A 103,784-nucleotide genomic window follows, 5' to 3' on the forward strand; every position below is an offset into this window, starting at 1 on the left:
TACATCTCAAACACCGCCAAGCTACCTACCGAGGCTACATACACAACCCGAACATTATGTGGGGTTGGGGGGAGGGGGGAAGGAGGGAGGACGGGACATCGATCCACCCGACCATTTTGTCCGTGCCCCACGGGCTGGCGCGCCAATAGGCGTCCGTTACGCGCAATCGCGCAGGGCGGAGCATTCGGTGTGATCGGCAGTAGGGGGCACGACCCGCCCCGAACTAGTGACGATGCTGCCCGACCGGTCCGGCGGCATTAAACGGGCAACATCGTAACGTCAGTTCGTGTGGACGTTTCTTGAGTGACGGTCGGATCGGTGTTTCATACACCCCACTATTATAGGTATATTTTTGTAACACTACTTAACTAAAAAAAAATTTGTTTTTTCGGTGGAGTGTGCAGGACCAACAGTTGATAACACTTTTGATTGTTGGAATTCGGAACCTTTTGAGGGAGAGTGTGTATTACATGTGCCTTTCCAAGTGGATGTTGTTTGGGGGGTGGTGACTGTGGTGACTCGGTCGGGGGCTCGATGGTGATGTCAGAGCAGGCAGGCGTTATCGCCATGCATCACCAGCTGCCGATGCACCACCAAAGGGGGCTGGTGCAGCCCAGTTTGGTGATGAACCCCATCGGGGGCGGAGATGTCTGTTCCGTGGATGGGAGCGGCACAAACAGTGAGTACTAGTGGTCAAAATTCAAATCCGCAACTAAATAATACAAACTTGATAAGTATCCGACGGATAGACGCCTTAACCGATTTGTCAAAACCAATAAAACGTACCACCCATAATGGGTACCCACTTCAGCACTTGTATAGTCAATACCTCCTACAATTTTCTTCAAGTTAAAGCTAAGAACCAGCCAACAAACCAAATAAAGTAAAAAATTATTTAGGAAATCGATGGAGCATAAAATGCTTGTTGAGTGCTGTAGAAGATCTTTACAACGGCCATATTCAGCGAAGCTCAGCAATTTCACTTAAACCAGAAATTGCGCTACTGTTGATTGTACCGAAGCTGTTAAATATGAAAGTTTTGCATTTTCATGTATATTAAAAAAAAAGTAGAGCAAGGCCTGGCCGCATTTTAAAGTCAAGAAAGTGGATAATTGCTGGAGCTTAAAATGCTTCCTGAATGCTGTAGAAGATCAGTACTGACCTGTACTGGATGGCCATATTCAGCAGGAGTCAAAGAACTAACTTCAGCTAGCAGTTGCACAACTGTCGACTCCGCTGAACTTGACAAATCTGAAAGTTTTCCATTTTTATGTATAGTCAAAAAAGTACATCATGAACGTGCTGGCCGCATTTTAAAGTCAAAAACCCGAAAATAGGCAATTTCTAAATGAAAAATTTTCCCAAGAAAAATCTCACATTATTAAACGATAAAATGATTTAAAAAACTATTAAACAAATGAAAAATGAAGTGAATAAAAACAGGTACGTCCAGGGGATAAGTTTGAAGTAGAAACTAACAACAACAAAAAAGTCAGGATTGTTCCAAAAAGGGTTAAAGAAGTTAAGTGATTAACCATAAAATCGTTACTTATCACTCAAAGTTATAAAGTTCATAGAGGCTCAGAGAAACAAAATACGGCACTGATATTCATTAATGTTGAAACCTCATAACTATTAATTAAATACAAGAACCAATCAAGTTCCAAACAAAAGGAGTTAAAAAGGTGAAAAGACAAGAAAACTGTCCTGGTTTACCTCTTAAAATTCGTATAAGCTATGAAAAACACAATATGTCACTGATTTTCATGGATCAGCTTACAGATTAAAATTTGACTGCTTTAGTATAGAAAAATCATGGTCGTGACGAGAAACCTTTAACAAATCAATAAAATTGAAGTTTTTTTCATATAGCTAAAACTTGATTGTTTGTTTATTTTATTGCATTTGAAAAATTTGTTCATACCGATCCAACAACACTAATGCTTTTCAAAAATATTTAAAAATCACACTTTCAAGCTTTGTAAATCTACTGGATAGGCGCGAGGGGCGCACCTACATGTTCAAGTTATCAGTTTAAAATTTAAAAGAAAAAGTTGTCTTTGTTGTCGTTTATTGCTCTAATACATTTCGAAAATTTATTTTTTTTGTTTCATTTTGAAAATTGTTTAAATTAAAAATAAGAACGTTAATGACATATTATTGTTTATTAAGCGTTTAACGATTCTCTGCAATTAAAAAAAAAGCATTTAAAGCTAGTAAAGACAGGCACGCATAAAGCACTTTTTTCAAGTAACAGCGACAAAAAAATCATATGAAGGAAATAAAATTTGGAAAATTGCGAGAGTTTAAAACGCTGTGATACGCCAATGATTTAAGCCGTGTAAACCGTTTGATGCAAGGGTTCTCTATAATTTGAAAAGTTACCTTATAGGTTTAGTGCAACAAAGCCGTACTAAGGACAATTTTTAATTGAGAGAGGGGGCGGAAAAAGTAGTCGGGACTGTGTACTAAGCACCGAAAGAGTATTCCGCGATTGAAAAAACATGTATTTTAATTCAGTAAAGACAGGAGCCTACAAAACATAATTTTGAATTATTGAGTTTTGATATTGAAAAATCTTAAAATAATAGAAAAAAATCATATATATGTACATATACATCGCATTGTGAAGTACTCATGACTCTCACGTCTTAGACTCTTCAGCGCTGCGCGGGTGCTTTATGATTAAAACTTGACGTTCAGTACTTCACAACCTTGGTGTATAATATACTATTTTCTACTACTACCTTTAAAAGACACCATTATTAAATCTCTCCAACGCCGGTAAAGTGCATTTTCCTACCCTATTTTTCGAAATACTTGAACAAGGCGGTGGTAATGACGGATATTTAGCTCATTATTTACCTAGTGTGCTAATGAGGAAATCGTCCACAATATCGATTCTCGCATCTTATACCTTTAAGCGATGTGTGCGAATTTCAAGATTTAAACTTGACGTTCGTTGATAATAGCCTATTTTACAACTTTAGAATACAGGGTTCATCTTTGGAAGCTGACACAATCCGTATTGAAAAATTACAAGTTTAATATATTTTTGAAGTGTGTGTTAGGTGGTTTTATCGAAAAAACATGACACTGTACAAATATTTTCGACCTGATATGATTTCCGGTTAAACCGGAAACTGAAGCTTACTTCATGTTTTTAAATGAAACATGGCAGTTTTTTTGAATGAAAATGGTTTTTTTGCCGAAAATAAACATACATTTTATAATACAACATAGTACCGATTCTTAACAGTTTTTGACATATTTTAATTTTTACAACTTTTTCGACACTTGTACAGTTTTACTAGAACTCAATTACCTATAAAACTAATTAACATAAATTGATGAGGTAAATTTTAAACTTCTAGATAATTAACTAATTTTCATAAACAATTAAAGAATTAAGAAAAATAGTTGAAAACGTTTTTGAAACAAATTTTTGAAATTTAGAGTTTTTCAATTAAAAAAAAACTTTTTTTCTAATAGCACTCTACAATTATTTTTTCGCCATTAAATTGATAGAAAAAAAAATGAACAAAAACAATATACATTATAAGTATTAAAAACTAAAACTTTTTGAGTAAATCGAAAAAGACTATAAAGCACTTTATACTGCGTAGGTAATAGATACATCAGCACACCTTTACACGACCAAGTTGCCCAATGTTTATTTTGATTATTTGTTTTATTTTTTTACAATGTCAGATTTTTTTTGCAAAACAAAAATGCGAACTTTCGAAACACATTAAGCTTGTAATTTTCCATATACGGATTGTGTCTGTTTCCAAAGATGTATGATGTATAATGTACGATTTTACGGTATTTTACTCATATTAATCAGACTTAAAAAACCACATAACGATTTAGTAATTGATTTCACCAAGAAGACTTATCGTATTTTTATTATGAAATGCATGATGTGTCTTCTATTGCGTCCAATCTTGAATCGATTGAATGTTTGAGGAAGATTGAAAATATACAGGTATTAATAACTACATTTAATGCATGATCATTAACAGCCTAATTAGTAAGAAATAAAAAAATGACACAAAAACACTTATATGGTATGAAAATGTGAAGAAATGTATGGATTACCAATTACCGCCCTGTTAATGTTATGTATTACCTATATTTGGACCTATCAATAATTTTGTTATCATGAAATGGGTTTTTTAACGTCCGGAATTCATTAATGAAGAGCAAGGTATTTTTTGGTATTGCGGACAGTAATTAAAGACTTTTTAGCGTAGTTCGTAAAGCCATGGCACAGAACGGTTGTGGTTGCTGGTTGAAACCCAGTCGAAGGTGCTGGACTTTTTCTTTAATCTTAATTACCGTCCACATTGCCAAAAAGTGCCTTGCTCTGCATTAATAATTTTGTTATATGAAAGGATAAAATAGTTACACGAGCATATAATAAAGGACATCATCCCCGATGGAGAAGTTTACGTTACGAGCAAAGCGGGTGGCGTAACATTTGTGAAAGTATAATGATCATTATATGTGAGTACAATATACTTTGTCTGCAGGTAAACATCATACTTTTCGCAAATTAAGCACCTAAAAAGACCTTTAAATAATTCCGTTATATAAAACCATTCTTGTTAAGGCTAAATCGCAGTATTTAAACAGGTCACAGTAAAATAAACCTTTTCATTTTTCATTTTCCAACAGCCATAGACAAAGGCTTTTTACTTCGGCGAAATATCAACAAGTTCTTTTAATGCATACAAAATCATTTATTAATGTTCCACACCAAAGTATATTTCTTTATTAATGCACGATTTTATGGGCGTTGTAATTGTTTTGATGTGGCTAACTGCGCCCAAGACTATCGTTGACTAATCACAACATCTACGCATGACTCGTGATAGGCATCTGTCACTTATCAATTTTTGACATAGGGGTTTTCAAATAAGAAAATATAGGAAGGAAAGTGGGAGAGTATATGTCCAATCCGGGACCTAATCACCAAGTACGAGCCTGAAACTAGGGTGTACAATTAAGACCTAGGGCATCACGGCGATTTTCAAAAAAATTGTAGAATAATATACCGTTTCTGTGCAACAAGTGCAAAAATAATATATTACTGTTTACTTAATGCCCATAAAATAGTGTGACAACACACTACTTTGCAACTAAATTTGCAAGTAGAAAAACGATATTAAGAACCCAATGGACTTAGTTCAATTTGGTTCAAACGTTGGATTTAAATTTAAGTTTAATATTTTTTTAAAAGCAGTTTTCCCATGATTTTTTCAAATCACCTTAATTTAATAAAAAGCGTCAATAAAATTTAGACTGGTTTGTATCGCTAAAGTTTAAACCCGACCTGAAATTTAAGCTCTAGATTTGTCGTATATCCGGTTGATTATCTATTACAATTTTCATTTAAACTTCACGTGAAGTTTAGACTGAGGGTATTCAACCGAGCCTTAAAAAAAAACCCCAGGGAAATTCACACTATTAAGAAAATGAAAATTTCCTCACTTTTCAACACTTTTTTCATAATTTGATCGTATGATAGACTCAACGTTTATCGTATATTAATATGTTGTATGTACCTACTGATAAATACAAGTGGAATATATTAAGATATTGTATTATCGCACTTTTTGTAGTGTTGCAAATTATTTATCCTTGAGGATATTTTTTTTGATAAAATAGGTTTTTAGTCTCAGAATCAGACAAATTCAACGAGAATTACTTTCACAGCAAAGAAGTAAAACAAAATTAAGAGATATAGTAGAATCTAGGTACACGATGTTCATTAGTAGCTGGTGTTTGGACTTATACCGAATAGGACGTATGCCAAAGCCACCTGTCCCATAAGAAGTAATGTAAAAATGGTTAATTCGTTCTAATGTAAAAAAAAACTCCTCTTAATATGGTATATTTATGGGATTGTAAAATAATTTAAAAACTGAGTCACTGATAAAAAAATAAATTTTATTACAGATTTTTAAAGTTTTTATATTATATAAATCTTTAAATCAAAATCAAATCAACCTCTCCTTAATACTAAAATAAATAAAAAAAACAAAAATGTTCTATTCTGTGAAGAGTCCCATTCTGTTTGTTTTATTTTTCCACTTTTGGTTGTTTTTCAAAAATAACAAAATGTTACTACGAAATTAAAATCGAAATAAATTTAACAAAGTTATAGACCGTGGCACCGCGAAGGTCATTCTGGTCTAGTAGACTGAAAGAACAGTATATGCACTAATTAACGACTCTCCCCACCAGGAATTACATAGTTTCAAACCAAATGAAGTCAATATTAATTCATGAATAGCGTAGATATTATAATTCTACTTGTTATAAGATGGTGCGTATAATTGAGTTAAGTCGTGTACCGAACAAAGTCGCATGCTGAGCAAAATTTGTTTCGTCCAAACAGGACATGTTCCAAATTGGACATATTCTAAAGCAAGTACTACTGTATAATAAAGACCAAAGATAGCATAAGCAGAGACGATGCAGGGTGTGATATCCGAGTAATTCAAAATGTAACGAAAACGACAAAAGCGATCATGAACGACGTGGAAAATCAAAAAGGACATACGTCAAGTCACGTCACATATTAATCATATGCCAACTACGTCAAAAAACTAACCTAGAAGAACGAGGTAAAATCGTGCGTTGCGGTAATTATTAAGAGGTGTGTCATGTAGAATGTAGTCATCTAGAACAATTTTTTGGGAAACCTTCGGGAAAATTGAATTGCTACAAAATTAAAATTGATGCCCTAAATATTCTCCCCTCTATTATTCATTAAATTAAAATTTGAGGTGTAGAATCGTTTTACAGCTCTGCTCGCCTACTCAACAAAGCAAAAGGGGAGTCAAAGTAAATCAATCTGTGAAACACTCAACTTACTCGCCCAGTTACGACCGCGAATGAACTCCAGAATGTGTGAAGTAAAAAAAACATGCCTTGTGTCAAACGTCAAATGTTACGATGTCTAGCCCTCTTGAACGAGGTTGAGGTTATAATTTAAATTAATGTACTTTTGCATTGAAAAAATCACAGGAATAATTGTTAAAAACATTAAAATTAGGTTTTGTCTTGAATATTGCCCTTTGAGCCTTTCCTAAACTGAAACCCTATGTTTAAAATAGTTTAAAGGGATCAATTTTCCAAGAAGGCGAAATCTGCTTAGCACACATCAAGCAAATGTAAAATATGTTAATAAATTAATGTAAAGGCACGTGGTAAAAACAAAAAAAAATAGATGCTGTATATAAAGTGTCAAATTATACCGCGCGAAGCCATTTCGAACAATATTTTATGGTTGTGATTAAAATGGAAGTTTCATTATTAAAAAGCGTAAAAAAACTAAAATCGAGTATTTTTAAGTTCTGAATATTTTCTGTTAGTTTTTTTCCTAAATTGAAGTACTGCGTGTAAACTTGTTTAACGGAATTAATTTTCCAAGATTTAGAGGGATATTGTACCGACCGTTATCAAATAAATATCAAATACTTCAATAAATTAATCTAGATCAGTTGCTAAAAACAAAAAACATGCTGTTTGTCGAGCGTCAAATTATGCGCCTCGTGACCATATTGAGGTTATGATCAAAATAAATCTATTTTTCTCAATGCAAAATCATAGAAAAATACAGTATCGGACAAAATTAGAGCAACTTTTAAAATTCTAATCTATTTTTAGATTATTTTCGCCAAAATAAATTCTTTTATTATTATTGTTAAATCTAAAGTGGTTTACCCTTTTTTACATGGAATACAAATGTTTAAATGAATTTTTAATACAAAAAAATAACAATAAATGGAATGCACTAAATTTGTTTGCGACAAAATAAGAGCAACTCGTTTTAGATTTTGTTCATTTTTCATTATTGTTCGATTTATCTTCGGAGTAATAGTTGCAAATATGCCTCGAGGTGTTCATTATTCCGTTGACCTTAAACAAAAAATTATTACAGCCTATCAAAGTGGTAAATCACAAAAAGTAATATCTGAAGTGTTTGGCATCAGAAAAGATGTGGTTTCAAAAACCATCAAACAATATAACCAGCGAGGAACGATAACAAACTTGAAACGTGGTGGTCGGAAAAGAAAAATTTCAAAAAAATTAGATCGCCGCCTTATAAGACTAAGTAAAAATAATCCTAAAATGTCCCCTCGCCAGCTAATATCAGAAGTAGGGGAGGAAAACCTGTCATTTCGGAAAGTACAACGTCGGTTAGTGGAAGGGGGTTTAAAAGGAAGAAGACCAGCCAAAAAACCCAAACTTTCAAAAAAAAATAGAGATGATAGGATGTTATTTGCAACATATCATAAAGATTGGACACCGCAACAATGGAAAAGAGTTCTGTTTTCAGATGAATCGAAGTTTTGCTTATATGGAAGTGATGGAGCTCAATGGGTACGTCGTCCAGATGGACAGAGGCTCAACCCAAAATACGTAAACACTACAATTAAACATGGAGGGGGGAACGTTATGGTTTGGGGTTGCTTCTCCGCTATTGGGACTGGTCCAATTTATAAAATTACGGGCAAAATGGATAGATTCGTCTACCAAAACATTTTGAAAAATATTATGTTGCCTTATGCCGAATGGGAACTACCATTAAAATTTATTTTCCAACACGACAGCGATCCGAAACACACGGCTAAAATCATTAAGGCTTGGTTTGCGCAAAATAAAATAGAAACAATGAAGTGGCCAGCCCAGTCACCAGACCTTAATCCTATTGAGAACCTGTGGGAGATTGTAGACAACAAAATTCGAGAAAAAAATATATCGAATTAAGATTTATTATTTCAAGAAATTGAAAAAGCTTGGAAGTCTATTGATCCACATATAATAACCAATCTTATTTCTTCTATGCCCAGAAGATGTGAAGAAGTCATTCAGAATAAAGGGTACTGGACTAAATATTAATTTAAAGCCGTTTTGTGATAATTTAAAAGCGTATTATTGTAAATAATTATTCAGTTGCTTTAATTTTGTCGTGGTTTAATTTAAAGAATGTATGTTTATTTTGATTTTTTCCTTAAGGATTGTTATTAACTTTTGATTTATATGTATCAGTTCTAAAATACCTTTCATATTACATTTATAATTAAAAATCTGATTTTCAGAAAACATATTTTTAATTAAGACCAATTTTACAGAGTTGCTCTAATTTTGTCCGATACTGTATATTAAAAGTTTAAAATAGATATTTTTTAATTCCTGAATTACTTCTTTAAATTAAAGTACGGTATGTAAGCTGATTTAGTCGAATCAAATTTCCGAGATGACTACATCTGTTTGTAATATGTTAATCAAATGTCAAACATGGAACGACGATTTAACCTAACAATACAATTAAAAAAACGTGTCTTGTGTCAAGTCAAACGTCAAAAAGTACGACATACAGTCATCTTACAGGTATTGAGATTAACCTGGCTGCACGTTAGCAACGAGAAGCCTTCATATCTTGCGAAGAAGAAAGGAAAGAGAAGAAGTCAATCAAAGGCGGAATCAAAATTGACCTCTTTTAAAGGGATAATTCGATTGAAATCGAAAATTGAATGTGTGTATGAACCATGACCTTCAGAAATTTTTAATGGGCCATCGCGGGGTATCTAGAAGCCGATCGATCACAGATTTTTGGACAGCAAACTACATCTAAAATTTAAGAAATTCTAAGCATTTTTAGATTGCCCTAAATAACTACCTTGGTTACGAACCAAAAAAACTGCTCCTTACACCGTGTGATCTCTAATTACCGCCATCCGCGCACAAAAGACCAATTTATTGTTAATTAAACGCAGAAAAAAAAAAGAACACAAAGCAACTTAAGCGTGTTAAATTGAATTAACAACAACAACGGACGTGGATGAGCGGTACCATCGGGAGCTGGGCAATTTCACAGGATGACCTGCAGAACGAAAATAATAATAACCCATCCCAAGGTATATAGATAGGCATCTTTCTCTCTCTCTCTGTGGTATTTTTAATTCAATCGCGGTGCCCTGCCAAGTGGATCGCTGCTATTTTTGCTCAGATAGAGATGGATGGAGATGATAAGGATGATCATCGTCACGGATATGCGATCTGTGTTGGGAACTTGACCTACGCGTATTACAAAGCGAGGCTTCCGCCAAGGAATTATTGCGTAATAATCCGTTTTATATGGGGATACAGTTCGTTATTGTGTGCGATAAATGCTGCCGGCGGAATCTGTTATAATCCAAATAAGGCACGAATGTCGGAAACGTAAGAAATCTTCGAAATTCACGTAACACCGGGTTTCGTCCTATTAAGAGACGTAGGAACGCATCTCCCGCGCCTCCCTCAGAACGGAGATAATAACACCCAACAAAGACCCATTAAAAACCAAAATAGGTGGGCAGTGAGGGTAAACAACGGACCGTCAGGTACGAGAAGCGGCCACGGCGGCATCCTGTACCCTCACAATGAACCCGAGACTCGGTAGCGACGGCCCTCGTTAGCACCGGGGTGCTAAATGCCCCCCTGGCGGCCCTTTGTTGGGCCTCGCCACTGCGTCGATTGAGTGAATGCCCCCGCGTTTATGGGCCCGCGGGTGCTAATTTTTTTATGGGCGTGGGGGTCACATCAGCGGCGGCAGGAATCCAACGACAAAATTTTCCACGGATCTTCCGTGAAATAACATCGAAATTTCGATTCGATGGGGACATTTCTGTAAATAATAGACAGTTTCTGGATTTGGCAAATGAGTCGGGTTTGGAAGTCCAGCAAATGTCGCATTCTATTAGGCGTGTTCTAAATTTTTAACCTCACTTAGTGAGAAACACATTTGCTGGATTATAATTAAAGCAGACGTAACGTGACAGTTGACAATAGTCAACTGTCACGTTACATATGCTCATGTCAGGCCGTCTCAATAATGTACGGTTAAGATTAACTATGTGCGTAAGATCCTTAAGGGGGTCTCTTTACTTCTCAAAATATGTCAGCTTTTTTCTTTCTCATTTGTACCAAATTTCTGAGTCTCTAGCATACGTCACAAAAATCGGCCACCGTGATAATCTTGAAACACCGCGAAATTGTCAGTGACCATTGTGAAAGGAAGACATTTATAAAAATATGTATTCCGCATGCAACTGTGAAAACTTCCGAAACTTTTAGACACCCCTGAAGATTCGGCAACAGGGGTCACTTTGACAACTGATTGACATCTAAGTCAAATTAATGAATAGCGAATTTGAAGTACAATTAATCAAGCCAATTGGCTGCCATTTTGGAGGTTATAGTACCGAGTGAAGTAGAACCAAATCTTGTCTTATAATATAGGCAAAAAAATATCGAATTCTTCAAGTGTTTTCCAGAACTACATTCCCCTTCATACAAATACCAAACTGGAACAAAAAGAATAAATTTGGACTAGTATCAATTAATTGTTATTGTGAAGGTCAAATCGCCCTTGCTGGGGATTACCCGGCAGAATGTTGGCAAAACGGAGAGGCCATTGTGATTTTAAGAAGAAAAACTTCAGCGACCACTAGTGGGCAGAATGCGAAGCGATTAATTCTGACATTGAATTTGATACATATGATTTGTTGGACTTGCACAGCGCTCTTCTCGATAGTTTTACCCTGCAGTGTGTAAACTAAGCTAAAGTAGAATTTCAAACGCACATTACGTCGCTAATTAAAGTATCAAGTGCAGCGAAGAAAACGCAATTTTTTAATCTAAACGTCACGACTATAATTAACCTTCCCTCGTAAAAAAATTAATAATTACCATAGATAACCAACGTCCCTGTGGAAGCGCGTTTTTCGCCGAACTATTTCATACAAACTGTAATGCCTTAATTAGCTAAACAGGTGATAATTAGAGGCAAGCATTCCAACAAACAAGCTTAGGCGATTAGCAATTGTTGCAGAAAAATTGTTGGTACATATACGGGCCAGACTTAGTGCCTATTGATATTAAACTAAAAACTGGATTATACCTACATATCAGTTGTTTTAAAACTTATCATATATAATTTATGGGAGACCTACTAATGACCCGTTTGGCTTATTAAGAACAACACAATATTTCACGGAAAAACATATTCTTTATCGGGGCAATTACAAACTTCAATAATTACACGCCTCATTAATAAGTAAGTAAATGATTATTAGCATGACACCGATACTGTTGGAAACAGCACGCATACAAACAGTTTTTGTGCTTCTAAAAATCACCTACAAAAACTAAGCTTTTTATAATTGGAAAATTATAATTGATTTTTGTTAATTTAACTTTTAATTTTAATTTATTATTTAGTATGGCATTAAATTATACGTATATTTAATTAATTTTCATTTTAATTCAATCGTTAATTAAAAAAATTATTCAACCTAAGCTGGATTAAAGCAAACTAGATATATTACTGATATTAGGCTAGTGTAGAGGACATTTTGCTTACATCCTTTCCCCTTCTACAGTTTGTTCCTTAAATTATAACTGAGAGTGTCGAAAAACATACTTATAAATCGTAACCTCAAATGACATTATTTGTCAAATTTAACGTCTATGTATCGCTTTAAATTCTGTCGACTAGACGTCACATGAGGGTAATTATTGAGATACCATGTCGAGCATTGTGCCACTGTTTTTGCCGCCGCAGTCATTAATGAACTTTAGGCAGATAACAAATCATAACCTCAAATGACTTTATATGTCAAATTTAACGTCACATGCGAGTAGTTATTGACATGCCATACCTAACATTGTGCCACTGTTCTTGCTGCAGCACTCATAAACCAACTTTAGGTCGATAGGGTCAAGGTCCGGCCGTCAAGCCGGCCGCTCCGCTTCGCCATAAGGCCTATTGAGATTTTATATCTGGTTTTAATTGAAAATTACGTTCCCGGTGTATCTGGCATTCGCGGAAAATATAATTGTAATTACCTTCAACGTTCGTTAGATTATACCTATATTCGCGTCCGAGTTAACCGGTAAAACTTAACTGCTTCCCCCTCTTAGACTCTGAGGGCGCTTAATTAATCTAACATAGATAAGGGCCTAAGGCGAACACAGGAAACGTTTAAATAAGTGTAACTGGAGACGGCTTAATCAGAAAGGGGACGCAATGTACGTTTCTATTCGCGAGTTTGTGTTGACAAATGGGCGCACACTATCGAACGCCTCGGTGCGATCAACATAAATCACTTCGGTCGGTGGTCACAGGGCGATTCCGCAATTATTTGCGATGGTCGGCTTAATAACTCGCAATTGGGCATGCAAATTCCGCCGATAAGAGCAAACGACGATCGGCTCGACCATACTCGAGATGGACACGAAGATAGCGAGGCTTGTCGGTGCGATCGAGCGGGCTTCGCTTGTCTTATGTCTGTCACTTGGTGCGCCATTGGACTGTTTTGTTGCTACCTTCCCTGAGACTAGAATAAATCCCGGAATTGTTCCTCCAAAAATACATTAGATAGAGGCTAAAACTGAATTGAGTGCTCCATCAAAATGGCCACAATTTTACTGTGCTTAACGTGACGTTTAAATCGACATATGACAAAACAATTTTTACTTGATGAAACACTCTCAAGTGGTCTATTATTACATGCATTTTTATTGCCCTTATTCATAGTAATTCCTTGAAGGAGTGCTTGAAGCTTCCTAATTCGAAGAAGCCCTGGGCCCTTAGTTTCATAGACGCACCTTCCGCAGCCCTTGTGGGAGGCTTGGCATCTTACGAATGAGACAACATTGTATTTACTATTGAAAATAAAAAATCTGACGGATCCAATGCCTTGAAAATACCAAAATAATAAACAACTAAATAAATAAAGTTTGCCATAAATACTAATCTAATGGGGAAAAATCTGGTGAACGTGCCGGCCAATGCATATCTTCATGTTTGGTATCTTTTATAGTTGGCGAAATTCTCATGATTAGGCTCCAGAAACGGACACCTTGCGTAACCTATATTTTCTATTTCAAGGAGTCGTCAAGGTACCTTTCTCTTTACCTCAAAATTTTTCCTTCTCAATGAAGGTGCGGCCGCTTTAATAGGGTAGACCACAAGACGGAAGAGGTCGCAAGGCCGAAGCATATGTTACATTTCCTTATCAGGCATCGCATTCGTTTTTCTGTAGTTCTTACCAGACTCACAAGTCGACGCTGGCGCCACATTACAATCAAACCTTACTACACGAAATATCCGAAAGGAATTTTAGACAAATTCGGGCCTATTTCGATACGGTTTTATTGCCGGCTTTATTACCGAATAAGTTTCGGAATGCGGCTACACGGATACGATGGCGACCGTAAATTTTCGGACGGAAACAGGAAAGTTGTTGCACGGCGAGAATGTGGACTTGCTTTAGCCCTAAAATTTCAACTTAACTTGAGGGGGGATAGGGGTAAAATATTCCCCGATATTCGAGATTTGAGTCAACTCACTATCGATACCCATCGATCACGATCACCTTACTGGCGTCCACGCTGTCACACCGAACCTGAAGTTCTAATCGATCGCAGATCGTATTCGAAACGTCAATATTTCATTGACGTTAAAGAGGCCGCCGCGAATGATGGGTCGATTTACCCAAGGAAACGGGCATCGCTTCATCAAATCACCAGTGGCGCCCTTTCGCACTTAGATTCTTTTGATTCCCAAATTCAAATAAGTGATCCTCTAATTTGAATTAATCAGAATTTTTTTTCTTATATTTGACAATCAGAGTTGCTTATTTTGATAACTGAATGAGACAAGCCTAACTACCATGTCACATGTCTAATTGAACTTTAGTGGGTGACCGCCGGTCCCTAGGCACAAAAGCCGTCCTGGCACCTGTCAACATGAACTGTCATCTGTAATCAAATGCAACGTCGCAACTGCTACAGATTTTTATTTATTCCTAGAAGTGAAGCTGATGAAAATTGCAATGGAAATTTTCACGGTTTTCAAGATTTTATTAGAGAAGTTCCTCGATATTATTGTTCGAATGTTGCATAGAAATTTTCACGATTTTGGGATAGTTTTCGAAAGATAATTGAGCCAAGTTTTCATTTAAATGGCAACAGAGCTGTTGATTTGTTGAAAACTACCTTAGTGAATGTGGGAAGATGGCAAATTGTCAATTGTCAAAGTACTTTGAAAAAGCTTTTGTGTTTCAATCTAACTGGCAACAGAGCGTTGTTGTTTTGTTACTTAAAGTGACTTGATGTTTTGCTGGTTGCTGAAGTTTCTGTTAAAATTATAGAAATTGTTGGAGAACTAGATTAAGCCTAACGCACTCACATACTTGACAACTCGTTGGAGAAATCCTCAGGTTTGTTATCCTCATTGCTCTGGCATAAGTGCCGGCACGGAAGCTTGCAATTGTCATAATACATTACGTACCTTTACCGATGGGTTCGGCCTCACCCATCGACACTTTATCTACGTCTATGAGAAATCTCGACAAACCGCGAACGGCTTATTTAGTTCTTCGGCCCCTCTCCCTTCGTTGGTCGACACATTTTTCAAAAAAACCGGAATTAATCCGCCGACAAAGGGGTATGCAAATGGCCCCAATAAATTACAAAATTTAACCCGATAAGATTTTTTTATAGTCGGCGCGCATGGTAATTGCCGCCGTTTATCAAATATGGCATCTTTTTGCCGCATATTTGAATTGTTTGATTTATGCGAGACATTGGAAAGCAACATTGAACGCCGGGGATTCCTCATTGTTCGCACGTTTCCAACGTCGAATTTCAGCTATTTCAAGATGCGGATTGCTCTATAAACATTTTCGAAATTCCACCTATACCTGCCTAATAAAGCCAGCAGCCGGGCGAATTTAGCGATTCCCGGTGAATTATCGGCCATCTGAGCAAACAACAGACCAATAAACCGGTGGTAATCGCGGTCCTTATCTGGGGCTCGATCTCTGCGGGGCCCCATTAACAGACGGACTCATTAGCGGCGACGGCCTAAAATATATGCGGCCGTTGCTAATTTGCATCGACCCCCGTGACGTTGCCACCTCCTCGGTCGCGGTCCGGACCCAAACACCCCGCGATTTCGGTAAATTGGCAACGTCCGTCGCGCCGGCCCGATCTGTGTCCGCGTGACGAGCCGCGACTACCTGCGCGTCGACGGCGTAAATAACTCCCAACACGTCGCTAATTGTTCGAGCTTATCTTAACGCTCATCTCGAATTGCGCGGCATCGGAAGATTATATCCCTGAGGCAGTGGCGCTACAACTGAAAGGTAAAGGGATATAATTCCTTAAATACTAACAAGTGTCTGAGCAGGGGCAAAATTACAATTTATCACTCGATAACATCCCATGAGATCAGGGAATTGAAATATATTTACCGTCTATTTGTAAAGATGGTCAATTAATCTTCCAATGACCAATCAAATTTTCCTCAAAGTAATTGAAGAACTCCTTACAAAAATCCTAAAATTTGTGTTTTAGAAGTTTCACTTCTGAGCATAATGTCAGTGGTCACGTCGAATTTGATGACAGTTGACATTCATGTCATACTCCGTCATCTGCCATTAAGGGCCTTGAGGTAAAAGAATATTCTGTTGGTATTAATACTCGAAACTATGAAACTAACAGCTTCTTTAAAAATCTCACGATAATCGCGTTAAAATGGTCAAAAAATCGTGAAATTTCCTATAAAATAGTCATAAAAATGTACAAAAATCATAAAAATTACATCGAAATTTTCAAAGGTCTCACTGCTAGAGAAAAAAATCTACAGCTATGACAATGTTGTACTTGATGACAGGTGAATATTAACGTCATTTTATGATATCCATCATGATAGATTTTGGACTAAGTGTACGCCGATCTGGTGCTTTAATTTTTTATCCAAAGTAAAAGAAACTAATAGGCACCTTCAAAATCGCTTTAAAAATCTTCGAAAAACTCCTTTAAAGATCCCAACAAACCCTAAAATTTACTTTGAACCTTCTAAGAACTGCAGTTATGAGAATAAAACTGGTAATAGTGGCAATGTCGCATTTAATGACGGATACCAGTTGACGTACGTGTCATCTTTTGACATCGTCGCTACGATGGATTTTTTTCAACTGGCTCCACACAGCCCTTTGAGGAAAAACATTTATTTTAACCCGACAGAATCGATTATCACCAACTGCAATTTCCACTCAATCTTCTCCGCACAAATCAATCGTCGACAACTAAATGGAACCCTGACAAGTACATAAAACAAACTATAAACTCGACTAGAAATTTGTCCGAAAATAATCGGGCAAAATCTGGGGCCGGAGGCCCAAATGGAAAAAAGACCGTAAATATTGATTCAGAAATGAAAATAAAAAACCGCCGACACATGTTCTAGAATAATATTTATGTTCCTATCAGTCAGCGGACGCAACGAATTAACCTAAAAGCCGGTAATGGAACGAGAAATAAACGCATCCACTGTGTGTTTATGTAGCGCCCATTTCTTGTTTCCCCCTTTTCGTCGAGTAGAAATATGTGGTGAAAAGTGAGTAGCTATTGGTATTATAACAATCAATGATAGATATAGGCAACCATCAATACAAATTGCATGACATTGGTCCAAATTTGTCACGCGATTGAACAAAATGTCAATCTGTCAAAAGGAGCAATATGAGAAAAGTCAGTTAATCAGACATTTTTAGTTGTATAATCATTAAAAACTCAACCATCAATATAAACTGAGTCATGGTGGACCAAATATGTCACGTGGACCATACAGAATGATATACGATACCTGTCAAGTAATTTGTAAATACTGTCCAGACGTGGTAGGGTCAGGTAACAACCGGAGGCGTATATAACAAGGCAGCAATGACTTCATTTTTCGGTATTTATGACCTTCTGACAGTGAATAGGACCACAAGACCCCCGCTGTGTGCCCATTGAGCCGGAATTTGCCATTCAACGTTCAAGTGGTTCCGTTAATGGTGCGTCTACGCCGGACAAAGTTCTCGGTTTACTCACAAAAAAAGTTGACTCTATAAGGTTCGAGGTGTTTTGATTGTTTTATATGTTCCGTAGAGAGTTGGAAAAGCTTTTTGACCACAGGGCGTCGTTCTAGCGTTATAGAGTTTATCACGGCGTATGTCAAACCTGTCGCAGAATGGCAAAACCATTAAATGTCATCTATAATCAAATGCGGCATTACTACTGTCACAGCTCAAAGATTGAAGGCAAATTTTGTTATTTTTGTTACGGATTTTGTAGCAATGGTTATACTAATAACGCAGTTTTAGAAAGGTTTGTAAGATCATTTTTATGTTCTCACGAACACTTGGTTTAGTCCAACGCTGCCCCTGCTACAGGTTTTACCTGCAGTAATCTTAGAACCCGAAGATACCGCTCTAACAGAACAATTCATATTAAGAAGAGAAATGCGACAGTGGCAACGCAGCATTTGATGACAGATGACAAATAACATTTCATGCTTTAATTCTGACATTCGCCATGATTAATGTGACAAAAGAACGGCGCCCTGTTGCCACACAAAATAATTTTATATATCAAATAAATTCTTCGATATTCAGATGTCTCACTATATTTCTCTCGTTATGTCCATTATGACCAAAATTAATATCACTGATATTCTGAAAAAATCGCGATAGAATAGTCCCTCTCTAGAGGTACTAACTTTTGAAAATGTTTTATTCTTAGCCAGAATCACACAGCCCATGTCACTTTGTTGACTGAGCAAAAGTGGTGTTTTTCAATCGGAATGGTACACGTTCAAAGCACAGAGAGCAATATTACTATACTCTATTCCCACGGCATAAAAACAAAATAGGAATATTGTGTATTCCCTTGAGGTAGTGTTAGTTTTGCTCTTTCCAAGCTTCCTTTTTCAGGATTAAAGCACTTTTAAATTATTTTAGAATAGATGCAGAAAATTGCGCCATTTCAACATTGTTAGACTACAGCATACAGGGTCTCAATTTTTCCTTGCATACGCGGCATTTCACTTTTTTTACGTTTGTTTTATCATACTGAGTGCGCACCGACAAGAGTGCCCGAATTCACCACTAACACGCGAAAAATGGTCGCTGTACTGTCCTCTCTGCGCAAGTTCCTCCAATCAGCGCATGTCAATTTGCATTTTTGGCCGGTGACAGGACCGTCAAGTGGCGTTTCGAAACGTCAACGGGCAGAAATCGCGTCTATTTTGTTTACAAATTCACTTCACTGACGTTCCTGTAATCCGGCGATCATTACCTGCCAATTTCCTAGTTGCCTCGACTTCAAACCAACAAACGTCTACCATTTAAGCCCTTAATCCCCGAGAGCTATTAAAGAATTTAGTAAACATACAACGACCGAAATCCTCTTAGAAAAATCCCAGGAGAGATACAGAGTGAAAGGCGGAGGATGCGCTCAGGGGTCGACGTCTGTACGAGGCCGGCAGCCGATAAGAGCGGCGCCACGGCCCGAAGAATGCACCAACTCGAACGGGGATTATACAACAACCCGATATTCAAGGGGGTATTATCACAAATAAAAGTCGTGTTTACCTCGTTAAGGTCCGGCATAATGCGACTTAGCCCGTCTGGGGGCCCCCGTACAAGGCGAGAACCACCAGCTACCAATCGACAGCTTTAGTTATTTATTTATGTCATTTCTCCCCTAAATATATTCGTAGGCAAGAATCGAATCGACATGGGCATTTAAAACTGTTAGGCCATCCTTCGAAAAAGTCGTAATTCGGGCCATTTAATGATGAGCCCCGAAACAGTAAATTTTCGAACCGGGCGACACCAGACACCGACACCTCAACGCCGGCCGGCGCCTCGGACCGTGTCGCCGACTTGACACCGCTCGATGGGTCCCATAAATCACCCTTCTTCACTTATTTTTATTCCGCATATAGGGCTGTTTCTTCGTGCAGCGGAAGAGGAACCTTTTGACCACCGGGAGGATTTATCCCGTAGAAAGTCTTTGGTACCGGGTTGGAAGAAGACTTGATATTACCGAATCCAGTGAATTTTTCTACTTTCAAACTTTCCACAGCTCTAAGCCGAAAAGTACCTGTTTCCGCTTAGATTTGTGTTATTTTCGGGGAGCGCCGGCTAATCGACTTATGACGGTGACAGTCCTATCCCACATACGGAATAGCCTTGATGAAGACTGCGAATGGCAGTCGAAACGTCGGCCTGCTCCCCCAGTCTCGAAAGATTGCGACCACCAAAGTGAATTAATCTACATCGGTGAATTTCGGACTGAACGATGCCATTATTGTGAATAAATGTTCAAATTTGTAGGTTCAAAAGCACAGAAACAGGGGCGTGGCAGAGCCCTATTTAGGGTCGCTACACTTCACGCTTGAAAAAATTTTGCAAAAGTCGGAAATTTTCAAAAATTGTAGCTACCAAAGTAGATGTATTACATCGACGAATTTTGGGCTGAATGATGCCTTGAGTATTGTGAATAAATTGTAAAATTGGCAAGTTCACAAGTAAAGAAACAGTGGCGTAGTAAAACCACATTTGAACTGCGTTTCGCAGTTGGAAAACTTGCAAAAGTCGGAAATTTTGGAAAATTATAGCTACCAAAGTAAATATTCTACGCCAGTGAATTTCGGACTGAATAATCAGAAAAGTATTGTGAATAAACAGTAAAATTCGCAGGTTCATAAGTAAAGAAACAGTGGCGTAGTAAAACCACATTTGAACTGCGTTTCGCAGTTGGAAAACTTGCAAAAGTCGGAAATTTTGGAAAATTATAGCTACCAAAGTAAATATTCTACGCCAGTGAATTTCGGACTGAATAATCAGAAAAGTATTGTGAATAAACAGTAAAATTCGCAGGTTCATAAGTAAAGAAACAGTGGCGTAGTAAAGCCACATTTGAACTGCGCTTCGCGGTTGGAAAGCTCTTAAAGAAGTCGGAAATTTTGAAAAATTGCAGCTACCAAAGTAGACATTCTACACAAATGAATTTTGGGCTGAATGATGCCAGAATTGTGAATAAACGGTAAAATTTGCAGGTTCAAAAGCGCAGAAACAGTGGCGTAGTACAGCCACATTTGAGAAAACTACAATCCAAATTTAGAAAACGTATTTAAACGGACATTTTAAAAAAATTACTGTAACTTTCCATTCGGATAACTTACTTACTCGCTCGGCAGTCTGTTAGTAACCCCACAGCTCAGCTCTAAAGATGAAGATAGCAAGTAGGTAAATTCCCGGAAAAAGCCTTTACTGAATTACCGAAGGGCTTTCGGAAGAGGCTTAAAACTTATCTCATCCCTTGAAAGTTTGAATCTCCATCGCTACCACTGTTCATAGCAGCAAACAAGCAAAATTTCATTGGAAATTACCTTCACGATGTCGTCAAATGGAAGCGCAGGAAATAAATCTAATACGAGATGCAGGACGCACAAGCTTAAATGGCGGTTTAATTTATGAAGAAAAGTAACAGTTTTCTTGCACCTAAATCCGTCTTATTAAATCGCAGTTAAAACTAACGAGGGTAATTGAAAAGTATTTACGACAAGGCGCACTGATTTAACGGAAAAACGTGTATGATGCCCGTATAGGGCTTATCATATCTGATGACGGTTAATTAGATTAAATAGCGTAATTTCACCAGACTGTTTATTAAAAATTATACTTTGGCGCGACCGCTTGCTTAATAATGGAGAAAACACTCGGATTACTTTGAGAATTTCAAAGCATTTATGGGGCCGCTGGCGACGAAAGTGCGGTCAAGAAAATCCCATGTTTTGCGGGCAGCAAAGAAGGGTTTGTGGTGTATGTTGACTTGATATAAAGCTTTTTGGTCCCTCATTTTGGGTGTGTAATGTTTCTCCATTTTCCTTTTGATTTTCATTAGTTCCAATGTCTACGTTAGTTGCTCAAACCTCGATTTTTCAAGAAAATCTGCATCATTTCGATTACATAATTAAGTTAATTCCCAAAATAACAACGTGGAAACCTCGCCTGAATTTAATTCGCTCTTCGTCGATTCAGTTTTCAGGCCCTAATTGAGCGCATTTCAATATTGAATGTCCCCCGCCACCTAGTTTGGTCATTTATCCCAAGATGGCAGCACTGCATAATTAAAACATGCTGCATGGTAATCATTGCGCAAAGTAAAACGTGTCATTAATAAGTCACAATTGCGTCATCCAGATGCCAATTTAGAATCTGAATCACAATGAAATCAATGAACAAAAGAAGAAATTTGGAAAAATAAGCGTGGCGTAATGGCGATTTTTTTAGTACGTTCGGTTTATTCCATACACTACGAAAACGGGAAATTATCCAGAAAATGTCTAGAAAATTCGAGAATTTCAAGACAGTGATTCAAATATTACTATCGTACCGAAGAGAGTCGGAAACGTGTTAAAAATATAGTGAAATGTTGATTATTCTTAATCTTAAATTTATTTCCTAATGGAACAAAGTGCGCTAATGCGTTTCATAGATTCTAAAAATTTCGTAAATTTGCTTGACTATTCAGAAATTTCATTCAGCATTTTAAAAATCAATGATGAAGTATATCTAGCATCAAAATATCCCAGTGCCTTCCACGGAATCTAAAAGCTTAAAAGAAACTTTCTAGAAAGTTCCAGAACTTCATTTGGCCGTCTTAAATCAGCGTCCTTCAACGACGGTTGAAAACGACTTTAAAAATTTAATAACCACTATCACTGTTATTTCACCGTAAATTGCTTTAAGGGATTTTCGAAGTCTGCACCGGAATAGTAAGAACTGATGAAATCAAAAGAGTGAGCGTATTTAGGAAATTTTCTGCGGTCAAATACTGCAGGCCGCAACACTTACAGCTAAAGTTTGCAGCCTGTTTTTCTCTAGCAATTTACTTCGACATGAATTGAAAATTGAAGATTTAAAATTCCAGTTCAAATTTAAAAAATCCAAGGAAACTCTACAGTGTTGCCGTTCTCTGAAAGCGCCCATAACAAATTCAACCTATTGCACCTCATAGAGAGTTTCCGATGAGTAACCTAAACTGATCTGAGCAGAGCGACTTCAGGCAGCTCTATTCCTGATCACAAACTTCGCGTTTCGATCTCACAACGGTGTTTTCCTTTTTTTTTTTAGAAAAACCCCGAAGACTGAGTCACTGCGTAGGTTGCGGGGGCCAAATCCACGACCAGTACATCCTGCGAGTGGCCCCCGATCTGGAGTGGCATGCGGCCTGCCTCAAGTGCCAGGAGTGTCACATGTTCCTGGACGAGAGCTGTACGTGTTTCGTGCGAGATGGAAAAACCTACTGCAAACGTGATTATGTTAAGTGAGTATTCGCTGTATAGTCTTCATTATAGTGTCAATCGTTGACTGTTGTTTTTTCATTCAAAAACAACATGTCATTTCGAGCTGCGAGGAAGATGCACGAATGGTGTCTGCGGGTGGCGTTCGCTCGGGAAATCCTACACCGCGTCTCGGGTTATGTTTTCTTAAGTTTTTCTGTTTGGGAAGCGGCGAAAAGATGCGGTACACCTGCATTAGACCACCCGTAATGCGTGTATTTCTATGAATCAGTCAGAACAAACCCCAAATTTTACGCTGAAAGGTCAGCGAATCCCGGCAGTTCTGGTGTAAACATATCAAAACCCAGAACTGTTCCGAATGCACCTTAGTGCAATCAGAACGTAATGCGAGTTTAGAAATTACATCCAGGGTGTGAGTGAGAGTTGTAACATGCTTTATTGGTTTTCAGATTATTCGGAACAAAGTGCGACAAATGCGGCAACTCGTTCAGTAAAAGCGACTTCGTAATGAGGGCGAAAAGCAAAATTTACCACATCGAGTGTTTCCGGTGTTGCCAGTGCGCGCGGCAACTGGTGCCCGGCGATGAGTTCGCGTTGCGCGAAGGAGGCGCCTTGTATTGCAAAGAGGATCATGATGTGATCGAGGGTCAAAAGGGGGAGTCCCGGGGCCCAGCCACCCCCCACCCGGGTTCCACCGAAAGCAACAACAACACGAGTCTGAGCAACAACAACCACAACAGCAATTCGACGGAATTGGGCTGCATGAGTGGTAAGTATTGTTTATGCGTTTTAGCGCATAAAGGACGCATAATCGGGGGTGTCTTTTGTATAATCCCGGCGGGGATTTGCGTCGTCCATTAGCGCCGGCATTAGCCTAGGATTAGCGAGGCGTGAAACGATGGCCAGTCGGGATTAGGAGCGAGACAGAAAAGCGCTTTGTGCATTTTACATCAAAAGGACACGTCCACGTTGTTTCAGGACGTTACGTGTGTGGTGTGGGTAATTCAATTTATTAATCCATTAACTCTGGGAGTAACTAGAGTAACGCACAATCTTGAACGAAAAAACACGCAACCTTTGAAGTTTAAGCCTCTGGTTCGTGTAAATATTTGATCAGGTAAAACGGCCGGCTTCGACGTAGTTTTAAACCAAATAAAGACACGGTAAACAGCGATCGCCGGCCTCTTGGCTGCTTTCTTCGACTGTTCGGCTTGGTTGAGATCAAACACTCCAACTATTTAGGTTAGACGACCCGACCGAACCATAGACGTATGCATAATTCGATAAAAGGAATTAATAAAGCAATTGTTTACATTGTCTACAGGCAGGTTTGATGGTGTTAAATCACTAATAGAGTAATTAATCGTCCACAATAGGTGAGACCATTAGTGAGAGAAAGAAATCAATGTGTATATAATATTGTTTCCATTGTCTACATCATACTTTCTCTGGTGAAAACTGTCACTAAAATCTGAGAACGAAGATTTGAACGAAATAGGCACCTGTTTATTTCTTGTCGGGTTAGTTTGTTTTTTAAACAAAGGTATATTTCTAGATGTACGCAAATGTGTCTCACAATGGAACTGAGTTTCTAGGTTTACAATTAGTGCGATTCATGGAGGGTAGGTTGTTAAGTGTGAGTGGATTTCTTAGTGTGAGTGTGTTAGTAGTGGTACTGTCTTATTTCTGAACTGAAGCTCTTGACGCAAACCAGGAATACCTGGGAATACTTTGTGTTATAGCAAATAGGTTAACTCTGAATTGGCGCTATCACGGAAAAAATTAAATCGATATATGGCAATTTTTTACTTTGTCTACGCGATTTTTATCCTTCCAAACTCAGTTCTGGGTGTAAATGTTGCTCACGGAATTATGGGCCTTGTTGCGATTGTGCCTTGGGGCCAGTGTAAGTGCGATAAGTATGTAAGTTCTTCGGTATTCGTGGACCATTGAACGAGCCTATTTTTCAATGTTACTGGTTGAGCTGGTCTTGAACGTGAAAAGGTGTGAGTAAGAAGTTATCAAAATAAATAAGTTTACATTTTGACAAGCCACCTGACATTGAGTTAATGCCACTAGGGGGAGTAGAAAATTGGTGTATTTGTTATTCTTAACATTGTCTACATAGTTTTTTTTACTGTCTGATAAAATGAACAAATTCAGTAAACTCGTGTTTTTCTTTCGCATGTAATGCTAGTGATGGCTAATACAAATTTTATAAAAACCTTAATAAAGGTTTCAAAGCAGTGATGTGTTGATGACAAGACAACAAATTCGGTTTTGAGAAACAAATCGAAATAAACGCAGTTCGAATCGGAAACCGAATATATGGTTTCGGATTCGAAATCGGTTACTTCTGTTTTCTTCTTCTTGGTCCTGGTTGGTTCAAATATTTGGTGAAATGAAAACGCTAAAGCTGCCGGGACATGTAGCGGAAAAGACCTAAAAGTGGAACAGAATGTAGCTTCCAAATCCATTTTAAACGAATTAAACGAGAGCATTACATGTTTTACATTTCCATTGTCTCGCACTTTTGGCCATATTCCGTTAGATGTGATGGCAGGTTCAATGTCCAAATACTTGAAGCCGCCGTCGACAAAGTAGAAAATGGTTATCGACCAAATTTCTTAACTAAAAAATGTTTCTTGATGTGAGCGTCTGTGTAGTTCGTAATGGGAATATCTTTCATCATGTGAATGTCTACCTCAGGGTGAGTGCATTTCAACATATAAGTAGATATTTAGGTGTTAGTGCGCCTCATGGTTTCAGTGAATTCTTGGAATGAGTGTGCTTCTCGGTGTAACATTATTCCTGAGGTTAACCGGATGACCTGGAAGTCTAAAGAATGTAGACAGCAACAACAAATTACTTCGTATCTCGGTAAATAACTGTTTATTTCCTACCATCACGAAAGGAAAATGGGATCATAAGACAAGTCGCACATCAAATAACTGTCACAATAGCTGTCGAAACTGTCATGTAAATTCATAGTTAGGCGGCCAGTTTTCAATTTGTTCGTCACATTTCACTAACGAAAGACTCAATTACAGTTGACAATTTTATCATATAAATTAAAGTCGTCTGGCCAAAGCGAGTACGTATTTTTGGGAGTAAGTGTGTCCGTCAAAGTTAGTACACAAGTGATTTTCTTGGTGTGAGTGTGTTTCACGGCAGAAGTGGATGTTTTGGTCTAAGTAGAGAATGAAGAAAATGTAAACAAAATGAATTTTACTATCAACCCCTCTTTTATGTTTTTTATTAGCATCGCAGTGCAGACGACGCGAAAGTTTGTTCACACCTCCCATTTCTTCCTCGCTCAATTTAATACTGATATAAAATAGGCTTCAAATAAGAAATCTGTACGTCCCTGTCGTTTAAAAAGGAGAAGGATTTCACAACTGAAGACCTCACAGAGAGGACCTGATTAGTCGGGCCATTAATGTAAACAAAAGAGACGGCAAAACAAATAAAGAGAAAAAGAAACTGGACATCTAGTGTTTGCTCACTGTGTTTGGATTGGTTATGGGACTTTTTTAATACGCTTATGCCGTCCGTAATGTGTGTGATGGTGGCTTTTACGTTTCTTTCTCTTCTGTGTGCTTTTTTGCAACTCCAGTAGCGGCAATAAAAGAAAATTTCATGTATGTGTGTGGTCCGGGAGCGACAAAAAAGCGCTAATTAGAATATTTGAATGTTTCTATCATTTACCGATCATATTATTGCCTGTTATGGCGGCCATAACGATACAATAACCGCCGCCCCAAAGATGATGTTTACACGGTTTTGGGGAATATAGCATAAAGAAAATGACCGCATCGCTCTAAAATATGACAAAAACTAATAATTATACGCTGTGAGAGCCGCCATTTTTCGTGTGTGGCATGCTCTCTGTTATGCGTGCGCATTGAGAGCCCCTATTGGTGCACTGAGTACACTGAGAGCCCCTATTGGTGCACCGAGTGCACAGAGAACCATATATAGTACAAATCGTGTAACTTTTCGCTCACGTCACAGGCTTCATATCAGCAGTGATGCCACATCTTTTCAAAATTAATGTCTTGCAGGAATTTTCAAGGTCTGGTGCAACGCCGTCAGTATTTAGCAGCATTTAGCAATATTATGAGATACAGATCAAATAATTATCATATCAATGAACAAAAAAGTAATAATAATAATAATTTTTATTTTATTTAATTATTTATTTATTCAATGTAGCCCCACATTGCTTTTAATTGCTGCTGACACCTCACTTACAGCAGGCAAGCTCAAGTTCAATGCATTCGCCACAGGGTAATTAAAACCAGAGTTTATAATTCTTAATTTTAAAATATTAAAATTCAATTTACCTCTCTAACTGAGTTCAATGGTAATACACGTCCGTTGTTTTCCAATTCTTTTTCAAAATAGTTGATAAGGGACGTTACAAACTCCTTACACCGACTGTTTAAGACCTTAAGTATTATACTGACAACAACGACACCGATAATGAATAACCAGGAGCACTATTTTAATTCTCAAAAGGACAGATTTTTACCGCAAAAGTTGATGAACAACGAAAACAAAAGTTTAAAATACCAAAAACAACTAAAGTTAACGAAAATTGACCCTTTCAAAACGTCATCTGTCAGGTCAACCGGGAAATGTCAAATTAAGCGGCAATCGTAATAAACAAAATATTGTCGCGTTTAGACATTCAAATATATCTTTATCCTTTTTTAGTATTTGACTTGTCATTTTATACAAGACAGCTGTCAATCGTTACATTTTATGACGTGGATAAAAAGTGACGTATTTGTTTTAGATTCGGGCTCGGAAAGCGGATCGCACAAAGGCGCAGGTCATCGGAGTAACAAGTCCGGCAGCGCAGCTGGTGGAGGCGGTGGAGGCGATGGTAAGCCCACCAGGGTAAGGACAGTTCTGAACGAAAAACAGCTGCACACCCTCCGCACTTGCTACGCCGCCAACCCGCGGCCGGACGCCCTAATGAAGGAGCAGCTGGTGGAGATGACTAGTCTCAGCCCGCGGGTGATCCGGGTATGGTTCCAGAACAAACGGTGCAAAGACAAGAAGAAGACCATCCTCATGAAACAGCAGATGCAGCAGGAAAAGGTTGGTAGTAATTTCGAGCCCTGATGCACGATGGTGCTGCCGCTCCCCATTCGTTGGCCTCCCCCTTTCATTCGTTATAATCGCGTCGCTTATCGATTGTGTGTTGTATTCCCCAATGCCGCGCGCGCCAGCCTGTGTCTCCCCCAATCCCCAACGCACTCCCGCTTTTTATTTTCGGTGCTGGGTGGCGTTTTTTTGCTCTCTCTCTCCCTCGTCCCGTCACGAGGTGATTTATTTACAGGCATTTTGAAATGGGAATTAATGCGATTTTTGAAGCCTATGCTTCAGAGGGTAAGCTAGGAAAAACTCACGTTCTTGATACTGAATTGCAGCTGTATTTTAAGGAACTTTCGAATGGTAATGGATCAATTTTGCGATGTGAGTGTATGCACTGTATATGAAAACCCCTCATTTTAGGGACTTTCAAATATGACTCGATTAATCTGCGGTGTGCTCGTGTGCGCCGCAATCGATCTTTGCTCTGGTAAATTTTATTCTATTCGATCTTCAACAACTTTTTGGACAGTTGCAGTGTCAAAACTACTTTGCTGAATCATTGGGAGTGCTCCCCTAAATTCGCCAATTTCTCACAAACTCAGGGAGATTGCAAAGGGACTTATAAATATAAATTTACTCTAGTGAATGGAAAATTTAGAAAATCACATAATATGCGGTGTGTCCCATACGAAAAAATTCAATTTTCCCGTTGGGAATATAGGAAAAATTGTTTTCAAAAAGAATCACATAACGGTCTTAAAAGGCTCAAATTACTCGAAAATCAATTATGATAACTGTAGCTCTATTATTTTCTCATGACAAATACATTAAAAACAAAACGTTCACGATAGCGAATCTAGTTGCTCTCATCTACATTGGAAAACGCCATTTTAAGGGGCCTTCGAATGACAATGCGACGATTGCGGTCTGAGCGCCTATGCACAATACATGTGAGAGAATGTTATCTGCGAAGTGCGTGTGTCCGCTGCTTTGGAATAAATTTTGTTCCGTTCAACCCTCGTTAATTTTCCACACATTGGTTACATTCCTCACGACCTTGAAGAATTTTCGAGAGTCCCAGTATTGATACTAATCTTTTTATCTATGCAACTTCTTACGCATTGATCTTGGAACGTAACATCACCATGAAAGCATTTAAGTCGCCGTCGCCTCTCGCCCATTCTCGGTGCTTCGCCCTCCTCAGTTCCCCCGCGAGCTATAAATCTCGAGGGGCGGGCTGTTGGGTCGTCGCCCCACCCTTCGGCCCATCGATCGGCCAATCAGCTGTGCCGCTGACGGCATCGATTGTCAACTGCGTTGGGCGATTGGTCCGGATCGATTCGATTGTTTGCTCGTGTAGGTAGCCGGATCCCGTACGCCGAGACGTTGTTAACAACTGTGTCTGACAAGTCTTTGTTTCGTCTCTTTTTGTGTGTTCCATGGTTTTTTGTTTCCAACATGTTTTCTGTCTCGGTTTCGGTTGGTTAGTAGTTTGGCTGGGCTCGTTATTAAAATCGATTTGAGCGATATATGCTCGTTCTCTCTTCAGCGCGGAATAATAATGGTCGTTTTTTGTCTGGGTGATGGTCGGATGACCTTGTTCAACCGATATTCTGATGTTGTTAAGTCGAAACTTGTTTCTGAAATTATACGTATATGGGTGGCTTAACCCATAAATTCTTTACTTAAATCAAGTTTTTTTTATATCACCCTCGTTGATAGCGTTCTAATAAATATATTTTGTTTATTCAGCTGAATGGTCATCTAGATTTTCGGTAATGAACGCACTCAGTCCAGCTTAGAAACAGTACACCTAAATAGTTTCCTAGCACCGAGAAACACACTCATCCAATAACTTACTCCTATGTCTCCTCACATTATGTCAGTCACTCACACTATGTCAGTCACTCACACTATGATAATCACTCACACCAAGAAATCCCCCGAGTCCGGAACTTCTAGCGTTTGCGCAGAAGCACATACCATTAATATCAAGTATTTAAAAATCCATTTACAGGGTGATACATATCCAAGAATATTCATATCATATCGGGAAATACACTAACCCTGAGATATTTGCCAATACCCTACTCGCGGCATTAACTAACCTAGCCTAGTTTTTCACACAGGACGGCAGAAAGTTGGGCTACGGTGCCATGCAAGGCATCCCCATGGTGGCTTCCTCCCCCGTTCGCCACGACTCCCCCCTGGGGGTACACCCTCTCGAAGTGCAGGCCTACCAACCTCCCTGGAAAGCTTTACACGACTTCGCTATGCACTCAGACCTGGACCAGCCACACCAGCCTGCCTTTCAACAGCTTGTAAATCAGGTAATACATCCTCTCGATGCCTCCCCAAATCAGTATCAAATATTATAATGATTAGATGCACGGGTATGATCTACCGCCTCCATCAATGGGCGGACCTCCTCCGGGCGCCCCCGGAGGGCCTGTAGGACCCCATCCGGGTTCTCTTCTAGGAGCCGGAGGCCCCCCACCTCCTCCCGACTCAATGACGCATCCCGACAGCACTGACGGTTACGTCACCTACCTGGAGAGCGACGAGAGCCTCCCCGCCAGTCCCTAACAGGGCGGTTAGCAGACGCCTTTTGATCGGCCCCTGAGTAGCGCGCTCCCCGAGGACTTATCCCTAGTTAAGAGCGAGCCGCAGCTTGATTTCGAACATCACCTCCTTCTGGCCGCTCAGGAAGGGCGGGCAAAGCCCAGGAAAGGCGGCCGAAGGGGTTTGTGGGATGGAGAAGCGCAGGCGGCCCTCATGAGAGCCTGCTGGAACAATCTGATGGGGCTGAATTTCGGCGCTAACGTGTAGGCTTATGGCCGATCGAGACAAGCGTTGCCTTGGGGAAATTTGTGATCAATCAATATTATGTGTATTTAACTTTATTTTCCGGTTTGTTGGTCTCTTTTGTGCTATCGCGGCAATAAGAGTGTAGGCGTCTCGTTAATAAAATAAGACTTTAAACAAACCTTGAGACCCCCAGAGTGTAACTAAAGCAGAATAATAGTTGGAAAAGTCATTAAGTTTCATCACTCCCTTTATTAGTGATCCTCGTAAATCACATTCAACCTTCGACTGTCCAGGGTCCCGGTTCTACGCAGTGTCCCAACTGCCATGTAGCACTATTGCTGTTTCCAGAATATTGGGTAAATTAGGCAAAAGTTAGCATTTTTAGGGCCATTCAATTCACCATATGCAACATTAACAAATAGTTCAGTTTTTGAGATATTGGCGAAAATGTAAAATTAACCGAAAATTGCATTAATATTTAAACGTAAGTAAAGAAGAAAATAGTAAAAGTAGTGAGCCTCTTTTTCCAATGGACACTTAACCGACCCGTCGTATCTAATTTTTGGCACGTTGAAAAATTTGCCGGACAGTCTTCCCCATAATATGATTGCCGATGCCGATGTGGAAGATTTCAAAATCATTTTAAGGGAAATTACTAGATAAACAACTATGGAGCCATTAACTGGCCCACTCGTTCGCCAGATCTCACTCCAATGGACTTGCCCGTATCGGGACTTCCTGTGTAAGAACAGTACCTCACAACTTGAATGATTTAATTTTAAAAAATAGGACAGGTGATTAAATTACTTCAAAAATATTCCAAGGAATTTTTTTTTTATTATAAAAATGGGACGTGTTTAGCAAATAGTAGAAACCATTTTAAGCTTTTAATTTAATTCATTAAATAATTAAAACGTTCTTCCTTAAAAAAAACTACAAAATAGTGACAATGGATTTTTCGCCTATACCGTCGTAAATCATATTCTTGTGATAAATTGTTGGATTGTGATTTAAATGAACTTCACTTTAAAGATCAAACGGAGGTGTCAAAGATAGCAGCAATGCCACATAAGATTTGGGACACTATGTATAAGAACATGTTAGAGTGAGAATAAAAATTTTGGAGACGTTGATTAGTAAAAAACTCGATTGAAAAAAAAAATTATTTTTTTCCCCGAAAATTTCATTTTTGGTTGATTTCTTTTTTTCAGTCGCCAATTTTATTACGCAACGTTTCCGCTCTCACTTTCACATCTTGTAGAATCGAGCCCCAGAGCATGGGGAGAGCACACATTCAGTAGTAGTTTCCTTATCTAGAGACCTACATTTTCGCTGCCTCTATATCAACTAATTACAGACAAAAAAGTGCAATTACTTATAACGAAATGGATGTTAATTTGTAAAAATGTTAGTTTTTACTTTATTAACTAACGAAAATGTCCTAGGTATTACTAATCCTTTTAGTTCACTTTTACTGTTGTTATAACGTTACTTTTAACGTATGAAAGACGTGAATCAAGGGACTTGAAACCTCTTGCTAAAGACCTATAGTAATTCAAAATTAAACTTGTACATATATTGTATTGTAATATAGGTTTGTAAATGACAATTTTGCAGGACCCAGTAATAATAGTTTAACACCCGGTGTATTAAAGTGTACATGTAAACTATCTGATTAATGAAATGACCGTATTCGTAGGGTTATTGTAAGAGAATTTTATCTTTACTATTTAAGGTAAATTAAATGACCCATTAAATGTAAATAATGAAATTGTTGTATATAGATATATTACATTATTATTATGACGAAAATACGCAGTTTTATTATTCGACATCATCTAACCAATTCCACCCAACACCTCGGACTGTGACAAGAAATGGTAAAAACTCTTTCACTCGCCACATTCAACCATACTTATAGTAATAATTTTTAGCGAGATGGGAGGGTCTTTCCAAGAAGACTAACAAGCGCATTATGTCAAATATCTATACAGCGTGAGTCAGGAGGAACACGCCAAACTTCAGAAGCGTGTTCTACATGAAAAATAAATGTAAAAGAACTCAAATATCCAACTTTTATTTGTTTATAAGTTATAACGTAAATGGAAAAAAATCATAAATTACATAAATTAGCATTTTGGTCATCATAGCGCTCTGTTAATAAATGTTCAAAAATATCACCATTGACTTCCATAAATTTTCTGCTTCGTTTTTAAAGAACATTCGTTGCTCTCCTGATTACCTCATGTTTTCTTTAGTATCAATCGCAGCATTAATATTTCGTAGAAGTAGAGCATTTCGAATGTCCACTTTCATTTTGTACACCTAATTTTTAAAACAACCTCATAAACAATAGTCTAATGGTGCGAGATCTGAAGACCTTGGAGGCCAACTAATAGGACCACCGCGATCAACCCAACGCCCTGGAAGCCTTTCGTCCAAAAGTTGCCTAACCTGGCAAGGGAAATATGCAGGAACTCTATGGTGCTGATGGTACATTTGGATTTGTGTATGTCTAGAGAAATATCCTCTAGACCGAGATTTCATTTTAAAGGAATTTGAAGTAGTGTTCTCCTGTAAGGCGATTGTCCAAAGTAAAAGAGTAAACGCCTGTCAATCATGGCACACTACACGTACCGGAAACTTATGTTGAAAATTACTTTCGACTCTTGCGTGGAGATGTTCCTCTAACCATACATAAGAGTTATGTGCATTATTAATGCCTTCACGGGCGAATGTTGCTTACTCATGGAGTGTTTATTACTTTTCTTGTGGAATACCTAATTGAATAGCAATTTTTCTTGAGCTGGTCGTTATATCTTCTACCAGATCGAAAATAATTATTCTTTCTAAACTTTAATTGGTTGTTCATTCAGATGTTATGTCCATACTGGGGAGCTTTCTGGTCTCGCACAGTTTATTGAAAACTCTGTTAAATATGTCTTTACAAGAACGTTTTTGATATGGGAACCATTGATGATATTCTTCAGCAGCAGCTGTAGCATTCCCATTACAAAAACAATAAACAAACACCATATTTGTATATTCTAAATTTGTATGTTTGGCATTTTATAACACTTTAATTGAACTGGAAAATAAATGTGTTATCTGTTTCACGAATAACAAAATTTAATTTTTACTGAACATAGAACGTTATTTAGAAAAAAACTATTTACGCTATAATTTGTAAGCAAATAAAAATCGAATAACATTCAAGTTTCTTTACATTTATCTTGTACAATACGCTTCTGAATTTGGCCCAATCTCACTTTCTCTAAAAACAACATATTAACAATTTTCATAATCTTATTCTTTTCCTATTTTTGCAACAAACACTTCAACGCGCTCACATGCCACTCTCAAAGGTCTTCATCCCAGCACATCAATATTTTGTTCCTTAATAGGCATCTTTGTGGCAGCCAAATAGGGATTATCGATAAAAGAGGTGTTCTGAGTGTTATCCTCATTTTTTATAGACTCATTTGGAGCGTTATCCCCCTCTTCACCCAGTTCTGCATCCTCCTCTTCATTCTTAATATTCTGTGCCTCTTTATGCTCCTGCTGCTGCTGCAAAATCTGACTTTTTGGGTCAAAATCCAGATCTTCTGCATCAAAGATTTGGTCTTGTGGCATTAGAGCACTCAGGTATGGTGGGTATGGAGGCTTTATTGCAATCACTATTCAAAAAATTCTTGTCAGAAATAATTTTAATTGCCATTAAACTACTTACAAGGAAAAATATTGCACTCCTCAGTATCAAAAAGATTATGTGTGGGACTGGTTTTTGCCAGAAACTTTGTAAGTGCTTTTTCAACATCCCGTTTTTGGATGGCAGCCTTTTCCCTCACCGATTCATAATCTAGAATTGGCTGCTTATGAGTCTAAAATGGCAATAAACTCAATACAAATTTCCTTCTATTATCATAAAACTTACAGGGGTTCGGACATAGGCATGTGGGTCAGGAAAAGAGGGAAAATGCTTAGGAATATGACTAGGCAACACCTCTTTGGTGCCTGCCGAAAGCATGTTGAGTTGCTTCTGTGCTTGCTGCAGCTGCAGAGTAGGCAGTAAAGTGTGCTTGCCTGATTTAACATAGTGCTCCAAGGAACTAAAGTCAAATCCTGTAATGAGCAAGTGAGGCTTTAAAAACTTCTATGAGTTTGCTCTGACTGACCCATTTCTGTAAATGCAAGAATCACATCTGCAATGAGGGGTTCCACTCGACCAGAAAGCTCACAGTAGTTGCGACTCATCAAACCTACTTCTGATAAAACTACAAAAAAAAATGGAGTTAAGGAACTGTTGCTGAAGCTATAAGAAAACTTACATGCTTGCATCATTTCGGTGAGGCTTCCCAGACTGTCCTTGTCAGCCGTTTCAAAACCGGACTCTTTCAGGATTCCCGAAACAGATAGAGCTATCATTTTTCTGTAGGGGTCAGTTTGTGGTTCCATTGTGGTGCTCATTAATAATGGTTTGACAAAAGTAGATATTTTAGAATAAGACGAGGGTGATGTTGAAAGTCCGAGCTATAAGTTGTCTTGGATTAAGGAGTACTCTTTACTGATATTACTCCCAGTCAATTGTGTGAGTGTATGTAATTGGTTCGTAAACTTAGTGGTTTTATGTTTTATTAATTTTTAATTGTGTATTTACGTTTTAACTGTCACACTACTTTTCTTTAAACCATTCATAAACCCCAAGGAAGCATGCGGAAAAATGGCGGCCATAGTAGGCATATCAGCGAGATCGAAATTGATATTTTTAAATTTAATGGTTGTAATTCCACGCTATATGCTTTCACTGATTACGTTTGATTAATGCAAATAGATGGAGAAGAAAATTGACCATAAATACTCACTAAATCACGTAAATAATTGAGGAAATTAAGCAAAAAATTAATTGTTTATAATTGTTTATTCTATTATTAGATGGCGACACCATATTAAATAAGAAAATGTCAAATTTGATTATCAGCGGATTAAATTGATGACAGAATTTTGTAAACAAAAAGGAAGTTCAATAATATTTTTGAATTTCTCAAAGTTTAAAAATGTTCCCGCATATTTGGAACAATCTCTACAGACTCACTAATAAATCTGACTAATTTGGGATAACATTTAACGTCTCTATTCGTCTAAATAACTGCTAATTAAGTTAATTCGTTTGTTAATTGCATCACCTTTATATTTAATACTATTCAATATTCTTGTGAGCAATTTCCTAGGCTATAAATCGCTTTCCCACAATTTAATTTTTTACATTGTGCTTAGTATTGTTGCCGCTGTAATAGTTTTATTTTTTGTGCATGTAAGTATACTACAGTATGTTCCAATAATAATTGTAATAAAAACTATACTTGTCAAGTAACCTAATTTTGAGACGTACTGCCTTGTGAAAACTAATCTTAACACATGCCCACTCAACTAAATATTCAGACAACTTGTCGTACCATTTTCTGTATATAGATGATATTAAGCTATATGGATCAACTAAGGCACATTCGCAAAATCTGTAAAATAGAATTTAGGATGAATAAATGGAACCCCATGCACATTCAAAAAGGCAGGTGGGCACAACGGAATCCCAAGAACACCCTATCAAATCAAATGCTAGACCCAATGAACATATGTGAAATATATAAACATCTAAGATTGGAGCAAAATGTAAAATTAGATCACAAAACACTCAAGCAAGACTTTACAGGGAAATGCATGAACTGAATACTTAAGACAAAATTAACTTAATCAAAATGAATTAACTTCACAAAACCTGTTGAAGGCTATCAATACATTTGCCATCTCCATCTTAAACTATCCCTTTGCAGTAGTGAAGTGATCACCACAAATTTGACAAATATTACCATACTAATGAGAAATGCATTTGTTAAGGAAAGAAAATTTGATCTCAAATCATGTACATGGTGATTGATACTCAAAAGGATGGATGGAGGGAGAATATTGACCGAGCTACATGAACTCTACTCCAAACTAATAAAGTTCATAAGAGTCTAAAATCAACCCCTTCGCAATACCATATATGCTCTTGATAACAATTGTAAACCAATATGGGATATGTAGTACTGGGAAATAAGACAAATCCAAGGAGCACGGAATGGGAAGTGAAACACCCACGTGGAAGGAGCTATGAAACTGTGAACCTAAACCAAATAGATAAATCAAGGACATACACATTTCTACAAGTTAGGTAGCTACTCTCTGAAACAGAAGGTTTTGTAGTTGCAATATAAAATCAAGTCATAGCAACTAAAACTATGCAAAATATATATATTAAAGGGTCCCAGTTTGAAGGATGTAGGAATATAGGGAATGCCATTTATTCTCAGAAACCATAGACCACATAACATCTGGTTAGGTATGTAGAACAAATTTATAGTCATTTCCCAGTAGTATTGGCTGACACCAGATTTAACATGCCGTAGAAAACCAGTTACTACTTGACAGATTTTTGCACCTTTATTCACTCTTAAAAACCTAGTCCTAATATCACCTCTCTTAATTTCTAACATACATTCCACCTCTCTGGAGGCCATCCAAAAGGTCAATAATTAATTGATCTTTATCACCTAACGCGTTTTCTTTTTTATTTTTAGATAATGGAAAACGCAGAAAAAAATACGCCGGCATCGGAAAGCCAAGAGGCGCCAGTTGTGCGGCCGACGCCTTCGAGTCGTGACTTCCAGTCGAGAGAATCGTTTTCGCACACTCCCCGATCTCGCAAAACTAAAACCTCACATAACAAATCGTCAGTTATCGATTCCTGGAATGCGAATAGGAAGCAGGAGAACATGTATGTGAAGCTGATAGTCCAGTTTACCCAAAGGGCAAGTTTAAATAATAATTCTATAATCATTTCATTTGACGTTAGTTTGTCTCATTAGGTTATATTGCTTCTATTGGGCTACCTAGCATGTTACTTTAACTTCTCCCTCACCCTCCCTATAGTGGGAATATGCTCTCTCTTATACTACCAACACTCCAGGCCCAACAAGGGAGAGCGTATCCAGAGAAAAATACTGGCTAGCTCCTTATCCAACACAGAAATTTCGGAAATCGTTAAAGATTTGCCCTCTTGGGTAAGTTTTTAATTAAAAAAAAAATTAACTCTATTTTTATGCCTTCCAGGTTCATTTCCCTGACCGAGAAAAGGCTCAATGGCTCAATGAGGTATGTCTGACGCTCTCTAGGAAAACTCAATAATAATCCTTCTTCGCAGATTATCTCGCAGTTATGGCCCAATGTAAACAATTACATAGTGAAGTACTGTCGCAGCAAGGTTCAGACCAATATTCGCAAGAAGTTTGACTCCTTTCGATTCGAAGATATTGACTTTGGAAATAGAGTTAGTACTGCATTCATTTGATAAAAATTCCACCATGTTAAGCCTCAAGGTTTTAGCCTCCTAGAATTGATGGTGTTAAGGTATACAACAAAGCTACTGCCCAAAATTCCGTTATCATCGATTTTGAAATCTTGTAAGTTAAAATATGGTTAAAATTTCAATGCACTAATACGAGTTTTAGCTATGATGGAGATTGCGATATTAACTTCTCCATGTCCGGGGCCCAGATTGGGAGGATCAAAGACTTTCAAGTAATGAGGATAAAAATAACAAAAATAGCAGGTTTAATGTCAATTTTTATTTAAGATGGGCGTGAACGTTAGAGCGGTCCTCAAGCCGTTACTTTTCAAAATGCCCATTGTAGGCGGCATCCAGCTGTTTTTCCTTAATATTCCCGACATCCAGTTCGACCTGGAAGGGATCACCGGAATTCCCGGTTTCAGGTAATAACTAGTAATCTGTTTATTTTAGTTTTAAAATTTGCTTTTTTGTAGTCATTTGGTGCGGCAAAAAGTGGAGGAAATCATCAACAAGAAGCTGGTATTTCCCAATAAATTAACCAAGCGATTTGCCAAGTCCATTGAGGCCGCCGAGTTGAGGTCCATTGAGGCTGAGGTAAGACCTTTTTTACTGATATATTTTAAAAGGAATTAAAAAAAAAATTATACACACGTTTTCAAATTATCTCTGCACTTTTGCGGCTTGAAACATAAGAGACTTTACTGCCTCGCTCTAAAAATGTGAATATAACTAAAATCTCTATTATCCTTTTTTATTAAAATTTAAACTTATTTTAACAAGGGAGTATTGCGAGTCCACGTTTTCGAAGCTCGCGACTTGGAAAAAAAGGACGTAACTGGAAAATCCGACCCCTATGTTATCCTTAAAGTGGGGGCGCAAGAATTTAAAACCCCCGTGATCAAACGCGACCTGAACCCCCAATGGGACTACTATTGCGAAGTACTAAATCCCTCTAAATGACCTATTTATAAAATCATACTTTCTAATACCATTTTAGTTCATAATTTTGGACCCCATGGCACAGCAACTGTACTTCAAACTCTTCGATCAGGACGAGTTCAATGAGGACGATTTTATGGGCAGGTACTTAAATGCTTACATGACTGCCATCAATAGTCTAACCAAAAGAATTTATGATAACATACGATTCTAGTGGAGCTGTAGATATTTTCGAGGCAATCAAACCAGGTAAAACTGATCGTTGGTTCTCTTTGGAGCATGCCAAGCATGGAAAACTGCATCTGCGCTTCAGCTGGCTGGCATTATCCTTTGATAAAGAGGCTATGAATGCTGTAATATTCAATTTATACCCAAATTTTTAAAACCTGTTTTAATCCTGGTTAATATTGCAGGCAAGTGAAGAAACCAAACTGCTGAATAACGATAATATTCACTCAGCTTTGCTCACAGTTTACATTGACTCAGCTGTGAATTTGCCTGTAAGTTCATAACACCAACAATGATGAAGTGCTTATTCAAATTCGTATTTAAGAAAGTAAAATCGTATCGGAGGCCTGATCCTTTCGTGGTGTTCACGGTGGGAAATAATCAGGTGAAAACTCGCACTAAAAAGCATACGTGCAATCCTTCATGGATGCAAGGGCTCTATTTGTTGATTGAAAACCCGGAAAATGACTCTCTAATTGCCAGTATTGTGGGTAAGATCTAAGTTATTTAATTCCAACTTGTTAACATGACAAAACATCAAACAGTGATTCTTACTACGTACTTCTTTATGATACAAAACGTTGTTTCTTTCAGATAAACACTCTAACAACACTTTAGATAAACTAGTGTACAACATCCGAGATTTGCTCAACGCACCCTCGATGCAGCTGAGCAAAAAAGAATTTCAGCTGCAGTTAACTGAGGCCACTCTGATCGTCTCGTTGCAGTTGAGGGTGCGCAGCTGATTTTTTCTCTATCGAGAATATAACACCTTTTTTTCAGATACTCCATAATGCACAGTTTGAGTTTGAGGACTCTGATTCGGACACGGATGAGGGAGATAGTTTGCAAAGTAGGAAAAGATCGTCAGTGAAGGTACCCAAGGAGGTTGCGGGGGTGGGAAGTGAAGAAGTGGTTGTGACAAGTTTGATGCCTCCGCCGCGACTGTCCAAGGTGGGAGTTGAAGGAGAGGCAGAAAGGTTTAGAAGGGCTGAAATGGAGGCTAGTGAGACATCTCCGACTCCGATTAGAAAATCAAATTTTGTGCAGTAAGTGTTTCTTCTTTGTTTTTTTTTTCAAGATGTTATTTTAAAATTTTTTCAGACGTCCCGAGCAACGCGGTCGAATTGAACTTTCTTTTGAATACAGCGAACTGAGACAGAAATTCTTGGTGATCGTTCATAGAGCCGCGTAAGCAAATTAAGCACAAAAACCGTTAACAAATTATAATCTTGCATACTTACATAATTGCAGCAATTTACCACTGAAAGTGCCAAGCGACATTCCTGATCCTTACGTTAAACTGAAACTGGAAGGCCCTGGGATCAGTCCGGTGAAATACAGAACAAAGGTAAAAAGGTGTCTTATTTATCCAGGGGTGTGTTCGGTATCCTCGAGTGTCAGGGTTTTCGAGTCTCGTCAGAGCAGAGATTGACAACTGAAACTGACAGCGAAATCTTTACTTTGAAGGTTGTAATCGACTCTTGTGACCCCGTATATGAAGAAAAGTTTGAATATCTTCTCTCGACATTGGAGTTAAGCTCTTATCGCCTGATAGTCACCGTCAAGAACAAGAAAATGTTCAATTCTAGCATAATGGGCCAGGTAAAAACCCTCTTGATTATCCCTTGATGTATCCAAAGGCAAATTTGTTTCCACAGAGAATAGTAGAATTAAGTTATCTAAAGGAGTGCGCAAATCAAACTCGTGATTGGTTTGATTTGCACGAAGAGGAGGTGTCTGACTGATGCGGGTGCTTCAAGGTAAAATTCCGAAACAAAAAGCGACAATTTTGAACTTACCGTAAGTTATATTTATTCAAATATTTAATACGATTTTAATAAATTGTTATAAAGAGTAAATGAAACACAACTTGTATTTTTTTTAAGAAAAATGGCATAGTATATTATGTACTTATGTATATTACATAGAGTTGATAATAATTTTTATTGTAGTCTAAACTGTATAATCTAAGTTGTCCTCTCATCACACAATATTTTAATCATATATACCGTCATATAATTAAAAACACATCCGCGTTAAAACGTTGGCATGGTATTATATAATATGTTTCTCCAGATCAATGACAAACGGCGACATAGAGCTAGAGAAAATCATACATCGTAGTACCTCTTGTCGACCATTTCGTTCGATAGAATCTTCCACCAACATTTTATTGTTAATCTTCACATCATTTTCAATGAATCAAAATGGCAGATACTAGTCACTTTCATTTGAACGTTACAACATACGTTATTGGGAGTGTTCTTCGGCTGCTATTTTATTGTCGCTTTCTCACCGAGTCGTTGACTGGAATATTCATTTTTCTGTCAGAAACTATAGAAGATTTTGGTGTTTTTTGCAAGAAATATCGTTTCCTGTGAAAAGTTGATATTATAAGAGTGAAGTCACTAAGAGTACTTCTAAAATTTTGTTCAAAACTTCTCCATCGCAAGTTGACCTAAAGTTCTTTGTTTAATCTATTTCGTATTTAAAACAACCCGAGCGAGTACTCATTTCCGCAGTTCTGTGGAATTTCGATCGGATTGCAGAAACTGCTGAATTGTCTATACCGCAGAACACTGTATTTTCCAATGCTCAACGTTTCAAGAACAAAGAAAAGATCTAATCGTGTGCGTGAAAATGTCAACTGCGCAATGCCTGAAAAAAAACGGGATGCTGGAGAGCAAAGAATAAATGGGGCCGCTGCAGCAATGGTCAAAGAAAAAGAGCGGTTGGAACGTGCCGCTCATAGAAGAACAATAACCCAGACCCCTTAACGGTACGGGCAAAACAGACGGACAGCACCAATCAGTTTACAAGCGGCAAAATAACCAAATTAAAATGAATGATAATAAGAAAATAAAAGCAAACGATAATTAGACACCTCCTCGATACTAACGTTTTGTCCCCCAGGGGACAATTTCCAGTCGTCAAAGGTTCAGACGGGACCCGGGGGGTTTTTCGTGGGTAGGCGCGTCTTAGGCGAATATCACACAACCCAGTCGCCGGAACATTTGACCGGATGTCTGCAGAAGATTTTCCTCGTGGAAAAGAAGTTCCGTAAACGTATATTAGTTTTTTTTAGGGTCAGTATTTATCCTTTTTAGAAGCACGCGAAACGTCTTTCTTTAACGGAAACGCGGGCGTGCGTAAATGCAGCAGAGAAATTTTCAATCGATTTGAATATTATTTTTTTGCAGGTTTTTTGAAACTAAATTTTTAAGATCGTTATTATTATTCTTAGTCGGTGAGTCGTAATTTCTTATATAGGTTTTATTTAGGTGATTTATCGTTTAGATAAAATTATAAATGTATTTGAAGAGCCAGGAAGAAAAATGATGAAAGTCAATTTTTCTGAGACAAAATGTCTCGTACTAAAACATTCGTCTTTTTCTCGGTGTAATATCTACAGCATATCTTGTGTAGGGCAGACAATGTCTACCGTCTACATTTATATGCATTCCAGAAGAGGAAGTGAAACGAAAAATCGCTGAAAGTCCGGCCGTAAGCTGAATATTCTTTTGGTTATATTTTTACACTTGTTATCATGAATGTAAATAGTCAAATCAAGGTAAAAATGCAAAGGAGAAAAGTAAAAAATCACAGAAGCATAAAAAAAATTACATTTAGAAAGTAATGTAGCTGGCTGCGGCTGCATGTGTAAAAAAGTTAACTGTTTTCTTGTTGAAAGTGAAAAACCACATTAAAATACTTTGGACGAAATATTAATCAATTGGCGACAAATTTATGGTAATTCCATTTTTTAGGACAGCCAATTTAATTATGCCCATTTAAAATTTTTTGAATTTCACTTTTTGTTCATGTATTTTAATTGATTTTGAGAATTTATAAATTTTTTTATAATAAACACAATTTTCCTCGAATTATTATTTTCAACAATTTTCAGCTTAATATACAAATATTAACATTTGTTGACAATCAATTTAATTTTGTCCAATATCGTATCTATGTATAAATCTTTCAAAAAATATACGGTAGACTCACCTATAACACGGCAGATTCGTTCAGTGTTATATTAATCCGTATTGTACGAGTCACTTAGATTATGTTAATATATGAGCCATTCACAGCCCAAAGCGATTCACTTACTTGTTATATTTAAAATATGTTTTCTTTTCTTTTCTCAAATTTAAGTTGAATAAAATGAATCAAACGATATAAAGTTTTTTTCAGACACGTTTAATGTGCATCACAACAAGAAACAAACTGAGACGATCTCCCTAAATATGGGGTTCCCCCGAAATTTGGGAATCACAACGACGTCTAATACTACCAGCCAAAAGTTATATTAATTATGGGAGTCAAAATGTAATAAAATTGCAACATCTGTCTCATTCTTTTATCGTGTTATACGAACTTGTCTTATATAAACCCTTGTTATAGGGGAGTTTGATGTATAATAAAACTAATCAATAAATGTAAGAAAAATACCTCATTTTCCTACAATATTTTTATTCGCACAATTGATTAGAATATCGCGTATTAGATATTGTAAACAATTTTTTCTTCATATTATACAGATGAGTAATATTTGTTTACGTATTGCACTGTCGATTCGCTTACTATTTCCATCAGTTTCATACAAAATGTCTAAAGGAAAGGAACTTGGTTGTGTTTTAATAAAATCTATTGTTGCTATGGCACTGGAAGGCTCTAGTTTACGAAAGCCAGATGGATTAACTAATATATTGCAAATCACATTCTACGATTCAATATATTATTCATAAATTTTAAAACGAAGGCACAATTTTCAATTTTCCAAGGAAATCGAAGAAAAAGAAGTTTAATGAACAATATAAACATGTGGTTTTGGCCCAGTGATCGAAAATGCAACAGGAAAACATACAATTTTTGCTTTATCGATATTGTAAAGATATTTTCTGCTACTTTGGAAAATTTAGACTAGTTCGATTTAAAAACGTGGCGAAAACACTAGAGATAAGTGTTGGTACAAGGATTTATGTTATTTTACGACGAAATTAGAAAAAATCTTATCGCGAAATTGCGATTCATCTCAGATTGATTTCTTTCGACTGTCAGATATGTACATCATCAAAAAGAATGAGGGCCAAGGTACAACGAAAAACAAGATTCGAAAAGGACGTCCAGATAAACCCAATTCAAGAATGTTATGAACAATTAAAATATTCTTAAAGATTTTACAATAAGCGCATAAGCCCTAGCTAATATGGTCCGATCTAGTTCTGGAATTCGAGTTAGTGAAAAAACAGTAAGAAATTCTTTAAATTAGGAAGATTTTCATGGTAGAACTCTTGGGAAGGTGCCATACATCAAGGAATTAACCGTAAGAAACGCCTGGTCTTTGCAAGGAATATACAGGGTATTTCATAATACTATGTCAAAAATTCATAATGTGAATTTGGGGATGATTTTAAGAAAAATAAGTCATATCGACTTGGGTCCGTTTTCGCTTCATGTCTGAAATACAGGGTGATAAAAATAATTTTTTTAGTTTTTTCTTGATAAGTTCGTGTCGGTACTAAATGTTTTTCTGAAAACAATTCTGAAAATTGGAGATGGGTAAACGTAAAATGGGTGTAAAGACGTATCTTTTAGGGGAAAACGATGCTTTTAATTTCACCAGTGATGTGACTTTGAACGTTTTAAGCAAAACATATGATACGCCACTGTTTTTTTTTAACAAAAATATTTTCCTGAATGCTCTATATTTCTATAGAAGAAAGGTCTCTTGAACACTTTTTATAACGTTAACCGTTTTCATGAAAACATAAAATAAAACGCAATTATCTGTATTTTTCTAAATTCAAAGTGACTTCAAAATGACATTCTCTTGTTTTTACTTATTTTGACAATTCCGTCATTAAAGTGCACTTAAATTTTATTAGCAAAATATCTGTTTCACGATCTTATCCTGAAAACTAAATGGTTAGCTTTACCGATGTTACATGTAATTATAGAAGCAAACGAACTTTTTTACTAAACAGTAAAGATTGTAAACCTTCATATTTCAACTAAGTTAAAATATGTAAATACTTTTTGCCACCACTGTATGTCTGACCAAACAATCTATCATTTATGGTGGAAACATGGTTGCCGTGGTAGAATTCTACGAAAGAAGCCGTATTTTAGCAAAGAAAGTCCGTGTAAAAGACTTTTATTTGTGAATGAACTTATAAATAAAGACCAAGAGTTTTGGTAGACCATAATTTGATCGGATAAAACCAAAATTCATCTATTTCAGTCAGATGACATCCATAGGATGTGGAAAAAGTTAATGAAAATAGCAATCCTCATAATATACTTCTGACTGTAAAACGTGGGGGTGGATTTATAATGATTTGGGATCGCATGTCCTGAAATGGAATTGGAAATATCCATTTTACAGATGGTATTACGGACAAATATAGTTATAAGAAAACGTAAAAAGAAGTAAAATAGAGTACACAAAAATTAGGTCTGCCACAAATTTAAAGATTTCAACAGGGCAATAACCTAAAACACACGGTTCTAATCAATCAGCAAACTTAAATCCAATTGATCATTTGTGGGCAATCTTAAAAAGAAACATAAAAAAATATTAATTTTCATCAAAAACACTGTAACACAAAAATGGAAAAAAATCGGCACGTAAATATGCAAAAAGTTCATTTATTCTATGAATAGAAGATATCAAGCAGTCATCACAGCAAAGGGCTACTCGACAGAGTATTGATCAATTATTGTGTAAGCAAAAATCAGATTTAGTTTTGTTATATATTCTTTGAGAAAGTTGTATATAAATAAAGTTAAAAATAAAAAAAAACCAGTAACAGAAATTATCTTTAACGGCGAAAATCGAATATTTTCTTTAACACATCCGTATGTACGAATGAGATTAACAGACACTATACTTTTGGCAGCGACGAAAAGTTTCTTATGGCAGCACTGTGTAATGTCACATACTCCCGAGCGGCATTTGTTTCTTTGGAATAATCAATTAGGCGAGTCTTGTGTGAAGTCTGCGCCCGCAGTCGTTTGTTTCGAACAAGTGCCGCATAATGACCAAAAAACAAATTTGAACAGAAAACAAAAAAGCGTCCATAGAGGGCGCTTGTTAAGGCAAATTTGTAATTCATGAATTTATATTAGGGTTAGTTGTTTGGCAAATTGAATCAACGTAAAACGCAGGATGACGTAAATCTTAAGACGTAAGTTGATTAACCAACTGTCTTACAGAGACGTTAATGAATAGACCAATAGTAATGTTATATATCAGCTTATGATTTTAAACTATAATTATATGAGATAAAAATAAGTATTCAGGTCGCCAACTCAGCGATAGAGCCACAATAAAATAATCGCCGAAAAAATTGTGTAGGAACGTTCAAATAAAAATGACGACTATCGGCCATTTTGATGCATTAGAAATGACATAACATTTACAACAAAACATCAGTGGAGGATTCTATCAAACAAAATGGCCGACAAGAAATATTGCGATGCGAGTTTTTTTTTAATTGTAGATCGCTACGTTTGTCTCTAACCTGAAAAAACATACCGCAAGACAATTAAAAATGTCATGCGTATTGCGAACTGTTTTGGGGCTTATTTACAAATGTTGTAAACACTCCATTCCAAAATATGATGGGGGAAAAATGAAAAAATACTGGCGCTCGATTCGACCTATATGTGGTTCGAGATTACTACGTACGTCTTCGACTGAAATATACATAGATAATAATACTCAAAAGCGTCTGTCATGCATCTCTTCGAAATCCTCTTTTCCATTTACAGTAACACCGTTTCTGCACTTTGATAAAAAAAAAGAGATGCGTGACACGGCTTGTTATGGCCACATGACCGTTCCTTCAGTACAATCAATGTGATTGCTGGATTTGGACGATAATGCGGTCACGCAATTATTACTGTGTCGAAACAATTTCCCTGCGGGATGAATGGAAATTTAAAAAATGGCACTCGCAAATTTCCGCTCTACTCCACGTAACCTTAAAGCTAAAACTTGTCTCCCACGAAAATTGTCTACACAAACAAAAAAAATGGCAAAACGAAGGAGATCAAATCATTAAGTAAGTAGCTGTCTATGACGTATACACATACACTAAATTAATCGTAAATACTAATAGAGAGTATTTTAGACGGTTTGGCACTTTCCCTTATTAACGTCTCGAACCAAATATAGTGTACAAAACAATTGGGGGGGGGGAAACCTCTGCTTAAGTCAAGCAGGGGTTCCCCCGGACAAAACCAACAAAAAAAGGGGAACACATACAATAAAGCTGTCTCAAATATAAAAAGCTAAACGAGATAAAAATTAAGTAGCTCAATAAGGGGGGGGATCCCGGGACGCTGGGGCGTCACTTACTTAACATCGTTAAAAAAATATAATTTCCGCAGGGGGGCGGGGTGCCCGGCACGGGGGCCGCCCATCCAACCCACCGGCATCGTTTTACATTACGCTAATGTATAACCATGACAATGCTTTTGTACGAAAGTATTTATGTACAGGTAGCAAAAGGGGGACCGCGGCGCGAGAAGGCGCTACTGGCAATGCTATTGCGGCTGTCCGGGTCCGTTGTGTGGCAAGTTGCTGGGAACACCCTGTACAAATCCGATCAGCAAACCGACCAAACCTACTGCGATTAGAGACCACTTACCGGCAGGGGGTAGTGAGGGGTAGAGAGCATGTGGTGGGGGGGGCCGGGGCCCAATTTAGGACCGTCCTCCGCCTTCTCTTCTTCTCGCCGTTTTAAGCACGCTGCCTTCGGATTTAGGTTACGTTCTGCAACATTTACAATTGTCAATATTGGACATTTTCAATTGGAAACGAAAAATTTATTTAAACCAAAAGATTGGTTCAATCACAGAGACGATTTTAACGTCACATGATTTAATTTCGATCACTGCTATTTCCTAGTGTTACATGTACAATATCAATGTTATTTGTTCTTTCAAGTTAAACATAATCTCACATTTTTGACTCTACAATTTGGATTTACACTCGAATGGTAGATGGAGTCCATATGGTGACAAATAACCAAAACATTTTCACATAATTTTTGGTCAAGCATTTTTCCTCTGTTTAAAACCAACAAAACTTACCGCGAACTTGTTGCTCTAGCGTCATAATAACCTCGACGGCCATATTAAGAATGCCGAGTTTGGTTTGTGGTTTGTCGGTTTTCAGGTGCGCCATGCACATCCGGCCCAGCTCTTTCAGGGCTTCGTTGATGTCCCGGATGCGTATTCTAGAGAATAGAAGGGTAGGAGGTTAGTAAAACTTGATAGTCACGTATATAGATAGGAAAGAGAGAAAAATTGTGGAGAAACAGTACGGTAGGGATAGGACCATTTTGAGTTAATTTCAGCAAATTAGGAAATGATGAAATAAGATAGCTGCCGAAAGTTCAGTGCGTTAGTTTAACATATTATAAAACGTTAGAACGAAACCAAGACAACACAAGTCGACCATTTCGTCGTACCTTGTGCAAGCCTGCGGAATGTTCAAATTCGTTATTAGATTTTTCGTATGAAAACATTCTGAAAAGTAAAAAATTCAAGATGGATGTCACTCAGCTAAAACTTTACTCCAACATAGCAGTATACGTAGAAGGCTAACAAAAACATATTCCTTTCAGTTATCTAAAACATCAAGAACTAAATCTCCAAGACGGAGGCCTAGATGGTTACTTCACATTATTAGAATGTTACATTATTAGTTTCTAGATGATGACAATAGATGTCTCTCCCGTTGTCAGTTGAAATTTTACATAAAATTTTCAAAATAGAAATTTCAAGATGGCGTCTCAGAATGCTGTTAAGTCAGATTGGCGCCAAAAGTTTAACTGGACGGGTATATTTGTCATAAAAATTGTAAAATACAAACTTCAAGACGACTCCTAAGAAAGTTATTCCTTCTCCAAGAAATTGACATAAAGGTTGCAAATTAAGATTCTATTCTAATAAATCAGGATATTATCTTGTAGATTGTTTGAATCACGCTACGATGACATTCCGCTTCCAAAATATTTATAGATTGGATTAATTATTTTCGAAATAAAACGAAATATCGGACATTGAACTGCCAAGATAACAGATGAGTGATGTTAATCCAAGATGGCGCTCATCATTAAATTTTAATTTAAACCAACCAGTTTCCAGCTGTCCTGGAACACTTGACACTAGACAACGATTAGAGACGGAGACATTAATTATAGATAGCAGTTGACGTGTTAGCACACTATCCCAATGACAATGAAGTAGAATGTAACAATATCGAAACACATGCAAGAATATAGGCCACTAAACGAATAGGGTAAGTGAAAAAAACATGTATCAAAATCCCACCTTTCCCTGGCGTTGTTCGCCTGCCGTCTCTCTTTTTCCCGCTGTGCTTTAACGTCGGGGTCTAAATCTCCGTCCTCAGTCTCATCGGCACTGGAACAACTAACCGCACTTTACCACATTGCGCAGTAATAAGAAAAACAGACAAACGGGTTCTTAAGAGTTTGCTCCAATTATAAAAACCGACCTTACAAACGAGGACCGACCCTTTTTCACACTGTTCGGGGCAGGCCCATATTCAAAAATGCGTTCCATATTGTTACAGAGTGAGGAGTACTATCAAATTCTACAACATGCACTGGCCAAATTCGTAAAACGAATGTTACGCTCTGAGGGGGTTTAAAACGTAACATTTGTAATGTGAATATGGGCCTGGAATTGATTTGGGGGGGCTTGAAGGAAGACGGAGAATATTGAGGAGGTTAAAAATAAGGTTGAAGTGAACAAAAACAGGTAAAGGGGATTTTATTGCATTTGTTTGAATTCTGGAAATATAAATAATGTCTTTGGCTACTTATCAAGGTGAGCGGTGTAGGAAGGGAGAGTTCTTGAAGGTGGAAAAGGGTTAAATTACTCTTTGGATTTACATACCGTTCACGAACGTTATTGGCCTGTCTGCGCTCTTTCTCGCGCACGGCCTTGTTGGTCGTGTCCTCGCCGTCTTCCTCGTCGGTGTTACTAATTATAGAAATTGGAGAAAACACTTAAAATTTATAATTTGGGTCTCAACTCAACAAAGCCGTAAATACACATGTAATACAAAAACATAGGAAATCTTCGCAATTTTCAGGAGCATTTTGGAAAGTCACAAAAAAATTTAAACAATGTGGCAATACTGGCGAGTTGAAAGTAATGTCGCTCATGGCGATCAATCGGGTTTTAAAAAAATGAGCAGTCAAATGACGTCAAGTCATTTTACTGCTCAAAAAATCCCCTCAAAAGACAGGTTTTTTTTACTATCAGTAGAACCAGCAACACTACTCAAAACAAACGACCCTCACCATCGTCTGGACCGCTTCGATGACTTGCCCAGCCCGCTTGTCGAATTCGGCGCTATGCTACTCTCCACTGAGCTCGACGGCTTCGTATCGCTGTCTGGAGGCTCTTTGCGCTTTTCTATTGGTCAGAAAAAACATTAAATCAAATTATTCTTATTTTGATGACAAAGTGTACTCACTGGTATTATATGTGGGCCGTTCCACCTTGACCGGATTCTCGAGGTGGGCATCAACGGAGGGCGGGGCCGAGTATCCGAGCTGCGTCAGCTGATGAGGCGCCAAACTGTTCGGCAATTGTCCCAACCCGATTTGCGATTCTGCGTGGTTGCGCAGTACGTTTATGGCATCGTCCAGTCTTTCTTCCATTCGCGCACCCTAAAAAGACATGGATGTTGGCAATGAAAACAACCCTAAATAACGCAACCTAGTGCCAATACAAATAAAAACAAAACTTTAAAAAAACCAAAACGAAATGCCATTACCTGCGTAGCTTCCACGTGATCTCTGAGGAAGCCAATAGCGTCGTCTAACCGCTGCGCTTCAGGGGCAGTAGGCTTAACGAGAAAAATAAAAAGAAAACACATGCAAAAAACAAAACAAGGAAAAATCGCTTATCGAAAAGACAGATTTTAAAAAAAGTGCAAAACATGGAAAGCACAAAGAGGTAGTTGGTGGCTAAAAGGGGCGTACCATGTGTAGATTCTGGGGCGCGTTCGTGGTCACGGTTTGCGTGTAGTGGGGCGAGTGCGGTGTGCCGTGATTGGTCAGCCAGCCTGTGGGCGCAAGTGGCGGTGGGGAGCTGACCGGCGTGGAGGGAGCCGAGCTGTAACTACTTGCGCTGGCTTGCTCAGCGGCGGGATATATCTGCAGGAAATTTTTTTAAACAAATTATGCAAACAATTTTAATGATTTTAACACTCAAAAGTGGCTATTAAAAGGTGTATACAACTTTGCTTCCGCCATTTTTTTTACGAAATTCAAGGTTTTATTTTAAAAAACGGATTATACATTTATGATTCAAAGTGTTGTCCATCGCTGGTCACTACCTTCTTCCATCTTTCAAGCAACATGGAGTCAGCTCAACCTCAAACTTTCAATGATCATGTCAATTCTTCGTGACTTTGCAACGAGTCTTCATTAATAATGTTTTACAATTAATTATTAATAATGTAATTAATAAAAGTAATGCCTCCAATTCACTATCTTCGAAAACCGTCTCTGTTTCGCTGCTAGGCCGGTTTTCGACGTGAAAATCACAGTTTTTAAAGTGTTGAAACCACTCACGACAGATTTTTTCACTAATAGCGGCATCAGTATAAATATTTCAGAGTATTCAACGAGCATCAGCCGCAAATTTTTTCATACTAAAACAGAAAATTAAAACCTCCTGTAAATGACAAGAATATGGCTCATAAACTGACATTTTCAATCGAAAATAACTTTATAATGCAGACAAAAATTGATTAGTGTTTCTACGGAGTTATATTAACAGGTGCCCAAGATTATTGTACGATATCTATGATCTATTTTCTATCTATATTTATATTTATATCTATATCTATATTTCGACCATTACTTCCACTAAAGCCTTCTATAGGTAAATGGCGGAAGCAAAGTTGTATACCTTTTAATTGGATCACGTCCAGCACTGACAATTGTTTTTTGGATTGAAAAAATTGGAAAACAAATCAGAAAAATATTGGCTCTTCAAATTTCTCGCTTTCAAAAATATGTAGATAGTCCAGGTACGTTATTATTTTTATAGGGGATGGAAGTGTACAGAAAAAAATTCTTTAAAATTTATCGTTTTTAAAGCAATTTATACATGTCAGGGTCGTATCGACGAGGGTGTGAAATTGAAATAAAAAACTTAAAAAATGTTAACTATTTGTCCCTTGCATTTTAACAAATTCTCTAATAACTTAATTACACGAGGATAGTTCTTTCCTCATTTGTTTGAAATTTTTCGGCATTGAAATTCGTGTTATTCTAGTCTATGAACGAATCATTCGATACATATCTGAGGTATGTACATATGGAGCGTATTAATTATACCTAGATTAATTACGCGATCCACTCTGACCAATACTCTTGTTTACTTCAACGTTTCCATAGATATTACCCTCCTTGTAAAAGTGAGGAATTTGATCTATTGATCCATAACGTCGTAAGGACTGGTTCTTCAAACTCCTGATAAGTTGACCAGCAAGATGGTTTCCATCGAAGTGCAACAGGAGAGTTGGTGTTTAGCCGTTATGTTTTTGATTTTTAAGTTGTATGAGAGTACGTATCTTAACAAATAAACATAACCCAATTCCGCAAAAACTGGTCGAAGCTGTAAGTTATTTACAATCGATAATGGCAATGTCACCTGTTGCGACTAAGAGAAGCGTGGGTTAACGGTGTAGCACCTATTATACGTCACCATTGCGTAGGCAAAAGTTAAACCTAAGTCAATATTGAACGTTTAAGTAAAGAATCGATTGATATTGGTTGCCTCAATACAAAGTGCCAGCTCATGAAACTACAAAACAAATATTTATGACCTAAGGAAATATTAGAATACTAGAATTCGGTCGATCTTGTATCTTTCCATGATAGAATTTGGAACACTCTGTACACTTTTACACCAGAACTCAATGAAAAATATGTTGACAAAGCATGTAAATCCTCAAGTATATCCCTATCTCTCAAGTATCTCACAATTTGACTAAAACTCCAGTGTTATGGATAAAATAAAATTTCGAATATTTTCAATAAGCGGGTTATCAATAAGCGATGTTGCCATTTCTAAGAAATCAGCCTAAAACTTTCCCATTTTCTTCATATCACTACAACATTTGCTAAGACAATAACTGAGGATTGCCACTCTTTTCCGGACACATTGCAGGTAATTATGTCCTTCACTCACCGATCCCAATCCTTTTCCCACAACGCCGTCCGCATGCCCATTGGGGCTGGCAAAGGCGTTTCCCGGGCCTGCGATGGTGGTGGCAGGGGCCCCGTTTGGCCTCAAAGAGGACATGGGTGGCAGACCCTGCTGTGCTCCCGTGTCCGCCTCTGGAATGAGGCCATACGCCTCGTAGGCCTGGTAAGCGGTCGTGTAAGTGGGTGGCCAGTCCCCGCTGCCCACTGTATTGGACGCCCCATCGCCCAGGTAGTATCCCGAAGTGGCACCGGGGGAGGTGTAACGGGGCGATTCGTTGAATTCGTCCGATCCATACTGGAGAAAAAGAAGTTGGTTAAAGTATATAAAAAAGGTTGTCAAATGAAGATAAAAATGGACGTATGACGTGCGTCTGTCGATAATTCGATGAATGGACCGCGTTGATTGAATCAGTTTGACGTCACTTTCTCTCTATTCTCCGGTGCCCTCGTTCTATAGCAACATGTGAGAGTGAGTTCAAATGACATGTGTAATAACAAGTGAAGTGAGATAACAAATTTAATTGGCGAACGTTGATTGGTCAAACACATTCATTGTCACCATCACATGTTCCAATAGGACACAGGTTGAAGAAATTAAAGAGGGATACTTTTTACGCAATTTATGGGGAAAAAACTTAACATTTCTTCTCAAAAGTTGTTGCAGTATACACTAAAAAAAAAAAGTTGTTCATGGCCGCGGTAGGAGTAAATTATGTACGCTCCCGTTCGCTTCAGGCACACCTAATACTTCGACGAATTTATGGCCGATACGTGATGCCTATTTGTTTTTCTCGAATTACGAAGAAAAGGGCTATTTGTGCCTCCCAACTCGCACCCGAGCCCGTTTCATATGCACGGATTTGCCAACACAATACGTGGGCTTTAAAGACTCACCTAAGCACGAGAAAATTTGAATTTTAGACTCAACCATACGCCGTGTCATTTCATCTAAAAAAAAATACGCATGCAAGTAACCAAAAGCGTCGAATTTACCAAAAAAACTATTTGAAATTAAAGAAATCGTTATTTCTCTCGACTAACTATTAACACATTTGTTTAATATATGAAAGGTCCATCATTAATGGTCCATTTGAACGCTCAATTTTTAAATTGTTTTACTTTAACACACAGTTTTATTATAGGCATCCAAGTATATACAAAATCAACAAACGTGGTATTACCGGTTGTATATAAAACATTCAATTTATGTGCCTTCCTGCTTCATGTCACGGTTCTGTGACTGCCATCGGGTTTTAATTTTTGAAATAAGCAACTCGCACACGTCCAGCAATGTTCCTATGAATAGCGGGCTGCGTTCACCGTCACTGTCAAACTTTTCCTGCGCATTGAGATTGTGACATATGCGGTATTTTATTTATGTTAAGTCAACGATTTAAGCGGACTGGATGGATCGCACAATTGCCGGCAATTCACAAAAACTGGCCTAACTCTTTTAACGAAAGAACGCCAAGTACTGGTATCCTTATTACGTCATTTTTGACGCCAGAGGTGCGTCATGGGCGGGCGCAACCGGAGCACACAGAAGACGTAAGATGTTCCAGCGAGTTCCTCCGATTTGGCAGTCACGGGTTAGTGCATCAATGTATCAAGTCGTTGCGTCAAATCAAAAATTGGATTTTCTTTCAAAACCAAGACGAATACCTGTAGTCGGCGGGAAAATATTGTATCTTCTTCGTGTATTAATGGGCGATTAGTAATCTCAACTCAATTAACGTGTGAGCGAAGAGCGAAACTGTGTGAATGATTAAGTACCTTCGTTAATGCGCTGATCGATTAAATTATTAAATGGCCGCCATTAAAAACTTGAAACGTCAAAGAAAAGGGAAATGCCGAAAGCTGAACTAAGGAAACTAAGTTTCGTTCAACTTTTTTATCTTTTCTCAGTTACGATGCTTTCGGGAGGAATATGAGAATTAGGTAAATTTGTTGCCATTTAAAAAAGTCGAAGACGAGATACTCGATGACGTCACAATGGCTTACCATTAGAACGCAAACGTCAAACGGAATTGCCGACAGTCGATCCTCACTTTTTTCACTGATCCTTTGATTTTTGCCGCACTCACTGCGTCACTGCTCATGGCCGATACGCATTTAAAGCCCTTTTTCCAATTCTCCCAAGCAGATCTAATTAGTGCTCCAGCCACACCTTTTAGCCCCAATTAAACTAATCTTATTGGTAAATCACTGAAGAAATCCACAATAATATTCTGTGATCGATATAATTTTTTTTTAGGCACGCAAGTCTGTTGCGCAATCGTTTCGTTGACCGGACAGTTTAGTTGTGCAAAGGGAGTTGTGCCGCAATAATGACTTACATCTCGTCGGTCTGAAGCGTTTACATTTCAAATATTACTAACAAATGCGTATGTGTGTGCCTGCGTGTGTGTGTGTCTGTGTGCAGAAGTTGATTGGGCTGTCAGAAGCGTTTATTTGAATATCAGACATCACTCGCTTAAATTTCATTTCCTTTTTTGGCCTTAACACCTAACGGTTTCGGCCGCAAACACGGCGATTTGCATCACAACAATAAATCATTTTTGAGGCAGCTTTCTTTCGTTGTAATTCGATTTTAAATATTTACGATGAAAGTCCCAAGCTGCTGCTGCGTTCGCGTATCAGTTTCATCTCGGATACAAATTGGGTTAATACACATTTTTAATGTCAGTAACGGTTAGTAAACGCACAGGTAGTAATTGCGATTAATTTGTCTTTGTTCCGATTTTGATTAATCGAGCCATAGCGCCTAACAGCAGGTAATAATCGTAGTTGTTTGGAAATTGCTACTTTTTCCTAGAAATAATTATTGTCTTGTTGGCCTAATGAAAATTTAGCGCCTTTGAAGGAGTTTGTCGAGAGTTTGACAATATATGTTATAAAGTTCTGGGAAGGCTCTCCTGCTGAGCGCACACATCACTGCGGCTGTTCCTCGAATGCCGAGAGAGCTAAATTTAGAACATCCCATTTTGATGCGTTCGCGTTAATCATCTTCATTTCTTGGCAGCATTTTTTCCTAACACTAATTTAAATTAATAAATAATAATGATCTTGGCGGTGTCCTAAACACAATAAAAATCACATGTCAAACTTAAATTAATGACAAGTGACATTGACCCTTAAAAAAACTGCCTTAACCTCAACATTTTTTTATGAAATAATAATGCACACAAACATGAACTTGCTTGACGCTAGCAGAATAAAAGCGATTCGTAATTAAACCAGAAATAAAAGCGTTTTTACGAGCGTTTACGTCTGTAAGTTGCTCAGGGAGTCGCTCGAGATAATCTAAGTTTAAGGTTTATTACCCTTTGTTAGGGATTTTATCGCCCTCTTGGAACGGGAGTTTCTGTATCCGTCCCTTTCTAAGCTGAAAAACTGCATCTTTACTCAGTTTTTTTCCAGAGTTTTCTCATGACACAGCTTGCAAGTTATGTTCTGAGAAAACACTCAAAACAAGGTTTCGTTAGAAGTGCGAAACGAATCAGTGTTATCAAAACCCCTTTGCGTGACCGAAATCCACGACAATAACTCAAAATCACAAGATAATTACGATTAAAACCCGCTTTTCAAGTGGTTCATACTCATCGCTGTTTATTCAAATTTTCACTTAACAGATTCCAATCAATTTGTCACAATTCTGACGTCAGAGTCTCAAGTATCCCCTGATAAGCCCACAAATCACAATTCAATGAACCCTATGAGTACATATATTGCAAATAATCTTAATCCCGCAATGGTTGCGGATTTATCCAAGGGTGCGAGTCAGCACTTTCCCGACCGCAATTCTCCTCCTTTATGCCTCAATTCCTCCAAGATCGACATATTATATTTTTATATTTGCCCCCCTCCCCCCATAAATCTCAAAGCGCCTTTTCCAAGGGGCCCCTGGTACAACGCCATTTGATCGCGGCAACATTCTCGTTCTGAATATTTCATAAATTGACTTCGTAATAATTGGAGGAAGCAGGTTTTATTCGATATTTATAGAATTTATATCGATACATTAACGAATCGTTTTATTAGGAATATGGCAATAAAGATGCCATTTTGTTCATGGACGGACGCGGCGTGATTCGGCCGTACATACATACGGACGAGAGCAGTTAATTACTTTTTTCATCTTAACTCTTAATTACTACATTTGCTAATAAACTCTCACTCACCCCAATCAATTGCTCGATCTTGAACCACAACTGATCGTCCAATAAAGTATTGTCATCAAAAGAATTCATTCTGAACAATTTTCGTGGGAACAGCTGAAGACGTGTGACATTTACCTCATAAAACTGTCAACTGTTTTATCACTAAGGATTTAAGCAAACACAATTGCGAGTCACACATGCAAAGCTGTCAAAGCGACGCTCTTTTGTCGCTGAGGTACTTGCAAAAACAACTGAGAACCGCGCTGCGCGACAATCACCATTACTGTAGTCAGACGTAGATGACAAAGTGACGCGTCAAAAATGACGTCGGTTATAGTCAAGTGCGTAATGGCGGCATGATAGCAACAATTGCATCTTTAAGATCGAATCAGGGAATTTTTGTATTTCAAGATTTTCAATGGTGATTAACTAGTAGAATCTCTAGATGAGAGTTGCATAAGTACTCCATGCTTGCTTCACATGGAGTTCATCCACGTTCGTGTGTCTTTAAAAATTATGAGGGAAACTTCGCATGGTGGTGGTTTAATGGAAAATCCCACTTCATTTACATCGAAAGAGTGTACATGTGGACTCAATTATGAACTGACATTTAAAGTAGCACGAACGCTTCATCGCTTATTATTCTTATTTTTAAGTGTTCCGAGTACTTTGGCGGCCTTTTGTTGACAACCTTGAACAAAACTATCTCATGGAGGCACCACCATTGTTATGTTTAGAGCGACATTTCCTCTTTTCTAAACCTATTCTTCAGACAAGAAGTACCATATTCGGGAAAATTCTCTTTTCTTGAAATGCGATTAGAAAACCTTCTAACCAAGAAACCTCCCAACTCTTTACTTACTTTACTTAGTATACCTTTTAGTTTGTGTGTGTGTGAAAAGAATATTAAGCAGTAAAAATTTAATTTATAGTCCCACCAGTGGCGTACCTATACCGCACGCTACTGGGCGAATATTAATAAGAGAATGATAACTACGCCACTCTTTTTTAGAGGACTCAGAAAATTAAAAAAAAAATAGTTTGAACACAGTGATAACTGTTCAATACAATTTTAAAATAATTTGAAACGTTGCTTGAGTGGAGCGACGTGAGGCTCGCTATATTACGAAACGGCCGTAAGATTTCGCCTGACTTTTGCACCCTAGAGTACATCAAGAAGTCTATCTAAAGGCTACCTATCCCAAAACTAACTCACCCCACTGTCCGCGTTCAAATAATGATTGAACTTCCAAGACAACTGTCCGTTAACAAAGGCCTGGCTTTGAAAGTCCATTATGCACAAAAATCCGAGCACCAGTCACATTCTCATCCCCGACACCAACCACCGAAATTCAATTGGTACTAGACAAGACAGTGGGTACTGAGCGACCTTGATCAGCCCCCTAAATAGTACGGTTCCACTTCCTGATCGACCGATGGCACCCCACGTAAAACTGCTTCTAGTCGGGGCTCCCGACACACAGCAACACTTGCACTGTACGACTGAATGCTGAATTAGAAGTACTCGGCACGGTGACGTGTGACGTTATGCTCTATGAATATGTAATAATAACACGGCTCTATGGCTATGGATGGATGTGTTTCCCCCCCCGGTCTCCCCGCCCGACCCGGTGCCTTGGGATGGGCCTACGTGAATGGGAACTGGCCGGAATTGCAATGCCTATTAGTATTGTATTCGAAAGCTCTGCTAGGTAGTTTCTGCACACTTGGGAGAGATACTGTATATCCGAGATGAGGATGTCAGGCATGGGGATTTCGTAAACCGCAATAGACAGAGACTTGGCTAAACGGGACATATGTTGCGCGTCTGAGGGAGTAATTTCACCGCGATAAAAACAGATCTATAAAATTATGTTTGATTTTTCAGTTATTACCAAAAAACAAACGAAAAAAAAATGAGGATGATCATTCAACATTTCTCTGCAGCTACGGTCCTGGTAAGTTTTTTGTCGATTTTAAGACGACGTTGTATATGTGACTCAACGACGTACGACACACGTGACACTCATAAAACTCTCTTAAATCTTGAGAGATTGTTTAGTTGTCAATGAGCCACTCAACATCTTCTGACAATTCGAAAAATGTCTAGCGATGGCTTCTAGCTCTTTGGAGAGGCATAGTAGGCCGGTCAGTGCCGTTGGCCGGCCAGCGAGACTGCTTGGCAGCGGCACTGGCGACCGAGCTAACATTGTTCTCGAACAACGACAATAATTATTATACAACTTAGCCTTATCAGTTTGCCCAAAGAATTTATCAGCTATTTTCGTTTGCGCTGAATCACAAACAACAGATTCTTGACGCAAATCGCTATTGCAGAATCGGATTCCTGTTGCTTGAGACACACCACTTCCTTCGTTGGGGAACAATTATATGACTACCCTGGCGGCAAAAGAGGTAACAAAACGGCCACCAAGATAGTCCCCGATTGACTTCTAGTCTAGAAAGGAGAAATAGAAGTAGAACTACCAGTAGATCTGATCTACCAAACCAGCTATAATTTCCTGCTATTCTAAGACGAAATAATAGCTAATGGTACAGTTAATACGGGTGCAATTTAAATATCTGTGCTGAGATCTGATTGCGCACTGGAATCCACAAGAACTTCCTTGGAAGATTAGATGCCCGTTCGATCAGGATTTAATTATTATTGAACCGTATTGATCAAACCAATCTTAGTCGTTCGATAAACCGCTTCATGTAAATTTATCACCAACCCCCCTTACGTTCCGTACTTTGTGAAACGTAGGCTAATAACTCACGTTCGCAGTGATATACTGTAACGTGGTGTGAACAGGTGTTTTTCTTCTGGGCATTTCAATGGGATTTAACCAAACGGTTTGTTAATGCGCCGACTTGTCATAATTGTGATATGAATATTGAACAGCCGCCGGTAATCGGATTACTAACTCCTTTCAATTAATGGTATTTATGGGTGCCCGCGCTTCGAGTCTTAAATTACAGCTTTTCAGAATTTCTTCCTGGGAAACTGGGAATAGTACTACTGTGACCGCCATTTTTGCTAAAGACGAACTGCAAAATGGCTGCGAAGTTAGTCCATGTTGGTTTATATATCTACTGTTTACATTAGTTGCAGCATGAAATGGGCATTAAAAGTGCGTTTAAGACGGCCCCTATGGCAGCACCCAACGGAAACGAAAATACGTTATGGCACGATTTTGCATTTATTTACATGGGGGCTTTAAGTTCAACAGTCTTCTACCTCATACGTAAAACGGAAATACCCTAGAAAACAAGCAGCTTCGTCTTGGAACTTCACCCAATGGGTTTTTTCGCTTTAGCTTTGTTGCATTTAATAAGTGAATAAGCCCTAGAGAATGTGTGGCATGTGAATCCAGCTTTGTCTAGAATTGCTGATTTATCGGCTAAATCGGCCAGAGTTGATGTTTTCGCTAAAAATGCCCCCATATGGGGCTTAATCGACGAGGCAACTAATAAGGCATTTCGCCTTGGCCAGTCCATTTATAGGGCATTTTTCCGCTTTCTTCTTATTGTGCCGTGTCGAAACTGTCGTCCGGCTTAAGCTTTTTGATTAATCTAATTTATGCGTAAAAATTAGTCGTTGTTTATTCAAAGCGCTAAACGCGGCTAATAAATTTATTTATCCGATATATTTTTTCAGACAATGGCCGGGGGCGCCGCCAAAGCGCGGCATTTTTGCCGGCGCAAGTGAGCGGCTGCACCTTTGTTATTAGCATTATTATTAAATTATTTGCCTTTTATATTGAAATGCTCTCAGATGCAAGCGGGGAGAACGTTTGAAAATTTCCACGAACGACATTCGAGACGTCACCGAGAACGTGCAATTTTCTTGCAAAAACGCCCCGATCTTTCATAGAATCGAGAATGGCACTTTTGTCTCTCTACACGCAGTGCAATAATCTAAATTACTAATCAAGGAAAACACTGTCGAAAAGACAAGCTTTGTCGCGATTTTGTCAAGAAACCCACTGCAATTTAGTGACGAAATGGCGGACAAAACTTTGTCGCCATTCTAAGAATTATTATAAGAGATACAATAAAAATGCGTCCGATAGGAATGTGCATGACAACGAACAAAATTAAACCTGATATATCTCCTTCATTAACGGCTAATAAGCGTCATTTCTCGGTATATTGAATAATGCCATCGCATTCTGCATAGGCGGAATGCGTAGCTCTCAACGATTTCGTCCGGAATCCGGCCTTGTGGTGTTTCAAATGTGATTTAATCGAGACCGATGGGAATTGTTCTTGTCATCGTCGATTTACTGACGTTCCAACGAATTACATATCGCATCTAGCGCACGACACTGGCTACAGCGGTACTATACGTGCCATAAATGGCCCGCTATCAAATACAACAATCGGCCTAATTATTTGTTGTTTATTAATTACAAGCCATTCGGTTTGCGGAACATCAAAGGGGCCGCCGTTGTTTAATTGCGCAAAAATCTTGTTTGGCGGCTCCTCGCGTGGCGGATGAGGCTATCGAGGCACAAAAGACTGCGGTTATCTGGCCCGGTACTTTTACAAAACGGTATTACGGCTTCCGAATTTAATTACTTTCTTATTATTTATAATGCAGACTATCGAAATACAACGGAATGAAAACATTGGAACATAACTTTTAAAGCAGCCTGCGACTACTGGAGCCGCCATATTGACCACAACGTAATAACTAGATGGCGTCAGACGCAGACATTTACAAAGACTAATCCATTGCCTCTCTCTTTCTTGACAATTCATTAAACCAAGAAGGAAATACTCCTGGAGAAGAGCTGACATTTGGGGGTACTGATTTTGAATTTAGCATGATAAAGCCACTTATGGCGGGAACTGGCAATCAAGTCAAAGTTATTAAAAATGTTTCCCTTTTTTCCCAGATTTCTCTACGACACCTTGTATGCAAACTGCCTCGTCAGATGCCTTTTCACAAATTGGGCAACTCCCAAACAATGCGCTAACGCAACCCAAGTTTGAATCAACAAAAAAGGGCAGATTTCCATATACCGAACCCGGACAAAGGCACTTATCTGCGTAAAATCGCACCTTATACGACTTAACAATAAATAAACAGGCCCAGCCGATAAATTAGGAGCATTATTGGTATTTGACAGCCGGTTTGCCGTAATCGGCACAGCACAAATTACTTTACATATTACTGTATACATATTAGAAAGCCACTACCTACTCGAAATTGTGCAGCCATTGCGACATTAAAGGCACAGAGATACGCAGGTTAATACATACGAGGAAATCACGAGATTCACAGGCAAAAAGCCGGTTTTTGAAGCTCATTAATCACCCTCGAATATCGTAATATACCCTAAATAAGAGCGGAAAAAGCCTCTGGCGTGTGAACTAGAACATGTGCAGATGTGTAGATATGTATTAACGTTTTTGCCAATACACTGATTTATATTACAATTACACATCATAGGGTCCATAAGTATATACAGGGTGTCCCTGAAACGACTGTACAGCGCTTGACCAAAAATTCCTTGACTGAAAATAAGGCGTTTTAGGCAAATTTACCTACATCCAAAATGCTTCGTTTTGCCGCTATAGGACACCAAAGTTCTCAAATAAATATCGCTTTTTTGAAATAGTTGCTGAACGCTTTTATGGATTTTCACTAATTTTGACACTAAGAGTTACTACATAAATTGATGTATTTTGACGTGAACGCAATCTTTTTTTAATGCGTGGAAATATTAAAAATGAAACGTGGTTCGTAAACTTTAAAAAATTGTATTTTTGTTATCCTCACAAATTTTTTTTCTGTGCCATTAGCTGACCTTATTTTGAAACTTTTTTGTCTCTTATAAAATTTTCTCTAGACATAAAATTTTTCTACAAAAAAATGATTTACGATATCTTACAATTCATCATTGTTGTGAAAGCAATGTTAAAAAAAAGCCCGACACGATGCCCAAAGTATAGATTAATTTTTGAAACGAATTTATTTATGTATTGAGGAAAGTGGGCAATATTTTGAACATTTATTATAAGAATTAAACTTGGTAGATATTGCGAATTAAAACTTTTTTCATGTATTTGTTCCAACTAAACAGCAATGATCAATTGCAAGGTATCATAAATAATTTTTTTGCAGAGAAACTGTATATCTGGTGAAAATTTTATGAGAAACAAAACATTTTTTTTTTAAATCAACTTTAGACAGAGAAAAAATTTAAGTCATTTGGACAGGGGGTAACAAAGATACAAACTTTTATTTATGCATCAAGCGCTATTCTTAATATTTCTACACGTAAAAAAAATTCCGCTTTCGTCAGAACAGGCCAACTTATGTACTAACTTTTAGTTTAAAAATTAGTGAAAGTCGATAAAAGCGTTTAGTAATTATATTTAAAAAATTATGTTCATTTAAGTATTTTGATGCCCTGTAGAGGCAAAACGAAGCAACGTAGCATATAGGTCAATTTGCTTAAAACGCCTTATTTTCAGTTAAGGAATTTTTGTTTAAGCGTTGTACAGTAATTTCAGAAACATCTTGTAGTATACACACACACTGCTCATTCTTGCAGCAAAATATTTATAAATAAACTCTCTCATCGAAATGTTCTAATCAGATGTAGCGCACATGCACTTTGCCTACAGGGTGTTCAGATAATTTTTTATCTTTAAGGGTTTTCACCTTTTGTTCTTAAAAACTCCTGACTTCTACATACGCCACTAAAGATGTCAGTTATGAGCTGAAAAACTACTAAATACTCTAAAAGATCATGAATTCACCTCCAATAAACGACCTAAAAATAAGGACGTTTCTAAAGGAGTTTCAGGATAATTCATTGGGAAAAGTCAATATATTTTTAAAAAAACACGACTTCTTGGTGCGCAGCTGAGGACCTGGGTTTTAAGTATATTAATGTACATTTCAAAATGTTAGATTTTTTTTCAAGTAGTTTAAGGAGTATCATTTCATATATATTTTTTTTAATTCTCGAGTCGAAACGCTATCTCAGTTCCAAGTTATCAATATTTAGAAATCAAAGGAGCTAAATTTGTTTGATTGCTAAAAAGTAGTAGCCTTTTTACTGGAACAGAACATTTTAGACCTGAAAATACCAAAAACCAATTTTCATTTAACTATAAAATATTAGGGATGTCGTTAGATGGGCGGAAGAATTGCAACAAGATACTTTATATTTAACTACAAGGTTTTCTGGTAATTAAAACTTCTTGATTTCTCAGCATGTCACTGAAAACCTCTAAATGGTTTGCACACATTACTCTAAAATACCCAAAAAACAATTTTGCTTTAAGTACCAAACATCAGAAGCGTTTGTACAGGAAGTCTCAGAAACGGTAACAATGCACTGATGGCAAGGTTTTCAGGTTAAGAAAAAGGTCTCGACTTTAAGTGCGTCAATGAAAACTATTAAAAGATGAAGAACTTCAATGGTTGTCATGAAGAAACTGATTGGTGCATATGGCAAATTTTCAGAAGTAATTTAATCCTAACTTAATCCACGAGAAGTAAGACTAATATCAAGTGTTAAAATATAGTATAATCTACGTCACTGATTTTAATAAAAGATGTTACTGGATATTTTTTATGTTTAAGGAGAAATTTCAATACAGTTGTCATGGAGAAATTCATTGGCGTACATAGTTAATTTTTATTTGTAATAAACGACAGTTTACCAGTCAAATCACATCGAAAAATTTACTTACCACTGCAGTCCACTGTTGGCTGTCCAGGGTGGTGGCGGCCGCGGGCTGCTGAGGCTCCTCTTTAGGCCCCCTGGCTACAGCTCCCGTAGGTCCTGAAGGACCTCCTGCCCCTTTAGCTTTGGCAGGAGATAACCGGCTGCCAGGACGGGCCCCAAACGGAAAAAAGGGGCTGTCTGCCGCGAAAGGTTCTCCTGTTGCTTGTGTGGGGCTCGCACCGGGGCCCGTATACACTGGGCCGGTGGGGCTCAATGCATAAGCCTGCATTTATTTTGCAGCGTTAGAACACTATGGACTTCCCAGAGGAAGTAGAGCCTTACCATTCCGTTATCGATTGCGGCTCCATACGGAGGCTGGAACCCAGGTTTTTCTGAAACAAAAGTTCTGGGTTTGATTCGAGACACAGAAATCATGATTTCCAACAAATACTCCACAACAATTTCCGATGTCACAAACAGGGAACCGTAAACTTTCCGAAAAAGTTCGGGTAAAAGAAAGGGTCATCTTGGTCCGGCAGAGCACGGCATGTCGAGTACAAGGGGCCCTGCATCGGAGCCCAAAACGTCCTCATTCTATTAAGGAACTTGTCTCCTCCATCAGACTTACGGTAACTGCATTCACGGTCCACAGCACAACTTAAAAGTGTCACACCAAATGGCATTAGGGCTTCGGTCTTGCGGAAATGCCATCGCACTAAAAGGACCGTGTAATATTGCTCTCTGCTAAGACGTCTTTGGGGTGATTTATGGTACGTATGACATGTATAATATATTGGTCAGTGGACAGTTACTCAAGCACGAACTTTCATACATAATGCTATTTCAACTTAATAAAAATCAGGCAGTGTCATGAAGATCAATTCTTTTGTCCTTGTACAAATAATGGTGAGAGTAGCTGAATTTGACACGAGTGAGATTAGAAATCTAACGCGTGTCAAATAAGGCAGGGACAGGTGACATCATTTTTCTTCAAGGCGCATTAGGATTATCAATTTTTATCGAAAATATTAATTATCTAAATTAATTTTAATCGGGAAGTTCTTCATTTGATTCACTTAGAAGCCACCATTCTCACAAAAACCCAATTGGTCAATTTTACTAATGGTCTACTGATAGTTATTTAGGTAAAAGCTTTTTTAACTTTTTAAACAAAAGATCGATATCACCATTTATCAATTTAGGATCAACATTCCTATACCGGTACACTCTAAGGTACACTTTAAGCTCTAAATCGCATTATGTTCGTCCCTATTTCAGTAGGTATATGTTGAATTTATAATCTCACTACGGCAAACATTGACGCAAGATATTAAACTTAGCATTTATTAGATTACTAACTTAACTCGTATGTCAATTTTGGCTGCTGCTGTCCGTTATTTGTACGCGGGCGGAAAAAAATCCATGGCACCACCCGATTTCTGATAACTTGGAACCGCATATAAGTTTGCAACTATCCGTGTGGATAATCCTTTTTTTTATTTTCAAATCCGGGGGTTGTCAGGTGTGCCTGAGGGGGTGAGAAGGTACACAGAAATACAACCGGCAACGTGGCACTAATCATTTAGTAGGCCGACCGAGACGCCGACCAAAACATCTGTCCCATCTCGGCCAACTGCGCCGGGGCTCCGACGATTAAGATCACCGAAACTGTGGTGTTTTGGTGGCTCTCTCTCGATCTCCTTTGATGTATCTCATCTTCCACCGCGCTTTATAGCCTCACCTTCGCCCCTCATGAGGGGGTGGGTGCGCTTTTTTTACCTGAAAGTTATTACGGTTTCACAAAATCGTTTTATTGGATTATGCTCAATAATTTTTGTTGTATTTTAGGGGGTTGCATATGGCAACGTAGCAATGCCCCACATTAATAATAAAGGCAGCACGCGCCACTTTCCATTCATTGCGTCTTAAAGCTGACCCCTTCTTTCTGGGAATAACGGACTCTGGCCGCTGAAGAGATTTCGGTGCATTAATCCCCTGTTTGGTAATTATTTTTCTTTAAAACGGCACTTAAGATATGCAAATGTCGGCTCTTTGTTGACAGAGAAACGTTAGTTCAAATGACAAATTAACGCAAGAACAGCAGGCTGAGATTTTTAAATTACGTACTTGTATCTATTACCTGTATGGATACATAGAGATTTCTCCACACAGCTCTATAAAGATATTACATCACAAGTAATCTAGGCAAAATTGTCTGAAAGAGTTAGACAACATGTACCTACTCACAAAAAAAAAGACCAAAAGTACAGTCTATACCACAGACCACAACATTGCTGGGCCAAAGAGTCACTACAATTAGTATACAGGGAGTACCAGAAAAACGTGACAACAAAACAGGACAGAAACGAATCTAAGGGCAGAAATAACTACTTTCGAGGCTAAATCATAATTTAAATTGAAAAAATCATTGAATTTAAATCGTTTCAACCCTGTCAATGAACATACAAAGTGTTAAAGTGATTTTTTTAGTTTTTATTTGCAGTTCTTTCAATCCTTGTGGTATCTAGCTAAAATTTAGCATGCACATTTCTAATAAGAGTCTACATTAACTGACCTCTAAAGGGAATTAGAAAATCTACAAGGTTTTTTTCCCAAACATTGACAATAGATAAACATAATGATATAAAACAGGGACACACATTCCAATGCAGTTTTTGACAAAATATTCTTTCATTGACTTTATCACTAAAAGTGGCAGTTGCACTTTTTAGAGCTAAACAAGAACCTTAAGAGTTCTATGTAAATTTTATGAATCTTTCTAATAATAACTCTCTTCAACCACCCAACCCAGTTCCTAGAATATCAAGAAACCCCTGTTGTTCTCACAACCTTGCACCTAGCTACTAATGTTTCAGTCACATTTCTGCCCTGTTTGAGACACTAATGGATTAACACCTAGATGAAACTCTTGCGACAAAGTCTTCTATTAAGAGTCACAATATGAACTGAGAACAGGTATAAGGAACAATTTTTTATTTATTTTTAATTCTTATTAAATGAGGAAAAATGAAATTCTTTGTAAGTGTACCTGGCATAGGAAACACATGGTTTATCTAGAGATATGAAGGTAAGATAATGTTAGATGCCATGGTCAATAGCTCTGGTCTGTGAAAGAAGACTTGGCAGAGTTTATTGTAAGGTATGTGATGAAACTAGATAACACAAAAAAACAATATCAAAAATGGGAGAGGAGTGTCCATCAATTAGTAGCTTATTTGTACATTTGAAGTCAATATTTATTCATCAAAACCTAAAAATTGATATTCGATACTGAGAAGTGTGTAGATTATGATTTGATATTATATTCAGGTTGTTGTGAAAATAAGGAAAATATTCACTACTTAATTTTACTTGGTTTAAAGAACCAAAAACACATATTTAAAAAGGGCAAAGGAGTTAAATATAAATTCAAAGCAGTTAAAATCCAGCCCTTACTCTGGCCCTATTTGCAAGAATCAGTGACTCTGGCCCAGAAACTTGAGACAGCCAGAACCAGACCTCTGGTGCCTCCCTACCCAGGTCTCCCTTTGACATTTATATTTTTCCATAACAATAAACAATAACATTAGAACTTGCTTGAAACTGCATATACCCTTGTAGTATTTACCAACAATTTTAGACAAACCTGCTGGAATCCCCAACAAAAACTGTAGAAAACGAAAATCTCCCATATACAGAAAAAATAAAAGCTGCTGCAACACATACCGTACACACACATAAAGAACTCTCATCTCTTTTGGGCCATGCATTTAAGATGAGACAAGGGACAATAAGGCCCGTCGAATTCGAAGGGGGCAAATGCTCTTTCGCGGAATTTTTCACTAAAATGGGACGTGTAACTACCGTTTGGGGCCCTGCGTAGGGCACCGAATCACCTCTTGCCTCGAACGAGCCCTTCGCACAGGCTTTATTGGTATGTTTTTGGTCGCACGCTTGTTGTCAACAGCGCCACTTCGCGATCGGATTACGCGCGAGGGACGCCGCTAAGGGCCCCGTTTTCACTTTGCACTAATAACTACGGGTCTGCAGTTTACCTACCTGGTGCTTTGTTGGCTATTTTGTTAAAGCAAGTGGTAAAAACTTCGTACAAATGTTGCATAGGTTCATCATCACTGGCAGCCATTTTGGGACACTACTAGAGACTTCTGACAACTTGACAAGAACAACCACCAAAGACAACCAATCGGCGGTTACCCGTCAGATGCATCGCGGGGAGTTTAAAAATATGCATTAATTTCGGACATTTTTAGTAAGTTACTCGTTTATTTTATAATTTTGAATACTAAGTTTCACTATAAACCATCAAAAATTCAAATATTTATAATTTGCTATTGAAACTAAGCCCTGAAAACAGAAAATAGATAACGAACTCAGAGGTTTTGGGCAGATGCAATATTGGTACAGGCAAATTGAGGCATATTTTGCTGAAATCTCAACTTAAACCAACAAATTATATGAAAATAACTTTCAAGGCTTCTGTAAATACATTTAAAGGCAATAGACAATAATTTAGGAGCCATTTTTTACATTTTAATATGAAAATTTTAATACAAACATGCGCCTAAGTGGCGGCCTCTTTTAAGCAATACATAAATTAAATTTTAAATAAATCTTACTAACCTTACTGACGTCACGAAGAATCACGACTTTAATAGCTTAGTTCGTTTAAATTGCACTTTTTTGAAAAAATATTCTTATATTCAACTATAGCTTAAGTTTTTAATCTGCTCATCATGAAAGCTAAGATTATAAAAAATTATTGCACATTTCAATGTATTTATGATTAAACTTATACGTTACGTTACGACTTGGCGTTTTTATGAAATGGCATGATTTTAGATAATTCATATGTTATTTATTGCTGTTTATAGATTAATTTATTTTATTTTGTGAGATTAATATTTTCATTAAAAAAGTGCTGAGGCACAGTCAAAAATAATATTTAATTTAAAGATTTATGCTTGAAAATAGGATGAAAATGGCCGTGCGTGTGTCTCCATGACGCAACCTAGCGGTGGCCTTTAGCTTTGAAAACTGATTTTTCCTATTTACTGAACCCTTCATAACCTCAACTTTTTTTATAATTTGAATGTTTGGTTTAAATTCGGTGTTGTTTTTACAAATTTATTCGCTTTTTACCAACAAAAAGCTCTGAAAACTCTTCTCCACATTTTGCCTAGTTTATTAACACGCCGCTTCTCAAAACCCACACTCAATATTTTCCTTAAATCCTCATAAAATAATATATATCTTTAAATATCGAAAAATTACAAATTGCTCATGAAAATGACACAATCCCCTAACACAGAACAACAGAAATCCTTCACCTACCTACGAGAAGTCGAAACCGTGGCCCAAGAGCTCCTCACTTTGAAACATAACAAACTGGAAATTGCCAATGCCCAAAACAAATATCGAGAAGGGCTACGATCCCTTGAGTGCATCTACGACCGTACCACTTGGATGCAAATAGGGACCGTTTACATTGAACAATCAACTAAAGAATGTAAGGCCATACTACGCAAAGGTGAGTGCTTTCCAATAGGATTTTTTTGTGTGATTAGCAATGTTTAGAGATAACTAAAGCAGAGGAAGATTTGAATGATCTTCATAAGCAGATTAAGAGGAATGTACATAAATTGAGAGATTTGGAACATGAGCCTAGATTGGAGGGGTTTGCTTTGAAGCCCATTTCCGTTACTGAGGCCAAAGCCTTGCATAAAGGGTTTGGAAATGCATAATTATTGTAGCCTATTTGAAAAGAAATATTACGAGTTTTGTTATAGGTTCCTTTTTTTCTAAATGAAATAATAATCTTATGATGTCATTTTGGGTTTTTGACAGTTAAAGAAAAACTTTGCTATATAGCCCTTTCTTTGTCCAATTCATGGAATAAAAACAGTTAGTCATATTCCAATGTGTCTTTCTCCCGTTTCTTGACAATGTGGCTTTCTAACCGCACTTCCTTGTTTATTTTTTGTAAATAAACTATAGATAAGAGCTAAGTAAGCTCTATAAGTTCATATATTATTATTATCCCCTTATCTTATTATGGCTCCCAAAGTGGCCACAGGTTTCGTCATTTTCCGTCGTCTCAACCAAATAGAATATCTATTGTTGCAAACCTCCTACGGCATTCACCACTGGACTCCTCCAAAAGGTAACTATATTAACTGTCTTCTCAATTTTAAAGCCTTTAATAGCCCTACCAAACAAATAGGCCACGTAGATCCAGGAGAAAGCGATCTGGAAACAGCGTACCGAGAAACTGAAGAAGAATCAGGACTCATCAAATCTGATATTAAAGTTTTTGAGGATACTAAGAAGACCTTAAACTACCTTGTTAAAGACAAGCCCAAAATTGTGCATTATTGGCTTGCGGAGCTAATAAACTCTGATGCAAATGTGAAATTGTCTCATGAACATCAGGATTATAAGTGGCTGCCATTGGAGGAGGCCTGTCGAATTACCAAGTTTGAGGAAATGCAGAAACTGTTACAGGATTATGAAGGATATTTAATTAATGGCAAATAAATATTTTTAATATAATTATGTATTTTATAAAAATTGTTTCTTACTACTCTTTAATGTTACATTTTCCTTACTTGGTGCGGCCAATACATCATCTGCAGTCACTAATAAGAGCTTACTTAGAATGCTTGAACTTGTCTCTTCAGCCTTAAAAATCAGTCAAACTGGGCTGAACTCATTAGACTGAAAACCAATTGCTTTGGTCTTCTTTAAAATATTCCAGTTCCTTTGCTATTTCTTCATCATCTTCTAATAACAATGACTTAGCTAATTGTAGTTCCAATTTCTCTTCTCATCCCTTCTTGCTCATTTATATCATCCATTAGAACTTGCATATTATCCAAATTTTTGCAATTGTCAAAATTTTAATTTCAAGACCTATGAACTACTTACAACTTGGTATTAGATTTCATAAGCAGTTTTCCTGCCATTTTCATGGAAGCTACAACCACTGCATTAATTTGGTACTCTCAATTGCATCTCATTAAAATTCCAGGCTAATAAGGGTCTGATCAACTAGTTCTAAGGTCTTTTTCAAGCACCTTTCCTTCTATAAAGTTCTCATAGCCTCTAGAGAAACACACATATAGGAAATAATATGAGAATGGTTTTTTTTTGTTGGTTTTGGCGTTTACTTTAGCTGTAGCAGTGCATTTTGCAATTTGTTTTTTCAAGTCTTCCTACTGCTGTGTTTGAAGAGTTTCAGTTTTTCATAACTTTTAGATTATGTAGTTCATTGATGGTTTTTTTTTAACTTCTTTTTCAGGTACATTTTGCAGAAACAAGACATGTTTCAAGAAACACAAAATTAGGTGAGCAAACCATTAACTCTTATTAAAATTACGCTTTATCTATGGTTTTATTTCCCAGCTCATAATTAATTACCATTGGCTTAAGTTCATAATTTAAGTAAGTATTTTTTTGGACACTTTCAGTAAATCACCTCTATATACTTTGAGCAATGTTGATGTAATTCAGAATTTTGAGCATTTTTTTCAGGAACTTTTTTCAAGAATTTAAAAATATTTTTTGTGCCAAGGAGAGAAAGAAACCATGAGGAGTTTTTTCAAGGTTTTGCTCATTTTTTAATGATGATACCCAGAAGAATAAATTCTTTAAGTTAAAATTCACATACACCCACACCCACAAGATCTTTTTAATCTATTAATTATAGTCAAAAATATTGTTCTTCAGTCTTCCTCTTTAATACACGTTTCCACGATTTCCCTCAAATTCGGATTCTCCATTGCAGCTGCTATTCTCTCTTTGTCATTTATTTGTTTGTTTACTGAAACATACAGTGTAAATTCATCTTTCACTATGTAATACACAGCAGATCTCACTTTCATGTTCAGTTGTGTGCGCTCCGTCCTTGATAAATATATCTAGTTTTATAGGAAACGGCATCTCACGCTCTAGTTTAATCCTAATGCAAAGTCCAATTAATGTCGCGAGGGAGCAATGAGGCACCGTCGGGTTAAATTCGACTCTAACTACGTTAATATTAGCTGCTGTAGGTTGTTTAATCTTGAACAAAATTGCTAAAAGTGCCAGATCTTTGAAAGATTCTTAAAGAGTGCTTACAAATATTCCCTCTTCATAGATTACATTGAGTTCCTCCAGTGACTGAGGCTTTTCCGGATCTCTAATGTTTCGTAATAGATCTGAAGATTGCATGTTTTTACATAATGTTGGAATAAATTTGAAGCTCTCTTACCATATACCATGTCCTTTATTTCTTCACTACTCTTGGGCTCTTCTTCCTCCTTGTCCTTGAGGAGACCCACTTTTTTCCGGAAAAAAGACAAAAGCATGTTAACAATTAACTAATAATACTGAGAAAAAATACAATTATACAATAATTAACAAAACAGGAGCTTCAGCTCATTACATTTGGGACAAAGGTAAATATTAGTCAGCTGATTGATTTGACGTCTTTTGGAACTAACCTTCAAATTGGTCTTTGTCGGGGTCCCAGTCCTCGGGCATTTCTCTCAAATTTCTAATGTAAGTGATCGCATCACGAAACAAGGAAATTTTCTTTATTTACTGCGTGCAAAAGCCGCGTGCAATAACAAATAAATATCGATAAAGGCTTCTTATCAATGGCTTTGCACTCCGAAAACTACTCGAGCCGCGTTCGATCTATCCACTGGTAAAAGAACATTTAAATTAGAACATGTCTCTGTTAAAAATTCCAATTACAATGAGATAACATTGTAAATTGGAAAAATACTTTTTCAATTAAGATCGAAAGGTCAAATTCGGAAGGTTACCTAAGAAAGTCACTAAATTTAGGGAGGTTTTCGAAGACGTGGAAACAGTGGCAACGTCGCAGTGTACTTTTGTGTGGATCAACGTCCTCAATTTTTTATTGCGTAGCTAGAAATGTGGCAACCTAGCAATCAAGACTAGATGCAATAAGCCAATTTATCGTATTTTTTAAAACAAAACCAATCTTGATTTTGCAAAGGTCCGAAGTCACTATTATATTACTTAAATGTAACTTAAAAACGTCTTTTCATATTCGATTCGATTTATCATTTATTAATGCTAATGAAAATACTTCAGAAAATTCCATATGATAGCGCTACTCTCGGCAATGCCAGATGTTAAATTAGAGTGTTTCATAATACACATAAACTCAACACCAGTCTGTTTCATGTCGACAACTGTCAATTGTAAATTGTAACCTTGTCCAAACTATTACCTAGAAAAATTACTTCCAATTCTGACTCATACCTATTTTTCTCAAGAAATAAAACACAATCTTCTGCGTTTTGGGGTGCAAAAATGTCTTTTTTCGGTAAACTATTCGGGGGCAAAAAGGAAGAGGCTCCCTCAACGAGTGACGCCATCCAGAAGCTGCGCGAAACCCAGGATTTGCTTACCAAAAAACAAGAGTATTTAGAAAAACAAATCGACGATTGTCTGTCAGTTGCGAAGAAAAATTCCTCTAAAAACAAAAGATGTAAGTACAAGACAGCCCCAGTGTCTTAGCAACTTTCTCCAGATATGACTCAATGGTGAAAGTAACCCTTCTTATCATTTCACTATGCAGTGGCATTGCAAGCCCTAAAAAAGAAAAAGCGATTAGAGAAAACTTTGCAACAAGTGGATGGCACTCTAACCACCTTAGAGCTTCAAAAAGATGCCTTGGAAGGAGCCAATACTAATGCTGCTGTCTTAATTTCCATGAAGGATGCTGCCGCAGCTCTTAAGAATGCCCATAAAAATTTGTATGTTTTACTTCTTTATGAGGTTCAAATGTCGTCAATAATTACTCATTACAGGGACATTGATAATGTCCACGATATTATGGATGATATCGCTGAACAACATGACATAGCTAATGAGATTTCAAATGCTATTAGCAACCCTGTAGGCTTCGGTGAGGACATTGATGAGGACGAGTTGAATAAGGAGCTTGAAGAATTAGAGGAAGAGGAACTTGAAAAGGTGCATTTTTGGGAGTTTTTGATTTTCCATTTGACAGTGTTTTTGTAGGGTCTTATTGATGTTCCTGGACCGACCAAACTTCCAGATCTTCCTAGTGTGGATGAAGGAGAGAAAGTCAGGAAGCCAGCAAGTAAGTTTGCTTTGTTTTATCATAAATTGGGATTTTTCCTTTCTTTTTTTCAGAAAAAGTCGAGGATCATGATGATCTGAAAGAGTTAGAAAATTGGGCCTTATAAAAATCAATTTTGATCAGTCTTGGCTTTAACATTTTATGAAATTGTTAATGTAATAAAACACTTTAATAATCTAAGCTTAACAAGTCAAACTTAGCAATTCTTTTCAGTGATTTAAGTCATTTTGAAAATGAAGTTGAAAGAACATAAGTTACTTCTAAATCAACTTCTTTTGTCACTTTAACATGACAAGTTATGTTGATTTTCTGTACCTATGTCTGATGTATATATAGGGTGTTTCCTAAATATAGGGTGCAAACTTTAAGGGATATTTCTTTAATCAAAATAAAAAAAAAACCAATTATATGAATATACATTCAGTTTCATTGCATTTATGAAATACTGAATATTAAGAAAACAATGCAGGTTTTTTTGAAGACATTCAACAGCTACTTAAAAGACGATTATATTAATGTATTATAGCGGTTAGTGGTCATTTTAAGCAATTGTTGTAGGTTTTTGAAATCTCATTCCATTTATTTTATCTTTTTGACTTATATTAAATGTGGATTTTAATTTTAAACTAAGAAACAAAGTGAGGTATTAATAAAATTACTAAAATCTACATGCCTCACAGTACTCTCATATATCTAAAAAACACTCTTATTAAATGGTGAAAATGTGAAATAGGTTGGATTAAGTATTTTTAAAAAGATAAAAACTTTTTTCTTATGGCTCAAAGGATTTCCCCTTCAATTTGCTTGGTATGTTCAAGAAACACCCTGCAGATCAGTAATTTGATTAGAAAATGATAAGCGAAATCGGGTGTTAATTTTTACTTTTTACTAGTCTTAAGGAATTTTGTTTATATATAACAACATTAGGATAGCACTAGAGTATTTGGTAAAATTAAATAATATATTTATATAAGAATTTATCCATTCTACTCCTTTTTAAGAAACGAAGTTCAATCCAACCTTAAGTTGAAAAATCGATCATCTAATATTACAATCGTTTTACATGATACACACTGTTGAATAAAAGTAAAGTAACTCATATAGGAAAAAATAGTTTTTAAGTATAATAAACCACAAGGAAACAAGGTGACTGCCATTTCCATGTGATTTATTTTACCCACAAACAGTGTAAAGAAAAACTACATTTTGCATGGATAGAAATAAAAGACTGTGTGACCCACAGATATCCGCCCTGCGAACAATTGCTGAGATCTCTGATTTGGAAGTTCATCCAAGAACTGTTCAATGCACATCGGTTAAACGCAAGACTATATAGCAGACGCTCAGCTAAAATCCATTGGTTTCAGGAACAAACCGTATTGGCTGGCCTACATCTACAGTGCGAAATTTGAACTATAAAGTTGAAACGGGGGAACACGGATTATTTAGGGGCTAATTTCGATGTAAAATCTTCAATTCAAACAGGTAATACAATATTCCACCCAGTGTATGATACATGGACAGGGTAGCGCAGTATTGAAAGTTTTTATTCAGGAATTAAATAATTAATCACAGTTTTTGTATCCCACCAAGGTCTTTAGGAAATTAATTTGTTTTTAAAAGTCGTTTTCCTGGTTTTTGGAATTTTATTGGGTACCACACTTTATTAATGATTACATTTAAAAAGTAAAAATAAAATGTAAGTAAGCCAAAATGGAAATCAAGGGCTTATCTAAAACACAGAATAAATTGCTATAAAGACTCCACCAAGCCAAAAAAAAAACATAAAAAACAACGAATCTCTTAATAAAGATCTACACAGGTCAGATTTAATACGTTGTAGGGAAAGGACTATGGCAAATGTATACAAAAAGATGATACGGCATTTGTTTGATATTATACAGGTACCACCAGCTCAAGTGGAAACATAGGTATTGTGCAAGTGGGAGAAGAACCGCGTAAGGTTGAACATGCCCTCAACAAAGACCAACAACAAAGTAAGCGGAGTTTATCCAGGCAGCGTCTCTATTTCGATGTCAAGTTTAGTATCAATATTGCTGCCTTTGCTGCAATTGAAATCTTTAAAAACATCAGAGCTAAAAATAGCAATATAATTAAACAAAAAAAAAGAAACAATGAATCGATCACTAGAACTTATATTAGTAAAAATTCCGAAATGTCGAGAGATCTGGAAACACTGGACTGGCTCCGCTCCCGTCAGTTATTAACATCGTAACTCACTACGTTGATCTTTGTCGGAGACATATTAAAACTTAAGCGATCCTTCTCCCACTTGCACAATCCCTATGTTTCCAGTTGAACTGGTGATATATGTATTTTAAGTTATAATTAACCAATTATTGAATAAGTTATGTGGAAAGTATATAAAAAATATATGGCATTTAAAAATATGGCAACTTTGCCTGAGAACTATGAAATGTTATTTTTGTACTTGATCCATTGTGTATATCAGAGCACCTGACACTTAATATTACTGGTAAAAAATTTGTCTTCACTTCACATTTTCCACCACCAAAATTCACCTGGAATGCGGACAGTTTTTCTAACAAAACCTATTTTTCTTTATTCGAATTCCAATTCGTGATCCTGGACTTCGTCGCACATTTTATTAAATTCTGTGACCCAGGCCTCTTCTTCGAGCTGCAAAACAATTTTTACAATGCCCACATAAAAATACTTTAAAAAAAATCAAACATACGTCCACTTTAGTTTTTTTCACCTTCCTCTTCTTTCTTTCCCAATCTGTCTGATCCAAATCTGAAGAGTTTAGTCTCTTCCTCCTCTTACACGTTTCGTGAGGCGGCGACTGAAATTAAGACGTTTTACATGAGATTATGACGCATTTTAGAAAATACTATTCACCATATTGGCCAGCATCTCTTCAGGATCCTCAAATAAATTCACTTCTCCAACTGCATCTTCAGTAGAATCCTCTATTACTGACATACTCCCATCCATCACTACCTCTTCATTTTCCTCATTAAAACTGACGTTTTTCTGTACCTTCTTCTTATACCTCCTCAGCTTAGACACATCAAACCTGCAAGGGCCCATCTGATCCTTATTTGCAACCTCATTCATATCACTACTCTCATCAAACCCAAAATTTAATTCTTTGTTTGATATATTTGTTAAATCCCCCAAACATTTTCTTGAAGCGCCTCGTTTCACAGGGCTATTAAAAGCCTCATAGTCATATAAAGAACCTTGCACTGCTTCATTCTCTTTATCCACATTACTCTCAACAAAATCAAGTATGCTCTGCTGATGTAAAATTTTCTTCTGAGGGCTTTTTTTTAGAGCTGTCTCTGGAGAAACATTCTTGAATTTTTCCACGAAGGTGTGTTCTAATACAGATTCCTGGCTGATACAAGGCAATGCATTGCGTTTGAGGCTCAAAAAATGGGGGTTATGCTTGATGTTGCCACAGTTGAGTCTCCAAGGGCTAGATGTGCAGTCCAGCATGGTACTGTTGGCATTAGGATGTTTAGTAACAAAATCAACTGGAGATTCACTATTCAAGAGGATGTTACTCAGTATTTTTATTGGGGTTTTTGCTGGAGCATCGAATCCAAAACAATTGTGAATGGTTGCGTCTAAAGTGTCTTTTGAATTATTGACAATGGGTTTTCCAGTGGTGATCACATCAGTTATATTAAAATTAGGTAATAGGGAATCACAGTTCGGAATATTTGTTGCTGATTTCTTTGTGCGAATTGGGGTGCTATGTGTGCCAAAGCAATTGTCAATGCTTGTCTTTAAAGTCTCTGGTAAATTATTTACAATCGGTTTTCGAATGGTGATTCCATCATTTAAATTAAAGCTTGGTAAAGAGTCAGCAATGGGAGTATTTGTCAATATTTGATTCATGCAAACAGGAGTCCCACGTATTGAGACTTTTGGACTGGAAATTCCTTTTATTGTTTCATGTCTCTGCAGAATCTTTTCAGACACATTCTTTACAATATTTGATACAATATCTTCATAAGCCTTTTTGTTTGCTTTCTTCCTGACAACCTTTCTCTTTCTTTGAGCAACAGCTTTAGCCTCCTTTTGCTCAATCTTCTTGAGAATTTCATGTGTGTCCTTATCAAACCCTATGGAAGATCTATGAGTTCGTTTATTTCCTTTTTGCAGCGGGCTCGAATCGCTAAATTCATACAAATCCTTAGCCTCTTTTTTGTTATCTTCAGGCAGCTTTTGCCTGTAGATAGGGACATGTTCTCTTTTTGGACTAAGACTTTTCATTATTGATTCTTCTTCAATATAAGTTTTGGGTATCAGTATCCTTAAGTTGTGCACTTTTTTCGTTGGAGTGTCATATTGAGATTCAGATTTACGTTTTGTTCGGACTTGTTTTTTAGTTACAACCTTTTTATTGGCTTCTAACTCACTAGGGGTGGTTCTGGCTTGTATTTTCTTTCTTCTGCGGTCACACTGATGACTAGTAGAGGCTTTAGCTGCTTGGACATCCTTCTGAACTTCCATGACACAAACATTAGTTTTATCGACAAGGGGCCCTCTTCTAGACCGGGTAATCATTTTTCAGAGCACCCCTACATTTGTAACGTTAAATAGATATAAACAATACGAAATTCGCGTTAAAATGCTTAAATTAAAATTAAAAAATATTGAGATCGTATTAAGATTTTACGAGGGAATCAGAATTTAGGAATGTTTGTTATTATTTGCGATTTAAATAGAACTGTCAAGCATTGACAATAAAAGTCAATTTGAAAGCTTTAGCATCTGTCAGTTCTATATCTTACCGCCTACTTGATTATGAGTTGAGAATGAACGGTGTTGTACTGACGAAAGCTTTTAGGAACGTTAATTTTTGTAACTCATATAACGCATGTGTAGTAACCATAAAATTCATTAAAACTCTTGTAAAATAACTGATCAGAAAATTATCATCGACTGTCGCTAAGAATTAGAATCTGTTCGGTATTTAGAAAAAAGCCACTGCTGTTTACGTATTTTAATGTTTTGAGGTTAGTTTACGCTTTTTATGCACCGCTTGTCTATTATGCTTCAGCTGTCTTACAGGTTTTGACTTACGTCACATTGCTAGATTAAATTATTCTCACCGAGTGCCGGGAAGTTTCTCTTAAGCCAGTTTCATGTTTTCTTGTACTTTTTTATAGTTTGATTCTATTTTAACCAAATAAAAGTCGTAAGTATTAGTTAAATATAATCTAATCCTTTATTTAGTATCTCCCGGCACAGTTAACTGCCAATTCCTGTTCTGCTACATCACTCAAACCAATCTCTCAACCCCCGTAATAGCTAGTTAAAACTTGTTTCTTAAAACCAAACTATATTTCAGACAATGGAGATTTCCGACGAAAACCTCCAAACCCTATCCCGGTATCTTCAAGAAACCCTCAACCCCAATGTAAACATACGCAGGCCTGCAGAAAAGTTCTTGGAAGGCGTCGAAGTGAACCAAAATTACCCTCTGCTTCTACTCAATTTAATTCATAAACCTGAGGTTGATATGACTGTGAGAATAGCCGGGTCTGTAGCATTCAAGAACTACATCAAGCGCAATTGGAACCCTGAAGAGGATCAACCTGATAGGATTCATCAGTCAGATAGGGTTGCCATTAAGAATTTGATTGTAACACTCATGCTCACATCACCTGAGACAATTCAAAAGCAATTGAGTGATGCCATTAGTATCATTGGCAAGACAGACTTCCCAGTAAAGTGGCCCGAACTCATTACACAGATGGTTGAAAAGTTTGCAACAGGAAATTTTAATGTTATCAATGGTATTCTTCGAACTGGACATAGCCTCTTCAAAAAGTATAGATATGAGTTTAAATCCAATGAATTGTGGACTGAAATCAAATATGTCTTGGAAAAACTAGCTCAGCCCTTAACTGACTTGTTTGTAGCCACTGTAAACTTAACTCAAACACATGCTAATGATGTGGCAGCCTTGCGCACCATTTACAGCTCCTTAGTGCTGATTTGCAAAGTTTTTTATTCTTTAAATTTCCAAGACCTTCCTGAGTTCTTTGAAGACAATATGCAAGTTTGGATGCAGAATTTTCATTTATTGCTAACAGCTGATCTGAAAAATCTCCAAACAGATGATGATGCTCCAGGAGTGATTGAGCAATTGAAAACACAAATTTGTGACAATATTGCTCTCTATGCTCAGAAATATGATGAGGAGTTTCGTCAGTATTTGCCCCAATTTGTGACAGATGTGTGGAGTTTGTTGGTGGGAACTGGATTGGAGACGAAGTATGATTCATTAGTATCAAATGCGCTGCAATTTCTTTCTTCAGTGGCAGAAAGAAATCACTATAGGAATTTGTTTGAGGACGAGCAGGTGCTGAGTAACATATGCGAGAAAGTTATTATACCCAATATGGAGTTTAGGTAAATTAAACAATATTTATTATTTGATTTGTTGTGTGGAGATTCCCTTTGGTTCCAGTTTATATTCAGGCCGGTACTCACCTTTTAGAGGTTGAATTAAATATATTTTCTCAGTTGTTTTATGCTAGAGAATATATAATTGATGATGTTTTGTATATCAAAGTACCTTGAAAATACCTTAACATACTTACCTCATGTCTACTTGTAAATATGTATTAAACACCAACCACTTATCTAAAATCAACCTTTTTTTAATAATATACCTTATGTGAAAAAAATTCGATTCCTCAAAGATTGACTGAATAATGAGTACAGAGAGATTTCCTTTAGAGATATATACAGTTATGTTAGTTTCAGTGTGTCACTTCTTATATTTATTAGGTTTTTCTGACCAAACAAAGCAATTTTCTCTTAATATATATATTTCATTACAGAGAATCGGATCAAGAACTATTTGAAGACAATCCTGAAGAATTTACCAGACGGGACATTGAAGGCTCTGATGTGGACACTCGAAGAAGAGCTGCCTGTGACTTAGTAAAAACCCTAAGTACACACTTCGAGCAGAAAATTGTGCAAATCTTCAGCCAGTATTTGCAAGTGATGTTGGCCAAATACTCAGAAAATCCTAAGACAAATTGGCGCAACAAGGACGCCGCCTTATACTTGGTGATTTCTCTCGTAAGTCGAGGCGCCACCCAAAAACATGGTGTAACTCAAACCAGCAAACTTGTGAATATTTCACAGTTTTTTGAGCCTCATGTGTTACCCGAGTTGGACAGAGCTGATGTAAACGAACTACCAGTTTTAAAAGCTGCGGCGATTCGATATATTATTACTTTCCGTTCAGTTTTACCTAGTGAACTAGTGATTTCCACGATTCCCCAACTGATCAGACATTTATCCAGTGAAAGCGCAGTTGTTCACACGTATGCAGCATGCTGCATTGAAAAGATTTTAATGCTGAAAGACAGCAACAATCATGAGGTGCTTACGCCTGCTCAAATTCAGCCATTTACTGCAGATTTAATCGGGCAGCTGTTCGGAGTTTTAGAGAGGCCTGTCTCCGAGGAGAATGAGTATGTAATGAAGGCCATAATGCGCAGCTTTTACTTAATGCAAGATGCAGTTATTCCGTATTTAGGAGTCGCTTTACCAAAGCTGACAAATAAATTACAGGCGGTGGCCAAAAACCCGTCAAAGCCCCACTTCAATCATTATCTATTTGAAACCTTATCCTTGTCTATAAGGATCATTTGCAAAACCAACCCGGCGGCTGTAAAGTCATTTGAAGATATTCTATTCCCCATTTTTCAGATCATTTTGCAGCAAGATATTCAGGAGTTTATTCCTTATGTGTTTCAAATTATCTCTTTGCTAATGGAATACTCCTCTGTAGGAAATATTCCAGAGTCTTACCTACAACTCTTGCCTTGTCTTTTAGCCCCAGTCTTGTGGGATAGGCCCGCTAATATCAGTCCCCTAGTGAGACTTCTACGAGTCTTCGTCAGTAGAGCTACAGCTCAAATAATAGCTCAAGACAAACTATCAGGTTTTCTTGGCGTATTTCAAAAACTCATAGCCTCAAAAAGCAACGACCATGAAGGTTTCTACCTCATGCAAAGTTTAATTGAGAATCTTCCCAAAGAGAACATGTCCCCTTATTTGAAACAAATATTCTTCCTGCTATTTCAGAGGCTCTCCTCGAGCAAAACTACCAAGTTTATGATAAGTTTTATAGTGTTTTTGTGTCTGTTTGTAGTGAAATATGGCCCCGCCGACTTGGTCTCGCTGATCGACGGAATTCAGCCGCAAATGTTCGGAATGGTACTGGAAAAAGTACTCATTCCTGAGCTCCAGAAGGTAAATGGGCACATTGAACGCAAAATCGTCTCTTGTGGGGTCAGTAAATTATTGTGCGAGAGCCCTGAAATGGTAGACGGGACGTATGGAAAGTACTGGCCGCAGCTGCTGCAAGCATTATTGATGTATTTCGAAATGCCCCCGGATGAGTCAACCCTACCCGACGATCATTTCATAGACATTGATGATACTCCAGCGTATCAGACCTCAAATGCTCAATTGAGCTTTGCAAATAGCAAAAAGGAAGATCCGCTGGTCGGAATTGGAGAACCGAGGCAGTTTTTAGTGCAAAGCTTGGCTACTCTGAGCAGAGGTCAGCCGGGAAAAGTGCCCACGCTAATTAGTAATACTTCATCGGAATCTCAGATGGTCATTCAGACTTATTTATCGAAATTTGGAGTTCAGTTAGTATAAGCTTATATTTAGGTCTCTATTCTATGTTGTATAAGTATTTTTTTATTATTGAATTTGCAAAGCTAATTTGGATTGAATAATAAAGACTGCGCTTTGAGTTTTTTTTTGAAAAGTTTTCTTGAAGAACTTAATAAAGTTTTGATTGAAGCATATATTTGAAGAGGTATTGCGTCAGGCGCATACGCAATGACGCAATGAATAATGAATTTCATTGTTTTGTGAAATGTTTATAGCTTTGACTTTTCTGACAAAGACAGTCAGCTGATAAAATTTCGAAACGAAATAAACAAAAATTTATCATCATTCTTCCAAGATAATTTTTAGTATAAAACTATCAAAGTATTGTTTCTTTTTTATGGGGCTTCTGGACTGTTTCGCAAACCTCAACATGCCGTCCTGCATTTGGTTTGAGAGGGACAAAAGAAACGCCTACGCCTCGATGCTTTCAGGCCTACTGGTAACATGCTCATCCAAAATCATTTGATCAACATTTAACACCAATCAATTCAGTTTTTCACAGCCTGGTGGATCGTCATTGACTCTGCTACCGTTGATCCAAACCAAATCCCAGTGGGATATTGGATGTGTGGAATTGCAGGGACTCTATCATTGATTATGGTCAATTCGGTCTCTAATGCTCAAGTTAGTTTTCTTTGCCACAGTAGTTAAAAGTGGTTTAATTTTGTTTTTTTTTGAGAGTAGATGAGGGGAGATGGTTATGAAGATGGGTGTATGGGCACACGAGGCTCCAGGATATGGGTTTTTATAGGGTTTGTCATGGGTTTTGCCGCAGTGATTGCATCTTGCAGCATTCTTTTTACTGTGTACATCAATAAAGGTAATAGTGTGAAGTGACTTGGTAAGGAATATGGCCAGGAATCATTAGGTATTTTTTTAGATAAAAAGGCCCCAGGGGTAGCGCTCTTTCTTCAGAATACTTTGATCTGTGTTGCCTCTATTATATTCAAATTTGGAAGATCTGAGTATGCTTGGCATTAATGTTACAACAATCATTTATGAGTATTTTAATATTAAGAACATTATTATTATTTTAGGATTAATTTAATTGAATATTTGTAATATATTAATTTGAATTAAATTATTTTCCTTCAAGGATTAACACCATGATCATTAAAAAGAACCTTACAATAAAGTCAACCTTAAATGTAAGATGTTGATTAAACCATCAGTAAGTCATTAGACTCACAACAGGAGAACAGGTGAACTTGTTCCTCAACCACCTGCTCTACAGTTAAGCTGGAATAATTTTATTAAAAGTGGGTCACAAAGAACCATCAACCACTAAGGCCCATAGCTCTAACATCATTCCTATTAAACGATTTAAAAACGGTAAATTGTAGATCATTATCATGGTGGAGTATCCCCTTAACACATACCAAAATGCATTGAGTAGAACATTTATTGAATATGATCAATCCTATAGCATTTAGTAAAAATAATGTATGTGCTTATTGTTCGCTATTCTGGATTTAGTGAATGCCAAACGTGCGTGCGCCTTAATAGCAAGGACACCTGCCTTTATTTTGAACCACAAATTAACGCGAAATTTAAAAGCCGAAAGAATATTGAGTTCAACAGACAGTTCAAACTCACAAATAATTTTTTACAATTACCACTGGTCAGTTTCATAGTGACTGTCAATCTTACTTTCTGCTGTTGAATTTCGCATGAATATATGGTAATGGCTTTACAAGTAAATGAAAGAATATAGGAGTAATTTGAATAGAGGATTTATTATTGCTAAGATGTAGTTTAAGTTTTGAATTTTTACCATTGAAGCGGACGTAGATAAAGTGAATATGAAGTAATGAAATTGCAAAATAGAAATTGCTTTGTGGTTATTTCACAATTGATTATTACAGATAGACAGAATGAAATTGAGCTACAGACAGAAAAAAACTTTAATACAAAGCGCTCATAGACTAAGAAAAAAAACAAATAGAGAAAGCAATTGAGCTCAATTTCAATCTCTATTTGTGTTTTTTATCTATTTTATATTTAATCTAATTTATTTCTCAACACTAACCACATCTTGATCAGCAGGAAAAATGTTATCTCGTGTACCGGTTGTTTAGGTACCTCAAAGATACAAATATCTTATTATTTACAGTTATAAGAAAACAATCGAGTTATTTGAATTGAACAAAATTTAATTAACAAATTCTGGCGTTTCTCTTAACACTTTAAACAATATTAACAATGAATAGACAATAGATACCTTACAAACAAATATATACATGAAACAAAACAGGATAAATCGCGCGCCAATCCACCCAGCGCACTTCGAGATTAAGTGCACAGCAGCAAATCCGCCCACGAGTTGATTACTTAATAATGTTTTATGGTGGTTCGCAAGAGGCGACAAAAATATACAAATAAAGCAACTTTTTAAAAGTCAAAAGAAAACATAAATCTCGCTTCTGAGAGTTACTGGTTGGCAGTTTAATACAAGCAGCGTGTCCAGAAAACGAAATAACAACGAAATTGCACTTTCTGTTCCTTATTAGTAGATACCACATATTCCCCTGTTTAAATTAAATCAATCTGCACTTCTTGCCTAGAAGTCACCCGAATATAAACGTAAAAGTCAAGTTTTCTCATGTTTTATGTAGAAATTAGAGGTAAAAGTTCCTAGCTATAATAATAACCTGTTAAAAAACTATTTTACTACTCGATAAAAAATACAGGGTCCTCAAAAATAAAATGGTATTTAATGGTTCTTAATATTTATACGTTAATAATTAGATATATCACAATAAAAAATTTGACACTGTAGAACAATATAATGTTGTATACGTAGATATTATAATAGTCGACGTTTTGCTTCTCAAAACTAAAACTCTCTAATGGCAATTCTCAATAAAAGTGTATCTCTCACTTTAATCAGCACAAACCGAATTAAGCATTATCACAACTAATAAAAACCTCTTCCGACTCAAGAAAGATCAACCATACATTTAGTTATATGAGATCAAGGTTTTCCAAAACTCTCCCTCTTCAGTGAATATGTGAAATTCGCATTCCCAGGCATTCAAAAGTGAACTAATTTTTCTCTGGGGATCAAAATCATCATCCATGGGATTTCGCAATCATCAGTCTTAATACACGAAAATAACTATCTACAGAAAAAACTCTTTTTTACAAGTTAGCTATCTGGGTCTATAAGGGCTAACCCGGGCTCCCCTTCGCTTATCAACGAGTGAAGTTTGCCTGGATCGTTGATAAACACCTTTTTTGCTAAAGTCTGAAACAATAATGACTGGTTATAAACGTATTCTGAGCAATTTCAAGTGACAAACCTTTAAGCTCTCTAAACATTGGTCCCCGTCACTGGTGTTGATTTCAGTGAGCAGACTGTTGGACCGCTCCAATTCTGCATACAATCCAAAGGGAATTTTAGCCAAACACTCCAGCTTCATTATGTGCAGCTTGGAACGTAAATGTTTAGCCAGATGGCCGTGTATTCGGAAGGCTACGTTGCAGTCCGAGCACTTAAACGGCCTCGGTTCGGAAGACGATTGGGCAGGGGATGAGGATAACTGATAACAGAAAAATTTACATTGAGGTACATCACCCCATTATCAAAAAAAAACTCTTCGTAGTTTTGGTCCATTTAACTTACTTTACTGTAATGACCAGCGCTTCTCTCGTGTTTTTGTAAATGCCCCTTAGTTCGGAAACTCACTGAACAGGAATCGCAGCGAAACGGCCTTTCTAAGTAGTGAATGTTCATGTGTAGCCTAGAACAAAGATAAATGGATACAATGTTTCTGTATACATTTAATGGACAATTTAAACGTATTGGAGAATAAGTTTTCTATGCTAATAAGTTTCAAGACTACTCTACCAATCAAGGTAACCGTCTCAATGGACCTCTCAATGAACGTCTTTCATGGACGTTTCTTGACAATTGGTGAACGAAAACCCTTATCTAAATAACTTCTTCCTTAAAATTTCGCAAATTCTAACCACTTCGTACTTACTACACTCACCTCAATTGAAATGGTTTGTTGAAACTCTTCGAGCAAATGGTGCAGCTCTTATTCCCCTCCGACTTGACAATGAGCTCATTGACTGCCTTCTTATTGAGCACGAAATTGCCACCTTCCACTCCATCAAACTGCGTCGCCAACTTCAGATACTCCGATGCCACGTTCTTAGCTGACGTGTTCTTGTCCAGCTTGACCTGTTTGGTGGCCACATCCGCCAACGTCTCCATGGCGCTGTTGTCGTACTCTGCCACTCTTGTAAACTCTCCGCTGCTGTTGCTTAGCATATCCACATCCTGATAATTCGTTTCGGACAGTTTTCGATTGCGATCCAAGTTTCGGAAATTCATATCTTCAACCGCGTCAGCGTTGCAATAAAGGCGTTTGTCGGTCGAGGTTACCGAGAGGTCCATGACTTCATCGTTGCGGTGCAGCTTACTCTTGTAGCTCTCCTCTTCGAGGATTTTACGCTTACGCTCCGCTGATGGAGGCTCCTGCACTATCACATCATTGACTTTAAGGGTAGGAACTGGGCTTGGCAGGAATGAAGTTTTCTCACTTGGCGGAGCCTCCTTGACGTATTTCTGAATCACATGAAATTGTCTTATATTTTTGGGCTCGCTAGGCGTCTCTTTCCTGTGATTCTCTACTAGAGGGCTTGTGTAGGGATACGTCAGAGGTCGACTGCTACTTTGGGTTTTACCCAAATAAACTGCCAGGCTTTCTTCTTCTTTATCTTTTTCGCTGCTGCCTGAGATATTAGTATCGCTTGCAATGGGCTTGAATTGCAAATCGTCCAAGATTTTGTTTTTCGCATAATTGGTCTTTGATACATATGCGACTTCTTCGGTGGTCATAAATTCTGGTGTAGGACTCGTAGTTCTCATCATCCCTGCGGGGCTCAGCATTTCAGTTGGTGAGGTTGAGGTTTTTTGAGATAGAGATAAGAGGCCGTAGGCCGCTTCGTGTTCTTGCTGGCGCGTCATTGATTCATCTATACAAAAAAAAACATTTTCACGTAATAGAACATTGATGGATCTAGAGACGAACCACTGCTGTCCATGCCACTGTCATCAGTGTCCGAATCGCTGCTTTGAGACACACTGAGCCCCGTCGAAGACCCACTGCTGGTCGCCGTGTAGTTTTTCGTGTGGGACTTACTCTTCATATGCTTGGTCAAGTTTCCTTTGGTTTTGAAACTGTAAATTTTACACCATGTTATTAAGAAATTTGAACCTGAAATGTTGATAAGTATATCTCTTAGTACAAGATTTTTATTTATAAAACGGTAAGTATATGAGATCACGGATTCTACATTTATATTGTTGCAGTACCTCGTGTATATAGGAAAAAAGAAAAAAATGTCAAAGTCCGCTGAAATGGAATGTACTCAATTTCCAATAGCGGAAGAGGTGCTCTAGTATAAAAAGGAAGACGTGATTTTTATGTTCAAGTGGAAAACATTGAAAAACTATTGAATTCAAGATTTGAATCGATTTTAAAACATTTTTCGACAGAGACTGAGATGCCTTTTGTATTCTGGTCAAAATGGTGGATACACTCAGTAATGTGAGAAAATGTTATTTTGTTATCAGTTATTAACAAAATGATGAATGCACGTAGTAAGAAATATTGGAGAAATTGCGGAAATTCAAGATTTAAACCACGTGTATAAGTAGGTAAGAAATACGGTGACATAGGAAACATGTAAGACCTTATCACTTTTTTATTTATATAGGTAAAATCATGAACATTTCGGGGTATATTTAATATATGATTAGGTATTTATTCAGTCTAACTGCCATTTATTAGCACTTCTGGTTTGACCGGGGCTGGTCATAAGTTTTTTGAATTACATGGAACCAATTACATTTCTCTATCCTATTTTATTAAAATTGCCTATTTAATCATGTATAACAAGTTAACATTTTTTACTTCGTTGACGAAAGAAACGAATTTTACTAAAGTACATGCAGATGGTAAGAAGTGAAAAATATATATTCTGGATCCGAAAATAAAAAAAACTAAAATAAGGCGTTTCATCTTAGTTTTTACACCAGTTTTTGTTGTTTTCGAGGTATTTTTAGCAACTTAAAAAATTTGCTGATTTCTAAAGCTAGTGGGTTGGAGCTCAAAAAATATTAATTTCCTAAATTTTTGACGTTAAACTTCTGTTTCCATCGTTTACTTGATATTAAGAAATTTTCGACTTACTAATAATAATATAGTAGCAAAAGTCAAACTCTAATACATGGCATTTTCACCCAGTATACTTCAGCAAAATGAGAAGATACCATAGCAAAAGAGATAAATAACAAAATGTGATTTCCTTATGAATTTTTAAAATTCAAAAAATGTTAAACGTGTATACTAGACGGAAAACTTTCACATAAAGATTTAAATCGACGTTTTCCAACAGAAATTGAAATATCTTCTAAATTGTGGACAATATGGTGGATGCGCTTTTAGTAATTGCGACATACAGTAGAAATTGAAAATTTAATTGGCGTTTATCCAAAAAATTTACTACAAAAAGGAGCGATAGTCATGTAGTTTAACAGATAAGTTGTAAAACTGGACTTTTTTAAGAACTTCTTGAGAAAATGACGAAAACGCACAGTAAGTGGAAAATATACAAGGTGGCTGGCCATGAAAAGTACCTAAATGAAAAAGAAATACCTACCTAAAGTTACAGTGATTGCAGGTGTAAGGACGATCATTCGAGTGAGTTCGGATGTGTTTTTTGAGCATTGAGGGCTTTTTGCATCGGATCCCGCATTGCTCGCACACGTACCGACCTCGGCCTAGCAAAAAATCAAGTACTTACTGTTGTAATTTATCTATTAAGTCGAGTCAATCAAAACAACAATTTAGCTTTAAATATTCCATCCCCAAACTCACCTCTTCCTCTAATATAAGGAGACTCCTCGTTGCACTCGTACCCTCCTACGAGCCCAGCTTTATGCCCCTCATCATCCTTTTCGCTCCTGCTTGGCAACTCTGTCACCAAAAACTGAAACAACCTTACACACTCCATTCCACAAACTCCCAACAACTCACCTTATAACTTGAATGCATTATTAAGTTGGCATCAGTCTTCCCCGCAGTAACAAACTTCTGATTCCTCTGTCTCGAATCATACGCGCTCACATACATTTTGTCCACTTTAGTGTCCTGCTGCCTCCACTCCGAATACATACTCAACTTCTTGAAATGGGGCACGTAGAAAGGCTGAGTTTTGTTCAGGGTGCAATAAACTGGTTTAGTTGAGCTCTTTAGGCCTAAATAACTGAAGTAGTTGCCATTGAAGAGGTGCTGGGCATATTTCTTGGCTACTCGGGGAGTGTCAGGACTGATTAGGATTTGGTTAAAGATAGTAGGTGTTAGTCCATGGTGCTGTTTCAAGGAAGCAGTGGAGGGTTTAAGTGCTAAGGTGTTAGGTCTAACGAATTTCTTAGGTTCGCTTGAAGCGGTTTCAAGGGGAGGTTTCACTTTGAGGGGCTGTTCCGAAGGTTTCGGGGAAGAAGCGACTGTAGTAGTCACAGTGGTAGTTGATGGTTGGGCCCTGCTGGGATACCCCATGTCGATTGGTCCCTCTGCTGGTCCCGGCATGCCAGGCACGTACCTAATGACTCTACCGTTGACCAGCAAATTCATTGGGTTGTATAGGTTGTTGGTTTGGTCCGTCTGCTTTTGAATCTTGGATATGTGCTTAGATTCCTGTGAAAACATTCCGGAAAGTTTGATGTTGGGGTGCTTCAAATTGGGAGCCAGGAGCTTCACCGCGTTTTGGCTAAAGTCTGTTATATTCGGGTACTTTTGCACACTCGTTTCCTTCTTAGGACTCTCTGTAGGTTTTGATTCCCTATTTTCCTCACTGAAAGTAAAGTGATTTTTGCCCAAATTAACCACATCGATGTTGGGCGACACAGAGGTATTTTCGTATACTCTGATTATGTCTCTATAAACCCTGGGTTCTTCCTTCGAAGTCTTGTTAGTAAGCACAGTTCCTCCAGAGTGTAAACTAGATTTAAGCACTCGGTTTTCGTTCATTGTGCCCTTGGGGAAGTCAAAGCTCTCCACCTGTTTGGCTGTGTCTTTGCTATCAATGATGTAGCTCTTACTCTCTCCAGAGCTGTTGTGTATCTTTACCTCCCCCCCAAAGAGCTTGTGATGCTTTTTTTCCTCGTGAAAGGGAGCTGGAGAGGGGAGGGTGTAATTGGGCGATGTTTCGCTGGTTGGACTGGGGAGATTCACCGCGTCAAAGGAAAAAGACTTGTTTTTGTCCCCCTCCACCAAGCGGGTTTTGCCCAAAAACGGCCCTGGTGAATTTAAAGGAAAAACTGCGCTTTGGAACTGGGGCATACTATCGAAAGCGTTTTTGTTTTTGGTTAGTATGGAGGCTACATTGACTGAGCTACTCCTGGTATATTTCGCCTCTGAGGGCTTGCCTTTGCAGCTCCGCAGTTTGTGCAGTTCTAACTCTGTGACAGTCTGAAAAATCATTTTGCAGTAAATGCACTGCATGTCCGAGTACAGATTCTTCAACAGCAGCTCTTTGATCAGACTCTTCTGCATTACTGGTTCAGCCGCTTCGCTCATGCATCTCTTTCTATTCTTATTGGTCAAGTTCAGTGGTTCATCATTATATTCGTTATTGTTAACGCTATCAGCCTCACTGAAGCCTCTCCTCTTCAACAATCCTGCAGACTCACTATTAACGATAGAGTTGTTCTTGCTGATAATTTCGTTGATGTGATGAGACAAGTCATTGCCACTTATAGCTCTATTGTCGTCGTGCTGTTGCTGGGGATGAGGAACCGTGTGGAAGCGAGGTTTGTATGGCTTGTTTCTGGCACCTTCACAATTGTTATCGTCACCAGGGTAAACCTGCTGCGTTTGCGTGGCGTTATCAATGTAGCTCTGAGATTTAGAGTCGGTTTCTCCAGTTGACGACTCTTGGGCCTTGACTCCCAACACTCGATTGGCGTGCGTTCTGGACCTGCAATGTTTGTACAAATTGGAGCGCGTTTTGAAGCTAAACCCGCAGCTGGTGCACGGAAATGGACGTTCATTGGTGTGCGCCCTTATGTGCTTCTGCAGCACGCTCGGCTTCGAGCACACCAAGTTGCAGTAGTTGCACACGTACTTCCCGGTGATGGGGTTCCTCTCGGGGGTCGGCAATGCTTCCTCGTTTTGCTGTTGCTGCTGGTGCTCATCCCCGCAATACACATCGTTCCCGATTGGTCTGCTACTAAATGACGTATCAAAACTATCTCTATCTGGGCGCAGTGGCACTAAACTAGATGATATGCACGATTTGGAGTTCCCACTACTTTCGCTTACTGATATGGAAGACTTGCTGCTGTTGCTGGTGGTCTGGAGCCCCTCGTTATTTGTACTTTGGTTTGGCACAGCGGTTGCATTATTGTCTTTGCCATTGTGCTGGTGCAATGGCTGCGGCTTGCGTTCCACGATGCTCAGCTGCTTCTTGAACTTCTTGTGCAGGTAGTTGTCGACGCTTCTGTCCATCGCGGTTCTGCAACACAAAGCAGGATTACTACCACGTATTCGATGTGGGTTGTATTATTTTTTAGCGTTACTACATGTTATGAATCACTAACACTCGCCGAGAGGCAGTGATAAACGCCGCGGGGAGATAAGAGACAATGTAGATTATGTGGCGTATAAATAAACTTATCTGGCTACTTTACATCACGAGTAGAGCGCGTTTAAGAGGGTGCTATACCGGGTGTGCGCGACAAAGTTACCGGAAAAGAACGATCAATCTTGCCAGATCGTTTGGAGTCCCAGGCTAATCTAGGATCCGCTGTAGACCGTAGATGTTGTGCTTGGATGCACTACCAAACTTATCAGATAATTATCAATTAGTGATTTCTCGGTAATTTGCCACGGTTCCTGGATAATCGCACGTAATCTTTATGACTACCAATATTACGAATTTAGGAATTTCCAGCGAAATTTCGGATAACGATTTCCATGGCATCGAGGTAAATCAAGGTTCTCTATCTTTGGTTAGTTGAGAGTTAAGCTTTCCTAAACACCACGGAGGCCGTCTCAATGATACACCAAGCACAGAGCGCAAGAATGTCCTTCCCAGAGAGTAAGAAACTTCTGTCCGGCAAACGCGGATCGGCGGGACTTGCGAGGGCTGGCCCCACTCGCGGCCCTCTTTTAACAAGACGTCAAGGAGTCGCGAAGAGCGCGAACCCCAAAAATTAATGCCAAAGCGAAGTCGCGGCGTGACCAACGCAAAACAGGCCTAGCGAGCAACTGAAGATTAATGGCCAGAAGATCCACCAGCAACCTGGGGAAACCCTGTGACACACACCTTCACATGGTCCCTCAAACCTCAGTCGTCCGGACTACAGGGCGTTACTTAAGTAAGTGGCCAAACTTCAAAGGGCGATTTAGTCACTCTAAGACGAAAACTTTATATAAACGTAGTTCTGGTAATGCTTCGTTTTCAAGATACAGGGTGTTAAACTTTTTTTTAAATCGGTTTTTCGTAAAACCTTAATAATCCTTTAGCCGATTTTGTTGGGATTTTACAGCCTTATTTATAGTTATTATTGTTAGGTGTGCGCCACTGACTTTTCTAAAACTCTTACATTTTTTTCGCATTAAGTTGAATACTTATGTTTATACACACTTTTCATCTTAGAATCACTCGAAGAATCACCTCTTGCAGTTTGGCCACGTACTTAAATAACACCCTGTATATGCCCAGAAACCAACACATGTGAACCCCAGAACATTGATTTTAAAGCTTTTGAATTGTAGTAGGGTTAATTGAAGTCACTTATCATACTATTGTTTAACAGTATTAACCGCGGACTGCAGAGGGACAGCATCGCTGCCATACCATAAAATTGTGACCCTCCTAATAGTGAGGAAAGTCATTTATACTGGGGGATTTAGAACTGTGGGATCGAACTTATAGGGATTATTCAAGGCAAAAATTGAAGACATTTGTGGATAGGAACCCATGCCCGGAAGCGTCTCCCTTCCAAAGGTGCTACGACTTTATAATGCTTTAAGACAGTTATGTGCAAAAATCTGTTTTATTGAGTTTTTTAGTGCGTTTTATTTGAACTTTCTTATAGAAAATAACACTACAGAAATTGTTAAAAATATTGTGTTCGGACTCGAATGCACCTGTTTAAACGACGTACAGGGTTTCTGCGGACTTGGCCAAAATTTGATCATTGTTTTGAACGACTTCAAATGCCGCAGTAATTCGTGCAATCAGGTCTTGCTCCGGTTTTACTGGCGTTTCATCAACCAGATACTTTACATGTCCCTACAAAAAGGAATTTAAAGATGTTAGATTGGGTGACCTAGGGGGCCACGGAACTGGACCACCTCTGCCGCTCCAGTCTTGTCCAAACTGACTATCGAAATATGATGCATTCAGGTTCAAGGACTATATTTTGAACGATTTCTGTGGGGTTATTTTGTAAAATAAATTAAAATGAAACATGCTAAAACTCGACATAACATATTTTTGCACATAACTGTCTTAAAACACCATAACGTCTGCCATAAATATCTTCTATTATTGCATTGAATAATCCCTAGAAGCTTGACTCCGTAATTCTGAATAACTTTGTATATGCTTTGAGGGCCTCCAGCAGTGACCTCAACTCCTGTCAGAGAGGCTCCATGTGTGCCTTAAGACATGAACAAGACCAGTTCAAGAACTTCCCTCTAAAATTGTTACAAATCTCAAGATTTCACAATAATGAGCAACACAATTAAAGATGTTGGTAAGATCGTACAACAAAGCTGCACGGACAACGCCGTAGTTAAAGGGAGTGTGGAGGAGCTCTAGAAATGCGAAAAAGGCATTACTGAGAAGTACTTACATAAGATCGAAATCAGAATTGCGGAAGGCACATCAGTTCCTTGCGATTAAGAAATGAAATAATTTCAAGATGATACGTTTCTCAATTACTCCGGATAGCGTGGGAAAGGAAGAAGAGTATAGGGCAAGGGCCCTTTGGGACAGCCAGGGAGACGCCCACTGGATAGCGAGCAATGAATTGCATGTTTTAGTGGACGCTATATGGCGGAGATGGGACACTGCATTCGGCCCATTTCCTGGGGTCCCACTGGCCAAAGAGGACGCCCGGACCGATTCACTGAATTTTAACGATCTTCTTTCAGCTAAGATGTGACCAGATGACCAAAAGTAAACAAAATTCTCGACTTTAGCTCCTCGACCTAAATGAAAAATTCCATGAAAACCAGAATTGGCCGAAACTTGTCGAACCTTGAAAACTGATAATTTGCGAAATTCTCAACTGATCTGAACCAAAATTCTCGATTCACCTGAAGCAACCCGATTAGAGGATATTCGAGATACTTAACTAACTTAAATAAAGTCGACAATATTCTTGACTAACCCGAAGAGATCTATGCAAACCGAATTTTTCCGGCTAACCCAAACTGACCAGTGCCAAAAACTCGACTGGCCCAAGCTAAAAATCGACTAAAGCGAATTCTCGACCGACTTGGGATGGCCTAAGCGGGGAATTCTCTGCAGTTATGGGGCTGACTAAAGTGACATTTTGCTCGATCGCACCGAGATTTTATGGAATTTACGGTTAGCCTGAAGTGACCTTCAAGTGGCACTTGAATTTTTCTCGTCATCCTGAATTAATAATCTAAGGGTGTTGGCCGATGCGTAGACGAGAGATAGCGAGGCACGTAGGACCTCGCAATCTCAAAAAAGATTAAGTGTTTAATTGCATCGGGAGTCAATAAGTGATTATTAAAAAGTAGTTATGAGTGCCTCGAGAGACCCGACTTATCGAGGAATGCGCGCACGGCAATTGATGAAGTAATAGGAAGAGTTACCATGATCACTATCCGCCGAGGAGCGACTGCACACTCAATACATCATTGTCACCGTTTTGTGCGAATTTACACGAAGGTCACCACCAGCAAATGCGGCGACGCAACGAGTCATCACTTTATAAAAATACCTCCAGTTCTTGTTATTTAACGATTCCGCGAACCATTTTCGTTCCGCCTAGTAGTGATTCCACAAACTTGGACGCGTTCGTTCGAAATTCCTGAGGTTTCGCTTTAAAAAAACGAGAGCGTCATTTAGTCACACTTTTTGCGCGCCATAACTAAAGGAACACCGTGAGAGGATTTCTACGAGCGCCCCTTTTAATCGTTTTCCCAAAGCAGCATAAAAACGTCATTCCATTGGAAATGTAAATAAACCGATTAGCGGGCACGAGCGCTTTCGCTATAAATAAAGTTGATTTGCTGGAAGTGCGCGATTTCCAAAACACATCCATTTCAAACCCTCGATTTCTGGATTTTTGGAAGCGGCCCAACGGCCAGAAATAATTTCTGCAAATTTCGCTACTTTTAACTGGAAGGTCCGCTGCAGGTGCCAAGCGTTGACCGCACTTAATGCATAACAATAACGAGAAAATAAGCGGCAGTCCCTCGATCTCTCGCGTATACATCTGTTTTTATCAGTAACGGTCGGTCAGGTATTCTCGGAATCGCCGAGTACCGCGCGTTGGTCGGAACCACAGGCGGTACCCTGGTGGAGTCGCCCATGCAACAATAATTTCCTTTACGCCATTACACAGCGGTTATTTTCATTCTCGCGTAAGCACCGGCAAGGGAAAACTCAATTAGCGGACGTTTAAAAATAGCGACGCTGCTCGGATTTTCCTGTAAAATTGGCAATAATTTCACTAACGACGACCTTCGGTTGGGTTAAACTTAGTAGGCTGCATTCGTCGAAAAATAAACAAACAATGAGAATATTTGTTAGTTTTGCATCGATTTTAAGACAGTTATAACATCTTGTAACGCAATGGCGACTTTCTATCTCACTCGAAGGGGCGTAAGGGAGGAGCGCAAAGCAGGTGCAAACGTCGCTGTTCGGGCTACATTAGCGACCATCTTGTTTTTTTTTATAAAATCGCGTTGGCGGAAAAATGACAGAGAAGCAAAATACATACGCCAATGAAAGAAACGAAGCCAATTGTTTATAACCTCAAAAATTAACGTTAATAGTTGTTGAATATCAACGTTAATTTTTCCCCATTTCTAGTTAATTCACCCCTCGACAGCCCTTTCCGCGTTAAATTGTATGAAGATCTTGTTTATCATGAACATGGGGCGTTGGGGAAAGAAGCTCGCCTCTAGAATCCCCTCTTTATTCAAGGCTGCAAACTCTCGGTTATTATTTATTTATAATAACGTCACCCGCTTGGGGACAAGCGTTAGTGCCACGGTTTGAGAGGAATTTAATATTTTGGGCAAAGCAAAAGATGTATCCGCAACCATCCCATTATACTAAGTGTCAAATTATTTATGTCCTGTTAAGTTGATCGGGGAAACAAAGCTCTTGTTAACTTGGAAATAGAAGTACAACCTGGGTCCAACGCTCTGTTTCAACGGAAACTATCCTGCTACCGAAGTTACCTGTACTCGAATACTGTGGGCCTTAATTGAATAGCTTTTATGGGAACCAGCGCTTTACTGCCCCATGGACATTCATTGAAATAACGCCACCGTTTCCAGGGTTTTTTTCGCCCGGAAAACAATAACTCGACTAGAAAAACACTAGTAGGTATTATTATGCATTCTACAAACGAATACAAACTATCAGTCGACCTTTCCCCTTAGCCGATGATGCTCTTCAACAACAAAGCGATTCGAAAACAGGATAAAAGCGCGCTATATTTCCACGTCCATGTGAATTAATCGGTTTTTAATTGCATACTACTTAATTCCTAATATTTTCCGATGAAATCATCGCCCCTGTTCCGCATTGGATTGTTAACTAGAAATGTTCTTGGGCGACCTTGCAGGAGCCCACTGTCGCCGACAGACATGACTCAAAAGGTCCTTGAATCGGGCCGGAATTCTAAGAAAAAACAAGTGTTTACTACCTCTGCGTTGTATAACACCATAAACTTATTGAACCCAACCCAAGAACCATGTCTGGCGACGATTCTGGGAATTTCTTCAGAAATCACCCCCTTCCCGTCAGAGAACAATCAGAACGTGGTGGGCAAAAACTTTCGGGCAGCGTTTGTTGGCAACAGGCTCGTTAGTAAACGTCATTACGAAGTTGTTCACATGTGGAGGTTAAAGGAATCTGTGCGGGGGTCCGGGGGGAACCGTGTTGCTCGGTTCGAGACAGACAGCGTATGACGCCAAAGTGATAGTCTAGCTGGCGCCAGTGAGGCTGCGTTGCCGCGTTGTGTCGAGGCCCCCTTTTGCTCTCGAGAAAAAATTGTTTTTGATGAAATTAGAGGTGTGGTATAGAGGAGATTAGCTCTTAATGACGCTTCACAAGTCAGGTTAGTTCGGGATAGATCAGGCAAGACATTGTGAACTTTCCAGCGAAGTCAGGCCAGGCTAGTCAAAAATTAAGGATATTTTTAGTAACGTTCTCAGAACAGTTACTTTAGGTTAGTCCAGGTTAAGGCTAGCGTTAGTGTTGAAATTGGAGATACGGTGTCTAGCTTGGGAATTGAACTAAAGGGAAGACCAAAGATGATTTTAACTAAATAGCTTTTAGTCGTGTAATTCGCAATTATTGATTACTCTAGTCAGTTTCAACAGCAAAGGTTTCAGTTAGGTTCCTTGAATCGTTTTATAAATTTGTTATTTGCCCAGCAAAAAAATTGTTATTTCAATTCAGTTAAATGTAAACGAGGCCGAGAATCCAAGGCAGAGGCCGAGCAGAAGTTATTCAAAAAGTGGCAGAGGCGCTGCGAACAATACGCGAGATAGTCCAGTGTTCATAAAAGGCATTGAAAAGTGGGTAAACAGGAAATTTGGAACCGTGGATTTTTAGGCCGCACAAGCAATTCCCTGTCACGGGGTGTTCCGCAGTTACCTGAACAGAATCAAGAAGCAGGAAAATGATTAATGCTGGTATTGTGAACTTAGAAACTCGAGGCACATCCTTTTTGTGTGCACAGGGCATGCGAAAATAAGACACAGGAGAAGCTCGGTGGGACGACTTTGACAGTGGAAGACATAGCGGAAGTTATGCTGACAGAGGAGGAGTCGTGGCATGTGACGACAGTTATGTTAAGACGAATGACGAAAAGAGAAGAGCTGGAAGAAAGAAACAGGGAAAAGGCAATCCATCAATGGGAACCGGAAGAAGGGGAATGTATAGAGTGACTATAGAGTAATACCGTTTGAACCCCGAAAACAATTGGAAATCAGAAGAAGCAATAAAAAATTTCAACACCTTATCCCCCTTGAAGTATCGCTAGTCTAGCAGTCTTAGGAGGAAATTCCGGGAAGAAAGAAAAGGGGTTGCAGTGAGCAGGCGGCAATGCCTATTAGTGAGTCCAACATTCCTAGATCGACCAAGATTTTACTACCAATGATCCAGAATGGTAAAAAAGCATTTCCCTAACCTCTCTATAAACAAAAAGTTAATTAAATATACCGTGACCTTTCCGATTTTTGATGTCATTCGAATACGGAATATTCCCCTTTAAATTTCGACATTTAGGTCCCAGTTCAAGTCAATTTCACTATGTTACTGTGTCCCTATAAACAATAGTAAGACGCCTTACGGCAATTTTGTTTTAGACTCTAAGAAGTTGGGTTGCAGACATCCATAAAATATCCTAAAAAGTTTAGGCCTTAAAGAACGAGGAAATGGAAGGAATAGCTCGCCCAATCACGGCTTCTTCGCGGCAGTTGCTTCTCAAGGAAGTTTTGATCGTTTGAAAAAACGGCTTGTGTCGGTAAATCTTTGAAAATGAAAATTTTGAGTACTTTTATCCATAATTTATTTGAAGTTTTAATCTGGTAACTATCCTGAACCTGTATCCATCATAATTAACCTGAATCGAAATTGACTTGAATGGAAAATTTGCAGCATATTCAACTAACCAAAATCAACATTAATTAGAATTGTAGAATCATGTTTTAGCTCCCATAAAGTGTATTGATTGAAATCTTTGGTTCTTCAACACACCAAAATCTGATATGTTTTTGCAACTTTATCAGGACACAATTAGGAGATAGCTGAGAAAAACTAATTCGATTCCCAAGCACTTTGAATGGTCTAAAACTACAAGATATTTTGGATTATGTTTTCAAAGATGATTAATGTTTTTTGTATCAAGAGTCACTCATCATACACATTAGAGAAAATGAGGGGGAATTCGATCTTAGACTGCATAAAGTTGATTCTAAGGCTGACTAAATATAGTAAGTCAGAAATTGAAGATGCAGAATGAACAAATATAATACTTTTTTAATAAATGAAAAGAATATTTATTAAAGGATTGGACATCCTTATCTTGGACACACATATTTCAGTAATTGATAACAAACTTTAAAAAATGCGGATTACTAACTCAGTTCAATTTAGTTGCTGTGAATATGGAGAACAATCCAATGATGAACTTCAAATCCAATAATGATCTTATTTTGCAAAGTTTGTTAAGAACACCTCAAAAATTTAGCTCTGGGGAACTTAGAAATGCTACTTGAATTGCCAGTATGGATTGAATAAAAGCTTGTTGTTGTTGCACAACCATGGCTCAAAAGTCAGTTCAGGTCTGAATGGTACTTCATAAGAATAGCATTGCAGTCAAATTAAAAGTAAATTTAATTTGTTACGGTAGATGTAGAGCAGTGATATTTTTATATTATATGTCTATTGTAAAGTTTCTATGAGAGGATATATTCTTATACAGTTGTCACTGGCTGGAACAATATGGTTAGAATCCATATAGAAGGGACGGTAACAAAAGCCTTTGATAGGTTTTCTTCACAAAGGACTTGATGTGGCAGTAAGTAACCCTTTTCTCACTTTTTAAAACCATTTTTAAGAGCTAGAGTGAGATTAATGTCCAGCACATTGGAATGCCATTGTGGAACTCAATGCATGACCTTGAATATGAAAAAAGAGACTATTTACTAACAAACCAATTGTTTACAAACTGGTTTGAACATGCCTGTCCTCTACCTACTCAAGATGAGGAATAAACGTAAACATGCATGATTAAATAAACAATAAATTGAACAAAATTTAACTTGAATCACATTATTACCTTGTTAAGCCAAATTTTCAGAATTTCTGAGATAATTCAAATGCGAGAATGTTCTCAATCAGGTTTTATCAAGCTTTTAAAGGGATTACGTCCCATGAATGAACGCGCGGAAATAAACAAACCGGACGTGGCAACGTCGCCTCGTACAATACCCATGCAAAATACTGCTCAAGGTTCAATTTTCCTGGAACTATTCGGATTAATTTATCAGTTTCGCAGCCCTAATTACGCAATAAACGGACAAATTGAGACTCACCGTATCTGCGGGGAGAATCGCCCACGACTGCTTCAGGCGGCACGGCGCACTAACTTCTGTTTACATTATTATTCTGCCTTGTAAAACCACCTTCCCGCTCATCTCACGGACGGCACCTACTGCTGGTGAATCAGGGGGGCCCCCGGTACGCACTCTTTTCACTGAAATTCAGCACGAAAAGACGGATTTGGCACTGGTCCTCTCTCTCTCTGGTGCTGTGACGCGACGACGTGTTTTTTGCTGAGTCGAGTTATTTATTCAACACTTATCTGTAATTTATTAATGGGTTCCGAAAGTACTTGGTGCTGCTACGAGATAATCGAGAGGTACTGCGTGTACGGTACACACTAAATATGATATGGAGGGTCACAAGGCGCCATGTTTACCACCCGATCGGTTTGTCTCTGTCGCTCGGACGCAACGCACCGATCCGTCTGTCACTCTCGGTTGCGGCCAACTCAGATCCGTAATAATTTTGTTGCTCTTGCCTTGCACCACGTTGCCAACTTTCACTGCATATTATCCACCAGATATACATTTAAATTTGTTTACATTTGAAAAGAGTGATTACCATCACATTATTACTACTTCATTTTTCCTCATTAACTAACAATGGCAAGGCACGATTAATGCAAGTCAAAAAAGTTAGAAAAGCCCTCAGAAGAATCGGAAGTTCAAAATCTGTTCAAAGCAATTAGTGGAATTTTGAGAGAATTTTAAGGAAATGACAACATTGATCCGGAATCGCCTGTCGCCCCCGCCCCCCCCTGAGCGTCAACCATTCAC

At 37.9% G+C, this 103,784-nt stretch overlaps 12 protein-coding genes across 20 annotated transcripts; 7 read left to right on the forward strand and 5 right to left on the reverse strand.

Annotated features, from left to right (window-relative positions):
• Nucleotides 1-262: 262 nt before the first annotated feature.
• tup (LIM1_Isl and LIM2_Isl domain-containing protein tup) lies at nt 263-32,935 on the forward strand. 2 transcript variants are annotated; one of them, XM_066389803.1, is made up of 6 exons: nt 263-679; nt 23,040-23,232; nt 23,659-23,978; nt 28,011-28,318; nt 30,433-30,645; nt 30,701-32,935. In XM_066389803.1, exons 1-6 carry the CDS (start codon nt 535-537, stop codon nt 30,899-30,901), a joined length of 1,380 nt encoding a protein of 459 aa, XP_066245900.1. In that variant the 5' UTR covers nt 263-534; the 3' UTR covers nt 30,902-32,935. The 2 variants fall into 2 exon arrangements, with proteins under 2 accessions (XP_066245900.1, XP_066245901.1); XM_066389804.1 differs by having other exon boundaries at nt 30,445-30,645.
• Nucleotides 32,936-34,370: 1,435 nt separating this feature from the next.
• LOC136408681 (transcription initiation factor TFIID subunit 8-like) lies at nt 34,371-35,764 on the reverse strand. The gene is made up of 5 exons (XM_066389807.1): nt 35,452-35,764; nt 35,299-35,397; nt 35,058-35,245; nt 34,854-35,004; nt 34,371-34,800 (listed from the first exon to the last, which is right to left on the reverse strand). The coding sequence occupies exons 1-5, from the start codon at nt 35,588-35,590 to the stop codon at nt 34,493-34,495; spliced, it is 885 nt and encodes a 294-aa protein (XP_066245904.1). The 5' UTR covers nt 35,591-35,764; the 3' UTR covers nt 34,371-34,492.
• A 509-nt stretch (nt 35,765-36,273) lies between these two features.
• Nucleotides 36,274-41,540, forward strand: LOC136408672 (extended synaptotagmin-2-like). Its single transcript, XM_066389792.1, has 20 exons — nt 36,274-36,434; nt 37,738-37,968; nt 38,026-38,220; nt 38,270-38,311; nt 38,361-38,486; nt 38,543-38,619; nt 38,668-38,737; nt 38,793-38,929; nt 38,981-39,101; nt 39,288-39,446; nt 39,505-39,590; nt 39,661-39,799; nt 39,860-39,946; nt 40,000-40,165; nt 40,269-40,408; nt 40,458-40,723; nt 40,779-40,865; nt 40,929-41,025; nt 41,145-41,279; nt 41,336-41,540. The coding sequence occupies exons 2-20, from the start codon at nt 37,741-37,743 to the stop codon at nt 41,420-41,422; spliced, it is 2,445 nt and encodes an 814-aa protein (XP_066245889.1). The 5' UTR covers nt 36,274-36,434; nt 37,738-37,740; the 3' UTR covers nt 41,423-41,540.
• A 108-nt stretch (nt 41,541-41,648) lies between these two features.
• Nucleotides 41,649-69,985, reverse strand: da (daughterless). 5 transcript variants are annotated; one of them, XM_066389795.1, is made up of 12 exons: nt 69,861-69,985; nt 66,144-66,193; nt 65,827-66,084; nt 53,931-54,242; nt 51,710-51,883; nt 51,502-51,573; nt 51,199-51,394; nt 51,023-51,137; nt 50,025-50,123; nt 48,780-48,925; nt 48,335-48,459; nt 41,649-48,278 (listed from the first exon to the last, which is right to left on the reverse strand). In XM_066389795.1, exons 1-12 carry the CDS (start codon nt 69,943-69,945, stop codon nt 48,231-48,233), a joined length of 1,680 nt encoding a protein of 559 aa, XP_066245892.1. In that variant the 5' UTR covers nt 69,946-69,985; the 3' UTR covers nt 41,649-48,230. The 5 variants fall into 5 exon arrangements, with proteins under 5 accessions (XP_066245892.1, XP_066245893.1, XP_066245894.1 ...); XM_066389796.1 differs by lacking the exon at nt 50,025-50,123 and adding an exon at nt 50,613-50,699; XM_066389797.1 differs by lacking the exon at nt 51,502-51,573.
• On the forward strand, nt 45,472-84,731 carry Cse1 (chromosome segregation 1). Of its 3 annotated transcripts, none has more exons than XM_066389787.1 (4): nt 45,472-45,482; nt 81,079-81,139; nt 81,293-82,359; nt 82,794-84,731. In XM_066389787.1, the coding sequence occupies exons 3-4, from the start codon at nt 81,296-81,298 to the stop codon at nt 84,634-84,636; spliced, it is 2,907 nt and encodes a 968-aa protein (XP_066245884.1). In that variant the 5' UTR covers nt 45,472-45,482; nt 81,079-81,139; nt 81,293-81,295; the 3' UTR covers nt 84,637-84,731. The 3 variants fall into 3 exon arrangements, with proteins under 3 accessions (XP_066245884.1, XP_066245883.1, XP_066245882.1); XM_066389786.1 differs by lacking the exon at nt 45,472-45,482 and adding an exon at nt 71,616-71,625; XM_066389785.1 differs by lacking the exon at nt 45,472-45,482 and having other exon boundaries at nt 81,038-81,139.
• Nucleotides 50,203-85,735, forward strand: LOC136408683 (transmembrane protein 50B). Of its 2 annotated transcripts, XM_066389810.1 has the most exons (5): nt 50,203-50,208; nt 84,969-85,093; nt 85,147-85,278; nt 85,339-85,474; nt 85,535-85,735. In XM_066389810.1, the coding sequence occupies exons 2-5, from the start codon at nt 84,992-84,994 to the stop codon at nt 85,633-85,635; spliced, it is 471 nt and encodes a 156-aa protein (XP_066245907.1). In that variant the 5' UTR covers nt 50,203-50,208; nt 84,969-84,991; the 3' UTR covers nt 85,636-85,735. The 2 variants fall into 2 exon arrangements, with proteins under 2 accessions (XP_066245907.1, XP_066245906.1); XM_066389809.1 differs by lacking the exon at nt 50,203-50,208 and having other exon boundaries at nt 84,961-85,093.
• On the forward strand, nt 70,971-71,590 carry Pdrg1 (Pdrg1 prefoldin-like subunit). Its single transcript, XM_066389813.1, has 2 exons — nt 70,971-71,349; nt 71,397-71,590. Exons 1-2 carry the CDS (start codon nt 71,103-71,105, stop codon nt 71,561-71,563), a joined length of 414 nt encoding a protein of 137 aa, XP_066245910.1. The 5' UTR covers nt 70,971-71,102; the 3' UTR covers nt 71,564-71,590.
• Apf (purine phosphoribosyltransferase family protein Apf) lies at nt 71,833-72,356 on the forward strand. The gene is made up of 2 exons (XM_066389890.1): nt 71,833-71,982; nt 72,043-72,356. Exons 1-2 carry the CDS (start codon nt 71,874-71,876, stop codon nt 72,354-72,356), a joined length of 423 nt encoding a protein of 140 aa, XP_066245987.1. The 5' UTR covers nt 71,833-71,873.
• On the reverse strand, nt 73,453-74,445 carry galla-1 (cytosolic iron-sulfur assembly component galla-1). The gene is made up of 5 exons (XM_066389031.1): nt 74,303-74,445; nt 74,071-74,139; nt 73,938-74,017; nt 73,697-73,880; nt 73,453-73,641 (listed from the first exon to the last, which is right to left on the reverse strand). The coding sequence occupies exons 1-5, from the start codon at nt 74,340-74,342 to the stop codon at nt 73,544-73,546; spliced, it is 471 nt and encodes a 156-aa protein (XP_066245128.1). The 5' UTR covers nt 74,343-74,445; the 3' UTR covers nt 73,453-73,543.
• shrb (charged multivesicular body protein shrub) lies at nt 75,042-76,919 on the forward strand. The gene is made up of 5 exons (XM_066389045.1): nt 75,042-75,324; nt 75,415-75,592; nt 75,647-75,812; nt 75,861-75,942; nt 75,996-76,919. The coding sequence occupies exons 1-5, from the start codon at nt 75,147-75,149 to the stop codon at nt 76,046-76,048; spliced, it is 657 nt and encodes a 218-aa protein (XP_066245142.1). The 5' UTR covers nt 75,042-75,146; the 3' UTR covers nt 76,049-76,919.
• On the reverse strand, nt 77,579-80,622 carry LOC136408186 (uncharacterized). The gene is made up of 3 exons (XM_066389044.1): nt 78,826-80,622; nt 78,662-78,769; nt 77,579-78,603 (listed from the first exon to the last, which is right to left on the reverse strand). Exons 1-3 carry the CDS (start codon nt 80,503-80,505, stop codon nt 78,526-78,528), a joined length of 1,866 nt encoding a protein of 621 aa, XP_066245141.1. The 5' UTR covers nt 80,506-80,622; the 3' UTR covers nt 77,579-78,525.
• A 1,051-nt stretch (nt 85,736-86,786) lies between the features above and the next one.
• On the reverse strand, nt 86,787-103,467 carry shn (schnurri). The gene is made up of 9 exons (XM_066389748.1): nt 102,999-103,467; nt 91,707-94,185; nt 91,548-91,659; nt 91,330-91,450; nt 89,697-89,845; nt 88,650-89,640; nt 88,280-88,397; nt 87,957-88,196; nt 86,787-87,901 (listed from the first exon to the last, which is right to left on the reverse strand). The coding sequence occupies exons 2-9, from the start codon at nt 94,176-94,178 to the stop codon at nt 87,803-87,805; spliced, it is 4,302 nt and encodes a 1,433-aa protein (XP_066245845.1). The 5' UTR covers nt 94,179-94,185; nt 102,999-103,467; the 3' UTR covers nt 86,787-87,802.
• Between the last annotated feature and the right edge of the window lie 317 nt (nt 103,468-103,784).

This window comes from Euwallacea similis, chromosome 4, assembly GCF_039881205.1.
Source record: "Euwallacea similis isolate ESF13 chromosome 4, ESF131.1, whole genome shotgun sequence".
NCBI classification, from domain to species: Eukaryota; Metazoa; Arthropoda; class Insecta; order Coleoptera; family Curculionidae; genus Euwallacea; species Euwallacea similis.

Excerpts from the sequence above, each read along its gene's own strand:
- tup (XM_066389803.1), top strand. The coding sequence starts at position 535 with ATGGTGATGTCAGAGCAGGCAGGCGTTATCGCCATGCATCACCAGCTG. Across the intron at positions 680-23,039 it reads GGATGGGAGCGGCACAAACA|AAAAACCCCGAAGACTGAGT; the intron begins GTGAGTACTAGT and ends TTTTTTTTTTAG. Across the intron at positions 30,646-30,700 it reads TTCAACAGCTTGTAAATCAG|ATGCACGGGTATGATCTACC; the intron begins GTAATACATCCT and ends TATAATGATTAG.
- LOC136408681 (XM_066389807.1), bottom strand. The coding sequence starts at position 35,590 with ATGAGCACCACAATGGAACCACAAACTGACCCCTACAGAAAAATGATA. Across the intron at positions 35,246-35,298 it reads TCTTGCATTTACAGAAATGG|GATTTGACTTTAGTTCCTTG; the intron begins GTCAGTCAGAGC and ends TGCTCATTACAG. Across the intron at positions 35,005-35,057 it reads ATGCCTATGTCCGAACCCCT|ACTCATAAGCAGCCAATTCT; the intron begins GTAAGTTTTATG and ends TTGCCATTTTAG.
- LOC136408672 (XM_066389792.1), top strand. The coding sequence starts at position 37,741 with ATGGAAAACGCAGAAAAAAATACGCCGGCATCGGAAAGCCAAGAGGCG. Across the intron at positions 38,930-38,980 it reads ACCGGAATTCCCGGTTTCAG|TCATTTGGTGCGGCAAAAAG; the intron begins GTAATAACTAGT and ends GCTTTTTTGTAG. Across the intron at positions 41,280-41,335 it reads ATTCTAGCATAATGGGCCAG|AGAATAGTAGAATTAAGTTA; the intron begins GTAAAAACCCTC and ends TTGTTTCCACAG.
- da (XM_066389795.1), bottom strand. The coding sequence starts at position 69,945 with ATGGCTGCCAGTGATGATGAACCTATGCAACATTTGTACGAAGTTTTT. Across the intron at positions 66,085-66,143 it reads CCGCAATCGATAACGGAATG|GCTTATGCATTGAGCCCCAC; the intron begins GTAAGGCTCTAC and ends AAATAAATGCAG. Across the intron at positions 51,574-51,709 it reads CGCCCCAGAATCTACACATG|CCTACTGCCCCTGAAGCGCA; the intron begins GTACGCCCCTTT and ends TTTCTCGTTAAG.
- Pdrg1 (XM_066389813.1), top strand. The coding sequence starts at position 71,103 with ATGAAAATGACACAATCCCCTAACACAGAACAACAGAAATCCTTCACC. Across the intron at positions 71,350-71,396 it reads TAAGGCCATACTACGCAAAG|AGATAACTAAAGCAGAGGAA; the intron begins GTGAGTGCTTTC and ends AGCAATGTTTAG.
- Apf (XM_066389890.1), top strand. The coding sequence starts at position 71,874 with ATGGCTCCCAAAGTGGCCACAGGTTTCGTCATTTTCCGTCGTCTCAAC. Across the intron at positions 71,983-72,042 it reads CCACTGGACTCCTCCAAAAG|GCCACGTAGATCCAGGAGAA; the intron begins GTAACTATATTA and ends CCAAACAAATAG.
- galla-1 (XM_066389031.1), bottom strand. The coding sequence starts at position 74,342 with ATGCCCGAGGACTGGGACCCCGACAAAGACCAATTTGAAG. Across the intron at positions 74,018-74,070 it reads AATAAAGGACATGGTATATG|ATCTATTACGAAACATTAGA; the intron begins GTAAGAGAGCTT and ends TGCAATCTTCAG. Across the intron at positions 73,881-73,937 it reads TCTATGAAGAGGGAATATTT|ATTAAACAACCTACAGCAGC; the intron begins GTAAGCACTCTT and ends ATTTTGTTCAAG.
- shrb (XM_066389045.1), top strand. The coding sequence starts at position 75,147 with ATGTCTTTTTTCGGTAAACTATTCGGGGGCAAAAAGGAAGAGGCTCCC. Across the intron at positions 75,325-75,414 it reads TTCCTCTAAAAACAAAAGAT|TGGCATTGCAAGCCCTAAAA; the intron begins GTAAGTACAAGA and ends TTCACTATGCAG. Across the intron at positions 75,813-75,860 it reads AGGAAGAGGAACTTGAAAAG|GGTCTTATTGATGTTCCTGG; the intron begins GTGCATTTTTGG and ends GTGTTTTTGTAG.
- LOC136408186 (XM_066389044.1), bottom strand. The coding sequence starts at position 80,505 with ATGATTACCCGGTCTAGAAGAGGGCCCCTTGTCGATAAAACTAATGTT. Across the intron at positions 78,770-78,825 it reads AAGAGATGCTGGCCAATATG|TCGCCGCCTCACGAAACGTG; the intron begins GTGAATAGTATT and ends TCTTAATTTCAG. Across the intron at positions 78,604-78,661 it reads TGAAAAAAACTAAAGTGGAC|CTCGAAGAAGAGGCCTGGGT; the intron begins GTATGTTTGATT and ends ATTGTTTTGCAG.
- Cse1 (XM_066389787.1), top strand. The coding sequence starts at position 81,296 with ATGGAGATTTCCGACGAAAACCTCCAAACCCTATCCCGGTATCTTCAA. Across the intron at positions 82,360-82,793 it reads ATACCCAATATGGAGTTTAG|AGAATCGGATCAAGAACTAT; the intron begins GTAAATTAAACA and ends ATTTCATTACAG.
- LOC136408683 (XM_066389810.1), top strand. The coding sequence starts at position 84,992 with ATGGGGCTTCTGGACTGTTTCGCAAACCTCAACATGCCGTCCTGCATT. Across the intron at positions 85,094-85,146 it reads CGATGCTTTCAGGCCTACTG|TTTTTCACAGCCTGGTGGAT; the intron begins GTAACATGCTCA and ends CAATCAATTCAG. Across the intron at positions 85,475-85,534 it reads TACTGTGTACATCAATAAAG|ATAAAAAGGCCCCAGGGGTA; the intron begins GTAATAGTGTGA and ends GTATTTTTTTAG.
- shn (XM_066389748.1), bottom strand. The coding sequence starts at position 94,178 with ATGGACAGAAGCGTCGACAACTACCTGCACAAGAAGTTCAAGAAGCAG. Across the intron at positions 88,398-88,649 it reads AACAAACCATTTCAATTGAG|GCTACACATGAACATTCACT; the intron begins GTGAGTGTAGTA and ends TCTTTGTTCTAG. Across the intron at positions 87,902-87,956 it reads AATGTTTAGAGAGCTTAAAG|ACTTTAGCAAAAAAGGTGTT; the intron begins GTTTGTCACTTG and ends TTATTGTTTCAG.